Raw genomic sequence first — 144,179 nt, forward strand, 5'->3', positions numbered from 1 at the left:
CATCACAGAACAGAGTGTGGTCGCTGGTGGCTAACCAGTAACCATATTATGAGCACAGCTCCTAAGTCTCTCTCTCTCTATAAACCTTTGGAAGTTCAAAGCAGCGGTGAGGTTAGAGGGAGAAGGCCGCTCTGTCATGCTCTCATTCAGTTGGGTGAGTATTGTGGTCCAGCACGAGCGCATTGGCGTTAGTTTATCAATGAACATCTGGAAACTGGGTCTGCTTGTGATTGTCGGTTCAAACAGTGAACAAAAGTCTTAAATCATTTGCGGTGGCATTCAGCAAAGCTATGAAAAAGCTGCCTTTGATGTGAATTACAATGAGAACAAAAGAAGAAGAAATAAGGTAAATAACTGCAGCAGTTGAAGAGCGAGTGAGATTGTCTCGGTCAGGAAGATTTCTCGCCTATGACCTGAAACGTTTTAGTTTTTATACATGAAACACCAGACACCAGGGAAGAGAAAGGACTGTATTGTGTGTGTGGGTATCGGGACCCATAATCAGTCACAAGACAACGCTGACAGATCTGAAGGGAATGAAAATAGTTCAGCTTCAGCGACCTCAACTAATCTTTGCTTTTATCTAATTTTTTCTTTTCCAAAGTCATTGTATGAGTTCCGGTTTGTTCAAATGCTCCCCACCCAAAAACCACCTCTTGGTTAGCACCAACCTACTGGATGGCAACCTACACTCAAAAAAAACGATGCACTGGATGAACTCAGTTCAATTATGAGCAGGATTTCCATATAATAAATATATGTAGCCCCAACTCGGGACTACATATATTTATTAGATGGAAATCTTGCTCGTAATTGAATTGAGTTCATCCAACAAGCCATTTTTTTAGTGTATTGGATGGCAACCACCCAACCTACTGGTTGACAACCTACACTCAAAAAAACGATGCACTGGATGAACTCAGTTCAATTATGAGCAGGATTTCCATATAATAATATATGTAGCCCCAACTCGGGACTACATATATTTATTAGATGGAAATCTTGCTCGTAATTGAATTGAGTTCATCCAACAAGCCATTTTTTTAGTGTATTGGATGGCAACCACCCAACCTACTGGTTGACAACCACCCTATAAATACACAAAAAACAGATGCATTGGATGAACTCAATTCGATTATGAGCAGGATTTCCATCTAATAAATATATGTAGTCCCAGCTAAATTAAATTACATTATCTTGCATGTTTTATTTGAGTTGGGACTACATATATTATGAGATGGAAATCCTGCACATAATTGAACTGAGTTCATCCAATGAGCCTTTTTTTAGTGTACCCAGTCCATCCCAACTAACCTCTTGAAAGTTACCATCAATCTGCTGCAGCCACGTGAAACATGGACACCCCCTTGGCCTTCTCCTGCCACTAGGATTCTCAACACTGAGGCATCTGGATCATACCCAGAGAAGACACTGCATGGGCAAATCTCAGAACTGATGCTTCTCACAATGCAAGTGATAACTCTGATATTAGCCTCAATAAGTAAACAGTTTGTTTAATGCAAGTCATTCCAGCGGTACCCAGAGATCCCTGCGTATTGGAGCAAAGGCACACTGAACTTGCAGTTTGCCTTAATGACAGTCCCCTAAACTCTGGAAAGATTCTCATTATATTTGTGTACAAAAGTAAATCCCGTTATATCATTCAAGAGAAACTGGAAACTCTTCCAGTGATTTTGCCCCACATGTACCACAGACCCAATCCACACTGCATTCTAGGTAATGACAATCGAAGCACTGGATTGATTTACAAAGAGTCACACTGTACAAGCTGAGAGGTGACCAAAAGAAAATATGATTGTCAGGAAGGCTCATTAACTTATTTTTAGGGGTCATGATGCCAAAGGTTTTGAATCACTCCATTAAAACACTGAGATTCTGATGAATCGTGAACGAACGACATCTGTGTGTATGTGTGTGGTTTGACATCATGGTGCCCGAACGGTTCACTTCAGATTTAAGGAACATTTTAAAAGCTCGTCAGGGTGATCCAGAACTCCTCCCTGGGTGTACGTATAATTTAATTTCAAACAGACCGCTGCCCTTTCTTTGATTTAAACTTTCCGCCTGGCCAAGACAATAATAATCATATAATCATCTTCTTAGATGATTTATTGTTAATTGTTTCTGGTAAACATGCATTCCAAAACTCAAAATTGCAGAGCTTGTGTGTGTGTGTACCCTGTATGTTTGCAATGTGATCAGCGTGTCTGCACGACATGTCAATATAGTGTACCTCATGCATTTCTGTGCCGTTCCTCATTTAAATGTGGTTTAAATATCCCCAATTCCCTGTCACTCTGTTCTTTCTTTCCAAGTTTCTTTTTACATTTAGACTCTTCCATGGTCATGTATTGTGATTGAAGTAGCCAAAGAAAGATGTAATTTTATTTTATATTTTTCTTTATCCCAGGTCTCTGTGTGTATTCTGGGATTTGGCTTTGTGATCTGCTAAAGCTCCTGATAGTCATAAGATGTTAGTTTAAGATTGTTCAGTGTCGCCGTCTCGACCTGAATACTTTGTATCCAATTGTGCCAAATTATCCAGCTGCCACACTGAACCAGTTCTACTTTTTCAAACAATCCAGAAGCATAGACAGTGTTGCCAGATGTGCACAGGGCACAATACGAGGTCTGTCAATAAAGTATAGGTCCTTTTATTTTTTTCAAAAACTATGGATTTCATTCATTGTTTTTACGTCAGACATGCTTGAACCCTCGTGCGCATGCATGAGTTTTTCCACGCCTATCGGTGACGTCATCCGCCTGTGAGCACTCCTTGTGGGAGGAGTCGTCCAGCCCCTCGTCGGAATTCCTTTGTCTGAGAAGTTGCTGAGAGACAGGCGCTTGTTTGATCAAAATTTTTTCTAAACCTGTGAGACACATCGAAGTGGACACGGTTCAAAAAATGAAGCTGGTTTTCAGTGAAAATTTTAACGGCTGATGAGAGATTTTGAGGTGATACTGTCGCTTTACGACCCACGGTGCGAGACGTCATGCAGCGCTCCCAGGCGCCATCGTCGCCTGCTTCAAGCTGAAAACCTCCACATTTCAGGCTCTATTGATCCAGGACGTCGTGAGAGAACAGAGAAGTTTCAGAAGAAGTCGGTTTCAGCATTTTATCCGGATATTCCACTGTTAAAGGAGATTTTTTTTAATGAAAGACGTGCGGGCAGATTGCAGCGTCGGCTCGCAGCGGCCGCGACGCTCCGCCACAGGAAAAACACCTCTGTTGGACCCTTAAGGACAAGTTGGAACATGTCCAGCTGTTAAACAATTTCTATAACTCACTCCACTGAAAGCCATCAAAAGCCACCTGGATTTTATAAATGGTTATCAACCCGTCCGCACGTCTTTCATTAAAAAAAATCTCCTTTAACAGTGGAATATCCGGATAAAATGCTGAAACCGACTTCTTCTGAAACTTCTCTGTTCTCTCATGATGTCCTGGATCAATAGAAAAACAAAACAGCAAATTTACATATTAATACACAAATATAAATACCAGAAATACTGGTTTACTGGCTACTACTGTTCCTCTCCTTCCCGTCCTCTGTCTTCCTGTTACCCCTCCTCCCCTGACTGAGGAGTTTGGTACAGGTTTCCCAACAAATGTCCTTCTATAAGGACAGTGAGGCACAGGTGGGCTCCAGACCTTGTTATGAGACAAGATTTTTGCCACTGCACCACCATATGAATACGAATTCACAGGGACTAGCAAGTAAGTCATTCCTTGAATAGTTTTGTTTGCTGCCATCCTGCAACATTTCTGGATCTTTTTTATTATAGCTAAGACTATTATTGTGCTGCCTTGGTTTCTGCTCTCCCTCCCTGTTTCTGCAGGCATCGCCTCACAGAGCTGATTCTGCTCACCTGCCAGCATTCAAATCAAATCAATTTTATTTATATAGCGCCAAATCACAACAAACAGTTGCCCCAAGGCGCTTTATATTGTAAGGCAAAAGCCATACAATGATTACAGAAAAACCCCAACGGTCAAAACGACCCCCTGTGAGCAAGCACTTGGCAACAGTGGGAAGGAAAAACTCCCTTTTAACAGGAAGAAACCTCCAGCAGAACCAGGCTCAGGGAGGGACAGTCTTCTGCTGGGACTGGTTGGGGCTGAGGGGAGAGAATCAGGAAAAAGACATGCTGTGGAAGAGAACAATCACCAGTACCTGTATTTAAACCCCAGTCCTGCCTCTCTACAATAGCCAGAAACTCAGCCTAGCCTGTGTGGTACCTGGCCTCCGTGTTTTTCTCTGTGAATCATTTCTTGTAATTTTTCTCTGTGATCAGTCCTTGCCCTTTTTGATCTCTCATTTCTTGTGTTTTCAGTATTCCCACATGCCCACCTGGTCCTACTTCTGGCCTGGTTCAAGAACTCACCCCATCAAGCATTCTGGTCAAATTGGTGTCCCCGCCCTGGTGTCCTTCCTGGACTTTGTACTATTGTACCTTTTGCTGTTACACAACAAATGTTATGACTATTTTCATACTCCCTGCATTTTGGGTCCTAACTCTGTTCTTTGGTGTTATAACAGATGCAACCCCTGAGACCCATTGGTGCCCATGTTTATCCCCAGAAAGCATGCTGTGAAGCAGAAGAGAGTCTACATCTTCCTCTGGATGAGGTACCGGTCAATCTCAACTTTCTGGCTGGTACCCATTTACAATATCGATGAAGACCCATACAGTTGTGACAAGACACTGAACCCGGGTATAGGTCCAAATCCTATCCCTTTGACTTGCACAATGTTTTATACCATAACATTAGCAAAATATTGACTATAGTGGTTGCAGTTTCTGTCAAATAGTATTGTTACATATAATATGCCTTTTTCTAACATAAGCAACTACACAGCTACATGAAATATGAGTCATCTCTGTCTGATTATGCAAGTCCTATGTAGGCACTGACATCTGCTGTGGTGCCACTGATTTTACTCAGATTCTGTAGTGTGAAGCCAAGGACAGTCTATGACTTTCCTTGGATGGGATACCAACACAGGTTACTTCCCCAGCCAAGGCCAGTACCCACTTACAGCTGGGTAAACTGGCACAATGCAGATGACCAGGCAACATGACCAGCATTCAAACCCAGTTCTATATACAGGTAGCTCAACTCCTATCCCACTGAGCTACATTCATATACAATGAGGGAAAAAAAAAGTATTTGAACACCCTGCCGTTTTGCAAGTTCCCCACTTAGAAATCATGGAGGGGTCTGAAATTTACATCTTAGGTGCATGTCACTGTGAGAGACATAATCTAAAAAAAAAAAAATCCAGAAATCACAATGTATGATTTTTAAAATTTATTTTGTATGTTACTGCTGCAAATAAGTATTTGACCCCCTACCAACCAGCAAGAATTCTGGCTCACACAGACCTGTTAATTTTGTTTAAGAAGCCCTCTTATTCTGCACTCTTTACCTGTATTAATTGCAACCTGTTTGAACGTGTTACCTGCATAAACACACACCTGTTCACACACTCAATCAATCACACTCCAACCTGTCCACCATAGCAAGACCAAAGAGCTGTCTAAGGGACACCAGGGACAACACTGTAGACCTGCACAAGGCTGGGATGGACTACAGGACAACAAGCAAGCAGCTTGGTAGAAGACAACAACTCGTGAGTATTTATTAGAAAGTGGAAGAAACACAAGATGACTGCCCGTCTCACTCGGTCTGGGATTCCATGCAAGATCTCACTTTGTGGGGTAAGGATGATTCTGAGAAAGCGCAGAACTACACAGGAGGACCTGGTCAATGACCTGAAGAGAGCTGGGACCACAGTCACAAAGAATACAGTAACACATGATGCTGTCATGGTTTAAAATCCTGCAGGGCAGCAAGGTCCCCCTGCTCAAGCCAGCACATGTCCAGGCCCATTTGAAGTTCACCAGTGACCATCTGGATGATCGAGAGGAGGCATGGGGAAGGTCATGTGGTCAGGATGAGACCAGAATAGAGTTTGTTGGAATCAACTCCACTTACCATGTTTAGAGGATGAGAACAACCCCAAAAAAAACATCCCAACCATGATGCATGGGGGTGGAAACATCAAAATCTGGGGGCGCTCTTCTGCAAAGGGGACAGGACAACTGCACCGTAATGAAGGGAGGATGGATGGGGTCATGTATGTGAAATTTTTGACATAAAACCTTCCCTCAGTAAGAGCATGAAGATGGGTCATGGCTGGGTCCTTCCAGCATGACAATCACCCCAAACACACAGCCAGGGCAACTAAGGATGGGCTCCGTAAGAAACATTTCAAGGTCCTGGCGTGGCCTGGCGAGTCTCCAGACCTGAACTCATAGAAAAATCTTTGGAGGGAGCTGAAACATCCAAACCTGAAAGATCTAGAGAAGATCTGTATGGAGGAGTGGACCAAAATCCTTGCTGCAGGTGTGCAAACCTGGTGAAAAACTACAGGAAACGTTGACCTCTGTAATTGCAACAAAGGCTACTGTACCAACATTAACATTGATTTTCACAGGCGTTGAAATACTTATTTGCAGCAGCAACACCAAATAAATATTTTTAAAAATCATAATTGTAATTTCCAGATATATTTATTTATTTAATTAGATTATGTCTCTCTCAGTGGACATGCCCTAAGATGATAATTTCAGACCCCTCCATGATTTCTAAGTGGAGAACTTGCAAAATCGCAGGGTGTTCAAATACTATTTTCCTCACTGTAGATATCCATCTGTTTGATGGATCAGGTTAAATCAGTGCTGAAACTGAACACATTATCCATACACTCACCAGCCGCTTATTGGGTACACCTTACTAGTACTGGATTGGACCCCTTTTTGCTTTCAGAATGGCCTTAAATATTTGTGGCATAGATTCAACAAGGTGTTGGAAACAGTCCTCAGAGATGTGGTCCATATTGAATATGACAGCATCATGCAGTCACCAATTCAACAGTCTGTCTATTCTCCTCTGAAATCTGATATCAGCAAGGCGTTTTCTATGCAACTGCCGTCACTGGATGTCTTCTATTTTTCGGACCATTCTCTGCAAACCCTAGAGATGGTTGTGTGTGAAAATCCCATTCGATTATCAGTTTCTGAAATACTCAGACCAGCCCATCTGGCAACAACAACCATGTCACGTTCAAAGTCACTTACATCCTCTTTCTTCTCCATTCTGATGCTCGGTTTGAACATCAGCAAGTCGTCTTCACTACATTTAGATACCTAAATGCATTGAGTTGCTGTCGTGTGATTGGCTGATTAGCTACATGTGTTAACAGATAATTCAATTCAGTTCAATTCAATTATTTCCTACAACTTTTTACTCTTTATTTACTTTGTCTTATGTTTTTTTTTTGTGCTTTTTTTGTTTGTTTGTTTTGTTTTGTTTTTTTGCCTGTTGCAATATAATTGCTATTTTTAATTTATTTATTTACGATTGGGGTAACTTGGTGCCCATTTTTTTAAATTCTGTACAGCATTTGGGTCAACTGGGGTCATTTTAAATGTGTTCTAGAGATCAAGTTTGAGTTGAATTGAACAGATGTACCTAATAAAGTGGCTGGTGAATGATCTTGCCTACTTATATTCCTCACTTGCTATCTGATAGATGCTTACTTTTGACAGGTGGCTATAGACCAGTTCACCGTGTGGGTAGTTGCCATGCAGGACCTAAGGAGGTTCCATACTGCGGTTGATATGGTGACATATGGAACTAGTGTATGTTTCCTGACCTGACCTTGCTGTCTCTCTTTAACACTGAGGTTTTGACGGTTCCACTTTGCTCCTCTATGATGCATTTGTTAAACTTTGATATTCAGCTTTAAGTTGGAGACAGCCAGTACATATTTAATTTTCATCCCAATCCCAACAGAACCTTAACAGTATTGGGGTTGAAACAAACCCACTTTTTAAAAAATTTAACAAACCCTCTCCAAATTTCCCACAGTCTCTCCTTGGCCTGAGCTGATACATACCACAGGTTTCTCCAACTGTGAAACAAGCCTCTAATTAGTCTGCTTTGTTTCGCACTCCAAGCAAACCACACCTAATTCCACTTGGAAATAGGCAGGTTCACCATTCTCAGGGGGATTGGTATGGTTCACTTGATGGCTGAGTCTTCTTTGTTGGATGCAAGGTGACAATATGCTGCATGCAACGTGTACGTTTCACTGCAAACACCAAATATCATGACTGTTGTGAAGAAAAGAGAAATCACTTGGACATCATAAAACTAGTGGCAAGACGATGCAGACACAGAATTAAAGAGAGTGGATGGACATGGGACAAGAAAGGAAGGAAGAACTCTTATTCCGTGTGTGTGAGCCTGTCTAAGTCAACTGGCCAGGGTCGCTTGCGAAAGATTCACTGCTGAAACCCCCTTTGTTTTTCTGGCTTTCCCCTTCTTTTAGTGGGACATATTAAAACCGTCTATCGCCTTTCTGTGTGTTACACACTGTTCCAATTTCCTCCGCTTCACTTTAAGTCGTCCTCTCCTCTCCTGTCTTTACTCTGCCATCCACATCAGGCACCCGCCAAATTAGACGTCTAAAGCCGGCGCTCTAATCATACCACCGGTCAGGTTTATTTTTGTCGGTGTTGGAATGAACAGAGTTCTTCATTTTCTAAAATGTTACGGGAAATTTGGAGGCAGTATACGTGTGTGTTACTGCAACCGTCCTTTATGTTAAGGATGAAATAATTTATTTACACACACACACACACACACACACATATAAGTCACTAGTAAGGCCAGAAGTTTGACCAACAAAGGTAATGTTTCCCCCTTTTTTATTTTACAAACATGCAGAAATATGTCCAATACACAGTATAAAACCTCATGTAGTTACATATTATTTGTGAATAATTTATATTATACATTATACTGTAGAGGTGATTCAATTAATTTTAACATTTTCAGTGAAAGGGCCATCAAAATTGACAATATTTAAACACGTTCTTTTTTCATCTTTTTTTTAACCTAAATAAAAATGACACCGATAAAGTCAAAGATTGATGCTGGAGGTTCTCGTTACTTCTGCTGCCTACTCTTTAATTTCCAACTAGTGCTTTCCTGAGGCACAGCCATGAATTTCAGACGTAATTTACTGTTATAAACAAAATCAATAAAAGTTTAGTACTTCAGTGATGTATGACATCGTCACACATTATTATAAATTAGCCTTATTATAGCTTTTCCTTGCAAAGTTTTTCAACATGCAAAAGCCAACCCCACCCATGAATGAGTTTAATATGGCCATAAATACAAAAAGACACATACGACATGATGATTGTCCAAAGCAAAGAAAAGCAGAGCAGGCCTTGTGATTTACACGGCATGAAAAAAGACACATAATACATGAAGCTTTGCATGTCAGGCTAGAAAAACCAAACAGATTTATTGAAGTTAGAATTTTCTTTAACTGTCTGAAATGTGACAGATTCAGCAGGCCAAGTGTTTACACATTTCAGTGTGTGTGTGTGTGCGTGCGTGCGTGTGTGTGTTTGGCTGTAACAGGGGAGTTTCCAGACTCCACAGACTCAGATGAATGGGTCACTGTGCGTCCATATGCATGTGGTCAATGGTAACATTTACACGCTGTTTTCTCATCAATGCAAAATACTCTCTGCCTCAAAGTCCTTTCAGTTATGGGATTAGTGCTCTCTTCACCGGCTTTAGTTTGGACATTGGAACTAGTGAGCCCTTTGCTTTTTGATGATCCACACCTGCTCCATTCAGGCTCCTGTTCCCTTCATTGATGCCAGATTATTTCTACTCGACTGCCAGCTCACATCCAAAACCAGTAGAGATTTGCAGCATTGTCATTCCTGTCTTGACTATTTGACAGTTTCTTGTTTTTATAATGTTTCCTGACTGTTTTTGGTCATTTGTATTAGTTTTCCTTTGGGAACTCTTAAATCCTCTTGACTATACTGAAAAAAGAATTGTTTGACCAAAATAATACATTGCATGAATAGGTAATATTCAAATCAATTGACCCACATCGACTTAACAAGTAACAATTATCCCAACTTGTTAACCTAATTTGGCTAAATTGAATTCATTTGATTGTTACCAGCTGAAACAATTTAATTGGGTTTTCTCATTTTTCACTGTGAGTCACGTCTGCGTCAAGCATTTGGGTCTCACCTGCTTTTTGTCATTATTGCATGAGCAAGCACATGCACATCCACAAAGAAACATGGCGTGCGCATTTGGGATGTTGCACAGGCATGTAAACTGTGTGATTCACTGGAATCTGTTATTTCACCTGCCAGACATCTTTCTTGCCATGGATAATTTGTGACCCAGCACCATCAGCCATCGGCCCGTTTAGTGACTCACACCCGCCGACAAGTGGCAATCCACTCAGTCTCCACACACGCGACCATGACTAAATATCAACAGGGTTCCAAGCTACTGTGGCTAACCGGATTAACGGTATGAGACAGGCAGAAACCCTTAAACCTCAGTCAAATATGATGTATTGGGGCTAAGTAATACCGCAATGATTTCTGCCTCAGAATGATCTTCCTTGTTCTAAATGAAGACCGCGCATTTGTGTGAGGACTTTGAACCTAAAAACCAATGACCAAAACTAGGTTCAATTGTCGCTCTGTGATCATTATGTATGCCAGTAGTATGGCTGCACTTCAGTCATCCGCCAGAGTTCAAAACATGAAAGTACTCAGTGAACCGTCTCATGGACATTTGAAGCGTTTCTCTGTGAAAGTGCTATAATGCCGAATACTGGAAATGGTCAGGGATTAGTTTTAGTTGGAGCACTCCAAGGCCCAAAATATTCTTACTTCAAATGTTCAGTCTTCAAACTCAATATGCTAGAAGATGTAGATGTGTGTCCCACACAAGAAACAATTCAGTTTCTTAGGTTTTCCATAATCCAAATATTCTAGCATACAGAGGTGGCCGTAAAATGGAAGAGGGTGATAAATGCTTTATTTTTACTGAAGAAAAAGAAATAATAGGTATTTACATACCTATTATTAGATATGTAATACCTAATAATAGGTATTTTTGGGATTACTGGAAGTGCCCTTGCCTGGTTGACGTCATATCTGTCCAGTCGTTCTCAATGTGTCTTGTATAATGGCACTACCTCTGACCTTGCTGACATGAGATTTGGGGTTCCATAGGGATCTGTTTTAGGCCCCTTGCTTTTCTCCCTGTATGTGGCACCCCTTGGGCGTATACTGCAGAGTTTTGGGATTGCCTTTCATTGTTATGCTGATGATACTCAGTTGTACATGCCGATAACTGCGGGAAATCTCATTCCCATAAAATCCCTGGTCTTCTATCAGTGAGAAGTTGGATGTCTACTTCCTACTTTTAAACTTTGATAAGACTGAAATGATGGTTCTTGGTCCAGTGAGACATCGGCATCAGTTTGACCAGCTGGCACTCAGCCTGGGTTCATGTGTCATACATCATATGGACAAAATGAGGAACCTTGGGGTAATTTTTGATCCCACGCTGTCTTTGACCTCCACATCAGGGATGTTAGTAGGACTGCTTTTTTCAATCTTAGAAGTATAGCGAGGATCTGCCCCATCCTGTCCATGGCTGATGCTGAGACCCTGATTCATGCTTTTGTTTCTTTTAGACTAGATTATTGGTAATGTTCTATTTCAGGGTTACCACAGTCCAGCATTAGGGCCTTCAGCTGGTTCAGAACGCTGCCGCCAGACTCTGACACGTAGCAGAAGATCTGAACATATCACACCCATTTTGGCATCTTTGCACTGGCTCCCTGTCTCTGTGAGAGCAGATTTTAAGGTTTTGCTATTGACTTATGTTGTTCATGGACTGGCGCCATCTTATCTAGCTGATCTGGTGGAACTCTACGTGCCGGCCCGGGCATTGCGGTCGCAGGATGTGGGACTTCTCTGTGTTCCCAGGGTGAAGTAGAAGTCAGCAGGTCAAAGAGCCTTTTCGTATTGTGCACCCACCCTGTGGAACAGTCTTCCTGCGACCGTCAGGCAGTCTGAGTCCGTGGACATTTTTAAGTCAAGACTCAAAACCTATTTTTATTCTCTTTCTTATGGATAGTTTTTATTTTTATTTTATTCTTTTACTTCTGTTTTTATTTATGTATTTTAAATTTTTTTTGATTATTTTAAATTATGTATTAAATTTATGTTGACTTGTTTTATGTAAGGCGCCTTGAGACGGCTTTTGCTGTGATTTGGCGCATTGTAAGCTAATTAAATTAAATTTAATTAATTACAGTGAGGCAAATAAGTATTTGATCCATTTTGCAGGTTTTCCCACCTACAAAGAATGGAGAGGTCTGTCATTTATATCGTAGGTACAATTCAACTGTGAGAGACTGAATCTAAAAAACACATCACATTGTTTGATTTTTAAATAATTAATTTGCATTTTATTGCATGAAATAAGTATTGATAAAGTAGAAAAAACAGACCTTAATATTTGGTACAGAAACTTTTGTTTGCAATTACAGAGGTCAGATGTTTCCTGTAGTTTTTCCACCAGGTTTTCACACACTGCAGCAGGGATTTTGGTCCACTCCTCCATACAGATCTTCTCCAGATCTTTCAGGTTTGGAGTTTCAGCTCCCTCCAAAGATTTCCTATTGAGTTCAGGTCTGGAGACTGGCCAGGCCACTCCGGGACCTTTAAATGCTTCTTACAGAGCCCCTCCTTAGCTGCCCTGGCTGTGTGTTTGGGGTCATTGTCATGCTGGAAGACCAAGCCACGAGCCATCTTCAATGTTCTTACTGATAGAAGGACATTGTTTGCTAAAATCTCACGATATCAGACCTCATCCATCCTCCCTTCAATACGGTGCAGTTGTTCTGTCCCCCTTTGCAGAAAGCACCCCAGAGATAATGTTTGCACCTCCATGCTTCACAGGTGAACAGTGTTCTTGAGGTTGTGCTCATTCTCCAAACACAGCAAGTGGAGTTGATACCAAAAGCTCTATTTTGGTCTCATCTGACTACATGACAGGTGTCTTTTCTACAGGTACAAGTTCAACAGGTGCACTTAATACAGGTAAAGAGTGCAGAATAAGAGGGTTTCTTTTTTTTTTTAGATTCTGTCTCACAGTTGAAGTGTACCCACGATATAAATTACAGACCTCTCCATTGTTTGTAGGCGGGATAATTTGCAAAATCGACAGTGGATCAAATACTCATTTGACTCACTGTACATTTTAACACAGGAATTTTACATAATAAAATACATTTTGAGGTAAAATATTTCAGCGGTGACTGTAACTTGTAAAGTGTTGTTTGTCCAAGTTGCATCAATTACACAAGTGTATCTGAAAAGTAGTTCTTGTGACACATGCTGTTAGTTTTCAATGCTGGTCTTATCACAGCCAATTGGTCAGATCAAGTCAGAGCACAAACCACAATATAGAACCGTTCTAGATCTTGGAGGGCAACCAGCCAAGCAGACAACTGGTCCTTCCCCACCTTCTAAAAGCAAACATTTATCTGCCACACCCAGGTAAAAGCCACTAGGACCATTAACACGGAGGCACTTGCGTACTGGATTATGCCCAGAGAAATGTGCCACATGGCCAAAATGCCTTAGCTGATGTTCCCTCTCAATGCAAGAGATACTCTTCATCTGCCTACGTAACTGTTCCTTTGGCACAAGGTCATTCTAGCAATACTTTATCATATCTCAAAGAAACTTTCAAAAACATCCAGCTGTCACCTTAGGTCACTGGTTAGTGCCAAAGTCTCCAAACGTAAGGAAGCACCACAAACCTAAAACCCTGGACCTTCCCTCTCCCACAAAGTTAGGGCATTGCAAAACATCTGTTTTGTACCCTCATGATATCCAACACATCTTCCCATGCTTCTCTATTAGGGCCAGGACAGTACTATTGCCTTACAACCAAAAGGTCATGGGTTCAAACTGTACCCAATTGCCTATGTCTAAACTAACATAACAGCATTAAAAGCTTTGGTTTAACTTGAAATTAGGATGCTTATATAAACTTGGGAGTTGGTTTTTAACACAGTACAAGGTGTGTTAACTCTAAGGATGTTGCTTTTAAAGTGTATCTTTGGTGAGGAACTTTAAAACTCTTTTGCAGCAAAGAAAACTTGTTTGTTTTGAGCATCTTGGACACGTATAGAGTGACCTTTCTGTTGTGCTTAACGACAGGTGTTTTCCTCTGAACTGTCCATTTCTCCCAGACAACCTGACTGTAGTGCAGCCAGCGCTCTGTCTGCTCCTCTCATCACAAGAATGAAACCAGAACAGTCGCTTTCTGTGCTTCTGCTTGTACTTTGGCCCTGCCCTTTGTGTATTTTTTAAGCAGGACAGTGGTACATTTAGCCCCACTGACACAGTAAAGCAAAGACGCTAATATTTTGCCTACTGTGAGAAAAGGTAAACAGACTTTCGTCAATGCAAATGACAAAACAGCAACTGTCCCACTGTGTCTGTTTTTAGCGCAATGACAAAGTCACAGTAAAATCTATACAATTCAGATGATCAGTAATTACACTTGTAAATAAGACGATGTTACACATAATATTAAAAATGTAAAACAGTTTGTGGGTTGTTAATGTTGAGAAGGTAGAAGACAGGAACATTTGGATATTAATTCAATAAAATGAGAGGAAAATGAGCGCATTGTGTCTTGATAATGCTAACATCAGCATTAGCAAGTACCAGCTAGCTTACATTTGCAGTCAAAACTAACCTACAATACAAGGAGCCCCAAATTAATGATATGCCCACTAGAAAAATAAACTGTTAGGCTCACCTTTTTGCTCAGGACAAAATGATTTTAATCGGAACAATATTGAGCTAGAATGCAAACAATGTCACAGGCTAACTGGCTCGATCCTGTTGTACGCTGAAAATCAAGTGGTCAAAACAAAAGTAGGCTAAGGTAACACACTAACAGCATAATCAGTCCTTTTAAATGTTCTTTAAATTTAGTGAGTCAAACATGCAACTGCAATGTAATTAGCAATGTTAGCTAATATTCGTAGCTTCTCCAGAACTACTAGTTCTATCAGTGTTCCATTTTGGCACCATTCATCCTTGACCCAAAATACATAAGCACACCAAACAGCAAATGTCAGCTGTGTTCTGTTTGACCCGATCGAAGTTGAACGCACAGCTGCTGTAAGCAGGTGGATTTAATTTGACAAAGACAGTGGCTGAAGACATTAAAACCACTAAACATTTCACTCATGTTACCAATATGAAACTTAAGTTACTCATGGTAATAGCAACATGAGACTTATCTCAACTGACAAAACCAATTGAGCTACAAAACACAATAAATCAGTAACACTAACAGCACTGTTAAACTAACAAACCACAATAATATTTAAAACCTCAAAACCCTGAACTCCCATGGTGCATTGCAGCACAGCATCCACTGTTTATTGGCTAGCTAAAATTGCTAATTTCTCCAAAAAGTATTTGTCCTATCAACTTTCCATTTTTTCAGCGTTACTCCCTTGACCCAAAATACATAAGCATACCAAACGGGAAATGTCAGCTCTCCCCAGTTTTTGCGTGATCGAAGCCATACACATGCATGCACGCACACATAGAGCCCACTGGCTATATAATATAGATGATGACAACAATATACTTTCTTTTACTAAGTCCAATGAACATTAAGTTGTACAGAAGGCCAAATTCTCCATGTTCTCAGCAGAGAGGCAAATAATTCCAAAACTATGAATGAAAATGTATTGGCTACTTCAGCCTTTGAGACAATCAATCATCCATCCAAGTCCAATTTTCTGTCCTACCCCTCCCTTCCTGCCATTTACCGTATAATGTTCCACCATACACCCCGAGGAGACAGAATACACGCAAACTCTCATTTAGAAAGATGGGAGCTGTCATCTCGGCTAGGGCGGAGGGAGAAGGACAAAACAAGTAAAATTCTGATGTCCCAAATGTTTGCGTCTAATGAAAAAAAGCTTTTAGGTTTGGACACGACTCTGTCTCAACTGAAGACATTATGGATATCTTGGGAATTCTTTTCTGGATCTGAGATCCTGTTGGGTGGAGGCTGCGGACTCTGGAAGAACTGACAGCAGCAGTGTTGTGGTCACATATGTCAACAGAATTGAAGGGAAGATGAGCACAATCCTGTGGCAGGAACAGGCAGAATCCAAGCCAGTAGGATGTTGGGAATACGCCGCCAGAGAGAGCAGATAGGATGAGTGCATCGGGTTTAAAATCTAAACGATCTGTGACGAGCTCCCGAACACTCCAGAAAAGTTGATTCACATCACATCCCTGTGTATGAAAAATCAAGAACAAATTGATACATTTTGCAAAGAAATGTGTCAGTCAAAACAAGTTCATATAGAAATATGCTAACAATTGACATAAGAAAACCGCCAAAAGGCCGATTGTGTGTTGTGGGCATAATATGAGTGACAATAATGAATTTTCCACCATTGTGACATAAGTGCATGACCACGTGAAAATGTTTGAAACAACTTTGAGGTTGGTGGAAGGTTTGGGTCAGTGATTTCAGACATGATAAAAAGTAAACATTTATTCACAGTAAAAAGAAAGTCCTGAGTATGAGTTGGCACCAGAGACACGTCAGAATTACAGATGAATTCATACACATGGTCACCACCCAAACCGTCACACTTAGTTTCCATCGTTCTGCTTCAGTCTCAAATGACAGCTGCTTTGAGTTTGTGCGGCGTGCTTTTTCTCACTTGTCTTGAAAAACATGGATGTGGGATTTTACTTGTCATATTAAAAATGTCAAGAAACCACCAATAGGAAAGATACGGCAGGAGTGGAGTCATGGAAACAGAGGCAGAGGAAAGTACATCATTGTTTATTTTAATCAGCTCCACAGCCTTCCCTCGAATTGATTGTGCAATTATTGAATTTCTATTTGCAGTATAAAATCAAACACGGACCAAATACAATTTTATTTCAGATGTTACCTCCAGGTTTGTTTTCAGCAGTGAGTTTTTGTTTTTAAGTTTGATTGTTCAGCAGAATTATACAAAATAAGTAAAAGTAATGTTAATATCTCAGTTAAGCGATAGACATGAAAGTATTAAATTTTTCTGTTGATTAAAAATTGAATACAGAGCTACAAGACAGTACAAAATTAAGCTCTACTGACCTTTGGCATCTGTGAGAGAAATTCCTTTTTAATAAATGACTGAAAAGGAAATAAATGGGTGTCAATTGAACACCTAAAGCAGAGCTCTACATGAACGCAAACAAGTGTTGTTCCAAACCTTAAAATTGTTTAATTATTAACTTCTGGCAATTTAGTGCTGAGAGTATTTGCTGGTGCCGCACATTGGTACAATCACCATACCACAGAACCGCCTTGAGTCCGAGACGGCAACATCCAGGTAGACAACTGGTTCATCCCCGACCTTGTGAGAGTAGGCATTCATCTGCCACAGCCAGGAGAAATGTTGGCATCTTCTTGGCATTCTCCAACTACCGAGGTCCTCAACACCAAGGCACTTGTGTGCTGGATCATGGCCAGAAAAATATGCCACATGGCCACATGTAGTAGTTGATGCTCCCTCACAATCCAAATGATACACCTCATCTGAGTCATCCTCAGTCATTTCAGCACTACTCAAGGAGTGACCTAGTCCTAAAGACATCCACTCACCATCTCAGGTCACCTGTTAGCATCCATGTCTCACAAACATTATTGTAAGACTTCTGGAATTACCAGAACCAGAAAGAGTTTGACCTTTGATCTTCTGCAGAAACATCACCTTTGTGCAGCGACCTCATGACTCCGTTTCCCAGTCTCAGTGTTTGAGGACCCAGAGACACGAATTTTACTCCTGAGATAAATGAATGTCTCTACAAGTTCATCACTTTCAGATGCACGTCTGATGGCCAGGTCCAGGAAGTCAAGGAAAGCCTCGATCTTAGTCATGATCCAGGACAATTGCAAACACAGACACTTAGAGTCCTCAATTTAGCTTCAAATGCTACAATCAGGAGATTCATTATTTCACGAGGATCACAGCATTGTCCATGAAGATGAGATCAGTACACATTTCCTCACCAACAAAGGCCTCCAAGCCACTGGTTTCCATAACCCAACACCCAGTCCCTGCAAGCACTGAACAGTGTCAGAGACGTTCACTAGAACTGAGATTCTTCCCCACTCCATGCAGCACTCACATTCCCTGTGTATATTGTAGGCATCCTGATCTCACAAATTCCAATGAGTATCCTTCTAGTTCTCACGGTTGATGTAACTAATAATATTAATGTTAATCCGGAAGCTAAACTCTTCAGCCTTGTTGAGGTATTTGCTGTCTGACTGGTTTTCTTGAATCATTAGTGGTACATTTTGTGTATTGTGCATTCTCTCATGTACCAGTGTAGCGTGTGTGAGCTGACGTATTTGCAAAGCTGCGTGAGTGGACATATCGGCTTCTGTGTTTCTGCCACATGGGACAGTTTATGCTGATTTATGCTCTCTAGCAGCAGCCAAGAAAAGGTTTTCCCACCTCAGACAGGAAAACAGGGAGCAAAAATAGGGAAAAACAGAAAGATATATTAGGCTCAGGGGAAAACCCTCTGTTTGGAATGATGTAGTGAAAGTAGCTTTTTTTGTTGTCCGATCTAAAATCCTGTGCAAATGTTTCTCTGTTCTAAACAGCAGAAACAGACATGATTAATTAACAATCAGAAAACATTACAGTGAAAAAAGAGTTTCAGCTTCTCTTTCTTTTTGACTTAAGGCTGGTACACATTGTTGTCATGATTTTGGCCTGATCAGGGCTTTGAGCCCATTTTTCCCTCCTTTCTTTTGTTCTCTTTCTACCCCAGCTCTGATTTATTAGGTTTTTTTTTATTTTCATCATGGTTTATTCTCTGTTCTATTTTACTTTGTCACTTTGTTTCTTTGTCACTTTTCATACTTCAGCCACGGCTCAGTTCTATTCTAGTTTGTTCTGCTGGTTTATGTTTTCATTGTTTATCATTTAGTTATCAGTTATGCTGTAATATCGGGCGTTGTTTTCTGTTAATTATTTAGTCTTGGTTTGTCCTGTAATCGCATTATCTCTTAATGAATTCTTCAGTCATAGTCAGTTCCAGTTTAGTTTTGTACTAGTGTTCATTTTCTGTTTATTCCTTCATCAGTTCTCATGTAGTTTCTTCCTTTGTACTCATTATATCTTGGTTTACTTTTAGTTCTCGTGGTCATGCCTGATTCTTGTTCCTGTCCCAACCTGGTTTCACGGCAAGTTGTGATTCAGCAGCACGAAATATACATTAATCTATTGGTTTATGATATTGTGACGAAAAGCAACTCATTTTCGTCATGGCAGCACAATTCGTTCTGTAATGGCTGCACAAAATTAAAAGTGAAGCGGGGGCGGGGGGGGGGGTCAGGGTGGTTATGGTTAGGGTGGGGAGGAAAGAGTAAGATTAGGTTATGGTTAAGGTTAGGGTTGGGGGTAGGAGTAGGGTTAGTAATAGTGAGTTTAAAAAAACCCAGTCACGAAATTTGACTTATTTTGTCACAGGAGCACGAAAAAAAAAAAAACCTCAGACTGGGCTGTCCTGTCCATGGTGGTATTATATTCTGTTGCTCAGTTCATAGTTCCCTGTAGACCCTCATTCATATCTGATTATGTTCTCACTTCACATCATTGCACCTGCTTCATGTCTTTGTCTCTCACCTTGTTTCTGTCTACTTTGTGTTTCGATTCACTCACACTCTCTGCACCTGCCCTAGTATCTTTGTTCCTTACATCACTCGCTTCCTCCCTATCTTGCACAGTGTTTAATCTTTGTCCACTAGCCATGCGCCCTTTCTAGAATCTTCCCTCCACACCTGCACCTTGTTACCTAATCAGTCTGCACATTCACCTCGTTTACACCACCTGTTTTTTAAGCTCTCACAGTCTCACAACTCACTGCCAGATTGTTGTCTTTGTGCACTTTCCAGCCTTTGTTCACAGCCCTGTTCTTGTCTAGCTTTTGTCTAGTTTCTGTCGTCTACACACATCAAGCATGGAGTTTTACCAAAGTAAATTAAATCCATGTCCTACAGCAGGGGTAGGTAACCTGTTCCAGAAAGAGCCATGAGGGTGCAGGTTTTCTTTGCAGCCACTGACTCCACCAGGTGATTTTACTGATTAATATCACTTTGAGCAGATGGAATCAGTTAATCAGTGAAATCACCTGGTGGAGTCAGTGGCTGCAAAGAAAACCTGCACCCTCATGGCTCTTTCTGGAACAGGTTACCTACCCCTGTCCTACAGTGTGGGTTGCAGTTAACTTGTAAGATTACTCAGAGATTATCATGGATTAAGGCTAAGATCCAGAGTTTCAATGACTTCTTTGACTTATCCATGAGAAGTGTGTTGGTATGCAGCGAAAGTGTTGCAGTGTCTCAAAATTTACAGACATTGCACCAGACTGATGTGGTGAAGAAGGAGCTGAGCCACAAGGTGAGGCTCTCAATTTACCAGTCCATTTATGCTCCTATCCTCACCTATGGTCATGAGCTTTGGTTAACGATTGAAAGAAAAAGGTCTCTGATACGCGGTTCGGGAATCTGGTAAGGATGCTTCCAAAGGAGGTCTTCCAGGCACATCTCACTGGGAGGAGGCCCCGGGGAAGACCCAGGACATGCTGGAGAGATTATATTCCCCAGCTGGCTTGGGAACACCTTGGGATCCCCTGGGAAGAGTGACAGGACTTGGCAGAGGATAGAGAATGTGTGGGAGGACCTGCTTGCTCTGCTGCCACCATGACCCAAATAAGCAACTGAAAATGAATGAACAGATGAATGACATTTACATTTCTGGGTCCTCTGTCTTTGAGATTGAGAGATGTCTGGAAAGTTGTGTTGGGAGTCCTGAGGTCACTCAGGACAGAGGAGTTTGACAAAGATGATACTTTTGGAGGAGAATGATGGTCCAGGTCTTTTGGGTCATGGTGCTTCTGGTCTTATTACATGGTTGTGAGACCTGGACACCAACCAGTGACCTAACGTGACAAGAAAATGTCTTTGGCACTCCGTCTCTTTGGAGGAGATCATTGGGTACCACTGGAATTACTTTCTGTCAAACCAAAGGTTACTTACAAAGTCTTAGATAAGGTGTAATACCTCTGTTGCTCGGGAATGTCAACTACAATATTTTTGGCCATGTGGCTCAATCTGTGTGCATGATCCAGCATGGAGGTGCCACAGTAATGAGGACCCCAGAACGCTCATGGGTCATCTACGGTAGCCGCGGCAGATAGATGGGTATGTTTGAATTTTGGGGTGGATATTTGTCTGAAATGGGTGGGTGTCACTGTTTAAGACCCAGGATGCATAGTGTGGTGATGTGGGAGCACTCAGTCTGGACCATCAGTGCATGGTACAGACCTGACCTCACTTCCAAATCCCCTGTGTTGTTATCAGATATGAAAACTGTTATGATAAAATGTGGCTTAAAAGAAAAATCAGAGAACTATGCAAAAAAGTGGCATTTGCCAAAATTAGATCTTTTGTTTTCCTCATCTGTAAACTTTTAACCCTGTTGGACTGGTAACACGAAACATTTCCTCGCAATAAATACATCTCTTTTTATTTTTATCATTCTCAATAGGAACTGATTCTTTTCAGCTACATAATGTTGCGCCAACATTTTTCCTCTCCATCCATTCTTGCAACAATTGACACATTGAGATTTACGGGGTGAATGTCAGAGCACAGAGCACTGCACCGCATGTGTCCGTATTTCAAGCATTCTTTCAAACCACAAGCTCACGGTTACAAGCCACGCGGTCAGATCTCAGCCCAAGTGTCGCAACATCAACACTTTCCGCTGCTCGCGCCACCATATCGAGTTCACTAATGTCACAAAAGGACAACTGTGTACTCTTTGACTACACATATCTGCACTGCAGTCATGGAATAAAAGGACACGGCTGCAACTGTAACTCCAGTCTGAATCCAGGCGGAACCATAAACACATGCCAAAGACACGCTCACACACAAACGTGCACCCGCACCATTAACTGTGCCTAAAGCAACACCGGTGGCTCCAACCTCAGTCTCCAAAAGCCGCATCGGCCTTCTGTTGTCATTCCATAAGTCATCTGCCACAAATTCAATTCTGTGTCAGTGATTTATACCGTGAAGAAAAAGACGTAAAAATATAAGAGCACTGGTCAAACCCAGAGATTTAACAGTCTGATTAAACCTTTGTTTATTCATCTTGAGAAATAAGAAAACACCATTAATCACTGGAATACAGATGTTTTTCTTTATGATGTCATATGTGTTGATAGTTACAGAATATATGTAATATGATTATGTAATCACAAACCCAGAAACAAAGGGGCAGTGTTCCATTATGCTTACGGGGGAGTGTTATGTGTGTGCGATTAATTACAGATACATTTTGAGAATAAACATAACAGGTCTCTCAGCTCTCTGCTGTTGAGTGAACCAGAGGTAAAATTACTGCTACTAAAGATGAACTGTCTACAGGGGGCAGCATCACAACACTGGAGGTCTGCAGGCTGGTGCGAGTGCTTACTTCTTTGATGCTAATTTAGCTATTGTCAGGATGTGAGCTATTGTGGTGTTTTGGTTGCTTTTTTATTGTTCGCCTGCTTTTCTTGTGGGGTTTTTTCCCTTTTGGGTCTGTCTGTCCCTTTCTCTCTTGTTCGTCTCTGCTGGCTCTTGGTGGTGGGTGTTTCCCTCTCTCTGGCCACGCCCCCTTTCTGGTGCATTCCACGCACACCTGCTTCTAATCAGCACCTCATCACCTGGGTGTATTTAAGCTCCTCTGTTTGCCTTGTTCCTTCGCCAGATTGTTGTGCCTTGTGCCTACTCTCGAGCTCTGTTTTTGTGTATTCTTGACCTGCTTGCCTCTCATGTGTTATGACCATCTGCCTGTATTATCAACCACGTCAAAGCCTGATGTTCCAAATTCCATTTCTGCTCTTGTTGGACTGCCTTTTTGTGTACCGGACCCTGTTTACTGCTCCAGTAAACTGTTTTTACTCACAGAGCTGTGTTATCGAGTCCTGCATTTGTGTCCAGCTTTTCTGTGGAATCAGTCCTGATAGAACAATCTGGCCAACGATGGACGCAGCAGACTCGAGTCCCTTTCAGCTAGCCGTACAACATCATAGCAGACAGCTAGCCCAACAAGAGGACCGGCTCACTGCTCTCAGCACAGGCTTTAGCAACCTAGCACAACACCAAAATGCTTTCATGTCCTCTGTGAGCTCCCAGATGGAACAACTGTTAAGATTCATCCCTCAGGCCAGCCCGGACCCAGTTAAAGGTAACACCAGTCATTCTCAGTCAAGTCCGCCGGCCGTCATTCTGGCTCCTACACCGGAGGCTGCCATCTGCACTCAGCTTTCCCCTCCGGAACGATTCTCCGGAGAGACTGGTGACGTGTTGCCTTTTATTACACAGTGTGAGCTACACTTTGAACTAATGTCATCTATGTTCCCGTCTGAAAGGGCGATGATAGCATACATGATTTCTCACCTGTCCGGCTGGGCTGTGGCGTGGGCTACCGCTGAATGGAGCCGTCGGTCGCCATCTTGCTCCTCCCTCCAGGCGTTCACCGTCGCACTCCGGCAGGTTTTCCAACACACATCTCCAGGACGCAAGGCGGCGCGCTCCCTCCTGAGGCTGAAGCAGGGCACTCGTCGGGTGACGGACTACACTGTTGACTTCTGCATCCTCGCCACCAAAAGTGAATGGAATCCTGCCACGCTCCTTGATGTGTTCTTCCACAGGCTTTCCACAGACATCCAGGATCAATTAATCCCTATGGCTCTTCCAGATGACCTCGATGATCTTATTGCTCTGGCTATCCGGATCGACCGGCGCTTGGCTAAACGGCCCCGCCGGGAGGCTCGTCTCCAACCATCAAGCTCCACACTCCGCAGCACTGACAAACCGTGGCCGTGGGGCCGTACACAGCTGTTGTGGGAGGAACGACGCCGCAGACGGGAGGATGGACTCTGTTTTTATTATGGACGGTCGGGTCATGTGGTTTCCGGTTGTCCAGCCAAGGGTGCCTCCGGTAATTCTCAGCCAGCGGTGCGGGTGAGCCACAATTCAATTTATTCCTCGGCCTCTCAGAATACCATTTCTGCCAAATTAGAATCTGATCAGTCCTCCGTTTCTGTGCCCGCTTTTGTGGATTCTGGGTCGGACGCCAATCTTATATTATCCTCTATCGCCAGATCCCTGCACCTTAAATTCTACCATCTCTCACGACCTCTGGTGGTGAAGGCTGTGGATGGCCATGATATGGGACAAATAACTCACCGCACTCAGTCTGTCCGCTTAACTGTCAATGAGAACCATGTGGAGTCAATCAGCTTCTTTGTCTTATGCCGCGTTCACACCGGGCGCGACGCGAGCGACTGCAGCCACAGGTTGCCATGTAATCCTTATGTAAGGACGCGTTGTGGCGCCAAACCGCGCAGCGCAACGTGATGGAGGCGAGTGAAGCGACGCGAGTGAAGCGATTTTTAGCGTTTTGCGCATTTGTGCCGTGATATTCCGTCGCCTCACGTCACGCTGCCCTCCTCCCCAAGTTCAAAAATCTGAACTTTTTCATCTCGTCGCGCTGCGATGACCAATCAGGGACTGAATATGTAGTGACGTGGAGCTGTCTGGAGTTTGAAGATGTGAACATGTCCTGTATCTGGTAGCAGCCTGTGAGCACGACTTATGTCTCTTTTGTCCTTTATTTCACAATCATGACAGTTTTTGGAGCGAACAGCAGCACCACAGCAGCGGGAAATGGAGTTTCTTTTTATTTTTATTTTACGTGCGCGGGCGAATCGTCCTGGAGATTATTTTACTTATTAACTACACACCTGTATAAAGAAAATGGTGACTGGTTTCTAAACACAATTATGACAGAGTTTTTGGAGCGAGCAGCAGCAGGGAGCGGAGCTTTTTCCTTTTCTTTTTTGTTACGTGCACGCGTGAGCGAATCGTCAGTAGAGAATATTTTCTTAATTAACTACACAGATGTATAATAAAACAAATGGTGACTGGTTTCTAAACACAATTATGACAGAGTTTTTTGGGGGAAGAGCCAGCTGCAGCAAGCAGTGGAGTTTTTTTTTTTTTTTATTGTTTACATGTGCGCGCGCGAACGGGACAGTTGATCCTCAAACTGGGTCCCGCAGAGGTGGAAGGAGCGCTGAAAGCGGCCATCACCCAGACACAGCTCCTGCAGCAAATAATGATACTCTCTGTATTGGGAGCTTTTAACAACAACTCGCTCCGTGTGATCAAGGTCCATCACGTTAGCTTGACTGACAACCGGAGCCGGCGAGCGGAATGGAAGCTCCTCCTATTTGATGACGCACCGGGGCGAATTTTCACAGCGAAAGTCCACCCAAGCAGAGCGACACACCGGGTGAAGGAGGCGCGTCCGTCGCCTGGCGACCCACGCAAATTTGTAGCGTCATATCGCACCCGGTGTGAACGCGGCATTAGATAAGATGACTCATTCTGTTATTCTGGGGCATCCCTGGCTGCAACAACACAGTCCCATTTTCGACTGGGTCAACGGGACAATAATTTCATGGGGGTCTCCTTGCTCAAAGAATTGTTTGATTAAAATTCCTACACCCCCATCTAATGGTACTCCATATCTGGAGGGAGTGCCTTCCTGTTATTATGATTTAGCACCAGTTTTTAGCAAGGCTAAGGCTAAATCACTGCCTCCTCATCGCATTTATGACTGTGCGATCGAGTTGTTGCCAGGGGCGAATCCGCCGCGGGGAAAACTGTTTTCTCTGTCGGGTCCTGAACGCATCGCAATGCAAAAATATATCCAAGAATCGCTCGAAGCAGGTTTAATTCGTCCCTCTTCGTCACCCGCAGGGGCGGATTTCTTCTTTGTAGAGAAAAAGGATAAGTCACTTCGGCCATGTATTGATTATTGAGGATTAAATGAAATCACTGAAAAATCGCTATCCTCTGCCTTTGATCTCTACTGCCTTTGAGTTATTAGAAGGCGCCAGGCTTTTTACAAAATTAGACCTCCGCAATGCTTGGTCAGAATCAAGCAAGGAGATGAATGGAAAACGGCTTTTAACACTCTCACTGGACATTACGAATATCTAGTGATGCCTTTCGGGCTCACCAACGCGCCGGCCATTTTCCAAAATCTGGTTGATGTTTTACGTGACTTTTTGAATAAATTCATGTTCGTTTATTTAGATGACATCTTGATCTTTTCCCCTGATCTCAAGACCCACACCCAGCATGTGCGCACAGTCCTGGAAACCCTGTTGCACAATGGTCTGTATGTTAAGGCAGAAAAATGTGAATTCCATAGACGAACTGTATCTTTTTTAGGGTTTGTAATCTCAGAAGGGAGGATTCAGATGGACCCAGTTAAAGTGGCGGCAGTGCGCGAATGGGCAGTTCCGATGAACCGTAAGGAGGTCCAGAGGTTTCTGGGCTTTGCGAACTTCTACTGTAAGTTCATCCAAAACTTCAGTACAGTCGCTGCTCCTCTGCATAACGTGACCTCGTCCTTATGGGCGTTCAAGTGGACCCCGGAATGTGATGAGGCCTTCAAGGTCCTAAAACAACGCTTTACGTCAGACCCCGTGCTACTCCTTCCTGACCCCGCACGGCAGTTCGTGGTCGAAGTCGATGCTTCTGACGTCAGTGTGGGGGCAATCTTGTCCCAAATGAATCCCTCAGACAAAAGGCTTCATCCCTGTGCTTTTCGGTCCCGCAAGTTGTCTTCCGCCGAGCGTAATTACTGCATTGGCAATCGTGAACTGCTAGCGATTAAAGTGGCCTTGGAGGAGTGGCGCCACTGGCTGGAGGGGGCACAAATGCCATTTATTGTGTATATTGACCATACGAATTTAACGTATTTAAGAACAGCAAAATGGCTTAACGCTTGTCAGGCCCGGTGGGCTATATTTTTCAGTCGTTTTGACTTCGTCATCGCTTATCGACCTGGCACTAAGAACAGAAAACCGGATGCGCTGTCAAGACAATATGATGGTCCTGATGCTTTATCCGATCCTGGCAACATTCTTCCACCTTCTTGTTTTGTCTGCCATAACCTGGGAAATAGAATCCCAGGTGAAAGCTGCTCTAGAGACAGAATGCATACCTGCTGAATGTCCACCGGGCAAGTTGTTTGTTCCGTCCTCGCTCAGGGGGGAGGTGATTAACTGGGGACATAGTAGCCATTTTGCTTGCCATCCAGGAATAAAGAAAACTATACATGTGTTACAACAATGTTTTCTGGTGGCTGTGCATAAATCCTCCTCACGTCCAGCAGCTGGTACATTATTGCCTCTTCCTATACCTAGACAACTTTGGACTCACATCTCTGTAGACTTTGTCACTGGACTTCCGCCATCAAGGGGACACACTGTCATTTTGACTGTAGCTGATCGTTTATCCAAGATGTGTCATTTTGTGCCTTTACTTAAGTTACCTACTGCCAGAGAACTAGCTGAGGTTATGCTTACTCACATATTCCGCCTTCATGGTTTCCCGCAGGATATAGTCTCCGACCGGGGTCCACAGTTCATTGCTGGATTTTGGAGGGAATTCTGCTGTCTCCTCGGGGCTACCTCCAGTCTCACTTCTGGGTATCATCCACAAGCTAATGGTCAGACTGAACGTTTTAATCAGGAGTTGGAAAAGGGGCTTAGGATTTTGTGTTCACAACACCCATCCACCTGGTCGTCACAGTTAGCTTGGATCGAATTAAATCAAATCAAAATCAAATCAATTTTATTTATATAGCGCCAAATCACAACAAACAGTTGCCCCAAGGCGCCTTATATTGTAAGGCAAAGCCATACAATAATTACGGAAAAACCCCAACGGTCAATACGACCCCCTGTGATCAAGCACTTGGCAACAGTGGGAAGGAAAAACTCCCTTTTAACAGGAAGAAACCTCCAGCAGAACCAGGCTCAGGGAGGGGCAGTCTTCTGCTGGGACTGGTTGGGGCTGAGGGAGAGAACCAGGAAAAAGACATGCTGTGGAGGGGAGCAGAGATCAATCACTAATGATTAAATGCAGAGTGGTGCATACAGAGCAAAAAGAGAAAGAAACACTCAGTGCATCATGGGAACCCCTCAGCAGTCTAAGTCTATAGCAGCATAACTAAGGGATGGTTCAGGGTCACCTGATCCAGCCCTAACTATAAGATTTAGCAAAAAGGAAAGTTTTAAGCCTAATCTTAAAAGTAGAGAGGGGGTGTCTCCCTGATCTGAATTGGGAGCTGGTTCCAGAGGAGAGGAGCCTGAAAGCTGAAGGCTCTGCCTCCCATTCTACTCTTACAAACCCTAGGAACTACAAGTAAGCCTGCAGTCAGAGCAAAGCGCTCTATTGGGGTGATATGGTACTATGAGGTCCCTAAGATAAGATGGGACCTGATTATTCAAAACCTTATAAGAAGAAGAATTTTAAATTCTATTCTACAATTAACAGGAAGCCAATGAAGAGAGGCCAATATGGGTGAGATATGCTCCCTCCTTCTAGTCCCCGTTAGCACTCTAGCTGCAGCATTTTGAATTAACTGAAGGCTTTTCAGGGAACTTTTAGGACAACCTGATAATAATGAATTACAATAGTCCAGCCTAGAGGAAATAAATGCATGAATTAGTTTTTCAGCATCACTCTGAGACAAGACCTTTCTAATTTTAGAGATATTGCGCAAATGCAAAAAAGCAGTCCGACATATTTGTTTAATATGCGCATTGAATGACATATCCTGATTAAAAATGACTCCAAGATTTCTCACAGTATTACTAGAGGTCAGGGTAATGCCATCCAGAGTAAGGATCTGGTTAGACACCATATTTCTAAGATTTGTGGGGCCAAGTACAATAACTTCAGTTTTATCTGAGTTTAAAAGCAGGAAATTAGAGGTCATCCATGTCTTTATGTCTGTAAGACAATCCTGCAGTTTAGCTAATTGGTGTGTGTCCTCTGGCTTCATGGATAGATAAAGCTGGGTATCATCTGCGTAACAATGAAAATTTAAGCAATGCCGTCTAATAATACTGCCTAAGGGAAACATGTATAAAGTGAATAAAATTGGTCCTAGCACAGAACCTTGTGGAACTCCATAATTAACCTTAGTCTGTGAAGAAGATTCCCCATTTACATGAACAAATTGTAATCTATTAGATAAATATGATTCAAACCACCGCAGCGCAGTGCCTTTAATACCTATGGCATGCTCTAAGCTCTGTAATAAAATTTTATGGTCAACAGTATCAAAAGCAGCACTGAGGTCTAACAGAACAAGCACAGAGATGAGTCCACTGTCCGAGGCCATAAGAAGATCATTTGTAACCTTCACTAATGCTGTTTCTGTACTATGATGAATTCTAAAACCTGACTGAAACTCTTCAAATAGACCATTCCTCTGCAGATGATCAGTTAGCTGTTTTACAACTACCCTTTCAAGAATTTTTGAGAGAAAAGGAAGGTTGGAGATTGGCGTATAATTAGCTAAGATAGCTGGGTCAAGTGATGGCTTTTTAAGTAATGGTTTAATTACTGCCACCTTAAAAGCCTGTGGTACATAGCCAACTAATAAAGATAGATTGATCATATTTAAGATTGAAGCATTAATTAATGGTAGGGCTTCCTTGAGCAGCCTGGTAGGAATGGGGTCTAATAAACATGTTGATGGTTTGGAGGAAGTAACTAATGAAAATAACTCAGACAGAACAATCGGAGAGAAAGAGTCTAACCAAATACCGGCATCACTGAAAGCAGCCAAAGATAACGATACGTCTTTGGGATGGTTATGAGTAATTTTTTCTCTAATAGTTAAAATTTTATTAGCAAAGAAAGTCATAAAGTCATTACTAATTAAAGTTAAAGGAATACTCGGCTCAATAGAGCTCTGACTCTGTCAGCCTGGCTACAGTGCTGAAAAGAAACCTGGGGTTGTTCTCATTTTCTTCAATTAGTGATGAGTAGTAAGATGTCCTAGTTTTACGGGGGGCTTTTTTTATAGAGAAACAGACTCTTTTTCCAGGCTAAGTGAAGCTCTTCTAAATTAGTGAGACGCCATTTCCTCTCCAACTTACAGGTTATCTGCTTTAAGCTGCAAGTTTGTGAGTTATACCACGGAGTCAGGCACTTCTGATTTAAAGCTCTCTTTTTCAGAGGAGCTACAGCATCCAAAGTTGTCTTCAATGAGGATGTAAAACTATTGACAAGATAGTCTATCTCACTTACAGTTTAGGTAGCTACTCTGCACTGTGTTGGTATATGGCATTAGGGAACATAAAGAAGGAATCATATCCTTAAACCTAGTTACAGCGCTTTCTGAAAGACTTCTAGTGTAATGAAACGTATTCCCCACTGCTGGGTAGTCCATCAGAGTAAATGTAAATGTTATTAAGAAATGATCAGACAGAAGGGAGTTTTCAGGGAATACTGTTAAGTCTTCAATTTCCATACCATAAGGCCGAACAAGATCTAAGATATGATTAAAGTGGTGGGTGGACTCATTTACATTTTGAGCAAAGCCAATTGAGTCTAATAATAGATTAAATGCAGTGTTGAGGCTGTCATTCTCAGCATCTGTGTGGATGTTGAAATCGCCCACTATAATTATCTTATCTGAGCTAAGCACTAAGTCAGACAAAAGGTCTGAAAATTCACAGAGAAACTCACAGTAACAACCAGGTGGACGATAGATAATAACAAATAAAACTGGGTTTTGGGACTTTCAATTTGGATGGACAAGACTAAGAGTCAAGCTTTCAAATGAATTAAAGCTCTGTCTGGGTTTTTGATTAATTAATAAGCTGGAATGGAAGATTGCTGCTAATCCTCCGCCTCGGCCCGTGCTACGAGCATTCTGGCAGTTAGTGTGACTCGGGGGTGTTGACTCATTTAAACTAACATATTCATCCTGCTGTAACCAGGTTTCTGTAAGGCAGAATAAATCAATATGTTGATCAATTATTATATCATTTACTAACAGGGACTTAGAAGAGAGAGACCTAATGTTTAATAGACCACATTTAACTGTTTCAGTCTGTGGTGCAGTTGAAGGTGCTATATTATTTTTTCTTTTTAAATTTTTATGCTTAAATAGATTTTTACTGGTTATTGGTGGTCTGGGAGCAGGCACCGTCTCTACAGGGATGGGGTAATGAGGGGATGGCAGGGGGAGAGAAGCTGCAGAGAGGTGTGTAAGACTACAACTCTGCTTCCTGGTCCCAACCCTGGATAGTCACGGTTTGGAGGATTTAAGAAAATTGGCCAGATTTCTAGAAATGAGAGCTGCTCCATCCAAAGTGGGATGGATGCCGTCTCTCCTAACAAGACCAGGTTTTCCCCAGAAGCTTTGCCAATTATCTTAATTAGCATACAATAGTTTTCCTTCTGCTTCATCCGGTTATTCTCCGTTTCATGTCGTCTTTGGTCATCAGCCCTCTTTGTTCTCATCCACTACGCTTCGGTCCCCGGTTCCATCCGCTCTCAGCTTGATCACTCGGTGTCGGCGAATCTGGGAGTGGGCTCGTCGTGCCCTTAGCCGGTCTTCCACCCTTTACAAGCTGGCTGCTGACCGTAAGCGGTCTTCTGCCCCTGCCTACTCGGCAGGCCAAAAGGTTTGGTTATTGACGCGGCATTTGCCACTCCGCGGGGTGCCGCGCAAATTCGCTCCTAGGTTTGTCGGTCCGTTTCCTGTCTCTAGGATCATCAATCCTATCTCGGTCCATCTTCGATTGCCCAGTTCCATGCGTATTCATCCCACTTTCCATGTTAGTCAGGTTAAGCCTGTTAAGTCCTGTTCTCTGTGCATTGGGATATTGATTAAATCTCTTACAGAAAGCCCTGTTATTTTATAAAACAAATATTCTTTCAAAATATTTATCAACATGATTATACCTTAAATATGTGTGCTGTGTAATCAGTCGAACCGATATGAAAGTTACTGATGAATTAAAATTACCGGAGTTCACATCTAAACTACCAGGGGAAAATGCTTGGAGTATGTATCTAAAAATAGGGATGGGATCAGTTTTGTTTCATGAAACCATATTGTATAATTGTTTGACAGAGCCGGTTTTAAGCCTGATCCCATCTGGTCTCAAAAGATAAACGGAGTGGGTCTTAGTTAGTACTTGGATGGGGGACCTCTTCAGAACCAGGGGCTATTGTCTGTTTCTCCACATGAAACTGGACTTGTGTCAGGAAGGGCATCAGGTGTAAAACTTGTGGCCGGATCCTCTGTGGTGACCCTGAACAAATAGGAGCAGCCAGAAGATTATAATCATTATGTGATTGTTTGATGAATTTGAAAATGTGCTGTATTTGAATAAAATTCCTAATGACATTTAATCTCTCCAGACCTCATTTGCATTTTATGTTGACATAATCCAAAAATTACAGAAGGCATTGATATTATAATTTTTTTTTAAATTTGGGGATTAGACTTGACATTTTCTGGGGTATTGTATAAGTCAAGAAAATGAGCACTGGGGGACTAAAAATTCCTGAAAGCGTTGTTTGTTAGGGCCCCTTCACACATAGTACGAATGTGGTCGAATTGCGCATGAAGCAAGAATCGTATATAATACGTGTAAAATCATTTCTGCCTCTAACGCCTCGTATACCTGTTGCTACAAATATGTCTGCACACCAGCGGCTGAAAGACAGTGTGCGCTATGAGAGCCCATCGATCCCTCTCGCAGCAGGTGTCGGCCAAATTCCAGCTGACACACACGAACATCTAACAATGCTCACTTGGCAGTTAGAAAATGTGTGGCCATTTACGCTATTAGCATGACAACAGTCAGCAGACAATCACTGTCGAGCTGGATGTGAAATTTGTCTAAGTGCCCCCATGAGTGTGGCTTTGCAAACAGACACAGTGACATGTTGGTGTGTGTGCTGAACTGACAGTGGTGTATCCACCCAGGAGCGGCTGTGGAGATCTGTGGTTCTGGCTGTCACAGCTAGGGAACAAGTACCGTGTTTGGACGGACATGAACTAACAACTGTTCACTGTGATGCATGTGTGTCTGTGTCTGCTTGCTGTCCTAACATGGACATACATAAAAACATATCACTGTTGCAATGGGCTGCAGTGAGCGAGCGCACACCGCACACATTGGCACGCTGACCCAGGTGAAACAGACCATCAGATCATAACACACAGCAGGCGATCTGAATGTCACATCACCCACATGAGCTCTGTTCCACATGACGCTGTGTCTGTCCTGTGGTGCAGCATCCACAAGACACGCATGTCTTGCAGGACTCATTCATGTAATTTCATGACTGTACATCTGTGACCTTGGGTCATCTACAGAGGAGCAGACTGATCATACTTGTATTGTCCGCTTGATAAGAGGGATTCAATAAAATGTGGTGTTTTTATATGGTGTGTGGTTGGTTAAATATGTCCATGTCCATCTTGATATCAAGCATTTTCCTGCACCTTTTACAGGACAGTGATGGTAGCTCAGTGCTAATGTTTCTGGCTGGCAATCAGAGCTTTTGGAAATTGCAGGATCGAATCCCGTGGGTGGCATGTATTTTAATTTTTTTATTTTCACAGCAGCTGTGCGATGTGGTGACACATCGCGCAGCTGCTTGCACTATGTTCCCACGTACACAAAACTGCATCATTCATGTCTGCCCATCGGCTCATACGAGTTGTTCCGCCGTGATTCACCCTGAGTTGTACTTATTCGTACCATGTGTGAACGAGCCCGGTCGCCACAGCAAACCTAAGGTGGATCTGCATGTTGAATTGGCACAAGTTTTACGCCGGATGCCCTTCCTGACGCAACTCCACATTACATGGAGAAATGTGGCAGGGGTGGGATTTGAACCCGGAACCTTCTGCACTGAAACCAAGCGCATTAACCACTTGGCCACCACCCCTGCTTGGAAACTATTAAGATTAATGAATAAAAAATATGAAACATGTAAATATATGGAGCTATATTATGCAAGGCAGCAGCCACATACGAGGTCTGTCAATAAAGTATAGGTCCTTTTTATTTTTTTCAAAAACTATATGGATTTCATTCATGTTTTTACGTCAGACATGCTTGAACTCTCGTGCGCATGCGTGAGTTTTTCCATGCCTGTCGGTGACGTCATTCGCCTGTGAGCACTCGTTGTAGGAGGAGTCGTCCAGCCCCTCGTCGGAATTCCTTTGTCTGAGAAGTTGCTGAGAGACTGGCGCTTTGTTTGATCAAAATTTTTTCTAAACCTGTGAGGCACATCGAAGTGGACACGGTTCGAAAAATTAAGCTGGTTTTTGGTGAAAATTTTAACGGCTGATGAGAGATTTTGAGGTGATACTGTCGCTTTAAGGACTTCCCACGGAGCGAGACGTCGCGCAGCACTCCCAGGCGCCGTCATCAGCCTGTTTCAAGCTGAAAACCTCCACATTTCAGGCTCTATTGATCCAGGACGTCGTGAGAGAACAGAGAAGTTTCAGAAGAAGTCGGTTTCAGCATTTTATCTGGATATTCCACTGTTAAAGGAGATTTTTTTAATGAAAGACGTGCGGGCGGATTGCAGCGTCGGCTCGCAGCCGCTGCGACGCTCCGCCACAGGAAAAACACCTCCGTTGGAAGCCTTAAGGACAAGTTGGAACATGTCCAGCTGTTAAACAATTTCTCATATACTCACTCCACTGAAAGCCATCAAAAGCCGCCTGGATTTTACAAATGGTTATCAACACGGAGGTGTTTTTCCTGCGCCGCCGCACCGCGCCGGCTGCGTCCCGACGTGCGGACCCGTCCGCGCGTCTTTCATTAAAAAAAATCTCCTTTAACAGTGGAATATCCGGATAAAATGCTGAAACCGACTTCTTCTGAAACTTCTCTGTTCTCTCACGACGTCCTGGATCAATAAAGCCTGAAATGTGGAGGTTTTCAGCTTGAAACAGGCTGACGACGGCGCCTGGGAGCGCTGCACGACGTCTCGCTCCGTGGGAAGTCCTTAAAGCGACAGTATCACCTCAAATCTCTCATCAGCCGTTAAAATTTTCACCGAAAACCAGCTTAATTTTTCGAACCGTGTCCACTTCGATGTGTCTCACAGGTTTAGAAAAGATTTTGATCAAACAAAGCGCCAGTCTCTCAGCAACTTCTCAGACAAAGGAATTCCGACGAGGGGCTGGACGACTCCTCCCACAAGGAGTGCTCACAGGCGAATGACGTCACCGACAGGCGTGGAAAAACTCACGCATGCGCACGAGGGTTCAAGCATGTCTGACGTAAAAACATATGAATGAAATCCATATAGTTTTTGAAAAAAATAAAAAGGACCTATACTTTGACAGCCCTCATATTTTCATGCCACAAGGCAGCAGCTCCAAGAGATCACAAATGAATCTGATCTATCACCAGGCATAAAGTCAGGGGATGGACACATGAACAACTCCAAGTCACTGAATATGTCTTGGATTTCATTTACATCAGTTATTAAGAAATACAAAGACTACGGTAAATCTGTGTCAAGTAGTCATCTATATATTAAAAGCCAAGTGGTCTCTATGTGTGTCTGTGCATGTGTGTGACTTTGATCGCGGAGAAACTGGGGAGAGCTGACATTTGCTGTTTGATAATCTTGTGTATTTTGGGTCAAGCTAGAGCCTGTGGATCCCCACAGGCAACGCGCTAGTTTCTATCATTACGACTCAGAAGACTAGAAATGGTTAAAGATTTAATCAATAGTGATACTGTACAGAATGTTACAACAGTCTTTGGGGAGGTCCCAGTTTTGATAGTAAAGCAGTACATTGATCTCAAATCCTGCCAAGAAGGCAGGGGTGGACCCTACCGCCGGCATCAAACAGGGACCAACTGCTGGTGGTTGGGTGGAGGATATTGTATTTCTGGCTGGCAACTGCAAACAGCAGAGGTGAGTTGGAACTGACATTTTATAATAAAGTGTACATTTTATATGGTCACAAGTTGATGACTAAAGGGGGACCAGAGATACAACCGATTTGACGAATTGGAATGAAAGCTTTGAAATGTGAGTCTTCCTGGATGAATTTGCACTACATGACAATACTTAAAAACTGAGTGACCATGCTGGGAGGAGAGTAGTGAGGGAAGCAACCAAAGCACCCAGGTCAGACTTCAGTATTTAAGGTTTCGAACAAGTTGACTGTTGATAACTTACAAATAAATTTTCATGGGATCTCTTTATGTTTAGGTTTTGTGATTGGGAAAAACAGACAATCAGTTTTAGTGGGGTTTTATGAACTTCTTTGTCATTGCAAAATGAGACATTTTAGAGTCTTGGCAGAAGTATAAACTCTGAGTGTCCTAGTTTCAATTTTGTGTTCTGGGTCTTACTCTGATGTAATTCCCAAAAAACTTAGGTCTCATTCAAACACACAGAGCAGAGATTTAATCTTCTTACAGAGGACAGGAAGGATCCTGAATATTACAGTCAACCACATATCTGGATGATATATGCTACAAAAACAGTGACCTTAAAGTCATGAGAAATACCATGGATTCAAAGCTGATTCATATCATTTCATATTCTGATTTTTTTAAACCAGCTTTTCACCGACTGTGAGAGGTTGTACATTGTGTTCTGCTATCAAGATTTTGTTTTCCTTCATGTTGTCATTTCTTTGTCAAAAGGATTCATGCTTTCTTGCCTTCTGTTGTGAAATAAGCAATACATATCACAAAAGTGAGGGTCTAAGTCCTGGTTTTAATTTGATTAAAAGACTTCTACATATTATATGGGAATCAATGACTGCCTGTGCTGAATGAATGAACACTTAGTGTCCATTTAAAGCATTCAGGGAATCTGTTGAAACTTCCCCTGGGGATTTTTCTGCAGGATAGTGCAGTAGAAATGATGCAAATGACAAACTCACAACGGTGAATGGAACAGCATGCCAGGATGACTTTAACACCCAAACATGTAGACAGACAAATTCAACATTTATGTGATGTTCTTATATTTGTTTTAGTGTTTGATTGTATTTGTCTTTGCACTGTTCTTTTAGCCTTCAAAATCTAAGGTGGTAATTCAATTCAATTCAGTTTTATTTATACAGCGCCAAATCACAGCACAAACTGCCCCAAGGAACTTCACAAGGGCAAGGTCCAAATGAGTGGACAATATTGCTTGGGGGGGCACAAGAGCCTTTTTTGGTTTGGACAGATCACTAGAACTTACAGTACCTTTGCACCAGTTTACCAACCAGTAAACAATCTTAAAGTTCAGAGCTGTGAGTCTGAATCCTGCATTTGTCTCCAGACGTCTCTGTGCACTCAAGCTGATTGAACGATCTGGCCACAGCGCACTCCAGCTGGCGGTATGCCATCATAGCCGCCAGCTAGCGCAGCAAGAAGACCGCTCCAAGCTCCGGATTCAGCGACCTTGCCTCAGGCCTCTACCGACTCGGTTCACGCCATTACTAGTCAATCACTTCTGGGACCAAGTGCAGTCCCGCCAACGTCCGCAGTTGCGCCTGTTTTTTGTAACCAGCTGTCGCGACCTGAATGTTTATCTGGAGAGTCCGGAGAAGTCAAACCTTTTATTACCCAGTGTGAACTGCATTTTGAGTTGATGTCAGCAATGTTTCCATCCGAACGGACGAGGATAGCATTCATGATAACTCACCTTACTTATCCGTTTTGCAGTTTTGATGTGATCCTACAATGGAACTCTATGTGCTGGCCCGGGCTTTGCGGTCACAGGATGCGGTACTTCTCTGTGTTCCCAGGGTGAAGAAGAAGTCAGCAGGTCAAAGAGCCTTTTCGTATTGTGCACCCACCCTGTGGAAGTCTTCCTGCGACCGTGAGGCAGTCGGAGCCCGTAGACATTTTTAAGTCAAGACTGAAAACCTATTTTTATTCTCTTTCTTATGAATAGTTTTTATTTTTTATCTGTTTTATTCTTTTACTTCTGTTTTTATGTATTTGAAATTTTTTTATTCATTTTTAATGATTTATTAAATTTTATGTTGAATTATTGTATGTAAGGTGCCTTGAGATGGCTTTTGCTGTGATTTGGCGCATTATAAGATCATTAAATTAAATTAAATTAATTAAATTAAATCCTGCTAACTATCAGGTTGAGTGGAGAGAGAGACGTCTGGACACAAATGTAGGACTCAAACATACAGCTCTGAACTTAAAGATCATTTACTGGTTGGTAAAGCAGGATCCGGTACAAAAAAAAGCAGTCCAAGATCAGCAAACAAATCAGTAACAGCGGGCAATAAGGCGTAGTTGAAAAAACAGGCAAGGTGGTCAAAAAACACAATGTGGAAAGCAGGACTAGAAGGAAACATGAACAGAGCTGGAATCGAAGGCATAAAGCACAACAATCTGGCAGAGAACAAGTGCAACCAGAGAAGCTTATGTATACCCTGGTGATGAGCTACAGATTAGAAACAGGTGTGTGGAAAGCTCCAGAACAGGGTGTGGCCCAGACAGTGTGCACCACCCACCCCCAAGCGAGACAGACAAGAGAGATAGGGAAAGACAAAGCCCAAGCAGAAAAAAAAAAAAACCCAACAAGAGAAAACACACAGAAAACATGATACAAAAGTTCAGATCATGACACTAACAGACAGACAAATAAATGCCGATTTTTTTTTACGTCCTTGGTGAATGTAAAAACTACTTAAACATTTAACAGATAATAAACTGAAGAACAAGAGTGTGAGAAATAACACAAATAAATCACATCAATTAAATGATAAAGCAAACAAATGCGTCTTTAATCTAGACTTAAACAAGCCCACAGATTTTGTCTTATCTCAGCTAGCTCTTCCACACCAAAAGGTGCATGATAAGAAAAGGCTCTGTGACCAGCTGACTTCTTTTTCACCTTTGGAACACACAGCAGTTCCTTTAAGAATATCATGTCTTTTGCGTGTTAAAATCCTGCTGGATGATGAAACTTGCTTTCCTTGTGCCATACAAATATAATTAATCAAAAAAATAAAATAAAATTTTGGTCTCTGTGTAATGGTCTGAGTACAGAGTTCTTACACTCAAAAATATAAACGCAACACTTTTGGTTTTGCTCCCATTTTGTACGAGATGAACTCAAAGATCTAAAACTTTTTCCACATACACAATATCACCATTTCCCTCAAATATTGTTCACAAACCAGTCTAAATCTGTGATAGTGAGCACTTCTCCTATGCTGAGATAATCCATCCCACCTCACAGGTGTGCCATATCAAGATGCTGATTAGACACCATGATTAGTGCACAGGTGTGCCTTAGACTGCCCACAATAAAAGGCCACTCTGAAAGGTGCAGTTTTATCACACAGCACAATGCCACAGATGTCGCAAGATTTGAGGGAGCATGCAATTGGCATGCTGACAGCAGGAATGTCAACCAGAGCTGTTGCTCGTGTATTGAATGTTCATTTCTCTACCATAAGCCGTCTCCAAAGGCGTTTCAGAGAATTTGGCAGTACATCCAACCAGCCTCACAACCGCAGAAACCGTCTCAGGGAAGCTCATCTGCATGCTCGTCGTCCTCATCAGGGTCTCGACCTGACTCCAGTTCGTCGTCGTAACCAACTTGAGTGGGCAAATGCTCACATTCGCTGGCGTTTGGCACATTGGAGAGGTGTTCTCTTCACGGATGAATCCCGGTTCACACTGTTCAGGGCAGATGGCAGACAGCGTGTGTGGCGTCGTGTGGGTGAGCGGTTTTCTGATGTCAATGTTGTGGATCGAGTGGCCCATGGTGGCGGTGGGGTTATGGTATGGGCAGGTGTCTGTTATGGATGAAGAACACAGGTGCATTTTATTGATGGCACTTTGAATGCACAGAGATACCGTGACAAGATCCTGAGGCCCATTGTTGTGCCATACATCCAAGAACATCACCTCATGTTGCAGCAGGATAATGCACGGCCCCATGTTGCAAGGATCTGTACACAATTCTTGGAAGCTGAAAATGTCCCAGTTCTTGCATGGCCGGCATACTCACCGGACATGTCACCCATTGAGCATGTTTGGGATGCTCTGGAACGGCGTATACGACAGTGTGTACCAGTTCCCTCCAATATCCAACAACTTCGCACAGCCATTGAAGAGGAGTGGACCAACATTCCATAGGCCACAATTGACAACCTGATCAACTCTATGCGAAGGAGATGTGTTGCACTGCATGAGGCAAATGGTGGTCACACCAGATACTGACTGGTATCCCCCCCAATAAAACAAAACTGCACCTTTCAGAGTGGCCTTTTATTGTGGACAGTCTAAGGCACACCTGTGCACTAATCATGGTGTCTAATCAGCATTTTGATATGGCACACCTGTGAGGTGGGATGGATTATCTCAGCAAAGGAGAAGTGCTCACTATCACAGATTTAGACTGGTTTGTGAACAATATTTGAGGGAAATGGTCATATTGTGTATGTGGAAAAAGTTTTAGATCTTTGAGTTCATCTCATACAAAATGGGAGCAAAACCAAAAGTGTTGCGTTTATATTTTTGTTGAGTGTATGACAAACCAGGGACATACACTAAATACATACATACAATACATACAATAAATGAGCCGTCTGTGAAGGTATGCACAAGGAAGTTACTGGCAAGAGGCCAGAAGTTAGAAGTTCAGAAAAATGAACACAGGTAGGCAGTAAATATTTAAAACGGCAGGCTAGGGAGGGAGAAGTAAAACTAGACATCGAAAGTCAACAACTGGGAAACATTAGGAATTAACAAAAATGCTCGAAGTCTCAAGGACCAACAGAAAACACCACAGGACACCAGGGGGAGCCACAGGACAAAGACAGACATCACATCCATGACACTCAAGTTGGGCGAGTTTACAACCTATTGACACATAGATGTCACAACGTGATTAACAAATGTACCAAATCTTCATAATCTACGTTTAAAATATTTGGACTGCTCTTAGATTTCTTGAATTTAGTCCCACCTCTATGTTTAGTCTGTGCGCTCTAACTGCTGTTGTCACTCCCGGATCTCCCTGTGAGAGCAATGAGGTCAAAGCATGCAAACAATAAAATATCATAAGTGCTGATGCAGACTCAACTGAAAGTTTGTTTTTCACCTTTAAGTACAATTTCACTTTTTACTACCACATCTATTAGGTTAGCGCAACAAAAAAAAATGTGATTAACCCACCGAAGGAATAGCCCCAGGGATAGGAGACACTTTGTGTAAAACGAAACCTTAATGCTGTAAAACCTTCCTGGAAGTGCCGATGATTGGACCCCAGCCATCAGATATGTAGATAGAAACACCCATTAATCACCAAACCACACATGATTCTCATCATCCCGTGACTTTGCCACGTTTAAAACTTTTCATGCATTGGTGAAATAAGTCGGTTTTTAATCATATACCCTTTGTGGAAATTTTCTTATCTGTATTTATATTGAACACACACATGACACGGCAAAAGCTGTCAACATAATGTTTGAAGTTCAGTGATGCCTGCAAGATCTTTTTTTTCTTTGATTGTATCAGTTACACTGGCAGCCTTTCTATAGGCCTGGTGTGTGGATGTCGGGAGGTGGGGGTGCATGAGGTAGCCACCTGCTGTTGCTTCAGTGGATGATTCCAAGTGGGGCATTATCCCACTCTCTCCGTGGGCTTTTGATTTCTGCCAAATATTGTGGCTGGGTATTTGTGTCCTGTGTCTCCTTTGTGCTGGGGGGTTGAACACATCGTTGGATGGTTAGTCTGTGGTCACCATGGTTGCTTCTTGCATTGTGTTGTAATGGTACTATCTCTGCGAATGTCCTCTCCACAGGGGTCGGTTGCTCTCTGGTTCTTGTCATGGCTGCAGGGCCTTGTGTGTCCATGGTGCTATGTCTCAGTTTGAGGGCTGTGTGGCAGTGATGCACTCATGATCATTCACGTTATCAAACAGAGCCAGCTTCATGCCAACCACAGAGCCAGCCCACTCTGTGATTGGCATGAAGCTGGACTTTCTGGTGATGGTGGCAGAGGAGAGAACACTGGACAAACTGCTGGACATTATGGACAATGCCAGTCACCCTCTGCACACCATCATCAGCAACCAGAGGAGCCTCTTCAGCCACAGACTGCTCCTTCCCAAGTGCAGGACCAACAGACTGAAAAACTCCTTTGTCCCTCAGACCATCAGACTGTACATCTCCTCCCTCAGGGGGAGGAGGAGCAATAGGAAGACAAAGGACAGGAATGAGAGGAACAGTAGTAGCCAGTAAACCAGTATGTCTGGTATTTATACTTGCAAACTTTTTTTACTTTCACTTTTGATACTCTATGTGCTGCTTATGCAATGCTGCTGGAACCTGAATTTCCCTGAGGGAGTCTTCCCAAGGGATCAGTGAAGTTCTATCTAATCTAATCCATTTGTGTCTTTCACACTCTGCACATAGATTCATAGTGTTCTCACATATGCACACATACATTTACGGGACTCATGTATTTGTCCGTAACTCATAAAATCCTCCATATTTGTATGATCACTGCTGCCCTCCTAACCACCTCATTGAGTAAGCATGGTTTGTTTGCTTGCTTTCCTCTATCTTCACAGTCCTTGTTGGCATCTTAGTTGTTGTCACAAACAGTTTTTGCTGGTGTGTCTTACTGTCTTGGTTGTTGTCATGATCACTGTTTGTTGAGAAAAAGACAAAATAATAATGATTAAAAAAAGAGGGCTCTGTTGCTTCCACTACACCACTGGCCAGAGCTACTGAGGCCACCCATGTTCGTGGTTGACTGTTTGGGAAATCAGCAGGATACCGAGCAGATTAAGTGCCTAAGCAAACTCAAATGTGACTTTAAGTGATTCCGGGTGAGGATCACTCAGTCACTGCAACAGTCATCTGACTCATTTCCTCAGAAAATGAAATCATTTTAAGGTCACACAACACAGTTTGAGGTTTTCTGTAATGATTCTTTTAGTTGTGTGTATCACTACTTTACCAAGAAAACGCTGGAACCTGCACCTGAACCCAGGGTCAATAACTCAAAACAACATTAAGAGCAAGAGTTCGGCAATTCATACAGATATATATTATAGTTTATTTTTGGCATGATGCATATTTTGGGTTTTAATGCACTAAAAACACTTACACTGTTGTAAACAGACTTTTCAGCAGCACAGAAAACAAGGTTGTTTTGTGGTCTGGTTACCACAATGGAGTCAACCCTCAATCCAAGAGTGTGAATCATGTTTTTAATTAGTGAACGCAGCCTAAACCACATGTAAACAATTAGCCCTGAGGATGGCAGGGTTGTTCCTGTTGTATGTGCGTGTGGCGCGCACACGTCGTAGGAATGCTGCACTTTCCCAGACCTTGGCTGAAACAGACTGCACAGGAGAAAGTCGGTACATGCTGATGATTAATAACGGAGACTCACCCTCTGTTTACTACTATACGCGCAAGTTATTTCCATTACCCTCCGTGTTTGCGTTTCACTAACTCAACGCCATTTATATTTAAAACTTTATCTGTGCAAGTTCAAAATCTAAAGAGAAACTTCTTTCTTAAAATGAGGTGTTTTCATGAGGTGCAGTAGAACATGGTTAAACCATAGGCCACAAAAAATTGTGCCTTAAGTCCAGCGCAATAGGTCAGGTCTGTGCTGGTCCCCTGGTTTCCAGAGAGCAACCACCCAGGCAGACAACTGGTCTACCCTCACCTTTCAAATGTAACCATCTAATTACAGCAGCCAGGCCAAACGTGAATATCCCCCACTAGGGTCCTGAAAACTGAAGTAGCTGCATGATGGATCATGTCCTTTGAAACCAATCGCATGGCCAAAATGTTGTAGTTGATGTTCCCTCACACTGGAAGTGGTCCTCCTTTTAGCCACCCTAAGTAACCTTTCATTTGACAAGAAGTCATTCCAGCAGTAGTACCAAAGCAGCCTCCAAAGGGACGCTAGTACCAGACACATAAAGTCATCACCGTAAGAGAACCAGCACCACAGCCTTAAAGACTTGGACCTATGTTCTCCTGCAATGATACTGGAATCAGCAAACATCTCTGTTCAGTGATTTCACTCCTTAAGCTCTTCCCAGGTGTTAGGATAAGTGAATGTCTCTTCAAATTCAACACGTTCACCACATACAGATGCACTTCTACTGGCTGACTCAAGAAAGTCACTGAAATGTGTTTTCTAGTCTCTAGAGGGCTCAACGTTTAGATGCTCCTTACATCCCACAAGTGGGTTCACAACACATGTACCCCTTACTTGTACATGTGAAAAAAAAAAATCAGTGTCAACACTGATGGAAAAATGTAAACACTGATGGAAAAATGCAAAACTTCACCTATTTGCTTCACCTCAGGGAGCTTTGGTGAATGCTATCTGCTGGTATGCTCAGCAGATTGTCACCAGAATACCTCTCACTTGAATTCACCTTCTCAGTACCAGAGAGATGTGTGCCTGGCACATTTTTAAGGGAATAACAATTACACTGGTTGCCGTTACTTCATATTTATTTTCATACTCGTTATTTCATATTCTGCCTAAAATGCTCCCATGGTTAATAAGGAAGATAATCCCAACCCCTTTTCACCCAGCTTCCAACTTTGTGATCAGACTATGTTGTCTCTAAATAGTGCCAACGAGCCGAATGCGAACCAAACTGATTTTTGGTGTGCATTTTTAATTGTACACCTTAAATTGTCAAGACAGGGCTCTCAAAGTCATGCTGCAACTATTTTTGGGTTATCTTGGTGATATTAATGGTAAAAAATAGTGGCCAGTAACAAAGTCAGTGACAAAGCAACAAAGTCTCTAAAAGCAGGGCTGCAGCTTGCTTGGATTGTGAACCTGAAACGTTTAGGCTATGTAGTTGCAAAAAAAAAAAAAAACAAAACATGCTGTTTGCATCACTTGTTTATTTGCACGATCCAGCTAGTTAACCAGTTGCAGAACAGTTAGTGGCAACAAGGGCAGAAATGACTAACAAGACACAAAACTCTGAATGCGAAAACATTCCTTCCATGGAACTACAGTGCAGAATAAATAGAGAGCGAAGCCAAAAGAAGCATTTGTGAGATTCTGTTACTGATACTGAGCGCCTCAGTGCCCGATAAGGAAGGTTAGAAATGTTTTTTCATAGACGCACTATAAGAAAAACATTCCAAGAATAAACAAGAATAAACAAATCCTTTTATAACCCAACATATCCAATAATATAATGAGGCTTTTCATTTGAAATTACTAAAGTAAGTTGTAGCAACATTACAATGCGCCAAATGGAATATGAGTAGTGGAACATTAATTTTTTTTTCCCCTTCAAGCAGCAACAGTTCAACTCTGATAAAGGTGAATCTCTTTCAACGATAAAATATTTATAATTCAAAAAGCTGAAGTGGTCCTGTTGACTTGTGATACTGCTGTAAATCTTTTAAACAGCCCAGGAAGCAAAACTCTTGAATACGGAAATCCCTTCTTGTGCCAAGACGTGTTTCTGACCGCACTGTTCCTACCAAATCCCTCCGTTCCTTCTGGTTGTTGTCTTCCTCAGTTTTCTTCCATGATTATCTCAAATTCCTCTTCATTATCTCTTTCTGTTTTCTGCCACACGCTCTTCCTCCCTCGTTCAGTTCCTCAGAGGCCTCAAACCTCGCCAACATCCCTGCGTGCTGCTTCCATCAGCAAACTAGAGCATGGAATACTGCATGTGTGAATGTGTGTGTCTCTGTGTGTTTTTACACGTGACCATGGCATCTGTCTCGTGCATATGCTTCCCTGGGTTTTTGGTCATTTACGGTCAAAATGGCTGGAGGACAAGGAAGAGATAAAAAAACTGGAGGCCCAGAGGTGCTGCTTGACTGCTACCATTAATAAAATAAACTCTGACAATCAGAAATATCAAACACTGCACTGTGTGGACTTTAAAGTTTCCATGTTTGTTTGAATGTGGAATTCTTAAAAGTTACATTCAAGATAAATTACGGTACAGAAGCAACTATGAAAATTCAGTAAGGTATATCTTCTATCCAATTCTAAGGTGGAACTACAACCCCTGGCAAAAATTATGGAATCACCGGCCTCGGAGGATGTTCATTCAGTTGTTTAATTTTGTAGAAAAAAAGCAGATCACAGACATGACACAAAACTAAAGTCATTTCAAATGGCAACTTTCTGGCTTTAAGAAACACTATAAGAAATCAAGAAAAAAAAGATTGTGGCAGTCAGTAATGGTTACTTTTTTAGACCAAGCAGAGGAAAAAAATATGGAATCACTCAATTCTGAGGAAAAAATTATGGAATCACCCTGTAAATTTTCATCCCCAAAACTAACACCTGCATCATATCAGATCTGCTCGTTAGTCTGCATCTAAAAAGGAGTGAACACACCTTGGAGAGCTGTTGCACCAAGTGGACTGACATGAATCATGGCTCCAACACGAGAGATGTCAATTGAAACAAAGGAGAGGATTATCAAACTCTTAAAAGAGAGTAAATCATCACACAATGTTGCAAAAGATGTTGGTTGTGTCAGCTGTGTCTAAACTCTGGACCAAATACAAACAACATGGGAAGGTTGTTAAAGGCAAACTTACTGGTAGACCAAGGAAGACATCAAAGCGTCAAGACAGAAAACTTAAAGCAATATGTCTCAAAAATCGAAAATGCACAACAAAACAAATGAGGAACGAATGGGAGGAAACTGGAGTCAACATCTGTGACCGAACTGTAAGAAACCGCCTAAAGGAAATGGGATTTACGTACAGAAAAGCTAAACAAAAGCCATTATTAACACCTAAACAGAAAAAAAACAAGGTTACAATGGGCTAAGGAAAAGCAATCGTGGACTGTGGATGACTGGATGAAAGTCATATTCAGTGATGAATCTCGAATCTGCATTGGGCAAGGTGATGATGCTGGAACTTTTGTTTGGTGCCGTTCCAATGAGATTTATAAAGATGACTGCCTGAAGAGAACATGTAAATTTCCACAGTCAATGTCATGGCATAGGGTCAATGTCAACGAGCAGATCTGATTTGATGCAGGTGTTAGTTTTGGGGATGAAAATTTACAGGGTGATTCCATAATTTTTTCCTCAGAATTGAGTGATTCCATATTTTTTTCCTCTGCTTGGTCTAAAAAAGTAACCGTTACTGACTGTCACAATCTTTTTTTCTTGATTTCTTATAGTGTTTCTTAAAGCCAGAAAGTTGCCATTTGAAATGACTTTAGTTTTGTGTCATGTCTGTGATCTGCTTTTTTTCTACAAAATTAAACAACTGAATGAACATCATCCGAGGCCGGTGATTCCATAATTTTTGCCAGGGGTTGTATGCAAAGGTATAGAGTATACAAAGCTAGTATACAAAGGTATATCTAAATATCTAAAAAGGAAGAGTAAAATAGGAGAGTAGAAAAGAGTAGAGCCACTTAGGTGCCTGGTCTTGAGAACCAGGGATGGTAGGTTATGATATGTTACTGCTACTACAAATATTTGCACAATGATATTGAAGTGTCATTTACTGTGTTTTCACTATGTTTTTAATCAAACAGATGAGAGTTGTTCTGAAATAGAATAATAAGTTACCATTACCATGTACTGTATGTATGCATAGCCACGACGTCCGCTTACCTGTTTATTTCTATGGGCACCTCTGTGATGGCCAACAAAGTGCAAAACTTCTCTTTCCAAGTTTTTTTTTTGTGGTGTCATGGTTCGTGGTGATTTGGAACAGAACGGTGTAGGACACACGATGCAGACAGAGGAGCAGAGGTAATAAAAGGCTTTATCAAAAAACAAGCGGGGTCAGCGGGGCGGAGGTTACAGGTAATCGAGTAGCAGATACATGGTTCAAAAAACAGGCAAGGGTCAGGTTCACGGCTTGACAGAGATCAGAAGAAATGAGCAAGGTTATAAAAAAAGAGGCAAACAAGACTGTGGCAAAAGGTGAGTATGTGAAAAGATTATGACAAACTGGCAAGAGATAGAGAGACAGTGAGGGTTTAAATGCAGAGGGAGTAATCAAGGTGTGATGAGAAGCAGGTGCAGGGAATGTTCTGGAAGGGGCGTGGCCAGACAAGACAAGAGAGGAATGACAGGTGGGCGTGACAGACAAAACAACTAAGTGCAAGTAACACCACCCACAACCAACAGAGATAAAAATTCTAAACATGCAGATGAACTGAAAACCATAGACTAAGTGCTCATATGACAGGACCCAGAAAATAAAATGCAGAGACTTAACTAAGAACAGAACTCACCACGTGGCTAAAGCATAAAGGGAATTACAACCAATAACTAACGTGAAAGGCAGAAAGCAAATACAATAAGGAAAATAAAAAGCAAAGACTAAACTAGAAGTCACAAGTGGCAAAAATAGGATGAACAGTTAATACAACAAATGAGAAAAACAAAGCAAGTGTTTCAACTAATGATTAAACAATGAAAACAAATAGGCTGGATGAAAACTAGAAAAGAACTCATGATGGCAAAAGTATAAAAGGTGATACAATTAATGATAACAAAATGGCAAAATTGACTACTGACTAACTAGAAAATAAATAATGAACAGAAAATTAAACCAAGAGACCATGGAATACAGATAATGCACAAATGACTACACAACAGAGAATAAATGGAACTGCCCTTGCATGGCTGATGTTATACCTGTCCAGTTGTTCTTACTGTGTTTTATGCAATGCACGGCACTATCTCTGATCTTAGAGACATGAAGTTTGGGGTTCCACAGGAATCCGTTTTAGGCCCCCTGCTTTTTCCCTTTATGTAGCACCCCTTGGGAATATAATTGTTGGGAAGGTGTCGTAGCACAGACCCACAACAGGGGGCGCAAATGAACGGACAATGAAGTAAGCCAAAAAGTAACAATTTAATGTTGTGATGATACACAACGAAATACACAGAATTAGCAAAGTCAATTAACACCAGGTGACGTGTGGGCAGGCTCGAAGATAGAAGACCCCCGACGAGAGAGAAGCCGCGTCCCACACGGCTTCCACCACCAACGGTCTGAAGAACACCGGAGCCGCCAAGTCCCGAGTCCCCAGGTGGCCTCTGTCTTCGGCTGTCGACCCTGGTACTGCTGGCAGAAAGCAGAGACAAGATGAATGAGTGTGAGTCCGCACACTCAGTAATCCACAGTCTGCACACAGTTAGGAGGGAGCACCTCCACCTCCAATCACACTCATGCAGCTCCTGGTTAACCACTTATCTAGTTTGGGGTGTGAGGCGAAGCCGTCGCTGTCACACCAAACGCCAATCCCACAGACAAGGCAAAACACCAGGAAAACGGCTGCAACAGAAGTTCAGATTATTACACAACGTATTAGTCAGCAGAGAAATTACCTCTTCAGTAGTCGATTTCTCGGCGAGGAGGTGGAGCTGCAGTCCGGCCTTTATGGTGATGATGATGATGATGATGAACGAGTGACAGCTGGTGCAGAGGATGAATGACAGCTGTCACTTCTTCTGGATCTGGCGCCCTCTCGTGTTTGGAGCCCACACTCCAAGCAGGGCGCCCTCTGGTGGTGGTGGGCCAGCAGTACCTCCTCTTCAGCGGCCCACATAACAATAATGTGGCATTTTGGGATTGCCTTTCATTGCTATGTTGATGACACCCAATTCTACATGCCAATAACTGCTGGTAATCTCATTCACATAAGATTTATGGAAGTTTGCCTTGCATCAGTGAGAAGTTGGATGTCTAGTAACTTTCTGATTTTAAATTCTGATAAGACTGAAATGATGGTTCATGGTCCAGCGAGATATCGGCATCAATTTGATCAGCTAGTGCTTAGCTTAGGTTCATGTGTTTACATCATACGGACAAAGTGAGGAATCTTGGGGTAACTTGATCCTATGTGATCTTTTGACCTCCACATTAGAGATATTACGAGGACTGCTTTCTTCCATTTGTGAAATATAGTGATGATTCGTCCTATCCTGTCTATGACTGATGCTGAGACTTTGATTCGTGCATTTGTCTCTTCTAGATTGGACTATTGTAAAGCTCTATTTTCTGGTTTACTGCAGTCCAGTATTAGGGGTCTTCAACTGGTTCAAAATGCTGCTGCCAGACTTTTGACACAAAGCAGAAAGTTTGACCATATTACGCCTGTTTTGGCATCTCTTCACTGGCTTCCTGTTTCTGCAAGATCGGATTTTAAGGTCCTGTTATTAGCTTATAAATTGTTCATGGACTTGCGCCTCCCTATCTGGCTGACCTGGTAAGGCCCTATGTACCAGCTCGGGCCCTGTGTTCGCAGGGTGCAGGACTTTTATGTGTTCCCAGGGTGAATAAAAAGTCTGCTGGTGACAGAGCTTTCTCCTACCGTGCCCCAGTTCTGTGGAACAATCTCCCAGATACTGCCAAGACCTTTAAATCACATTTAAAGACTCATTTGTTTTTCTTTTTTTAATCATTAGTTTTTATTGTGTTATGATGTCTTTATATTCTTGTGTTTTTTATGGTTTTGTCTTTTTATTGTGTTTTAAAAATTTTTTATTAAGTTTTCTCTGTTTTTATTACTGTATGCTGTGTGAAGCGCATTGAGGCAATCTTATCACGAACTGGCACGATATAAATTAATCAATTTGATTTGAAATTTGAATAAATGATAAACAGAGAAAGCAATAAAAACTAAAAGAACATAACCAGATGATATACACTGAAGATTAAAGATAACCAGAAACCGCAAAACTAATGGAACAAAACCAGATAATAAGACACTGAAGATAATTGATAAACAAAACCCACAAACAGATATTCAAAGACAGAAACAAGGCAATGTGGCCAAACCCTGAACAGAACCTTGAATCCTGACGTGTTTTTTTTTTTTTGTTTTTTTTGGGGGGGGGGGGGGGGAGTTGGTCTATAATTTGCCTCAAGTGCCTTAAAAACAATGTAATTTTTGAGATGGATTTCAGAGAGACCATATGTGCTGTGTGCCTGGAAACTATGCTGATAATGTTTTGGAAAGCTGACAAGCTAGCTCTTTCTTATTTTTTTGTTAACATTCAAAGTATAGTTGGAGAAGTAAAAAGAAAATAGTTCAGGGATTTTAACACATTGTGACTATTAGGTCTCTTTGGGGGGGGGGGGGGGGGTGCAGCTGTAACAAACAAATTTGCTGCCTCTTATTTTTGTCAGTATAGTGTTCAAGTACATAATGAAAAACAAGCAAAAATAGCCTCTCATGACTGCTGTCATTTACGTAATGAAATGCATTTCTTTATGTTGAACACTAGATGGCGAATTGCGTATATTATGGATACTCTCAACACTGTGTGGAAACGAGGAGTTAAAACATTTGTTGTGGCGTTATTTTCACATAGCACATCATCGTAGCAACCCACTAATGTAAGCTACACACTGTTATGCTAAAATACTGTATACACACTGAAGATTAGACATATTTCACTTTGAACTCTTTGATTTCCATATTTTCTCTGCAAAATTAATAATTTCAGCTAGTAGCTGAGTCACAGTCATTATTATTATTTCCTACTTAATAGATTTTACATAACAGTGTTTTGAAAAATGTGATAACCGTCCTATGATATAATCAAAGTAAAACTGAACTTAATAAAACCAAAGCTCTATTTTGACTGTTGCAGTCTTTATGTTTGAAAAGAAACATGCACAAAAGTCAGACTGCTCCTTGTAGTTTAAAATGATAACATCACACAAGTAATAGGAATACATTGTATTAATAATAATTGTAATGACTGTCCTGTTTTTTATCACAATTATATTATGATCTTTGCAACTAATGAAGCACAGAAATTCCATCGTCAGCAGTAAACTGAGTGAATGTTGGAATGTGGTACGATTTGACATTCTGACAAGAAATTGATAAGAGTCTGTGAACAAGCGTGAGTCTATCTATGTTTGTGCTGAAACATAAACAGGAGCTGTGTTCTGGCCATGTCTACAGCGTGCACGCTCATTAGTGCCACACAGATCCAGCCCTTCAGTGAAAATTGTCATTAGTTGTGCGGCAGCATAAGCAATGTTAATGTTGTTGTGGTTTCAGGATGACCGGGGGATGATGGCAGGAAGACGCAATGTGGGACTTTTGGTCCTTTTTTTGCTTGCAGCTGCATTCACTGATCTCTGCTCCTCCACAGAAATCTGTACCAATTCTTTTCTACCCGGCGCTAAAGGTAACATGTACAAGCTGATTGCTTCTACCTGTGTAATTAGCTAAGATGTTACTATAATTTGGCTTTGAGCAAACAAATTTTCAACTGCAATGAAAAAAGAGTTGAACCAACTTAAATTGTTTCAATTGGTAACATCTAAATTAATTAAGTTGTTTGAACTTAGGTTTGTAACTCACTAACTTAAGTTCAAATAACTTAATTCATTTAGGTGTTACCAACTGAAACTACTTTTTAAGTTGGTTCAACTCTTTTTTACACGGGTCGATTTGGATGAATGAAACAACTGCAACAAGTCTGCATGCCTACAGCTTAGTTGTAAAGATTTTCAAGTGAATTAACAAATATCTACACACAATAAATATTGGATTGATTTGTGCATTAATGGTTACATTGTACTTAATATACATCAGCAATAAATACTATATTCACTTACAAACTATAACTAATAGTATCTCTGCAGGTGTTTGTTAGAAAAACAACCAAGATAATCTGCTTGTTTTCTTCATTTTGTTGCACCAGGAAAATATTTTTCTTTTACTGAACAAATACAGTGCATCTGAAAAGTATTCACAGTGCTTCGCTGTTTACACATGGATTAATTTTTTTTCCTCAAATTTCTACATACAATACCCCATAATGACAATGTAAAAAAACTTTTTTGAGATTTTTGCATATTTGTTAAAAATAAAAAACTAAGAAATCACGTGCACATAAGTATTCACAGCCTTTGACATGAAGTTCAAAATTGAGCTTAGGTGCATCCTGTTTCCACTGATAATCTTTGAGATGTTTCTACAGCTTAATTGGAGTCTGCCTGTGGTAAATTCAGTCAATTGTACATGATTTTGAAAGGCACACACCTGTCTACATATAAGGTCCAACAGTTGACAGTGCATGTCAGAGCACTAACCAAGCATGAAGTCAAAGGAATTGTCTGTAGACCTCTGAGACAGGATTGTCTTGAGGCACAAATCTGGGGAAGGTTACAGAAACATTCCTGCTGCTTTAAAGGTCCCGGTGAGCACAGTGGCCTCCATCATCTGTAAATTTAAGAAGTTTGGATCCACCAGGACTCTTCCTAGAGCTGGCTGCCCGTCTAAACTGAGCAATCGGTGGAGAAGGACCTTAGCCAGGGAGATGACCAGGAACCCGATGGTCACTCTGTCACAGCTCCAGCATTCCTCTGTGGAGAGAGGAGAACCTTCAAGAAGGACAATCATCTCTGCGGCAATCCACCAATCAGGCCTGTATGGTAGAGTGGCCAGATGGAAGCCACTCCTTAGTAAAAGGCACATGGCAGCCCACTTGGAGTTTGACAAAAGGCACCTGAAGGACTCAGACCATGAGAAATAACATTCTGTGGTCTGATGAGACAAAGGCTGAACACTTTGGTGTGAATGGCAGACATCATGTTTGGAGGAAGTCAGGCACCATCCCTACAGTGAAGCATGGTGGTGGCAGCATCATGCTGTGGCGATGTTTTTCAGTGGTAGGAACTGGGAGACTAGTCAGGATTGAGGGAAAGATGAATGCAGCAATGTACAGAGACATCCTGGATGAGAACCTGGACCAGAGTGCGCTTGACCTCAGACTGGAGCGACGGTTCATCTATCAGCAGGACAATGACCCTAAGCACACAGCCAAGATATTAAATGAGTGGCTTCAGGACAACTCTGTGAATGTCCTTGAGTGGCCCAGCCAGCCAGCCTCTGGAGAGATCTGAAAATGTCCAATGCTCCCCATCCAACCTGATGGAGCTTGAGAGGTGCTGCAAAGAGGAATGGACAAAACTGCCTTGAGATAGGTGCATCAAGCTTGTTGCATCATATTCAAGAAGACTTGAGGCTGTAATTGCTGTCAAAGTTGCATCAACTAAGTACTGAGCAAAGGGTGTGAATGCTTATGTACATGTGTTTTCTTAGTTTTTTATTTTTAATATATTTGTAAAAAAAAATTCATGTTCTTATTATGGGGTGTTGTGAGTAGAATTTTGAGCAGGGAAAATTAATTTGCTGCATTTTGGAATAAGGCTATAACATAACAAAATGTGGAAAATGTTTAATGCTGTGAATACTTTCTGGATGCACCGTACATTAATTTAGAACTTCCATATAGTACTTTTCTTTTCTTTCTTTTTTTCCCCCAAAGAAAGAAGTGCTCATCTTCTTGCATTCACATTTTGGTATTAATGCTATTTTTTCAGATGAGGTAAAACATGGTTGATGCATATATTACAAAGCTAATAACTGGTATAAATGGTTGCCATTGTATCCACAGAAATTGGTGCTGAGAATGATGGTAAAAAAGGCTTTTAATAAAGATACTTAGTGTAAGCTCAGTAAAAAACAACTGATTCTGACAACTGATCAAGCACGTGGGAGCTTGTGAGGAATATAATCACATTAATGGTTGCTATTGGCTTTATTTTTAAAAGATAAAAGGAAGGATTATAGCAAGGTGTGATTGATCAGTTTGAGGAGAAACCATCATCACAACATGGCTGGTCAGCAACTGGTAGTAGTTGAAGGACAACATAAAATGGCCTCGTAGTGGCTTATTCATATCAATTTCAGGTTTATTCATGATAGAGTTTCCCAATAGATGGATAAAAGACGATAACAATGAGGAAGTGGGTCGGCACTGCCATCCCAAGGAGATGTTCACTGCACACTTGACATTGTGCACAGTCCTGACTAAATGAAAATTTATAGGAATTGGAAGATTTAAGCATTTTAACTCACTGTAACTGCAATGGAAACATCTGTGATGAGAATTTGGGGGAATAAAACCAGAGCTGAAGCTTGTGTCGGTAAAATGTTTTGTGTAAGAAACCACTGCTGGTATGTTTCAGAGATTACCGAACTTGTGATAAAGATCCCAAGTATGTAATGGGCTGTAGTTTATTAGTTAAAGTCTGCTACCCCATAGCTGTTTGGAGGGAATGCCTGCTCTTCGTGTGTTTTCCATTTTACGACATCCAGTAGCTTTTTCCCCTGTTGATTCAGACAGCAGTAACTTTGTGGAGAAAACAGACAGACCCAATAAAATACACAATAGGCTCAACATCCCGCCCCGCACTGCTTCATTCACATCACTCAGAACGTGGCTTTTGTTTCACAGTAACGTTCGAGAGATACTTAATAATACTCTCAAACTTGAAAAACCCAAAGTATTCACAAGTGTAACCACAAATTGTAAGGCATTTACAGCTCAAATTACTCCTAAATTCACTCCCTTTTCATGCACAATTATTTTACTCATTTAAATCTATTAAATCAATAGTGGTAAAATTGATAGAAAAAGATGGAGTTAGTAGCTGCATCACATACTCCGTAGTGAGAGTGGGTGTCTAGATTAGTGGAGCCCCATTGTGACTTGACATATTTAAACAGCTGCCACGAAACTGCACTTATCGTTTACACAAGAGTCATCCCAGACACGACTGACTGCAGACCAACTAGTCTAGTCTCGATGTGTCTATCAGTCAGTGTTTGTGTGAAAATGACCACATAACTGTGTGGGAAATGTCCATGTCTTTCATACTTTGTTTTATTGCTATTTAGTTTGAAATCAGAAAATGTTGATTAAAATTATGCATATATATATATATATATATATATATATATATATATATATATATATATATATATATATATATATATACAGGTTGCACATAACTGGTACTTATTTTGCTCGTGTGTGCTAAACATCATCGATATGCACAGCAGAGGGAAACAGTTTTCCAACAATCTGTCATTGCTTTCCTCTTATGAAGCACTTCCCTTGTGTTTTCTGCTGTGTACCCTTTATTTTTAGCATGCACAAGCACCATGAGTACCAGTTATGTGCAACCTATATTTTTATCCTATGGAAGCAAATGAAGCGTGTACGGAACCTTCTTACACATTTTTTCCCACCTGCAGAGGACATCACTCACTAGCAGTCAGCCTTAAAGTGAACACGTGGACTGAGTACCCATTGGATGAGTACCCATTGGATTCTCATTTTCTATAACATGATGGAACAACCTGAGCACAGGCATTGCATCAATTTTTACTGAAAGCTTGGTAATACCCAAGCGTAAACCATTCCTGTGCAGTGCATTCCATTTTGATGCAGGATTTGGGCATGCTGAGAGTCTCAGAGAAATTTGTGCCAAAGCTGTTAGCACCAGAGGTGAAGCAACTACATCTGGAAGTCTGGCAGGACAGGCGGGAATGCACAAGCAGTGACCCAGATGTTCTAAACACAGTCATCACTGGTGATGAGACATGGATTTATGGGTACGACAGGGAAACCAAAATTCTGTCATCGCAATGGAAACATCCAACATCACGAGGATAAAGACAGCACGGCAGGTGCGTAGCAATGTCAAAGGCATGTTGACCGCTCTCTTTGACTCCCATGGGGTGGTGCATCATGAGTATGCACCAGAAAGCCACAATATTAATAAAGAGAATTATCAGGAGGTCTTACAGTGGTGAGAGTAAGTCAGGAAGCACATGAGATTAGTAAGGAAGAAATGAGGGCTGTTATGAAGAGGATGAAGAGTGGAAAGGCAGTTGGTCCAGATGCCATTCCAGTGGAGGCATGGGAATGTCTAGGAGAGATGGCAGTGGAGTTTCTAACCAGATTGTTTAATAAAATCTTGGAAAGTGAGAGGATGCCTGAGGAGTGGAGATGAAGTGTGCTGGTTCATATTTTCCAGAACAAGGGTGATGTGCAGAGCTGCAGTAAATACAGAGGCATAAAGTTGATCAGCCACAGCATGAAGTTATGGGAAAGAGTAGCAGAAGCTAGCCTTAGAAAACAGGTAAAGATCTGTGAGCAGCAATATGGTTTCATGCCGAGAAAGAGCACAACAGATGCAATGTTTGCTCTGAGAATACTGTTGGAGAAGTACAGAGAAGGCCAGAAAAAGTTACATTATGTGTTTGTGGACTTAGAAAAAGCTTATGATAGGGTGCCAAGAGAAGAGCTGTGGTATTGTATGAGGAAGTCTGAAGTGGCAGAGAAGTATGTTAGGGTAGTGCAGGACATGTACAAGAATAGTGTGACAGTTCAAGGTGGAGGTTTACACCAAGGATTAGCTCTGAGTCCTTTCTTGTTTGCAGTGGTGATGGACAGGTTGACAGATGAGATCAGACAGGAGTACCTGTGGACTATGATGTTTGCAGATGACATTGTGATCTGTAGTGAGAGTAGAGAGCAAGTTGAGTCTAGTCTGGAGAGGTGGAGATATGCTTTGGAGAGAAGGGGAATGAAAGTCAGTAGAAGCAAGACTGAGTACATGTGTGTGAATGGGAGGGAGCCCAGTGGAATAGTGCAGTTACAAGGAGTTGAAGTTTAAATATTTGGGGTCAACTCTTCAAAGTAATGGAGAATCTGGTAAAGAGGTGAAGAAGAGCGTGCAGGCACGGTGGAGTGGGTGGAGAAAGGTGGCAGGAGTGATTTGTGACCGAAGAATATCAGCAAGAGCGAAGGGGAAAGTTTACAAGACAGTAGTGAGACCAGCTATGTTATACAGCTTAGAGACGGTGGCACTAACAAAAAGACAGGAGGCAGAGCTGGAGGTGGCAGAGCTGAAGATGTTGAGATTCTCTTTGCGAGTGATGAGAATGGACAAGATTAGGAATGAACATATAAGAGGGACAGCTCAGGTGGGACGGTTTGTAGACAAAGTAAGAGAGGCGAGATTGAGATGGTTTGGACATGTGCAGAGGAGGAACCCAGGGTATATAGGGAGAAGGATGCTGAGGATGGAGCCACCAGGCAGGAGGAGAAGAGGGAGGGCCAAGAGGAGGTTTATGGATCTGCTGAGGGAGGACAAGCAGGTGGTTGGTGTGACAGAGGAAGATACAGAGGACAGGGTGAGATGGAAACGATTGATCTGCTGTGGCGATCCCTAACGGGAACAGCCGAAAGACAAAGAAGAAGAAGAAGATCAGGAGGTCTTACAGTATGTTGCCTTCGTGATTCTGTTGGCAAAGTTGGCTACTCCATTTTGGCAATGCACCCAGCCATTCTGCTCAGCTGATTCAGGCTTTCCTGGACAAACATAACACTCCTATGATTCATCAGGCTCCCTACTCACCTGGCATGGCTCCTCCTGATTTTTGGTTGTTCCTCAAAATCAAAATGACATTCTAATCCAATTATATTTTTTCTGCTAATCTGACTGGTTAAGCACGTGAGATTTCAGACCATATAATATCGGGGTAGCGGTGGCAAAATATTTGACCGTTTCACATTTGGATGTATTACTCCACATCCTCACCGGTGTTCTGACGAGATGTTATTCCTGTCTAATGTCATTCCTGTCCTCCGCACAACTGCACATGCGCACGCATGTGCAATATTGTCAGGACACGGAACTGTCGATTTATGCGATGAGACGCACAGTTCCACAGAACACCAGCTGCCCGCACTGCTAGGTGTTAGCGCTGTTAGCTGAGAGTGAGAGAAAGTCGCGTACTGCCACCGCCGAAATGGGTAAATTTAAGCTACCATATGAAAGTATTGATGTGGATTCTGATACAGAATTACCGTTTCACATTTGATGGATTTTCATGTTTGATGGATTACTCCACGCCCTGACTGCTGTTGGAGCGACGTTGCCTCGGCTCGACTGGAAGCCTTGCTGAACGAATTACCTACAGAATAATACACCATGCAAATGATGGAATTGGATTAGAATGAGAATAACCCCCTTGTGTCTAATGATTTGCAGACGTTCATGCTGTTGTACAGTCCAAATAACCGTTTTATGTTTTAAAATTCTTTTTGACTCCTTTTTGAAGCTCAATTGGTGACTGTATAACCAGCATGAACATCAGCAAATCATCAGACACAACACGGTTATTCCCTAATTGAAAGGGACTTGCTGTGCAAAGACATCATGCGGAACACTACTGCCCACCTGGACACCACTTGAAAAGAGGCCTTCCAGAGATGGAGTGTATGTAGTCCCAAGGAGACTACTTCAAAGAGGATTAGGATTTCAGTCCCCCAGGCGAGTAATTGTATTTTTCGCAGCCAGAGTTGGATACATTTGAATGCACCTTCTAGTATGATTTACATTCCAGCCTTTCCCTGGGGTTTTGAGGTAGTGAGCAAAAGGATAAGATTGTGGATGGAAGCAGCCTTATTAGTTTCCTTTAGGGTTTTTTTTTCTGTTGTTACAGTGATGGAAGTTAATTAAGAAAACACTGCAAGTGAGGATATGTAACTGGAACATATTAGCAATATTACTTTGTATGTGCTTAACAGCATGGCATAGTTCATATAAAGATCAACTTTAATGCAGTCAGTATTATTTAAAGCGGCACTGAAGACTATGCCTTCAGAAATTTAGTCTACACAATGCCGACAGTTGAATAATCAGTTTCCAAAAATTCATGCCCAAGCTAAAAAGGAGCTTTTCTACTATCGTTCATTTCAAAGTCCAGCACTTACCACGATATTAAGTACTTCTGACAATAACACCAGGGCAAACTACAACTGTAATGGTCACAACAAAGTCTGTCATGATCACTTGTCAAGAGCTGTGCCAGCTGCCTGGAATGGAAACACCAAAGACTAGACATTCCTCCTGTATCCTATTTGTGCTTTCAGCTATAAAAATAGCTTTACATCATTTCTGGTCCGCGTTTAAATGTGGGTGGAATGGTTACGGCCATCCTCTGTGATCCATGCCAGCGGTGAGAACATATGCAAAAGAAATCAATACCACTGGGGAAAAATAATTTATGTTGTACTGTCCTCTTTCTTTTTATCAAGGAGATCAAGGTGAAACCGGAGATGAGGGAGATCAGGGGATTGATGGGAAAAAAGGACCACCAGGACTTCCAGGTATTTATCTACCTACTACTGTATGGAGACAAATCAGACTGTATGCTGCAGCAACCTCAAATGCCCAGACACAACCAACACTGACATGGAAAGAACATACAAACTCCAAACAGAAACAACCTGGACTAGGTTGGAAGCCATGATGTTGTTAAAGTGTTAAGTGTTAAAACACTTCACCACCATAATGCTTACTATTCAGGATGAGGTCAGGTTTGGAAGCAGGTGCTGGTGCCATATGTTGTTGCATCCACTATCCTCAGAAACTGCCCTGGGTCCTGATTTGCATCCAGAAAGGCATACCATGACGACTACCAATCTGGCACAATCAGCTGTTATGTGGGCATCTCTTTGCTCTGTTCCAGTTGCTAGGATCCTCACCAATGACGCACCTGCATGTTGAACTATGCTCAGGGTGCATACCACTTGGCCATACTGCCATATCTGGCATTCCCTCACAATGCAAATATTAAGCCCAGTCTGGGTCTCAGGAATTAACTGTTCATTTGAAACAAAGTCATTCCAGCAGTATCCAATGATTCTCTGGAGAGATGCCATATCAAATACATCAATTGCCATCTTTGTAACAACACTGGAATCTTTGAAGACTCCATTGTAGAAAACCACACAATGAAAAGTCAAAACAGCCTTTATTTTCAACAGAAGCAGTTAGCAAAAATGCACAATGAGAACAATCCATTCACAAACAAAATCCATGTGAAAACAGGCAGGTAGCTTGGTTAAAACATAGGCAGTAAGCAGTGGTGGGCACACTTCCAATAATCCGATAACAGATAATTATAGAAAATAATGTTTTCATTATCGGATTATCTTTTTAGATAACTTTAAAAACCATTATTGGCCCAATTATCTTCCGATTAATTTTTGTCCGATAACTTTTAGACCGATAAACAAAGTAAACAAAGCTGAACAGCAACAAGCATTTTTAAAATTTAAAATCAGTTCAGCACCTACCTGTTAAAAGTTGTGTAACAGATGGACAGTTGTACCCTCTGCTAACAGAAAAGAACTGCTTCTATGAAAAGCGTCTCTATCCTCTGTAGACAAAGGAGAAATGGTCAAAAAAATAATAAAAAAAAATCATTTCCTTTAACACCATACCTATATGCTGCCAATATCACCTAAGTCATCCAGAGGCATACATTTTTAACTTATGGTTCAAATTTTAACCAAACTAATTTTGGACAAGTTATTTAAAATTACTGTCATGTCTGAAGTTTTATAAAGTGAAAATATCAGATATATGTTTTAGTTTTAATGTGCTAATTTTTAAGGTTTTGTGAGCACATGCTGTGCCCAGCAGTGCATTATGGGTAGGATGATGTAATCTCAGTACGTTCATGACAGGACAATTGCATTTCAGACACTCTGTTCAGGCTCCACGGACAACAGCATTAAACTCTAGTGTCCTAAAACTCTCGTGAATATATTCTCTGGGTTTATAGACATTGTTATTGTATTTGCATTTGTTAAATTCCACGCATTTTAAATGTAGCAGACAGGGATTATCTGGAATTTTGTTTTCAAGGCCTCTACTGCCATCAGCAGGGGCAGAATGTTCAAAGACGAAAGTGTGGTCTCATTGTTTGGGTCTGTTGTTACTTTTAATATTATTACAAGCTATTGTGGCATTAAAACTTAAATTCGTTTTATTAGTAGTTGTAAATGTACCAGAGACAATATTGGAATTTATCTGTTATCGGTTATCTGTAACTTCCGATACATTTTTGGGTGGTTTATTGTTTTATCTTTATCGAAGATAACTTTTCGGTTATCTGATTATCTGTTATTGAAGTTAATTTTTTGGTTATCTGTGCCCACCACTGGCAGTAAGTTGGTATATTGGAAAGCAAACCACAGGGCAATGCTATTCACAAGGCCACCAGCAAACACTGAGTCCAGACAAACAGGCAACGGGTCAAAACATGATCAAACATACCAAGTAGACATCGTAGGAAGCAGCATGCAAGGCTTGAAAAATGCAAAGAGGTAGTGTAGCGTAGGTTGGAAACAGGAGAATAAACATGAGAGAAAAACACGTGAGAGCAGGCGTGGAAGCGAGATGATCTGGCACTGGAGTGTTGAGCTGTGGACGGTAAAATAATGAGTGACTCAATCAAAGAAAGAAGTGAGGGTGCACATGAAACTGGAAGCCCATGGACAGGAAGCAAAGCCAGTGGAAATACACGAGGAGCAATCTGCTAGAATGAAACTGTATTTGAAAAACAACACGGAGAATTCACTCGGAGCAGTGTACAAAGCAAACACTAATAATATTATACACAGGAGGTAACACAACAAATAGAACTCCAGAGATCATAATCATGGCACCAAAGATGTTACACATGACATCCTTAGATCCCTACAGTCATTCCAGGTTTCAAAACCATACAATAAGACCAAAAGCATCAAAATTCTCAATATTTCAACCTTGATTTTCCTGCAAATATTTCAGACACATCTGTGCAGCAACCTCGTGACACCAGTTAGACCTCCACAGCTCTCAACCTCACAGAAAAAAGTCCGACTAACATGAATGTTCGTGCTGAGATAAGTGAATAAGATCTGTAAATAAGATTATTAGTTCTCAACATTGCTCAGATTCCTTGAAGACTTATGTCAGTCCTAATCATGTCTTGTGATTATGAAAATAACAGCATGTTTAACAAATCAGACCATCAGAGAAAGAATATATTACTGCTGGAGATGTTCTGCAATTTTCATTCTGATCCACTTTGCCTTGTGTGCATTTACTAAAACAACTACGTTTTGAAGTTCAATATGTTCCTGTAAGAAACTAATGCAGTTGGCCTGCTGACGGGACTCAGTCAATATGCTTTTACTGTCCATGTGTCAGAGTGTGAAAGTTATAAGATTTATCAGGCGTTCCCATCTCTATTTACATCATCAAAACAAGGGGTTTCGCCTCTAAAACAATCCAACAACCTGTTGTTGGTTGAGTCACACAAACATTTTTAGTGCCCAATATTACACCTGCTGCAGCATGTGTGATTCCATGCATGCACATTGAACATGATGAGCCATATCCCCGCCAGAAAACCTTCCACATCTCTAAGTCTGCCCCCTTTATAACAATGCCACATGCACTTGGGCTGCTTGTGTTTGAAAGATGATGGCAGGTGGCACTCTGATTGGTTGATTTTATGTTACTCCTGCAACACACCCATGACTAAATATTAGAAAGGAGTCTGACACACCTTAACAACATTTGTGCCGTGCTTTATGAATGAAAGAATAGGTTTTATTCAGCACGCACATAAACAAAATACCAACATAAGAATCTCTTGCTAATAAAACAAATCGAAAAAACAGAAGAAAATACAACAATAACTCAAACAATTTCTCAGTTGGGTGTGGCCGCATGGGCTAAAGCAAAAGCTTATAAAGACCCACCCCCTACAGTTACTATACACATTTAAATACACTCAGAACAAGGTATCAGAAAAATAATGCAAATGAACAGAGCAAAACAATCAGTAATACGGTGTGCAAATAAACAAAAAAGAACCACAAAAACAGTTAACCAAATATAGCATACTATAGTAAGAAATTATGTTGTTTTTATAAAGTCTTTTGACACCTACCAATGTACCAGATGATTTAATATTATCAGAACAATTATTCTAGATTCTAACACCTTTTACAGAAATACAATGACTTTTAACAGTAGTTTGAATCTTTCTTCTCTCGAATATCAGTGTTCCTCACAAATGATAACTGGACTCCCTCATTTTAAACAACTCCTGAGCGTGTAGAGGCAAAAGTTTTTTTTAACTTTATACATGGTCTGTATCATAAAATAATCCACCAAATCTTGAAATTTCAAAATACACAAGCAAACAATGGGTTCGTTGGTTCATAATATGTTTTTTTTACTTAGAACTCTTATAGCTTTCTTTTGTAACAGAAAAACTGGATTTGTTTTTGTTTTATTTTATATGTGTTTCCCCGAACCTCAATACAATAGGTCATATATGGGACAAGCAATGAATGATACAGCATGACCAACGAATGTTGGGGGAGAAATTATTGTGTTTTATACAAAATTGAAATAACTTTTGAAATTTTAGATTTAACATAATTTATGTGAGTTTTCCAATTTAGTTTATCATCAATAAAAATGGCAAGAAATTTAGTTTCAGATACAATTTCAGTTTCAACATTGTTCAATGATAAGTTTCTATTTAAATTTGTGGGCTTATTTCTGAATATAATATACTTTGTCTTACCAAAATGAAGTGACAGTTTATTAGAATCAAACCAATCTTTAAAATAATAATAAATAATTTATTTATAATAATTTAATAATAAATAATTTCCAAAGGTTGTCCTAAATTGTCCCCACTACCGAACACAGTTGTGTCATCAGCAAACAAAATCCAACTCACAGACTTTGACACCAAACTTATATCATTAACATACAACAAAAAACAGCAGTGGCCCAAGGAATGAACCTTGGGCCACTCCTCTGTTAAAATACAGCCCTGAGAGGAAGCAAATATGTTAATTGCTGCTGAGGCAGACAGTCCTTCCAGCATCACCATGTGTGCTCCCGCTGGAATGGGGGAGCAGCCAGGCTCCCGACCCGATGTATACTGAGCAACACCCTACAATGCAAAACTTGTTTAATGCACATGACATATAACTTTCTATTTATTCATTTCATTTTCTGAACCCACTTATTCCAAGGTCATTGGGGGACTGGAGCCCATCCTAGCAGTCATTGGGCATTCTACCTGATAAAAAAAAACTGGGTGTCTGCAAAAGACCAGACAGTATTATTTGAAATCAGAAGTCCATCACAAACTTTAGTACATGTAGTCCATTGCACAAATTTGAAGTAGCAAGTTGAAGATGCATTTCAAGAAAATGTGCTTGTTTTTGTTTTTATTTTTTATTTTTTTTATCTCAACTATCACAAAGTTTTAATGCACAAAAAACTGCAATGTAAACATGTTTTACGCTATTACAGGTCTCATGACATACAGAAAGAGTTGTATGGCATTATGCGGACGTGTGGGCAGAGGAAGAGACGTAGAGTTTGTTAAACATTACAAGAGGTGATGTTATGTCAATACTGGATTTTAACAACTGAAATGGAAATATTTAGTGGGATTTACCCATCCATCGCCATTACTATTGGAATTACAGTTGTTGTGTGTGGGCCGCCAGAAGAGGAGGTACTGCTGGCCCACCACCAGTGGGCGCCCTGCCTGAAGTGCGGGCTTCAGGCACGAGAGGGCGCTGCCGCCACGGACACAGCCGGGGGTGACAGCTGTCACTCATTATCTCTTGACAGCTGTCACCCATCTACTCAACATCATCTCACTCCATAAAGACCAGACGTCATCTCCACCTCATTGCCGAGATATCGTACTTCATTGGAGGTAATATACTCAGCCGTTTGTGTTTTACACATCAATCTGTATATTGTGAGTCTTTGCAGGAGTACCTGTTATCCTCTGTCTGCGGGAGCTGATTGAGTGCTGGACTGCACTCTTTTCCCCTGAGGAATCACTGCGGTACTCAGCAAGATATTGAGTGAGAGGTGGAGGTGGCATTCCCACCATAATTGTTACTGGGTGTACACATACCCACACTTGACTGTCTTTGTTCTCGCCAGCAGTACCAGATCCGACAGTCGGGGACGGTGATCACCTGGGAATTCGGGACTTGGCGGCTCCAGTATTCACCAGGTTCGGTGGCGGCGGAAATCGTGTGGTTCCGGCTCTTCTCAGGACAGACATCTTCTATCCTCGAGCCTGCCCACACGTCACCTTTGTGGATTGACTGTAATCATATTCTGTGATTGTCTGTATGTTCGTTGTGCTCCTTCACAACATTAAATTGTTAATTTTTGGCTCATCTATTGACCGTTCATTTGCGCCCCCTGTTGTGGGTCCGTGTCACTACACTTTCACAACAACAGTTCTTCAATTCAATTACAGCCTCACTACCTGTTGTGTGGGCTGCTGAAGAGGAGGTACTGCTGGCCCACCACCACCAGAGGGCACCCTGCCTGGAGTGCGGGCTCCAGGCACCAGAGGGCGCTGCCGCCTCACAGGAGCAGCCGGGGTGACAGCTGACACTCATCACCTGTGACAGCTGTCACCACTCATCTGATCTGCATCGGTATATCAGCAAGACGTCATCTCCACCTCTTTGCCGAGATATCGTTCTACCTGAAAGGTAATATCCTCAGCCTGACTGCTTGATAGAAAGCCTTTTTGTTGTGATTTTTGTGAGTGATAACAGACTTTTTCTCCAACGAGAGGTGGAGGTAGCTTCCCTGCCGTGCAGATTGCTGGGTGCAGACGCACCCACGTTTAATTGTGTTTTTGTTCCTCGCCAGCAGTACCAGGTCCGACACGCGGAGGCAGTGGCCACCTGGGAGTTCGGGACTTGGCGGCTCCAGTATTCCCGGGGTCTGGTGGCGGAGGAAATCGTGTGGTTCCGGTTCTGCTTTGGACAGGCGTCTCCTATCTTCGAGCCTGCCCACACGACACCTTGTAATTTGACCTTTGATCAATTGTGGAATCTGTTGTGTTTGTTGTGCACGTTCGCAACAGTAAAGTGTTGTTATTTGACCTATTCCATTGTCCGTTCATTTGCGCCCCCTGTTGTGGGTCCGTGTACTTACACTTTCCCAACAGGATATCTCGGCCAACGTCATGGATCCCGAGGGGCGTCAACCGGCTGTTGAACGGCCAATGGAAGAACAGGGCGCACAGGCGCCCACAGGAGGAATGATCGGTGAGTTGCAGCGGATCCTCACCGTTTTCACGGCTCGGTTGGATTTAATGACCGAGCAGAACGTCCTCCTTAACCGCAGGGTGGAGGCTCTCGCCGCGCAGGTGGAGGCGCGCCCCCAGGGCGCTGCTGCGGCTCCCCCTCCTGTCGACCCTGTGCGTAACAGTGACGTTCCACTGGTCGTTCAACGACCCCTCCCACCTTCCCCTGAAGCATACATAAGCCCTCCAGAGCCGTACGGAGGTTGTGTGGAGACGTGCGCGGACTTCCTTATGCAGTGTTCGCTCGTCTTCGCACAACGTCCCATCATGTACGCGACTGATGCTAGTAAAATAGCTTATGTAATTAATCTGCTTCGCGGCAAGGCACGCGCTTGGGCTACAGCGCTTTGGGAGCAAAATTCACGGCTCCTTCTGACATATGATGGGTTTGTGAGGGAGTTCAGAACAGTGTTCGATCATCCAAATAGAGGAGAGACCGCTTCAGCCGTGCTGCTGTCAATGAGACAGGGGCGCCGGAGCGCAGCTGCTTATGCAGTCGACTTCCGCATCGCGGCTGCGAGGTCCGGCTGGAATAACACTGCCCTCCGCGCCGCCTTCGTAAACGGACTGTCGTTGGTCCTGAAGGAGCTCCTGGTGGCTAAGGACGAACCGCGGGATTTAGACGGGCTTATTAATCTCGTTATACGATTAGACAATCGGTTAGAGGAACGCCGTCGGGAGCGAGGCGAAGGACGTGACCGGATACGCGCCGCCCCTCTCCCTTCCGGGTTCGAAAAGGGGCCGCCCTCCCCACGCTCCACAGCCGCAGCGCTTTGTGGGGCAACAGCTCCCCCTGCTGACGTTGTTAGGGAAACGCACAGGGCCAAAATGGGGAGGCTGATCCGTGGAGAGTGTTTTCTCTGCAGCTCAACAGAGCACACACAGAGAGACTGCCCCAAACGGCCAAAACGTCAACACTCGCCCTTAGAGACTGGGCTAAGGGGGGGTCAAGACATTCAAGTGAGACACACACAAATTGCCACACGACTCCCAGTCACAATCCTGAGCGGGGATTTAACCCTTCAAGCCCGAGCACTGGTGGACACGGGGTCAGAAGGGAATCTGCTAGACAGCAGATGGGCAAAGGAGGTAGGGCTCCCTCTGGTGGCGCTTCCTACGCCATTGCAGGTGTGGGCACTAGATGGCACCCTCCTCCCTTTACTCACACACAAGACACCACCAGTAACTCTGGTGGTGTCTGGAAACCACCGGGAGGAGATTGAGTTTTTTGTAACTCCTGCCACCTCCCGCGTGATTTTGGGCATCCCATGGATGTTAAAGCACAATCCCCGGATCGATTGGCCGTCTGGGGTGGTGGTTCAGTGGAGCGAAACCTGCCATCGGGTGTGTTTAGGATCCTCGGTTCCTCCCGGTTCCCAGGCTAAGGAGGAGGTCAAAGTCCCGCCCAATCTGACGGCGGTGCCGGTTGAGTACCACGATCTTGCTGACGTCTTCAGCAAGGACCTGGCACTCACCCTTCCCCCGCACCGTCCGTACGATTGTGCCATTGATTTGGTTCCGGGCGCTGAGTTCCCATCCAGCAGGCTGTACAACCTCTCACGACCTGAGCGCGAATCAATGGAGACCTACATCCGGGACTCATTAGCTGCCGGGCTGATCCGGAACTCCACCTCCCCGATGGGGGCAGGTTTCTTTTTTGTGGGCAAGAAAGATGGCGGACTTCGTCCATGTATTGATTACAGGGGGCTGAATGAGATTACGGTTCGCAACCGATACCCGTTGCCATTATTAGATTCCGTGTTCACCCCCCTGCATGGAGCCAAAATCTTTACTAAACTGGATCTTAGAAATGCGTATCACCTGGTTCGGATCCGGAAGGGAGACGAATGGAAGACGGCATTCAACACCCCATTAGGTCACTTTGAGTACCTGGTCATGCCGTTCGGCCTCACCAACGCCCCCGCGACGTTCCAAGCATTAGTTAATGATGTCTTGCGGGATTTCCTGCACCGATTCGTCTTCGTATATCTAGACGATATACTCATCTTTTCTCCGGATCCTGAGACTCATGTCCGGCATGTACGTCAGGTCCTGCAGCGGTTGTTGGAGAACCGGCTGTTTGTGAAGGGCGAGAAGTGTGAGTTCCACCGCACCTCTTTGTCCTTCCTGGGGTTTATCATCTCCCCCAACTCCGTCGCTCCTGATCCGGCCAAGGTTGCGGCGGTGAGAGACTGGCCCCAACCCACTAGCCGTAGGAAGCTGCAACAGTTCCTCGGCTTTGCTAATTTCTACAGGAGGTTCATTAAGGGGTACAGTCAGGTAGTTAGCCCCCTGACAGCCCTGACCTCACCAAAAGTTCCCTTCACCTGGTCGGATCGTTGCGATGCCGCGTTCAAGGAGTTGAAACGGCGCTTCTCGTCTGCACCCGTTCTGGTGCAGCCCGATCCTAGTCGCCAGTTAGTGGTTGAAGTGGACGCCTCGGACTCAGGGATAGGAGCTGTGCTTTCCCAGAGCGGGAAGACCGATAAGGTCCTTCACCCGTGTGCCTATTTTTCCCGCAGGTTGACCCCGGCCGAACGGAACTATGACGTCGGCAATCGAGAACTCCTTGCGGTGAAAGAGGCTCTTGAAGAGTGGAGACATCTGTTGGAGGGAACGTCCGTGCCATTCACGATTTTCACTGACCACCGGAACCTGGAGTATATCAGGACCGCCAAGCGGCTGAATCCCAGGCAAGCCCGCTGGTCACTGTTCTTCGGCCGTTTTGACTTCCGGATCACCTACCGTCCCGGGACCAAGAACCAGAGATCGGATGCCTTGTCCCGGGTACATGAAGATGAAGTCAAAACGGAGTTGTCGGATCCACCGGAACCCATCATCCCGGAGTCCACTATCGTGGCCACCCTCACCTGGGACGTAGAGAGAACCGTCCGGGAGGCCCTGGCACGAAGCCCGGACCCCGGAACTGGGCCGAAGAACAGACTTTACGTCCCACCAGAAGCTAGGGCTGCAGTCCTGGACTTCTGTCACGGCTCTAAGCTCTCCTGTCATCCAGGGGTGCGAAGAACCGTGGCAGTTGTCCGGCAGCGCTTCTGGTGGGCGTCCCTAGAGGCCGACGTCCGGGATTATATCCAGGCCTGCACCACCTGCGCCAGGGGCAAGGCTGACCATCGTAGGGCTTCGGGTCTGCTCCAGCCGCTGCCCGTGCCCCATCGCCCCTGGTCCCACATCGGCCTGGATTTTGTCACGGGTCTCCCGCCGTCCCAGGGCAACACCACCATCCTCACGATAGTGGACCGATTCTCCAAGGCGGCCCACTTCGTGGCCCTCCCGAAGCTCCCGACGGCCCAGGAGACAGCGGACCTCCTGGTTCACCACGTCGTCCGGCTGCATGGGATCCCAACAGACATTGTCTCAGATCGCGGTCCCCAGTTCTCCTCGCACGTCTAGAGGAGCTTCTGCCGGGAACTGGGGGCCACGGTGAGTCTCTCATCCGGGTACCATCCCCAGACCAACGGGCAAGCAGAACGGGCCAACCAGGAGATGGAGCAGGCCCTGCGTTGCGTGACAGCCGCGCACCCGGCGGCCTGGAGTACCCATCTGGCCTGGATCGAGTATGCCCATAACAGCCAGGTGTCGTCAGCCACCGGCCTCTCCCCTTTCGAGGTATGTCTGGGGTACCAACCGCCTTTGTTTCCAGTGGTTGAGGGAGAGGTCGGTGTGCCCTCGGTCCAGGCCCACCTACGGAAGTGCCGTCGGGTGTGGCGTGCCGCCCGTTCTGCCTTGCTGAGGGCCCGGATGAGGTCAAAGGCCCATGCAGACCGTCGGCGGACCCCGGCCCCTGCGTATCGGCCAGGGCAGGAGGTGTGGTTGTCGACAAAGGACATCCCCCTCAAAGTGGACTCCCCCAAGTTACAGGACCGTTACATCGGTCCCTTCAAAATCCAGAAGGTCATCAGTCCAGCCGCAGTGAGGCTTCAGCTGCCGGCCTCACTGCGGATCCATCCTGTATTTCACGTGTCCCGAATCAAACCACATCACACCTCACCCCTCTGTACTCCGGGTCCGGCACCGCCTCCTGCCCGGATCATCGATGGCGAGCCGGCTTGGACTGTGCGCCGGCTTTTGGATGTCCGTAGGATGGGCCGGGGTTTCCAGTATTTGGTGGACTGGGAGGGGTACGGACCTGAAGAACGCTCCTGGGTGAAGAGGAGCTTCATTCTGGACCCGGCCCTCCTGGCCGATTTCTACCGCCGCCACCCGGACAAGCCTGGTCGGGCGCCAGGAGGCGCCCGTTGAGGGGGGGGGTCCTGTTGTGTGGGCTGCTGAAGAGGAGGTACTGCTGGCCCACCACCACCAGAGGGCACCCTGCCTGGAGTGCGGGCTCCAGGCACCAGAGGGCGCTGCCGCCTCACAGGAGCAGCCGGGGTGACAGCTGACACTCATCACCTGTGACAGCTGTCACCACTCATCTGATCTGCATCGGTATATCAGCAAGACGTCATCTCCACCTCTTTGCCGAGATATCGTTCTACCTGAAAGGTAATATCCTCAGCCTGACTGCTTGATAGAAAGCCTTTTTGTTGTGATTTTTGTGAGTGATAACAGACTTTTTCTCCAACGAGAGGTGGAGGTAGCTTCCCTGCCGTGCAGATTGCTGGGTGCAGACGCACCCACGTTTAATTGTGTTTTTGTTCCTCGCCAGCAGTACCAGGTCCGACACGCGGAGGCAGTGGCCACCTGGGAGTTCGGGACTTGGCAGCTCCAGTATTCCCGGGGTCTGGTGGCGGAGGAAATCGTGTGGTTCCGGTTCTGCTTTGGACAGGCGTCTCCTATCTTCGAGCCTGCCCACACGACACCTTGTAATTTGACCTTTGATCAATTGTGGAATCTGTTGTGTTTGTTGTGCACGTTCGCAACAGTAAAGTGTTGTTATTTGACCTATTCCATTGTCCGTTCATTTGCGCCCCCTGTTGTGGGTCCGTGTACTTACACTTTCCCAACACTACCATGACAGTCATCGCGAGAGGACAAAACCCAGCAGCTGCACCACTCAATGGAAATAGTCATTTCACTATTTTTCCACTTTTTTGTCAACATTCTGAAAATATTGCTTAACTTTTCTAATAAGTAAATAAATAAATAAGTAGCTAGGAGTCTATAATGACTCCTAGCTACTGGTTGCAAGTGGAAAAAGTGAAAAGTTTTGGATTTTCTAGTTCAGACTGAAAAACCTTTTTTTCCCTCAGGTCCCTCAGGCCATCAGACTGTACAACTCCTCACTCAAGGGGAGGAGGAGTAACAGGAAGAGAGAGGACGGGAATGAGAGGGACAGTAGTAGCCAGTAAACCAGTATTGATCAGTAAGTAAGTAAGTCCCTTCGGCTGCTCCCTTGTTTGCACTTGGGGTCGCCACAGCAAATCCAAGGTGGATCTGCATGTTGAATTGGCACAAGTTTTACGCTGGATGCCCTTCCTGACGCAACTCCACATTACATGGAGAAATGTGGCAGGGGTGGGATTTGAACCCGGAACCTTCTGAACTGAATCCAAGCGCATTAACCACTTGGCCACCACCCCTGCTACAGTATTGATCAGTATGTTTGGTATTTATATTGTGTATTTATATTTATATTTGCAAACTGTTTTTCTTTTTTACTTGCACTTTTGATACTCTGTGTGCTTCTTACCCTTTGTGCTGCTATACAATGCTGCTGGAACCTCAATTTCCTTGAGGGAGTCTTCCCAAGGGATTAATAAAGTTCTATCAAATGTAATCTTTTTGACAGCAATTCATTGATGTGTATAGCGCATTGAACATCTGATGCAGATGGAAAAGCGCTATATCAATGCAGTCCATTTACTATTTCGTTCTTTACACAAAAATAAAAACAAAAAGAGTTCCCAGTGCAGTGTATTTGTATTTTTACTGTGTTGTTACAAGTTTTCATCAGAATACTGCACATACAGTAGATGTCTGCAAATAGGAAACCAAGGGAAGATTACAATTTTGTATGTCAAAGGAAACAGAAACCATAACAAATCATTTTAAGGCTTCTAATACTTAGAGTATCACAACACCATTACCTCAGAAATGTTGATTTTTTTTTTTTGTGGGAGAGTCCACGTTTTGTCCCAGCGGGTCAGTTCCTGCTCTCACACACACACATGCAAATCCACATGATGCATGATGCTGTGGTGTTTAGCTCTCTGCAGATGTTTGGACAGCGGTCTCATTTCAGCCTCTGGTTGCAGTTAATTGATTAATACCATCAGAAACACACATACGAACACACATACTGTCACCACAGTCAGACAGACGAGTGGCAGCACTCTGTGTGCATTTCCAGAATCTATAAACGGGGGAAAAAAGCTCAACTTTTGAACTCTGAGGTGATTTTGCTACCCAGTCATTATGGTTTTTCTGTGTGTATGCTTACTGTAGGAATGAACACAGGTTCCTCTGATGATCTGTAACTGGCGTATGTCAACAGCTGAACAGATGACGCATGTATTCCCTGTCCTAACTTGGGCTGCTTTACAGGAAACAGTTGCTTAATTTTGGAATGTTAGAATAAAAAGGAATACGTGACTGTTAATGCTACAGTGGTAAGGAAAACCAGTTTGTTGCTCTGATCTTAGTGAAACTGTAGTTTTGGTGGATTTGTGCGTTTGTTGGGATTTGCTTAAAACTGCTCCTGTTGAAATTTTAATGCTGACGACTCATTGTAAAACTAAAGTGTCTGTTTCATAATTCTTGTGGGAAAAAATATTGTGAATAGAACTCTTTGGGCTCTATCTTATGCCCAGCATAAAGCAGCCCCAATGTCACAAACTAGCATGTTGGTCTTAAAATGTGTGGTGCAGGTGCTGTGTTGGTGCGTTGCTATCGTGGGGCGGCAGAAAGCGACAATGACACAAAAACCTGATCTAGCAGAGCGCAGCGTTTTTCTGGTATTTACTATAAAGGGCACAGTATTTGGATACGCCTTACATAAGTGGGTTCACAACACATGCACATGCTGCTTCTACACACAGGAAAACAGTTTTTTTGCTTTGTCACCATCGTGGCAATCCCTCATTGATGAGGAAGACTGTCTCTTCCCAGATGAGATGGTGGACGCAGAGATGATTGTACAAGCCCAGTTTTGGCGCACACTGTTTCTGACAGACTCTGCACGTGGTTGCTGCAGGAAGCTTCTGCCAGTCAGGATCTTGCTCTCTCTCCTTTTTTCTCCTCTTCTCCTGTATTGTTCATCCACAAGACTTCCACTCAAATGTGAAACATTGCTCAGTCCTTCGTTTGTTCTTCCCAGTGCTTCGGGTGAATGGAGCAGCTCTTGAGGTTGTGCTTGAGGAGGTCCTTGTAGCATTTCTTCTGCCATCCTCTGAACTGTTTTCCTTCATTCAGATGTGAGTCAAAGATCTGGTTAGGAATTTGACTTTTATCCATCCAAATAACGTGACCACCCACCAGAGCTGATTCTTGATGATGACACACTTTATGCTCTGGAGCTTGGCATCTGCCAGGATGCAGTAGTCTTCTCACCTGATGCAGAGAATACTCCTCAAGCAGCGTTGATTAAATCGCTCAAGGCTCTGAAGGTGGCAGTGGTAGGTGGTCCAGGTCTCAGATCTATATGGCAGGATTGGCATGGCAGCAGCTTTGTCGACCACAATTTCTGTCTCGTGTTGAAGGTCTCTGTTGTTGAAACAAGCCAGCCAAAGGCAGTTCCTGCACACTTGAGTCAGTGTTGGATCTCCTCATTGACATCGCCGTTTCATGACACTTGGTTGCCCAAGCATGGAAAGTGAGTCACGTTCTCCTGGACCTGTCCACTCAGTTTCACAGCAGGATGCTTTGAATTCACCATCTTGGATGGAGGCTAACCCTATTTTGCACTGGTTTTCTTCCTCCTTCACTGAGCTATCGTTACAAGCTTGGACTGCCAATATGTAGACCCGGGTGCATTTACAGTCATGCCACATTAGTATGTCCTTAGAAAAGACACTCAGTTACATTGTGCCAGTCCATCCAGCTGTAGATGGTACCAGCCATGACTGCGGAAGTAACCTGTCATGGACTGTCATCCCATCCAGTTGGAGTCACAGAGTCTCATGCATTTATCCCTCCCTTTCATTCAAAAGGAGGACCAAAGTGTGCTGGCTACAGGGGGTGGGCATCTGCGCCTCCGAATATGGAGATGAGGGGGGGAAGGAGATGGAGGAGGTCTTACAGGAGTTGAGCTGCTGCTCCACCAAAAAGGTTCCACTTGCCTGCGTTGCTTCGCCAGAAAACCACTCACTTGCCACCATCTAAATAACAGTGTGCCAGATTCCACCACAGCTGCCCCCATTTGCTCAGGGTCATCACAAATTATCAAACGGGTCAGAGCCCAGCAGTCAGCACAAGTCTAAGGAGGCATGTACCAATACCGGTACTATTAGTTTCCATTAAACTGTCCTTCCCTGAACAAGCACACGCAGTGAGACAGTGATCACGTTCATGAATGTACTCTGCGTGCACGTGGAGTCTTGGGATGCACACTGGCTTTTGATTTGACTTACATTTGTAATACACCAGGATCAAATGTGTTTAACAAAATATCCTTTCTTGAACATCTGTTTAACAACACAAGTGAGATTTTATTTGCAAAATGTCCTATATCGAAAATTTGGCTTTTCGTATTACACACAATGATGATTTATCTGCTATCCAATCGAATAAAATTAGAGTCATATTCATCTTATTTGCTAATTCTGACCTTCGGGAAATGGTGAATGCCGTGCGGTTTGCTCATTCTTTTAATCTCCTTGTTGTTTTATTTGTTGTAGCTATGCAGTCAGTTTACGCCAGAATGAGCTTTACTGAAGTCACTTGTTAAAAAAAATCTCTCTGAAGCTCCTTGATTAGAACGAAAAATGTGGCTTTGACCTGTGTTATCCCGCGGCAGCTGGAGATTCCAGACGTTAGTCCAGACGTTAGTGGGATTGGCCATTATAAAGAAGAGACTGCAATCATAGGAAGGACTGTTATCTGAAGGCTTAGATCAACGGTTTAACTGGCAGGCATAAACACCGAGGAGAGGGCTGGGAAAAAAAATCACATACACAGCTGGAATCACAAAGAACCAACAGATTAAAATCCTTCATGCAGTTCAAAACCAACACTCCATCACAGTATAGTACCTCTGGCATTCATGGAGAAAATTCTAAAAGTAAAAATTTGACATCAGCCAGAGGTATGTGGCATCTTTCAGACCTCACACAGTCCATCAGACCTCACACTTTTCCGCAACATTTCTCACAAATCAACAAGTAGAAAATCAACATGAGAAAGAGGGAAATAGAAAGTAGCAAATCCTTGTAATAGCCATAACACTCTCCAGTGTGTCACTTCTCATTTCAAACGCCATCAATTTGCAGTTAAATACTTTCCTGAGGAAATAGTCATTTGGGTCCTGGCTTAAAGCTTCACTCTGCTCTATAGTTTCCTATATACACTGACACACACATACACACATATGCACATTGGCCTCTCTTTCCCACCCACTGCAACATCTGTGCATGTGCACCATAGAATATCAGTCATGTCAGTCCAGGTCAAAAAAACAAAAGAAAACCTGGAAAAAGTATAAAAGCAGGATCAGATTATGGTAATACGATTACACAATGTGGAACAAATCTGTAATGTCAACAATAAAATCTGAAAATAGGTGACCTGTTGTGCATTTTATACATCAGCAGCACATATAAGGTTCATATGACTAAAGTTAATAAAATGAATTTTTAAAAAATACAGTAATAATGAAATTACTGCCTGTAGTCGTGTTTGTGTATATAAAGAGCAGCCTTTCAATACAGTTGACCAGAAACCGTACCCACAATTTATCATCATTTTTCCACTTCAAGTGCAGGCACGAGAAAAAAATAATGGTGTATTTTTAAGATGCAAACTATGCAGAGAAGGAAAACATTACATTAAAATTTCCAAAGCACTCAATAAATATATGCAATTATCTTAGCTATGTTTGGGGGGGGGGGGGGGGTTTAATTGCAAAATACTAATCTCTAAAAGTATATACGTATGTAGTTCATACTTTTGTCAAGATCAAACAGCTTCCATCCCAATATTAAAATTCTTTATGAACACACACACACACACACACTATATACAGTATATAGAAGATGTGAATACCACGGTGTAGAAGATCTGCTGAATACCAAATAAGCAAAAAACTGTATCACCTCTCAATAATTACAGTATTTCTACTCTATAGAGTATTTCCTCTTATGAACAATCAAGAACAAATCTTTAAAAAGCCTATACTGTTGCTACAGGCTGTGAAGTAAAACTCTCTGCAACAGAAGTCATTAGTATGAAAACCCTCTATAAACACATCTATAAGTCATCACTTTTATAATGATATCTATCTACCATATTGAATTGACAAGATGAGGCATAGTGTCTATTTCCTGGAAAAGTGAACATAAATAATGTCTGAAATATTTCTACCCATTACCCATTATTCTGTGCCTATGTACTCCCCCAGGACAGCCAGGAGAAACAGGGCTGAAAGGAGATGTGGGTCACGTGGGAAAGATGGGCCCCACTGGAGAAAAAGGTAAAAGAGGTTTAATGTGAGCCCAGTTTTCCTTTGGGTCTTCTATGATTTATTTCTTTTTACTCAGTAATGGTACCTGTGGACATGAAGACAGTATGTCTGACATTTCACCCCAATGATCTTCACCCAAATGATTGACCTCTGGCTAACCTTCCCAGGGCAATTCTGGATTAAGTGTGAGCCACATTATGGTCCAAGTCAAGTTGCAGATCAAATTCCTTGACCGTAATCTTTGCCCAAATGTATTGTTTAAGGGCAGTTTCAGGGTCAACCTTCCTTGACAGACCAAGTTCAGTAGAAATTAGCAAAAACACCAGGGAGGGGGGTAGGTCAACAAAAAAACAGGAAGACATGACTTTAGATCCAACGACTGACCATTGACAAATTTGAATTTGCTGGGCAGTTGCAGTATCCACCTCCATATGTGTGCCGTGTTTGGCGCAAACTGGAGCAAAAATAAATAACATTTTGCCCATTTACCCCAACAATCTTGACCCCAATGATTGACTTTTGGCAATTTTGTCTTTTTCTGTGAAATTCCAAAACCCACCTCTATATGTGCACCAAGTGTGTTGCAAATCTGAACAAACAACTTAAATTTTGACCTTTGACTACAATGAACTTGCCCATAAGGGTTCACCTTTGGAAATGTAACGTAGTCTGAGCAATTCCAGAAGCCATCCATCTAAATATATGTGCCGGATTTAATGTCAATCTGAGTGGAAAAAAAACTTAAAATTGTGACCTTTGACTCCAATGACTGACCTTTGCTAAATTTGCAATTTGAGGAGTTAATGGCAGAGAGAAAACTGACCCACCTTTCGTCAAAAAAGTGACAGCTGCCAATCAAAATCGGCCACGTCACTAAGCCCCGCCCCCTCTATGACGTCATAGCCAATCAGAATCGATGACGTCACTATGTCCCGCCCCTAAGCCCCTCCCCTAGTCCCGCCTCCAAGCCCCGCCCCTTATGACGTCACAGCCAATCATAATCGATGACGTCATTATGCCCCGCCCCTAAGCCCCGCCCCTGATCCCGCCTCCGAGCCCCCGCCCCTTATGACGTCACATCCAATCAGAGTCGATGACGTCAGTATGCCCCGCCCCTAAGCCCCGCCCCCAGCTCCTCCCCTAGTTCCGCCCCTGGCTCCTCCCCTAGCCCCACCCCCAAGCTCCTCCCCTAACCCCGGCCAAGCACCGCCTCCAAGCCATACCTCCCCTCCCACCCAGGGTCTAATATTTTAATGTCATTTTATTTCATGAATTAAAGAACGATTAAAAATACCTAGATCTTTTTAATGTATTAAAGAATTAACTAATTCTGAAATAATTAAACATAAATCACTGTCTATTATTTAATGACCCTTTAATATCTTTAATTCTTAAATTATTACGTTTCCTTTTCTGTTTTTTAATTCGTAAATTAAAGAAGGGGAACAAATACCCGTCTCTCTCGGCTGTAAGTCTTTGCAGCAAGACGGTCAAATACCCACGCATAGAGCCGCTCGCGGAAACATGACCCTGTGTGTGTGTGTGTGTGTGTGTGTGTGTGTGTGTGTGTGTGTGTGTGTGTGTGTGTGTGTGTGTGTGTGTGTGTGGCGGGACACCCGCTGAGCGGAGATGCTGCCCCGAGGTGATGAACCCGAAGAACAATAAACAATGCTCCTTATCACTCACGCCAGATGATGTTTTCTTTTAAGATATTAGCCGATCGATCATGGGGCGCGGGACACCCGCTGAGCGGAGATGCTGCCCCGAGCCCGAACAATAAACAATGCTCCTTATCACTTACGTCCCTGGGAACGAGTCAGCGAGCATTTCCACTACGACCGGTGAAGAGTGAAGATGCCTGGACCCCCAGCTATGGGTATAAAATAGAATAAATTTGCGGAAAAAATCCTGGAAAACCATGTTGTTTAATTAAGTTTTCTTGTCTTCGAGCAGAGTGCGAAAACCGCATCAGCTTTCAGGGTAAGTGATTTAAGTAATCTGTTTTGATAGAAATGAGTGTTTTTAAATGATGCACGCCGTCTGAAACTGTTTTTTTTTTTTTTTTTTTTAGACAAAACCACGCAGACGGTCCAGAGCGCGTTCGGACCCGTCCTCGGTAATATATTTGAAATAGTACAGAATATCCGCTTGCGAGGGTGATGCTTTGTATTCATTTATTTATGTTAATTCTAGAAATCAAGTCAGAGCCCCCTGAAGAAGTTCGAAGGCTGGAAGCCCCGACTTCACCACGCAGATGTAAGTACAGCGATCGAGATTAAATCACGATTAAAACTCTGGAATAACCCGATTTTTTCTGTCACAGCCCATGGAGAAGCGGGTCAGTGGGAGAGACCCGTAAAACGATCCGCGGATGTACACGGTAAGGAGTCGGAGTTTATGTATTTATTTATTTTAAATATTTAATAACTAACGATTTTCTCTTTTTTCAGCACGCGGTGGAGGGAGACCGTCTATTTTCCACAGAGACGCAAGGCTCGAAGATATTCTGAGCTGGGATTAACCTCATCACGCAACTTTCTTGAAAATGTGTAGTCTGTTTTTATTTTTTTATTTTTTCTCTTATTCCGATGGAACGGGAGAATTCATTTTGAAGAGGTATATTAACTGAATTTCTTGAGGTAGATTCTTCCTGCTACAGATTTTAAAAGATGGAAGGAGAGAATTCACATCGGGAAAATAACTTCGGACGTGTATTGGATTTAAACGCTTCAATAATCGACTCAGCGGGGAGCGCTCCTGGAGCAGATGGTCCATTACCCGAGGCGTTAAATTCGCCGCCTCAAAATAACATCGAGTCCGGAGAGAGACTTTTAAGCCGTGTTCGTTTAACACCGTTAAATGAGGCTCTTAACAATTTAGCGGCTGAACGAGAATCGGAAGAAATTAACCCCTACATCATTTCTGCGATTAACGCTATAAATTCGACGGTCCAGTCTGATACTGAAGAGCCCCCTGACCCCCCGCACACCTCACCTCCAGACGAGTCCGGTCCCGCGGCGTTGAACCAGGTACGTCTGACTCCGTTAAATAACGCCGTAAACCTCCTCGCGTGTGAAGTTAATCCTCACGTCCAATCCGCGGTGGATGAATTAAATCAAACGCCTAACGACGCTCGCGCTTTTTCACCTTTAAGAAGTCCCTCCCCGCGCAATGCGCGCGGAGAAGAGATTTTAAACAGAGCTCGTTTAACCCCGATAAACGCGGCGATCTCTGTTTTGATGGAAGACGGAGATGATGCACGACCGGGACCCAGCCGACACTCTCCCATGACGGGTGGTGGGGCTGCTAACGTCATCAGGAGACCTGCTTTTAACAATATCGAAATCAGGCTGCCTCTCAATTTCCAGCGCGCCGACGAAATTCCCGACTACGCGGAATTTTACCGTAACGTCGTTGGGGCTCTTCATAACTCGGTCGAAAAGGCTTTAACACACGCCAGGGCCGGGGACTTTATCCAAATGGAGATTCGTGGGGACTCAGTCTACAACGAGGCCGCTTTGATCAGCTCATATAACGACGCTGGCGATGTGACGGGCTTCCAAAATCTGTTAGAACGATTGATACAATCAAATTCCAACGTTTTAGCCGACGAGTCTCTGGAATTAGTGGTTCAAGTCATCCGCAACCAGAACGGCGCGGGGAAGCGCAGAATAGATGACCTCCTCCATCACGAGGTTCTGAGGAAAAAAATCCAAATGCCTTAATATCGTGTATAATCCTGACAACAGTTTATGTTTCGCGATAAACCTCGTTCAGTTATTGAATCCTCATCTGAGTACGCACGAGGCGGAGCAGCGCGGACTGGCGTTACAAAATAGCGTCGGATTAACGGAAGCTACGCCGGTATCTTTAGAGCAGGTGGGAAAATTTGAAAACGCTCTGGGTTGTAAAATTGTGGTGTTTTTCAGAGCCGAAGGGGGGAGAAAGCTGACAAAATTCCAGACAGGAATACCGGCGCAGCAGAAAACTCTTTTCGTTTTTCTGTTTAATAATCATTTTTACGGAATCATCGATTTAAAGAGATTTTTGGGAGTGAAATATGTATGTAAGTTTTGCTTTGAGGGGTACAATAACCACGCCTCCCATAATTGTCCGTCATATTGTAAAATTTGTGAATCCACGCAGTGTTATGAGAAAAATAACCCTGTATTCTGCAGCGAATGTAACAAGGAGTGTCGCTCTCCCACCTGTTACAGCCTGCATAAACAGCCGAAGTATCGTCCTTCCGCCGGTAAGTTCGTTAATGTGTGTGATAACAGAAAAAAATGCTCTCGATGTAAACGTGAGTATTACATAGCGTTTTCTAAAAACAGCGCTCCGCACGTGTGTAAGCAGAAGAGGTGTCATATATGCGGCGAGGCTCTCCAGGAGCCGAGCGAGGGTCACCTCTGCTATATGACCCCGCTCAAAGCTGAAGAGACGCATTCAGAGAAATATGTTTTTTATGATTTTGAAACGTATGTCGATAATAACGGGGAACACGTACCGTTTTACGTCAGCGCTGTAACAAAGACGGGTGATTTTTGGAGCGCATGGGGGACAGACTGCGTAGCCCGCTTCTTTAAACATTTTAGAACGAGAAAATTCAAAGAATACGTGTTCATCGCTCACAACTCAAAAGGTTTTGACGGCTATTTGCTTCTAAAGTATTTAGTCCAGCAGGGCGTAACCCCCGCTGTGATTATGACCGGGAGTAAACTATTACTCATGACAGACGCCGCCTTTAAACAGAAATATATAGATTCGTTATCTTTCCTTACAATGCGCTTATCTCAGATGCCTAAAGCCCTGGGGATCCGGCTGAAAGACGAAATCATCCGCAAAGGTTACTTTCCGCACCTGTTCAGTTCAGAAAAAAATCTGAACTATGTCGGTCCGTACCCTGACTCAGCGGCTTACGGGGTCGCAAATATGTCAGAGGGAGAAAGAGAGGAATTTAACGCGTGGTACGTGCGGAAAAAAAAACGCAATTTTCGATTTTAAAGCCGAGGCCGTTATGTATTGTGATAACGACACAAAAATCTTGGCTGCAGCCTGCTCCAAATTTATGTCTGAATTCATCGCTGAAACACTCGTGGATCCTTTTACCTGCGTTACAATCGCCTCGGCGTGTATGAAAGTCTTCCAAACTAACTTTCTTGCTCCAAAAACGCTGGCGATCCCCTCCGCCGACAATTATAGAACGAGGCATAAAAAATATTCGGACGTGGCCGTGCAATGGTTAGAATGGGTTGCTGAGACACAAAACATTATCATCGATCATGCTCTAAACAGGGGCGAGAAAAAAATAGGAGGTTATTATGTTGATGGGTATGCTCAGATTGACGGCCGGATAAAAGTGTGGGAGTTTCTCGGATGTTTTTACCACGGGTGTGCAAGGTGTTTTACACAGCATGAAATAAACCCTCTCACAAACACCTCATTTGGAGAGCTCCACGCAGCGTGTCAGAAAAAATAGCCTTTCTGCGGGCTATGCCGGGCGTCACCCTCAACGTAATTTGGGAGCATCAATGGCTTGAAATGAGGCTGAGGGATGAGAGCGTTCGGTGTTTCCTCGCCCACAGGGGGTTACCGCCGCCCCTCGAACCTCGCGACGCTTTATACGGCGGTCGGACTTGCGCGGCCCGTCTGAGGTACACGGCTGAGCAAGATGAGACGGTCTATTACGTCGACGTGACCTCGCTGTATCCTTACGTTAACGTAAATTTCACATATCCCACGGGGCATCCGGAAATTATAGAGAGAAATTTCAGAGACCCCAGGACTTATTTCGGGCTCATCAAAGCCATCGTGTACCCGCCCCAGGGGCTAAAATTCCCCGTCCTCCCACACAGAACTCCTCACGGTAAACTGGTGTTTACTCTGTGTCGCACCTGCGCTGATGAAAATAATCAAGCTGCAGCGTGCACACACAGTCAGCAGCAGAGAGCTCTGTCTGGGACTTGGACGACCCCGGAATTCCACAAAGCTCTGGATACAGGCTATGCTGTAGCTAAGATTTTTGAAGTCTGGCATTTTGAGGAAAAAAGTGATAAAATCTTTGAGGGGTACATAAACACCTTCTTAAAACACAAGCAGGAAGCCTCTGGTTTCCCTCCCGAATTTGATAAAGACTCCGAGAGCAGAGAAAAATACATCACGGACTACTGGCTGAATCAGAAGATTCGTTTAGACCCAGAAAAAATCAGTCACAATCCGGCAAAACGTCAGATGGCTAAGATCTGCCTCAACTCCTTCTGGGGGAAATTCGCCCAGAGGGCAAATCTGACGCAGACCGCGCTCGTTAAAAATGCTGACGATCTGTTCAGGTATCTGTTTTCTGAAGAGTACGAGGTCACATATCTAACATTCCTCAGCAGTCAGGCGGCTATGGTTCAATGGAGGTACGGCCCGCGGCACGTCAGCCGACCGGGTAAAACCGTCAATATTTTCATCGCGGCGTTTACAACGGCGTACGCGCGTTTGACCTTGTACGGTTTTATGGAGGCTGTGGCAAATCCTGACAGGATTCTGTATTATGATACCGATAGCCTGATTTACGTTTGTAGGCGGGGTGAAACCCCGCTGCCTACCGGTAATTATCTGGGGCAGCTCACCGACGAGTTGAACGGCGACGTCATCACAGAGTTTGCAGCGGCGGGACCTAAAAGTTACACATATAAAACCGCACGAGGTAAAACGGTCATGCGTGTGAAGGGGATCACTCAAACCCACGAAAGCTGTCAGAAAATAAACTTTGACAGCGTCAAAGATCTGGTCGAGGGTTATATAAAAGATCCCGCCCTCGCTGCATCTATCATAACGCCGCAGCAGGGAATTAAACGTCATAAAAGCAGTTTCAGTTTGACAAACGTGTCATTTCAAAAATCCTTCAGGGTGGTGTATGACAAGCGGCGTCTTTTAAAGGACGGGGAAACCGAACCGTTCGGATTTTGAAACATGTCTCACTCTGGAAATACGGTGGAGATTGACCCCAGACTTCAGCTCCCATTCTCCTGTCTCATCGTTGGACCGAGTGGTTCGGGAAAGACTGTGTTTGTGAAAACATTGCTGGAAAATTGTAGCCACGCTATGAGACAGGAGAATGGGAGCTGAAGTCTGGGGTCAATCTCCACCGTATTTCCAGAGTGAGACATGTTTCAAAATCCGAACGGTTCGGTTTCCCCGTCCTTTAAAAGACGCCGCTTGTCATACACCACCCTGAAGGATTTTTGAAATGACACGTTTGTCAAACTGAAACTGCTTTTATGACGTTTAATTCCCTGCTGCGGCGTTATGATAGATGCAGCGAGGGCGGGATCTTTTATATAACCCTCGACCAGATCTTTGACGCTGTCAAAGTTTATTTTCTGACAGCTTTCGTGGGTTTGAGTGATCCCCTTCACACGCATGACCGTTTTACCTCGTGCGGTTTTATATGTGTAACTTTTAGGTCCCGCCGCTGCAAACTCTGTGATGACGTCGCCGTTCAACTCGTCGGTGAGCTGCCCCAGATAATTACCGGTAGGCAGCGGGGTTTCACCCCGCCTACAAACGTAAATCAGGCTATCGGTATCATAATACAGAATCCTGTCAGGATTTGCCACAGCCTCCATAAAACCGTACAAGGTCAAACGCGCGTACGCCGTTGTAAACGCCGCGATGAAAATATTGACGGTTTTACCCGGTCGGCTGACGTGCCGCGGGCCGTACCTCCATTGAACCATAGCCGCCTGACTGCTGAGGAATGTTAGATATGTGACCTCGTACTCTTCAGAAAACAGATACCTGAACAGATCGTCAGCATTTTTAACGAGCGCGGTCTGCGTCAGATTTGCCCTCTGGGCGAATTTCCCCCAGAAGGAGTTGAGGCAGATCTTAGCCATCTGACGTTTTGCCGGATTGTGACTGATTTTTTCTGGGTCTAAACGAATCTTCTGATTCAGCCAGTAGTCCGTGATGTATTTTTCTCTGCTCTCGGAGTCTTTATCAAATTCGGGAGGGAAACCAGAGGCTTCCTGCTTGTGTTTTAAGAAGGTGTTTATGTACCCCTCAAAGATTTTATCACTTTTTTCCTCAAAATGCCAGACTTCAAAAATCTTAGCTACAGCATAGCCTGTATCCAGAGCTTTGTGGAATTCCGGGGTCGTCCAAGTCCCAGACAGAGCTCTCTGCTGCTGACTGTGTGTGCACGCTGCAGCTTGATTATTTTCATCAGCGCAGGTGCGACACAGAGTAAACACCAGTTTACCGTGAGGAGTTCTGTGTGGGAGGACGGGGAATTTTAGCCCCTGGGGCGGGTACACGATGGCTTTGATGAGCCCGAAATAAGTCCTGGGGTCTCTGAAATTTCTCTCTATAATTTCCGGATGCCCCGTGGGATATGTGAAATTTACGTTAACGTAAGGATACAGCGAGGTCACGTCGACGTAATAGACCGTCTCATCTTGCTCAGCCGTGTACCTCAGACGGGCCGCGCAAGTCCGACCGCCGTATAAAGCGTCGCGAGGTTCGAGGGGCGGCGGTAACCCCCTGTGGGCGAGGAAACACCGAACGCTCTCATCCCTCAGCCTCATTTCAAGCCATTGATGCTCCCAAATTACGTTGAGGGTGACGCCCGGCATAGCCCGCAGAAAGGCTATTTTTTTCTGACACGCTGCGTGGAGCTCTCCAAATGAGGTGTTTGTGAGAGGGTTTATTTCATGCTGTGTAAAACACCTTGCACACCCGTGGTAAAAACATCCGAGAAACTCCCACACTTTTATCCGGCCGTCAATCTGAGCATACCCATCAACATAATAACCTCCTATTTTTTTCTCGCCCCTGTTTAGAGCATGATCGATGATAATGTTTTGTGTCTCAGCAACCCATTCTAACCATTGCACGGCCACGTCCGAATATTTTTTATGCCTCGTTCTATAATTGTCGGCGGAGGGGATCGCCAGCGTTTTTGGAGCAAGAAAGTTAGTTTGGAAGACTTTCATACACGCCGAGGCGATTGTAACGCAGGTAAAAGGATCCACGAGTGTTTCAGCGATGAATTCAGACATAAATTTGGAGCAGGCTGCAGCCAAGATTTTTGTGTCGTTATCACAATACATAACGGCCTCGGCTTTAAAATCGAAAATTGCGTTTTTTTTCCGCACGTACCACGCGTTAAATTCCTCTCTTTCTCCCTCTGACATATTTGCGACCCCGTAAGCCGCTGAGTCAGGGTACGGACCGACATAGTTCAGATTTTTTTCTGAACTGAACAGGTGCGGAAAGTAACCTTTGCGGATGATTTCGTCTTTCAGCCGGATCCCCAGGGCTTTAGGCATCTGAGATAAGCGCATTGTAAGGAAAGATAACGAATCTATATATTTCTGTTTAAAGGCGGCGTCTGTCATGAGTAATAGTTTACTCCCGGTCATAATCACAGCGGGGGTTACGCCCTGCTGGACTAAATACTTTAGAAGCAAATAGCCGTCAAAACCTTTTGAGTTGTGAGCGATGAACACGTATTCTTTGAATTTTCTCGTTCTAAAATGTTTAAAGAAGCGGGCTACGCAGTCTGTCCCCCATGCGCTCCAAAAATCACCCGTCTTTGTTACAGCGCTGACGTAAAACGGTACGTGTTCCCCGTTATTATCGACATACGTTTCAAAATCATAAAAAACATATTTCTCTGAATGCGTCTCTTCAGCTTTGAGCGGGGTCATATAGCAGAGGTGACCCTCGCTCGGCTCCTGGAGAGCCTCGCCGCATATATGACACCTCTTCTGCTTACACACGTGCGGAGCGCTGTTTTTAGAAAACGCTATGTAATACTCACGTTTACATCGAGAGCATTTTTTTCTGTTATCACACACATTAACGAACTTACCGGCGGAAGGACGATACTTCGGCTGTTTATGCAGGCTGTAACAGGTGGGAGAGCGACACTCCTTGTTACATTCGCTGCAGAATACAGGGTTATTTTTCTCATAACACTGCGTGGATTCACAAATTTTACAATATGACGGACAATTATGGGAGGCGTGGTTATTGTACCCCTCAAAGCAAAACTTACATACATATTTCACTCCCAAAAATCTCTTTAAATCGATGATTCCGTAAAAATGATTATTAAACAGAAAAACGAAAAGAGTTTTCTGCTGCGCCGGTATTCCTGTCTGGAATTTTGTCAGCTTTCTCCCCCCTTCGGCTCTGAAAAACACCACAATTTTACAACCCAGAGCGTTTTCAAATTTTCCCACCTGCTCTAAAGATACCGGCGTAGCTTCCGTTAATCCGACGCTATTTTGTAACGCCAGTCCGCGCTGCTCCGCCTCGTGCGTACTCAGATGAGGATTCAATAACTGAACGAGGTTTATCGCGAAACATAAACTGTTGTCAGGATTATACACGATATTAAGGCATTTGGATTTTTTCCTCAGAACCTCGTGATGGAGGAGGTCATCTATTCTGCGCTTCCCCGCGCCGTTCTGGTTGCGGATGACTTGAACCACTAATTCCAGAGACTCGTCGGCTAAAACGTTGGAATTTGATTGTATCAATCGTTCTAACAGATTTTGGAAGCCCGTCACATCGCCAGCGTCGTTATATGAGCTGATCAAAGCGGCCTCGTTGTAGACTGAGTCCCCACGAATCTCCATTTGGATAAAGTCCCCGGCCCTGGCGTGTGTTAAAGCCTTTTCGACCGAGTTATGAAGAGCCCCAACGACGTTACGGTAAAATTCCGCGTAGTCGGGAATTTCGTCGGCGCGCTGGAAATTGAGAGGCAGCCTGATTTCGATATTGTTAAAAGCAGGTCTCCTGATGACGTTAGCAGCCCCACCACCCGTCATGGGAGAGTGTCGGCTGGGTCCCGGTCGTGCATCATCTCCGTCTTCCATCAAAACAGAGATCGCCGCGTTTATCGGGGTTAAACGAGCTCTGTTTAAAATCTCTTCTCCGCGCGCATTGCGCGGGGAGGGACTTCTTAAAGGTGAAAAAGCGCGAGCGTCGTTAGGCGTTTGATTTAATTCATCCACCGCGGATTGGACGTGAGGATTAACTTCACACGCGAGGAGGTTTACGGCGTTATTTAACGGAGTCAGACGTACCTGGTTCAACGCCGCGGGACCGGACTCGTCTGGAGGTGAGGTGTGCGGGGGGTCAGGGGGCTCTTCAGTATCAGACTGGACCGTCGAATTTATAGCGTTAATCGCAGAAATGATGTAGGGGTTAATTTCTTCCGATTCTCGTTCAGCCGCTAAATTGTTAAGAGCCTCATTTAACGGTGTTAAACGAACACGGCTTAAAAGTCTCTCTCCGGACTCGATGTTATTTTGAGGCGGCGAATTTAACGCCTCGGGTAATGGACCATCTGCTCCAGGAGCGCTCCCCGCTGAGTCGATTATTGAAGCGTTTAAATCCAATACACGTCCGAAGTTATTTTCCCGATGTGAATTCTCTCCTTCCATCTTTTAAAATCTGTAGCAGGAAGAATCTACCTCAAGAAATTCAGTTAATATACCTCTTCAAAATGAATTCTCCCGTTCCATCGGAATAAGAGAAAAAATAAAAAAATAAAAACAGACTACACATTTTCAAGAAAGTTGCGTGATGAGGTTAATCCCAGCTCAGAATATCTTCGAGCCTTGCGTCTCTGTGGAAAATAGACGGTCTCCCTCCACCGCGTGCTGAAAAAAGAGAAAATCGTTAGTTATTAAATATTTAAAATAAATAAATACATAAACTCCGACTCCTTACCGTGTACATCCGCGGATCGTTTTACGGGTCTCTCCCACTGACCCGCTTCTCCATGGGCTGTGACAGAAAAAATCGGGTTATTCCAGAGTTTTAATCGTGATTTAATCTCGATCGCTGTACTTACATCTGCGTGGTGAAGTCGGGGCTTCCAGCCTTCGAACTTCTTCAGGGGGCTCTGACTTGATTTCTAGAATTAACATAAATAAATGAATACAAAGCATCACCCTCGCAAGCGGATATTCTGTACTATTTCAAATATATTACCGAGGACGGGTCCGAACGCGCTCTGGACCGTCTGCGTGGTTTTGTCTAAAAAAAAAAAAAAAAAAAACAGTTTCAGACGGCGTGCATCATTTAAAAACACTCATTTCTATCAAAACAGATTACTTAAATCACTTACCCTGAAAGCTGATGCGGTTTTCGCACTCTGCTCGAAGACAAGAAAACTTAATTAAACAACATGGTTTTCCAGGATTTTTTCCGCAAATTTATTCTATTTTATACCCATAGCTGGGGGTCCAGGCATCTTCACTCTTCACCGGTCGTAGTGGAAATGCTCGCTGACTCGTTCCCAGGGACGTAAGTGATAAGGAGCATTGTTTATTGTTCGGGCTCGGGGCAGCATCTCCGCTCAGCGGGTGTCCCGCGCCCCATGATCGATCGGCTAATATCTTAAAAGAAAACATCATCTGGCGTGAGTGATAAGGAGCATTGTTTATTGTTCTTCGGGTTCATCACCTCGGGGCAGCATCTCCGCTCAGCGGGTGTCCCGCCACACACACACACACACACACACACACACACACACACACACACACACACACACACACACACACACACACACACACAGGGTCATGTTTCCGCGAGCGGCTCTATGCGTGGGTATTTGACCGTCTTGCTGCAAAGACTTACAGCCGAGAGAGACGGGTATTTGTTCCCCTTCTTTAATTTACGAATTAAAAAACAGAAAAGGAAACGTAATAATTTAAGAATTAAAGATATTAAAGGGTCATTAAATAATAGACAGTGATTTATGTTTAATTATTTCAGAATTAGTTAATTCTTTAATACATTAAAAAGATCTAGGTATTTTTAATCGTTCTTTAATTCATGAAATAAAATGACATTAAAATATTAGACCCTGGGTGGGAGGGGAGGTATGGCTTGGAGGCGGTGCTTGGCCGGGGTTAGGGGAGGAGCTTGGGGGTGGGGCTAGGGGAGGAGCCAGGGGCGGAACTAGGGGAGGAGCTGGGGGCGGGGCTTAGGGGCGGGGCATACTGACGTCATCGACTCTGATTGGATGTGACGTCATAAGGGGCGGGGGCTCGGAGGCGGGATCAGGGGCGGGGCTTAGGGGCGGGGCATAATGACGTCATCGATTATGATTGGCTGTGACGTCATAAGGGGCGGGGCTTGGAGGCGGGACTAGGGGAGGGGCTTAGGGGCGGGACATAGTGACGTCATCGATTCTGATTGGCTATGACGTCATAGAGGGGGCGGGGCTTAGTGACGTGGCCGATTTTGATTGGCAGCTGTCACTTTTTTGACGAAAGGTGGGTCAGTTTTCTCTCTAATGGCGTGTTTGGTGGGCACTGGAGTGGAAGAATAAACATTTTGATCCCAATGGCCATGATCCTTGGCAAAACAAACCTTGTAAGGGTAAGTCTGTGGTTGATCTTCATCCATATATCAAGTTTGTTTGAAACCAGCCACAGGACATGAGCGGTGTAAGGAAATAAACAGAAAAACTGACAAATTACAGTATGATGTTTCTACCCAGGCCTGGCTCCTCTTGTGCTCTCTGCAGTTTGTGGTGATCCTGCTTGTCCAGGTGATGCTACATGTCTCTGTATCCCCACCTTGTCACAAGTTTATATTGTTACTTGAAATTTCTGTTTTTCTGGATGCACGTGAGGCTTGCACCACACAGCAGCTGCATACTGGCTGCTTTAGCCACGCCCCCTCCACAAGACATTTTACAGCAGGAGTCTGTTGTACATGAAGCATTGCTTTAGGGAACACCTTACCTTAATTGTACACAAATTAACACTGTAAAATAGCAGTTATGATATTAGAACAAGTCTAATCGCCTACAAAAAAAAAATGTCAATTGTGTATTTTAATTTATTGTAAGTGTATTTTATTATGTAACTTTTTTCATGTTTACCTACTGGAGTAATTTTGTTGTTCTGAAATCAGTTCAATAGATGTTTTCAATTCAATTCAATTTAAATTCATGTCTGATAATGAAACCAGCTCGGAGCAAACGTGTTCAAATCTGGTCATTCTGAGGCATTAACCTAAAAAAGAAAAAACAAAATCACATTTTCCTCATTTCTTTTCTGCTTTACGTTATCTCCAAACTTTAAGAACACAATCCAATGACGTCATCAGGCTGTTTTGCCTGAGGTGGTTGAAACCGTTTCTATTAATTTCTTTATTTTTTATGAGCAGTAATGTTCCCCTGCTTCGTAAGCATTGACTTTTCTCATTATGTTTAATATGCTTACAGGAAAGTGGCTCTGCATCAGCCATCTCAGGAAAAGCAGTTAAATGATGTCACAGGTTTGGATTCTCCTTCATCCCAGCAGCCTGGAGCTCATAAAGTACCTCAACTAAATGCAATTTTCACAGAAACAGTGGCTTTTTCACTAACTGAGATTCAAGTAGTCTTTTATGAAATTATGGGTGGTGATGTCACTTATCTCAGACTGACAGAGGGTTTTCTTTTTTTTAGGTTGACAAAACATCACACATTTATGCCAAACTGCTTGTATTTCTACTTTTAAGTTGGTGTAATTGATGTCAAGGTGATTATTATGACACAGGTCTCCTTTCTAATTCTGTGTATATTCTCAGTAATTATATTTTTAAGGCTGCCATACTAACATATAGATGAAATGAAACAGTGAAACTGTGTGAACTGACTGAATTTATAAGTAAAACCACCAAATAACTGCAGCCGACCTGTTTTTACACTGTAACAGTAAGTTAGTCGTGATGTCCAAAGATATATATAACCACCAAATCTTCAGAGGGTGAACAAAATGACAAAAAAATTTATGATCCAATTTGGACCAAACTTGGTGAAATATTTGAGGGTTACCCAAGAAGTGGACCAAGTCATAGATGCAGCCCATGTAGGTCAGTAGGACAAGAAGTTGGGCTACCAATATGTAGACCTGGTTTTGGTTCCCTGGTACGCTACATTTATCCTTGGACAATGTGTTCTTTTGACATTTTTCAAAAGATATTCAAAAAGTTAAGTGTGCTATTTCAGGCATATTCCTATGAATTTCCATGTACAGTACATGTTTTACATTTAACCTTCAGAAGCATGTATTTGGGTTTGGGTTAGAATAACAATAATAACTAGAATTTCCACTTTTCCAAGTCAGAAAATCCATCATCTTCAATTCATCAAAGCCTCCTGGCTGATGAATACCTGCTTTAGACAAGACACTTCTCAATTGTCAGTCTACCCAGCTTTAAACGGGTACCAACCTTGGTTAGGGAAGTAACCGGTGTCCCATCCACTGGGGGGGACTCTCATCCATTTCATGCTACAGAATTTGGGGACAGGCAATGGCATCAACAGGCTTTATGGTCTATGTACTTATGTAAGGACTTACTTCTTCTGTTTGGACAGAGGTGAAGGTCAACATTTTTGACCCACTAGGGCATAGGTGTCAAACTGATTCGAGAAAGGGCCAAGAGGGTGCAGGTTTTCTTTGTAGCCACCAACTCCAGCAGGTGATTTCACTGATGAACATCACTTTGAGCAGATGGGAAGAGTTCATCAGTGAAATCACCTGCTGGAGTTGGTGGCTACAAAGAAAACCTGCACCCACTTGGCCCTTTCTGGAATCAGTGTTGGGAAGCACGGACCCACAACAGGGGGCGCAAATGAACGGACAATGAATAAGCCAAAAAGGTAACAATTTAATGTTGTGATAATACACAACGAAACGTACAGTAATTTGCACAGTCAATTTAACACCAGGTGACGTGTGGGCAGGCTCGAAGATAGAAGACCCCCGACGAGAGAGAAGCCGCATCCCACACGGCTTCCACCACCAACGGTCTGAAGAACACCGGAGCCGCCAAGTCCCGAGTCCCCAGGTGGCCTCTGTCTTCGGCTGTCGACCCTGGTACTGCTGGCAGAAAGCAGAAATATGATGAGTGAGTGTGAGTCCGCACACTCAGTAATTCTCAGTCCAAACACACTTAGGAGGGAGCACCTCCACCTCCAAACTAGGAACACACTAGCAGCTCCTGTTACCACTTATCTGGATGGAGTGAGAGGCGAAGACGTCGCTTCTCTCACTGACCGCCAACCCAGCTGAAAGGGCACCACAGGACAACGGCTGCAAACAGATCAGACATAAGTCACAGTTTAAATTCAGCAGAGAAATTACCTTGGTAATGGTAGTCGATTTCTCGGCGGGGAGGTGGAGTTGCAGTCCGGCTTTTATGGTGGTGATGATGAACAAGTGACAGCTGGTTCAGAGGATGAGTGACAGCTGTCACTTCTTCTGGGTCTGGCGCCCTCTCGTGCTTGGAGCCCGCACTCCAAGCAGGGCGCCCTCTGGTGGTGGTGGGCCAGCAGTACCTCCTCTTCAGCGGCCCACACAACAGGACCCCCCCCTCAACGGGCGCCTCCTGGCGTCCGACCAGGCTTGTCCGGATGTCTTGCGTAGAACTCGGCCAGGAGGGCCGGGTCCAGGATGAAGCTCCTCTTCACCCAGGAGCGTTCTTCAGGTCCATACCCCTCCCAGTCCACCAGATATTGGAAACCCCGGCCCTTACGACGGACGTCCAGGAGCCTGCGGACTGTAAAGGCAGGCTCCCCGTCAATGAGCCGGGCAGGAGGCGGCGTAGGTCCCGGAGTACAGAGGGGCGAGCTGTGGTATGGTTTGAGACGAGAAACATGAAAGACAGGGTGAATCCGCAGTGAAGCCGGGAGTTGAAGCTTCACTGCGGCCGGGTTGATGATCTTGAGGATTTTGAAAGGTCCAATGAATCTGTCTTTCAGCTTTGGGGAATCGACACACAAAGGGATGTCCTTGGTCGAGAGCCACACCTCCTGCCCGGGCTGGTATGTGGGGGCCGGGGAACGCCGGCGGTCCGCATGGGCCTTGGCCCTCATCCGCGCCTTTAACAGGGCAGAGCGGGCGGCCCGCCACACCCGGCGGCACCTCCTGAGGTGGGCCTGGACCGAGGGCACACCGACCTCTCCCTCCACCAGCGGGAACAATGGGGGCTGGTACCCCAAACATGCCTCAAAAGGGGAGAGGCTGGTAGCAGATGAAACTTGGCTGTTGTGGGCATACTCGATCCAGGCCAGATGGTGACTCCAGGCCGCCGGATGCGCGGAGGTGACACATCGAAGGGCCTGCTCCAGCTCCTGGTTAGCCCGCTCTGCCTGGCCGTTTGTCTGGGGGTGGTACCTGGACGAGAGACTCACGGTGGCCCCCAGCTCCTTGCAGAAACTCTTCCACACCTGTGAAGAGAACTGGGGACCACGATCTGAAATGATGTCCGATGGTATCCCATGCAGCCGCATGACGTGGTGGACCAGGAGGTCTGCCGTCTCCTGGGCCGTCGGGAGCTTCGGGAGGGCCATGAAGTGGGCCGCCTTGGAGAACCGGTCCACTATCGTGAGAATCACGGTGTTGCCCTGGGACGGCGGGAGGCCCGTGATGAAATCCAGGCCGATGTGAGACCAGGGGCGATGAGGCACTGGCAGGGGTTGGAGGAGTCCCGTCGTCCTCCGATGATCTGCCTTGCCCCTGGCGCAGATGGTACAGGCCTGGACATAGTCCCGGACGTCGGTTTCCAGGGACGCCCACCAGAAGCGCTGCTGGACTACTGCCACGGTCCTACGCACTCCGGGATGACAAGAGAGCTTGGACCCGTGACAGAAGTCCAATACGGCAGCTCTTGCCTCTGGTGGGACGTACAGTCTGTTCTTGGGGCCAGTCCCCAGGTCCGGGCTCCTTGTCAGGGCCTCCCGGACGGTCTTCTCCACGTCCCAGGTGAGGGTGGCCACGACAGTGGACTCGGGGATGATGGTCTCAGTGGGGTTCGACAGCCCCGCTTTGGCTTCTTCTTCATGCACCCGGGACAATGCATCTGATTTTTGGTTCTTAGTCCCGGGGCGGTACGTGATCTGGAAGTCAAAGCGTCCAAAGAACAGAGACCAGCGGGCTTGCCTGGGGTTCAGCCGCTTGGCGGTCCGGATGTACTCCAGGTTCCGATGGTCCGTGAAAACCGTGAAGGGCAACGATGCCCCCTCCAGCAGGTGTCTCCACTCTTCAAGAGCCTCCTTCACCGCGAGGAGCTCCCGATTGCCGACGTCATAGTTCCGTTCAGCTGGGGTCAACCTGCGGGAATAAAAGGCACAAGGATGGAGAACTTTATCAGCCTCCACGCTCTGGGACAGCACGGCTCCTATCCCTGAGTCAGAGGCGTCCACTTCTACTATGTACTGGCGATCAGGATCAGGCTGCACCAGAACTGGTGCAGTCGAGAACCGGCGTTTCAACTCCTGGAACGCGGCTTCGCACCGATCCGACCAGGCGAAGGGGACCTTGGTGGAGGTCAGGGCAGTCAGGGGGCTAACTACCTGACTGTAACCTTTAATGAACCTCCTGTAGAAATTTGCAAAGCCTAGGAACTGCTGTAGTTTCCTGCGGCTTGTTGGTTGGGGCCAATCTCTCACCGCCGCAACCTTAGCCGGATCAGGGGTGACGGAGTTGGAGGAGATGATGAACCCCAGGAAGGACAAAGAAGTGCGGTGGAACTCGCACTTCTCGCCCTTCACAAACAGCCGGTTCTCCAACAACCACTGTAGGACCTGACGTACATGCTGGACATGGGTCTCAGGGTCCGGGGAAAAGATGAGTATATCGTCCAGATATACGAAGACGAACCGATGCAGGAAGTCCCGCAAGACGTCATTTACCAAAGCTTGGAACGTCGCGGGGGCGTTAGTGAGGCCGAACGGCATGACCAGGTACTCAAAATGACCTAACGGGGTGTTGAATGCCGTCTTCCATTCGTCTCCCTTCCGGTTCCCAACCAGGTGGTACGCGTTTCTAAGATCCAATTTAGTGAAAATTTGGGCTCCATGCAGGGGCGTGAACACTGAATCCAACAGAGGTAACGGGTATCGGTTGCGAACCGTGATCTCGTTCAGCCCTCTGTAATTAATGCATGGACGGAGTCCGCCGTCTTTTTTACCTACAAAAAAGAAACCAGCACCCATCGGGGAGGTGGAGTTCCGGATCAGCCCGGCAGCTAAGGAGTCCCGGATGTAGGTCTCCATTGATTCGCGTTCCGGACGTGAGAGGTTGTACAACCTACTGGACGGATACTCAGCGCCCGGGACCAAATCGATGGCACAATCATACGGTCGGTGCGGGGGAAGAGTGAGCGCCAGATCTTTGCTGAAAACGTCAGCAAGATCATGGTACTCCTTTGGCACCGCCGATAGATTGGGGGGAACTTTGACCTCCTCATTAGCCGTAGTGCCGGGAGGAACCGAGGATCCTAAACACTCAAGGTGGCAGGTTTCGCTCCACTGCGTCACAACCCCGGACGGCCAATCTATCCGGGGATTGTGCTTCACCATCCATGGAAAGCCCAAAATCACTCGGGAGGTAGATGGTGTTACATGGAACACTATCTCCTCCCTGTGATTCCCAGACACAACCAAAGTCACTGGTTGTGTCTGATGTGTGATTAATGGAAGCAGGGTGCCATCTAGTGCTCGCACCTGCAATGGTGCCGGCAGAGCCACCAGAGGGAGCCCTACTTCCTTTACCCATCTGCTGTCCAGCAGATTCCCTTCAGACCCCGTGTCTACCAGTGCTGGGGCGTGAAGGGTTAAATCCCCACAAAGGATTGTTACTGGGATTCATGCAGATTTGCGGGGTTTTCCCGCGTGTGTGTTATGGCCCACCCTTAGCCCAGTTTCTAAGGACGGGCGTTGTAGTTTGACCGTTTAGGGCAGTCCTTCTGCATGTGCTCGCAAGAGCCGCAGACAAAACACTCCCCGCGGGCCAGCCTCCTTTGTCTGACATTTGTTTTTACTTTGGCCCTGCTCGTGTCCATAGCCTCCTCAGCAGGGGGAGCTGTAGCCACACGGAGCTCTGTGGCAGTGAAGCGTGGGGACGACGTCACCTTGTCGGAACCGGAAGGGGGAGGGACGGCTCGTGCCCGGTCACGCCCCCCGGCCTGCTCCCGACGATGCTCGTTTAAACGGTTGTCTAAGCGTATAACTAAATCGACAAGCCCGTCAAAATCCCGCGGTTCCTCCTTAGCCAGTAGGTGCTCCTTAAGGACCGGGGACAGTCCATTTACAAAGGCGGCGCGGAGCGCAACATTATTCCAGCCGGACCTCGCTGCCGCGATGCGGAAGTCGACTGCATACTCGGCTGCGCTACGGCGCCCCTGTCTCATCGACAGCAGCACGTTCGAAGCAGTCTCGCCTCTGTTGGGATGATCAAACACTTGTTTGAACTCCCGTACAAACCCAGTATAAGACGTTAGGAGCCGTGAATTCTGCTCCCAAAGCGCCGTAGCCCAGGCACGTGCCTCTCCTCGAAGCAGATTAATAACATAAGCCACCCGGCTAGCGTCTGATGCGTACATGACAGGGCGCTGTGAAAAGACGAGCGAACACTGCATGAGGAAGTCTGCGCACGTCTCGACACAGCCCCCGTATGGTTCCGGAGGGCTTATGTATGCTTCAGGGGATGGTGGGGGGGTTCGTTGAACGACCAGTGGAACGTCTGATACAGGCCCAGGACCAGCCAGAGGAGTGGCTGCAGCAGCGCCCTGATCGCGCGCTTCCACCCTGGCGGTGAGAGCCTCCACCCTCCGATTAAGGAGGACATTCTGCTCGGTCTAACTGGTCTAAATCTAACTGAGCCGTGAAGGCGGTTAAGATCTGCTGCAGCTCACTCAACACGCCTCCCGCTGACGCCTGCGCTCCTGGCTCTTCCATTGGCCGTTCAAGCTCGGGTTGACGCCCCTCGGGATCCATGACGATGGCCGAGAAATCCTGTTGGGAAGGTGTCGTAGCATGGACCCACAACAGGAGGCGCAAATGAACGGACAATGAATAAGCCAAAAAGGTAACAATTTAATGTTGTGATAATACACAACGAAATGTACAGTAATTTGCACAGTCAATTTAACACCAGGTGACGTGTGGGCAGGCTCGAAGATAGAAGACCCCCGACGAGAGAGAAGCCGCATCCCACACGGCTTCCACCACCAACGGTCTGAAGAACACCGGAGCTGCCAAGTCCCAAGTCCCCAGGTGGCCTCTGTCTTCGGCTGTCGACCCTGGTACTGCTGGCAGAAAGCAGAAATATGATGAGTGAGTGTGAGTCCGCACACTCAGTAATTCTCAGTCCAAACACAGTTAGGAGGGAGCACCACCACCTCCAAACTAGGAACACACTAGCAGCTCCTGTTACCACTTATCTGGATGGAGTGAGAGGCGAAGACGTCGCTTCTCTCACTGACCGCCAACCCAGCTGAAAGGGCACCACAGGACAACGGCTGCAAACAGATCAGACGTAAGTCACAGTTTAAATTCAGCAGAGAAGTTACCTTGGTAATGGTAGTCGATTTCTCGGCGGGGAGGTGGAGTTGCAGTCCGGCTTTTATGGTGGTGATGATGAACGAGTGACAGCTGGTGCAGAGGATGAGTGACAGCTGTCACTTCTTCTGGGTCTGGCGCCCTCTCGTGCTTGGAGCCCGCACTCCAAGCAGGGCGCCCTCTGGTGGTGGTGGGCCAGCAGTACCTCCTCTTCAGCGGCCCACACAACAATCAGTTTGACACCTATGCACTAGGGGATATTTATAAGGGCAATTTTGAGCAATCAGTTGAAGATACACCTCTGGTTACTATTAAACACGGATATAAAGACATACATCGTCTTTCTATTGGGCACATTACCTTTGACTGTGTGTGACCCTCAGTGTGTTAATAACCACACCATGCTGTCAGGTTTTGAAGGTAAAGGATGTGGACTCAAATGCAGTGAGGCTGAGGTGAAAAAATGGCAAAACTTTATTAATTGAGGATAAATGGTACCAAATTGCTGATTGTGAAGGCACCGGAGCTGGACACACAGGTTGGAGTGGAATATGATGGGCAGGGCCAGGTGGCCACAACGGAGCTGGCGTTTGACTGGAACTGTGGGAAGATGAGAATAAAGGGGTCAGGAACAAACACGGTGAAATAAACAGATACCGGAGAAGCACAACTGACAAACACTGGGGCCAGTTTACCAAAGAGCGGAACTGCAGTTTCTAACAAGTGTGGGGTGGAAAGACTGGGGTATAAATGCAGACTGGGTGATTGGTAACAGGTGTTCTGACAGTAACAGGTGTGGATAATCAGCTCTGTTGTTCAGGCCTCGGGGAACACAAGGGGAGAGAGAGCACACCACTGAAGCAGCACAACACAAACAATTTAAAGATTTGGAAAAACGGCTTTGAGCTCGACTGCAGGTGCCCCCTAGACACCCGTGTATTTCTGGTTCATCAGTTTGTGGGAAAAAGATGTTAAATGTTGAAAACACAACTGTCAAAGGTGAGTAGAGCATGCACAGGCTTTTTGAAAAAAGTGAACTGTCCATTTAAAAGCCACCGTGTTCCAATCAGTTTAACTGAAAATACCTCCGGCGGATCAGATTGTAGAAGTACAAATCTCACTGTTCTGTGTGTTCCTCATACAAAAGCAGCACACTGTGATGTTTGTACTGCAACCCACTTCCTCTAAATTTGCAACTGACACTTGCGTTCATTTCAACAGTGAAGTAATTTGGTCTGTTCTGCAAAGAATATAGAATATGCTTCCACACAAATTTTAATATATTTAATTTGTCTGCTTGTGAGGTAATATATTCAAATCTGGATTACAGTTGATCCTTATGTGAGCTCCACGTGTGTAGCTATGTTAAGACATATTTTGTGATATGCTGCTACCACCTAGTGGAGGTACTCGGAAATTACAGTCTTTAAAGTTTTAACAAAAATGTTAAACTTGACAGCATTATTTCATTTATGATTTGAAACAGAGCAGGTCATTTCAAGTCTGGGAGGATGCACTAGTACCATGCGTTGCCACACCCACCACACTACAGAACTACCTTGAGTCCTGGATGGCAACCACCCAGGGAGACAATGAGTCCCCCACCTTTTGAAAGTAACCATCTACTTGTCACAGCCAAATGCAGTGTAGGTCTCACCTTGACCTTTTCCAGCCACTGGTGGCCTCAACACTGAGGCACCTGCCTGCTGGATCATGAACAGAGAAACACACCACATGGCCACAATGTTGGAGCTGATGTTCCCTCATAATGCAAGTGATACTCCTCATCTGAGTATCCTGAAGTAACTGTTCGTTTGACATAAATTCGTTCCAGCAGTACCCAAGGATCCTCCACAAAGGAGTACCAAAGACTTGTCACCTTAGGTCAATGGTTTGCATCCAAGTCTCACAACCATACAGTCACACAGGAAGCACCAGGACCTTAAAGACTTAGACCTTCACTCTCCTGCAAAAGTATTAGTACCACCAAACACCTCTATCCAGCGACTTTGTGCCTCCATAAGCTCGTCCTAGGCATCTCTTGATCTCAAAGACAGAAACCCAGAGACATGCATGTCGCTGCCATGATAAGTGAATGTTGCTACACATTCAACATTTTCACCACATGCAGATACGCCTCTGAAGGCTGAGTCCAAGAAGTCCTTGAATGCCTGGATTTTTAGTTTTGATCCAGGATATTTGCAACCTCACACACTCCCGACTTCTCACTGTTTTTTTTTTTAGTGCTGCAATCAGAGTAACCATTGATTTTCACAAATCACAGCATGTTCTGCGAAGTCAAGGTCTGTAAACCTTCCCTTGCCAGCAAAGGTTCCTAAGCTGCTGGTTTCCACAACCCTACCCAACACTAAACCCATGTAAGCACTGAACAGTGTAGAATCCACACTGAAAAAAAAAAATTGGAGTAATATTTACTTGAAAAAAAAAAACTAAGAAAGATTTTTCACTCAGAAATTCAAAGTAAATTTTACAAGGACAATTCTTAAGTGCAGAAGGTTCCGGGTTCAAATCCCACCCCTACCATATTTCTCCATGTACTGTGGAGTTGCATCAGGAAGGGCATCCGGTGTAAAACTTGTGCCAATTCAACATGCAGATCCACCTTGGATTTGCTGTGGCGACCCCGAGTGCAAACAAAGGAGTAGCCGAAGGGACTTACTATATTAGTATAACTCAAGCATTTACTAGTAATTATCAATTGAATATTTTCATTGACTCTGTCTTTATTCATAAAAAGTAAAACTTTTCAGTTGTTCCCCTTGTTTTCACTCAAGGTTGCCACAGCAAATCCAATTTGGATCTGCACATTGATTTAGCACAAATTCTACACTGGATGCCCTTCCTGACGCACCTCCACATTACACAGAGAAATGTGGCAGGGGTGGGGTTTGAACCGGGAACCATCTGCACTGCAACCAAGTGCACTAACCGCTTGTTCACCACCTCTGCACTGAGTTTTAAGTCCCTTTGGCTGCCCTTGTTTTCACTCAGAGTTGCCACAGCAGATCTTGGATCATTAGTTCATGAATGTGTTCGTAACAACCATCAATGCATCTTGATACATCTTTTTTCAAAACAGAATTTCTTTTGTCTCACTGTCTGACAAATTTGAGTATTTTTAAATAATCCATAGGAAGGCAGATTTGTGGCCAAGTGGTTAGTGCACTTGGTTTCTGTGCAAAAGGTTCCTGGTTCAAACCCCACCCCTGCCGCATTTCTCCATGTAATGTGGCAGTCCATCAGGAAGGGCATCCAGTGTAGAATTTGTGCCAAATCAACATGCAGATCCAAATTGGATCTGTTGTGGCAACCTTGAGTGAAAACAAGGGGAACAGCTGAAAAGTTTTACTTTTTATGAATAAAGGCAGAGTAAAATTCAATGAAAATATTCAATTGATAATTGCTAGTAAATGTTACTTGAGTTATTCTTTTAGAAAAACTAACATATCTAACAGTAAAATTTACTTAAGAATTCTTCTTGTAAAATTTACTTGGAATTTCTGAGTGAAATAACTTTCCTCGTTTTTTTTAAAGTAAATATGACTCCAAATTTTTTTCTGTGCAGAACACATCTGTGATCAATGCCAGCATTCACTGGGAAAACGTCATTCTGTTCAGCACACACAGTATCTGTGTACAGGCTGGCTATGATGTCCGGCAACTTGTTGGGAATCCCAAAAATTTTCAGATTGTCCCACACAGCAGGGTGGCCACCTGAATCAAAGGCTCTGTGAAAAATCAACACAGGCTCCAAAGAAGCACTGTCTAAAACTGTGTACTTACTAGGGTTGCCACCTTTCAGAAATGAAAATAACGGACGTCCACCACAGCTCCTCAGGGTCACTGGGGTCACTACCACAACCCAAAGAGTGGTATATTTAATTTTGAAAAAAGCATTTAGTCATACTTAAAGCTTTAAGTGCTTTATTAACACGAAACATTAATGATAAACTGTGCAGTCACTGAAGTGTGCAAAAATAAACGTAAATATTAACGAAAACAGACCAGCAATTTTAATCTTTAATGTGAGGACATGTTTAAGAGGAAATTAAAAAAAAATAAAAATACTTGTTTGTCTACAGTTTGCCTTGTACCCATTGCCACTATCGCTGTCAAGCCAGGGGTTCGACTCTTCCCGCTCATGTCGGTACATTTGCAAATGTTTTTGCTTCCTTGGATGTGGTGGAGTTTCGGGTGTCTACATGCCAGGCACCCTGTGACAGGACCAGAAATGTGGGCACACGGAGATGCAGACGTGAAAGGCTGAGGTCTGTTTGCTGTGCCTCGCGTCAAGTCCTCACTATAGAACCCGACGCGAGGTACAGAGGTGACATTGGCTACCCTTAATATTTCCTGTGTTTTATTTTGTTTATTATTCAGTTTTGATGAGTGTGTGTGGGACATTTATGAAAATACGGAAGAACTTACATCCCATATTGATTCATTACAGGAAGCAACAATTAACTACCAAATAAGGGACAATTCTGTATTTTAAGGGATGGGTGGCAAGGCCTAGTACTTACAGAGCATGGATGTGGTTAGTTGTTGACTTCTTGGGTGTGAAACCAGGCTGCTGAGGGACAAATAACTGGTCCTGAATGCTGTTAAGAATAATCCTTGTAAGCACTTTTCCCAGCACAGACAGCAGTGGAAGCATATGCAACAACACGCGCCATTTAAAACAGTGTGAGAGAAGTCATTTTGCCTCAATCACAGATTGCCTGACTTTTACGATATGTGTTTTATTCTAGGTGACCAAGGTGAAACGGGTTTGGATGGTCCCCCTGGTTTAAAAGGGAAACCAGGTGAGGACGTCACAACATACACATGGGGTACCATCTAGTACCATACTGTTTGTATTTCTTAATGGTTGATGTAAATGAAGTCCAAGACATATTCAGTGACTTGGAAATGTTCATGTATCCATCCCCTGAGTTGTCTCGAAAACTGGCTTTAAAAGTGATTGTTTGTATTTAAAAATAGTCCATATTTATAGTTAGTCCAGTTACTTATTAGCTCTGAAAATGTCTAATATTGAAAAATGGCTGTAATTCCTAAATAGTTGATGTGATCAACTCTACACTACAGGTACTTCTTTGTTTCGTTTCAGCTCCACTGTTGTGGTGTGCAGAGAAAAAAAATTATAAAATTTGTGTCATTGTCCAGATACTTATGAACCTGACTGTAACTGTAGCAGCTAGGTGACAAAAGGCATGTGTGACTTTTGCGGCCCAAAGAAAGTCAGGTGTTTTCACTGTGCACACAGCAACATAAAAACATTGCACTTCAAATAATGCTGTAATGAGAATTAAATATCCTGGAGGAAGGGCGGTGGAGGCATTTAACATGTACTGTGAGAGTAACAGCAGCAAAATACACGAGTCCGTATAGATGCCTGGAACCAATCAAAGGGTCGTTCACTAATGTAAAGTCCAGTCAGTTTGTGTTGTTCTGCACATCCATGAGTCTGTTTGTTTGAATCCACCAGGCGCCACATGTGACTGCAGCCGCTACAGGAAGGTGGTTGGACAGTTGGACGTCAGTGTAGGCAAACTGAGGAAAGCTGTCAAGTTTGTGAAGAATGGTGAGTCGTGGAAGATTCCGAGTATAGGAAGTAATTGTGTGCTGACATGATGGTGTCCTACGAACACGATATGTCTGGTGCCAGGATTATCAACAAAAACATGGTGATATGTCCTACAATTGAGAAAATGGCCTACAAAAAAAGCTAGATATGTCATACAAGTGCGAACTGTCCTGCATGAAAAACTTGGTATGTCCTACATGTGCCAATTGACAGACAAAAAGGATTTATATGTCCAATATGTGAAAATGCAAATTGTCCTGCACAAAAAGCTCAATATGTCCTACAAATGTGAATTTCCTCCAGAAAAAGCTTGATATGCCGTACAAATGCAAACTGTCCTGCACAAAACAATGATATTTCCTACAAATGCAAAGTGACCCACAAAAAAGCTCTATGTATTCTACAAATGCAAATTGTACTACAAAAAAGCTGGCTATGTCCTACAAGTGCCAAGTGAGTGACAAAAAAGATTAATATGCCCTACAAATGTGAACTTCCTTACAAAAAACTCAATATGCAAAAATGTGAATTGTTCTGTACAAAAAACTTGATATGTCCTACACAAATTTCCTCCCCCCAAAAAAAGATTGATATGCCCGACAAATGCAAGATCACTTTTACAATGGAGGCCTGGACAATTATAAAGATGTTTTGCATGTAAGCATATTTTTGATTGTGGGAGGACACGGGGAGAACATACAAACTCCACACAGAAAGGGTGGTAAGCGATCCCATGACCTTCTTGCTGTGAGGCACCAGTGTTAACCACTAAGCCACTGTGCCACTGCAAAGGGCACAATGGCAAAGCACTGAATCATATTTGTAATATATTTTATATATTTGGAATTCTATTGACTTCTGACATGTAGATTTTGATAAGTTGGAAAGAATAAATATGTTTATTTACATTTGGTGGTTTTGTTTTGTTTTTTTACATTTGGTGGAAACGGTGACCACATTTGTTGAACAACTTTCTAGCATAAAATTGCAATTATTACAAAAAAATATTAATTTCCTTTTGAAATGTGCTTGTAATATTTATAGTGTATACACATCATAAAAGTAAAAATTTGTTTGTTTTTTTTGAACCAGTTTATCTTGACGGCCAACTTTAAGCACCTCTGGTTTTGTTTGTATGTACTGCAAGATAAACTAGTCATTCTTATCATAGCCACAGGCCAAAAAGTGTGCACATTAGTGAGTACAGTGCAGCAAGTTTCATTTGGGTAAATGAACATGAATTGGGAGCAGAAATAAACATCCTTACTGAAACATTCATTGCTGTATCAAATGTCATACCTGAACCTCACAGACTAGTAGTTCTACTGCAAATTACATAGACTGCCAGAAGCACCAACATTCAATCATTCTGTAAGATTAACCTTCAGTCCCCACAAAGAATACTCCATCAATGAACTTAATTGTTCCTGATAATTACAGTATGGTACGACTTTCTAATTTAAGACCATAGCACCTCGCCCACTGACAGAGGTAACTGACAAACTACCAAATATCTAATAGATGAGTGAAATAGATGAGTTTAAATACTATACTATGTATATATTATGTCACATTGCTGCTAGGGACTTGTGGATTGCATCAAGGGTCATCTGTGAGCTCTTTCTTGTTTGGAATGGTGATGGACAAGTTGACGAACGAGATCAGACAGGAGTCTCCATGAACTATAATGTTTGCAGATGACCTTGTTATCTGTAGTGAGAGTAGTGAGCAAGTTGAGTCTAGCCTGGAGAGGTTGCTCTGGAGAGAAGGGGAATGAAAGTCAGTAGGAGCAAGACTGACATGTCAGTAGGAGCAAGACTGAGAGGGAGCCCAATGGAATAGTGAGTTTACAAGGTGGTGAAGGTAGATGAATTTAAATAGTTGGGGTCAATATCTTACTTGAAGTAAGAGAGAGTGTGGCAGAGAAGAGAGTGCAGGCAGAATGGAGTGGAAAGAGAAAGGTGGCAGGAGTGCGTTGTGACAGAAGGATATCTAAAAGAGTGAAAGGGAAGGTCTACAAGACAGTAGTGAGACTAGCTATGCTGTATGGCTTAGAGACAGTGATGCCAAAAAAAGAGAGGAGGCAGATGCTGGGATTTTCTTTGGGGTAATGAGGCTAGAGAGGATAAGAAATGAACTTAACAGAGGGACAGCACAAGAAGGACTGTCTAGAGACAAAGTCCGAGAGTTGAGCTTGAGATGGTTTGGACATGTGCAGAGGAGGGACCCAGGGTATATACAGAGAAGGATGCTGAGGATGGAGCCACCAGGCAGGAGGAGAAGAGGGAGGCCAAAGAGGAGGTTTATGGATGTGCTGAGGGAGGACATGCAGGTGGTTGGGGTGATAGAGGAAGATAAGTGTTAAAGAAATAGAAATACACAGAGAAAATTAGTTTAATAGTCTAATTAATATTTTTTAATATTAAACTCTAATCAAGAAAATGTTAGCCAACATAAAGTTAGCACAACTAAATTTAGTTAACGTTAATTGTTCTCTCATAAGCAGGGGTGGTGACCAAGTGGTTAATGCGCTTGGTTTCAGTTCAGAAGGCTCCGGGTTCAAATCCCACCCCTGCCACATTTCTCCATGTAATGTGGAGTTGCGTCAGGAAGGGCATCCGGTGTAAAACCTGTGCCAATTCAACATGCAGATCCACCTTGGATTTGCTGTGGTGACCCTGAGTGCAAACAAGGGAGCAGCCGAAGGGACTTACTTTTTAATTGTTCTCTCATAGCTTTTAATTTGGATTTGATGTTGTCGTTGTTGTTTTTAAGTTAACTGAAAAGCTAATTTGCTAATGAAATCGTTAGCTTTGCTAATTATCTGTTCACTAATTGGCTGAATTGTGCCTACTACTGGTCAAAATAGAGTATCGGAAGCTCAAAAACTATACAAATACCAATTAAATATTGGGGTTTTTCCACCCAGTTTCATTTAATATTTACTTAACTGAAATACCTTTTTTGTTTTTTTGTTGTAATTTGTTTTCATTTTTTAAACCTGGGCACGCTGTTTGAAGCGCTCTCATGTCGATCTTACTTCTGTCCAGTTATCCTAGGCTTAATGGAAACAGAACAGCGATACTACCTGCTGGTGAAGGAGGCGCGCAGGTTCAGAGAGGCGTCTGTGAACTGCAAACTCAGAGGAGGCACACTGGTCATGCCGAAAACCGGCAACATCAACCAGCTGCTGGCAGATCATGTCAGTCAGGCAGGACTGAGCCGAGTTTTTATTGGAATTCAAGCTCTCGACAAGGACACGGTACGTGATCTTCACCAGAACACATGTGCACACTGCTGTTTGGTACGTCTGGTTTTGGACAATAGGTGCCAGTAAGTGATCTCACATGGACTACATTTCTTCCTTTCATCCTGATAACTGATCTTTACTGAATTCAACTGATAGCTGAATTTTGATGCACATTGCTGTACTTTGATCCTGATCATGACCTTTGATCCCAGGTGCTGAACTTCTGACCCTGAAGGTTAATCTTACATCATGTCATTTAACTTATTTCTGATTTTCGATGGGGATCTTGACGTTTGATTCGATCTTTCATTGTGATCACTGAACTTTTATCCAAATCTCAGACCTTTGATTGTGAACACTAACGTTTGATCATGTTCCTGACGTTTGATCTTTTACTTTATCGCTGATGCTGAAATCTGATCCTGATCACTAATTTTTTAGCCCTTTTTGCTGCTCTTTGATCTTGATCACTGAAATTTGATCCTTGCTGCCAACCTTTAATTCTAATTGCTGACTTTTGATCCAAATATGAATCTTTAACACTGATGACTCACCTTTGATATCTAACCAGTGACTGTTAATCATGAACCTTGAATGCTGATCGTGATTACTAAAATGTGATCCTGATTGCTGAACTTTGACCCTATTACTTGTCAAATTTGCTGAACAATGATCCTGATCAATGAATCTGTTCCTGACCACTAATCTTTGATCCTGTCCCTGACATTTAACCCTGAACACTGATTTTTTTTAATCCCATTTGCTGAACTTTGATCCTGATCGCTGATATTTGATCACAATTACTGAACTTTGTTGTTGAACCTTGACCCTATCCGTAATTTTTTCCCTTCCCTTTAATGGTCCCTGGCTTGTGATCTTTGTTCCTGACCCTCAACACTGACATTTAATACCATTTATTGACCTTTGATCCTGATCTCTGAACTATGTTCCTGAACACTGAGCTTTTATCCTGATTTCTGTCCTTTCATCTACCACTGGAGCTGGATCCATACCAAAATTTGCTGGAATCTTCCTGAACCCATGCCCCACCTTCCAACTAGTGTAATTAAAATCACTTCATTAGTTTTTGGATGATCCTGCTAACAAACAAACCAACAAACAAGACAGGAATGAGAGCATAATGTCTTTGAAGTAGTGAACAGGGAACACTCATCCATGAGACAGGTGAACAGTCATAGCATCAAGAAGACAAATGCAATGCTGATGTTAACTGCTGTCTGGTCTCTTGGTCTCTTGTCATCAGGATGGTTCGAGCAGACATGCGTACACAGACTCCAGCCCGCTGCAGGGCTTTGCAGTGTGGAGTCAAGATGAGCTGCTGAATCCCAACATGAACGCAAGCTGCGTAGTGCTACTCAGTTCTGGATCATGGGGTCACGTGGAGTGTGACACCAGCATGTTTTACATCTGTGAGTTCTCAAAAATCCAGACACGAGGAGGAGGATGATGGACCGTAGTGACACCACGACAGATCACATTATCAATACCTGCATGGAACCGCCAATACAACTCTTCGATATTATATTTATAGACATATAATTATATATTTAGTGTAACTCGGCCCAGTTGATTGAAAATTCAAGTCTATCCAATGCTATTTTGACAGCACTGAAATAGTGGGTGGACACATGAAGCCTGTTGCTGTGGGTTCCACCACCAAGCATTGTCTTTTGTCTTTCATGTGAATGGAACCCTACCATCATTAGAATGTATGTCAAGCAGTGCTGCTGTCAAGGCCTGAACTCTCATGGCAAGACCAAGGCTTTGACCCACAAGACCAACCCAACAGGCAAAATGACACTGATACAACACTTATCCACACTGAATCTGACATTGAATCAACGTAGAAAATATGTTTGATTTGAAACTGGATCAATGTAGAAATCATCACATTGGATCAACGGAGATATTCACTTTAGATGTTAAAATCAACAAGTAACACATCTGCACCGTTGTTTAAATAAACAAACACTCTTCCACTGGGTTTCTGACAGAAAATGAAAAATAGACGAAAATACATGTGAGGAACCCAACCACATTTTGACATCGTATCGTTTTACTTATATTGTTACAACCAGGGTTGGGTAGGATTACTTTGAAATGTAATTCAAACGTAATCCGATTACAAGTAATCCAAATCTATGTACATATATACATGTAATCCACATGTATTCTTTCATAGTAATCCTACCCAACCTTGCTTGCAACATTGGGATGTTGATGTCGGAATAACAATATCAAAACATAATATAGCCAAAAAAGCAGGTGGCTACAACATCTCAACATAGTCAGTCAGTTTAGTTTATCCAGTTACTTATGGGCCCAATGCAGAGTGCAGCCTCTACAGTGGTGCCGTGACCCGGATGGGAGTGAGTTTAGTGGGGTGAGTATAACGAAGGCCAGCAAGAATGTCAACAAGGCAGCTTTGCAAAAATCTTAAAATTTATAATGTGCCGTACATTTGCATGATTTATTTTATACATTTCTTGAGCTGGGATCTGGGTTTTCCCAACATTTTCTGTGAAACACTGATGTTTCCAGTTTATTCAAAAAAGTCATTTCTACTCAGTTTTCTGGAGGCTCCACACAAATTCATTTGTCAAACCGGTAACTGAATATTGTTTTTGATTCTATGCTGTCATTGATATGCTCCTTTTTGGTAAACCTGTTTAATATTAAGACTAAAACTCATAACATTTCCACTTATAATGTGAACATTTTTGCTTGTGTGCATTACTTCTTACACAGTGTGAATGTGAAAATCTTCTCTGTGACGTCATATTGGACTGTTTGCAGTCAAAGCTCCAATGAAACAGGACTCAGGATGTCACCTCGGGGTCATATTTGCATGAACTCAAACAGTACACGGTAGTTGTTTGACTGGATCTAAGAAAAGTCACATTTTGACTTTACTTACATTTATTGTTAGGGAATGTAAATAAAAAAAACTGTGGAAAGTGAACACTAAAAAGACTGTTTCAACTTTAAAATGTTCAAGCTGCGTTAAAATTTGAAATGGACTGAACTTGAACAGAGAAGTTGAGATAACATTTATAATGATTTAAACATTGTAACACAATATAATGTCTTTTCATGTCATAGGCACAAGTGATTGATCTAAAGTACAAAAATAAACTAGGTCTGTTTGTGTCTCTCTTGTGTCCTACTTTGATTTATTTTTGCATCAGTCTGATATTGTGCGTTTAGTAAGTAAGTAATGTTTATTTATATAGCACCTTTCACAGACAAGGAAAGTCACAAGTTGCTTCACAAAAGACACACACAGATAAGAATTCTGAGAATAAAATACAATGTACATCACAATAAAAAAAACATTAAGATACACAGTGGTCATAAAACAGCCCTCTCACTACTAAGTTTGAATGCCTGGAGAAACAGATGGTTTAAGTTTAATCCTAATCCCGAAATCTAGTAAATACACTGAAAAAAGAGAATAGTTGAACCAATTTAAATTAATTGTTTCGATTGGTAACATCTAAATGAATTTTGTTGTAACTTAAGTTTGTAAATTAGAGTTGATTTAAATTACTAACGTTGTGTGGGCCGCTGAAGAGGAGGTACTGCTGGCCCACCACCACCAGAGGGCGCCCTGTCTGGAGTGCGGGCTCCAGGCACCAGAGGGCGCTGCCGCCTCACAGGAGCAGCCGGGGTGACAGCTGTCACTTATCGCCTACGACAGCTGTCACCAATCATCTGATCAGCAGGGGTATATCAGCAGGACAACATCTCCACCTCTTTGCCGAGATATCGCTCTACCTAGAAGGTACCGTACTCAGCCGACTGTGTTCTTTGACATTAACCCTTTGTTACTTTTGTGCGTTAAATAGCAGACATTCTTCCAACGAGAGGTGGAGGTGGTTTTCCCGCCATACGGGTTGCTGGGTGCAAACGCACCCACATTTAACTGTTTTTGTTCCTCGCCAGCAGTACCAGATCCGACACGCAGAGGCAGTGGCCACCTGGGAGTTCGGGACTTGGCGGCTCCAGTATTCCCGGGGTTCGGTGGCGGAGGAAATCGTGTGGTTCCGGTTCTGCTTTGGACAGACGTCTCTTATCTTCGAGCCTGCCCACGTGACACATTTTTGTGAATTGACTTCTTTGTCTATTGTTGTAATCCGTTGTGTTTGTTGTGCTTATTCACAACAGTAAAGTGTTGTTATTTGACTTCCTCCATTGTCCGTTCATTTGCGCCCCCTGTTGTGGGTCCGTGTTCCTACACTTTCACAACAGGATATCTCGGCCAACGTCATGGACCCCGAGGGGCGTCAACCGGCTGTTGAACGGCCAATGGAAGAGCAAGGCGCACAGGCGTCTGCAGGAGGAATGATCGGTGAGTTGCAGCGAATCCTCACCGCTTTTACGGCTCGGTTGGATCTAATGACCGAGCAGAACGTCCTCCTTAACCACAGGGTGGAGGCTCTCGCCGCGCAGGTGGAAGCGCGCCCTCAGGGCGCTGCTGCGGCTCCCCCTCCTGTCGATCCTGTGTGCAACAGTGACGTTCCACAGGTCGTTCAACGACCCCTCCCACCTTCCCCTGAAGCATACATAAGCCCTCCAGAGCTGTACGGGGGTTGTGTGGAGACATGCGCGGACTTTCTTATGCAGTGTTCGCTCGTCTTCGCACAACGTCCCGTCATGTACGCGACTGATGCTAGTAAGATAGCTTATGTGATTAATCTGCTTCGCGGCGAGGCACGCGCTTGGGCTACAGCGCTCTGGGAGCAAAATTCACGGCTCCTTCTGACATATGATGGGTTTATGAGGGAGTTCAGAACAGTGTTCGATCACCCAAATAGAGGAGAGACCGCTTCAGCCGTGTTGCTGTCAATGAGACAGGGGCGCCGGAGCGCAGCTGCTTATGCAGTCGACTTCTGCATCGCGGCTGCGAGGTCCGGCTGGAATAGCACTGCCCTCCGTGCCGCCTTCGTAAACGGACTGTCGTTGGTCCTAAAGGAGCACCTGATGGCCAAGGACGAACCGCGGGATTTAGACGGGCTTATTGATCTTGTTATACGATTAACAATCGGTTAGAAGAACGCCGTCGGGAACGAGACAAAGGGTGTGGCCGGGCACGCGCCGTTCCTCTCCCTTCCGGTTCCGACCAAGTTCCGCCCTCCCCACGCTCCACGGCCTCTACGCTTCGTGTGGTTACAGCTCCCCCTGCTGACGAAGCTATGGACACGAGCAGGGCCACATTTAGGCCACCAGATAGACAGAGGAGGCTGGTCCGCGGAGCGTGCTTTGTTTGTGGCTCAATAGAGCATCAAGTGAGGAACTGCCCCGAGCGGTTAAACACCAACGCCCGCCCCTAGAAACTGGGTTTGGGGTGGGCCAAAACATTCACGTGGGACATACCCATATTGCCACACGACTCCCAGTTACAATCCTTTATGAGGATTTAACCCTGAAGGCCCCAGCACTGGTGGACACGGGCTCTGAAGGGAATCTGCTAGACAGCAGATGGGCCAGGGAGGCAGGGCTCCCTCTGGTGGCGCTTACCTCGCCTGTGCAGGTGCGGGCACTAGATGGCTCCCTACTCCCTCTAATCACACATAAGACACCACCAGTAACTCTGGTGGTGTCAGGAAACCACCGGGAGGAGATCGAGTTTTTTGTGACTCCTGCCACCTCCCGTGTGATTCTCGGGTTCCCGTGGATGTTAAAACACAATCCCCGGATCGATTGGCCGTCCGGGGTAGTGGTTCAGTGGAGCGAGACCTGCCATCAGGTATGTTTAGGTTCCTCGGTTCCTCCCGGTTCCCAGGCTAAGGAGGAGGTCAGAGTCCCGCCCAATCTTGGGACGGTGCCGGTGGAGTACCATGACCTTGTGGATGTGTTCAGTAAGGATCTGGCGCTCACCCTTCCCCCGCACCGTCCGTACGATTGTGCCATTGATTTGGTTCCAGGCGTTGAGTTCCCGTCCAGCAGGCTGTACAACCTCTCACGACCTGAGCGCGAATCAATGGAGACCTACATCCGGGACTCTTTAGCCGCTGGGTTGATCCGGAATTCCACCTCCCCGATGGGTGCAGGTTTCTTTTTTGTGGGTAAAAAAGACGGCGGACTTCGTCCATGCATTGATTATAGGGGGCTGAACGAAATCACGGTTCGTAATCGATACCCGTTGCCCTTGCTGGATTCAGTGTTCACGCCCCTGCATGGAGCCCAGATATTCACTAAGCTAGATCTTAGAAATGCGTATCACCTGGTTCAGATCCGGAAGGGAGACGAGTGGAAGACGGCATTTAACACCCCCTTAGGTCACTTTGAGTACCTGGTCATGCCGTTCGGCCTCACAAACGCCCCCGCGACGTTCCAAGCATTAGTTAATGATGTCTTGCGGGATTTCCTGCACCGATTCGTCTTCGTATATCTAGACGATATACTCATCTTTTCTCCGGATCCTGAGACTCATGTCCGGCATGTACGTCAGGTCCCGCAGCGGTTGTTGGAGAACCGGCTGTTTGTGAAGGGCGAGAAGTGTGAGTTTCACCACACCTCTTTGTCCTTCCTGGGGTTTATCATCTCCCCCAACTCTGTCGCTCCTGATCCGGCCAAGGTTGCGGCGGTGAGAGACTGGCCCCAACCCACCAGCCGTAGGAAGCTGCAACAGTTCCTCGGCTTTGCGAATTTCTACAGGAGGTTTATTAAGGGCTACAGTCAGGTAGTTAGCCCCCTGACAGCCCTGACCTCACCAAAAGTTCCCTTCACCTGGTCGGATCGGTGCGATGCCGCATTCAAGGAGTTGAAACGGCGCTTCTCGTCTGCACCTGTTCTGGTGCAGCCCGATCCTTGTCGCCAGTTTGTGGTTGAGGTGGACGCCTCGGACTCAGGGATAGGAGCCGTGCTATCCCAGAGCGGAAAGGCCGATAAGGTCCTTCACCCGTGTGCCTATTTTTCCCGCAGGTTGACCCCGGCCGAACGGAACTATGACGTCGGCAATCGAGAACTCCTTGCGGTGAAAGAGGCTCTTGAAGAGTGGAGACATCTGTTGGAGGGAACGTCCGTGCCATTCACGGTTTTCACTGACCACCGGAACCTGGAGTATATCAGGACCGCCAAGCGGCTGAACCCCAGGCAAGCCCGCTGGTCACTGTTCTTCGGCCGTTTTGACTTCCGGATCACCTACCATCCCGGGACCAAAAACCAGAGATCGGATGCCTTGTCCCAGGTACATGAAGACGAAGTCAAAACGGAGTTGTCGGATCCACCGGAACCTATCATCCCGGAGTCCGCTATCGTGGCCACCCTCACCTGGGACGTAGAGAAAACTGTCCGGGAGGCCCTGGCACGGAGCCCGGATCCCGGAACTGGGCCGAAGAACAAGCTTTACGTCCCACCAGAGGCCAGGGCTGCAGTCCTGGACTTCTGTCACGGCTCCAAGTTCTCCTGTCATCCAGGGGTGCGTAGGACCGTGGCAGTTGTCCGGCAGCGCTTCTGGTGGGCGTCCCTGGAGGCCGACGTCCGGGATTATATCCAGGCCTGCACCACCTGCGCCAGGAGCAACGCTGACCACCGCAGGGCATCGGGACTGCTCCAGCCGCTGCCTGTGCCTCATCGCCCCTGGTCCCACATCGGCCTGGATTTTGTCACGGGCCTCCCGCCGTCCCAGGGCAACACCACCATCCTCACGATAGTGGACCGATTCTCCAAGGCGGCCCACTTCGTGGCCCTCCCGAAGCTTCCGACTGCCCAGGAGACAGCGGACCTCCTGGTCCACCACGTCGTCCGGCTGCATGGGATTCCAACAGACATCGTCTCCGATCGCGGTCCCCAGTTCTCCTCGCAAGTCTGGAGGAGCTTCTGCCGGGAACTGGGGGCCACGGTGAGTCTCTCGTCCGGATATCATCCTCAGACCAACGGGCAAGCAGAACGGGTCAATCAGGAGGTGGAACAGGCCCTGCGCTGCGTGACGGCCGCGCACCCGGCGGCCTGGAGTACCCATTTGGCCTGGATCGAGTATGCCCATAACAGCCAGGTGTCTTCAGCCACCGGCCTCTCCCCTTTTGAGGTGTGTTGGGGTATCAGCCCCCGTTGTTTCCGGTGGTTGAGGGAGAGGTCGGTGTGCCCTCGGTCCAGGCCCACCTGCGGAAGTGCCGTCGGGTGTGGCGCGCCGCCCGTTCTGCTTTGCTAAAGGCCCGGACGAGGGCAAAAGCCCATGCAGACCGTCGGCGGACCCCGGCCCCTGCGTATCGGCCAGGGCAGGAGGTGTGGTTGTCCACAAAGGACATTCCCCTGAAAGTGGACTCCCCCAAACTACAGGACCGTTACATCGGTCCCTTCAAAATCCTTAAGGTCATCAGTCCGGCCGCAGTGAGGCTTCAGCTTCCGGCCTCACTGCGGATCCATCCTGTTTTCCATGTGTCCCGGATAAAGCCGCATCACACCTCACCCCTCTGTGCTCCGGGTCCGGCGCCGCCTCCTGCCCGGATCATCGATGGCGAGCCGGCTTGGACTGTGCGCCAGCTCTTGGATGTCCGTAGGATGGGCCGGGGGCTTCCAGTATTTGGTGGACTGGGAGGGGTACGGACCCGAAGAACGCTCCTGGGTGAAGAGGAGCTTCATCCTGGACCCGGCCCTCCTGGCCGATTTCTACCGCCGCCACCCGGACAAGCCTGGTCGGGCGCCAGGAGGCGCCCGTTGGGGGGGGATTCTGTTGTGTGGGCCGCTGAAGAGGAGGTACTGCTGGCCCACCACCACCAGAGGGCGCCCTGTCTGGAGTGCGGGCTCCAGGCACCAGAGGGCGCTGCCGCCTCACAGGAGCAGCCGGGGTGACAGCTGTCACTTATCGCCTACGACAGCTGTCACCAATCATCTGATCAGCAGGGGTATATCAGCACGACGACATCTCCACCTCTTTGCCGAGATATCGCTCTACCTAGAAGGTACCGTACTCAGCCGACTGTGTTCTTTGACATTAACCCTTTGTTACTTTTGTGCGTTAAATAGCAGACATTCTTCCAACGAGAAGTGAAGGTGGTTTTCCCGCCATACGGGTTGCTGGGTGCAAACAGCAACAAACAGTTGCACCAAGGCGCTTTATATTGTAAGGCAAGGCCATACAATAATTACGTAAAAACCCCAACGGTCAAAACGACCCCCTGTGAGCAAGCACTTGGCGACAGTGGGAAGGAAAAACTCCCTTTTAACAGGAAGAAACCTCCAGCAGAACCAGGCTCAGGGAGGGGCAGTCTTCTGCTGGGACTGGTTGGGGCTGAGGGAGAGAACCAGGAAAAAGACATGCTGTGGAGGGGAGCAGAGATCAATCACTAATGATTAAATGCAGAGTGGTGCATACAGAGCAAAAAGAGAAAGAAACACTCAGTGCATCATGGGAACCCCCCAACAGTCTAAGTCTATAGCAGCATAACTAAGGGATGGTTCAGGGTCACCTGATCCAGCCCTAACTATAAGCTTTAGCAAAAAGGAAAGTTTTAAGCCTAATCTTAAAAGTAGAGAGGGTGTCTGTCTCCCTGATCCGAATTGGGAGCTGGTTCCACAGGAGAGGAGCCTGAAAGCTGAAGGCTCTGCCTCCCATTCTACTCTTACAAACCCTAGGAACTACAAGTAAGCCTGCAGTCTGAGAGCGAAGTGCTCTATTGGGGTGATATGGTACTATGAGGTCCCTAAGATAAGATGGGACCTGATTATTCAAAACCTTATAAGTAAGAAGAAGAATTTTAAATTCTATTCTAGAATTAACAGGAAGCCAATGAAGAGAGGCCAATATGGGTGAGATATGCTCTCTCCTTCTAGTCCCCGTTAGTAGCTGGAGCATTTTGAATTAACTGAAGGCTTTTCAGGGAACTTTTAGGACAACCTGATAATAATGAATTACAATAGTCCAGCCTAGAGGAAATAAATGCATGAATTAGTTTTTCAGCATCACTCTGAGACAAGACCTTTATAATTTTAGAGATATTGCGTAAATGCAAAAAAGCAGTCCTACATATTTGTTTAATATGCGCTTTGAATGACATATCCTGATCAAAAATGAGTCCAAGATTTCTCACAGTATTACTAGAGGTCAGGGTAATGCCATCCAGAGTAAGGACTAATGTTTCCTCAACTTCTCCTTTCAAGTTGATTCAACCTAAAATTTTAAAACAGCCTGCACACTTACATTTTAAAGTTAAACTAAAAGTCTTGAATATGATACAAAAGGACATAATACTGTTTTGGGATGTATGAATCATTATGAATTACCTCAACACATCTTTTCAAGTTGAGTCAACTTAAATTTTTAAGGAGCTCAAGCTCTCATTTGTTGAATTTAAAACAAAAATTCTTTGCTTTACAGTGAATTTGATTATCAGCACAGATGAGTCCATAGATAAATAATTCATGACTGTGACCTGAAAAGATGTATTAATACATGTGTTTGAATGGCTGAATCATTGTAAAGGTTACCTCCACTCATCTTTTCAAGTTGAGTCATCTTAAATTTGAAGACAAGCTCAACACTCACTTTTTCAAGTTAAAAGTCTTAACCTTTTATCAGTGTTGGGGAAAGTAACTTTGGAAAGTTACTTCATTAGTTAATTTATACAGTTATATTTTACAGTTACTTCATACAGTTAGTTCATTAGCAGCTGCGGACACCTTGTCGGCAGCTGCTGAATGTAATTAATAAAGTTACTCATAATCTAATTTGGTTATTTTTAAGATTTAGTACTCAGAAAAGTAACTATTAGTTACTTTGCTGATGAGTTACTTTGCTGATTGCTCAATCTTACGAGTAACCAAGTTACATTACTCGTTACCTTATTGGTTACATTACTTATTAGTTGCAAGTTTTCAGCAGATTCTAATGAAGTAATTGCATAATGCTGCTAATGAAGTAACTGCATAAAGCAACTGTATAAAGCAACTAAAAAAGTAACTAAAAAAGTAACTTGTCAAAGTTACTTTTCACAACACTGCCTTTTATACAGTGAATTATTGATTAATAACTTTAAGATATTTTATTACAATTCTTGAGTACTGATCAGATGTCTGCAGAAACAACAGTGAGCAGGTAAAAAAAAGAACTGCCAATTTAAATGCTTTTACTCAGATAACACTGACATTATTTCCTGGAGATCAGGTTGAGACAGTTCTGTTAGAGACACACCTATGTGGATGTCCCTCCCAGCATCTCTTAATAAAGCTTCTCAACTGCACTGTCTGCCACACATCTCAACCAGGAGCGTGTGCAAGCTTTTCTCACAGTGAGGATGATGAACACAGCCCTTCTTCTCACCGCCCTGCTGGGCGTCGCATTGTCAGAGTTGGAAAACCTGAATGAATTCGCTGACTGTCGAGGAAAGACAGTCAAGGTGTACATAAAACGGGTCAATGTGGAAGGTGCAGACGTTTACAGCCTGCCTGACACATTTGTCCAGGTAAGTTATTCCATCTGTGCATGTGTGATAGTCACTGTCGTTACTCTGTTATACTGGACAGAATGCAGGAACAATTTCATATACTCTAAATATGTCAGGAAAATGGCCTCAAATGTTCAACAAATGTGCCTCAATAATCAACAACTTGATAAATATCATATTTTTTTATAAATAAGTGACGTGTGACACTTTTCACATTTCAAAACATCTTTCTTTAATTGACCTGTTGTGTTTTAATATTTATGTTTCAATTTTATTTGAGAAACTAATCAGTGATGAGATTGCCTACCTCATTTTGATATTAAAATAACAGTATATTTATAAAAATTTAAAGGTTTTGCGATTACACATTTAATTTTTCTACAATTATATATAGATATTTTGCAGCTTTGCTATATTTACTTATTTATTTGTTGTTTGTTTGACTTCAAATGTCCAATCATTCGTATTCCAACAAAGATTTAAAGGAACTATTTGTTACGATTTTTTAGTATTTTTATTAAAATGAAATTTTTACTACTCAATTATCAACCCTCCTTTTAAAAAGACAACAGGAACACTTGATTTCTTTGTACAATAGTTGATTCTTGACAAATACAAAGACTGTTGCCAGCGATCACTCAGTATTACAGTTAATATAAAATCCTGATTGAGTACAAGCAAAATAACTTATAAATCACAGTTTTTTTTTACACATATTTTATCACACATTTTGCAGCTTTTCATACGGGCACACGTTTTACAAATGATCATATTCAATTAGATTAGATTAGATTAGATTAGATATGGAAACTAGAAGAGCACTCTGTAAAGCAAATTCCCCAGCTATTCACCCTAACTTTGATCCTGACTTTTGAGGGTTTACCTTTTATCCTAAGCACTGTTCTTTGGTCGTGACAATTGGCCTTTGACCCTGATCATTGATATCTGATCACGATCGCTGTGTTTAGTTCTTGATGAATGAATTGACGACTGATAATTGTTGAAGATTAAAGCTGTACTGCCTCTGGGTTTTTAAGATTTAAGTGATAAAAAAAAATTTTCTTTGGCACCACCATAACTTTATTCCTTAACTTTTAAATAAGGGATTCATAATATTATATTGCCAGTATGATCAAAATGTGTGCTTTCTGGAAACAATTAAGAATTTCTGCCCCTTCAGGGGGTACTTTCAAACAATCAGATGGCTATGACCTACTTTTGTTAACGTCAGATCACGTGGAGGCTTCCCCCGACTTGCGCAAGGGATGCTAAGTAGCACATAGTGACAGCCAATCAGAGTAAAGAGAAGCAGCGTGATGTCATCTGGCTGCTCGATCAAACAAAATAAACCAAGATGGTGGAAAATGCTCCAAACAGTTTATTTTTGTATAAATCTAATGTTTCTCATATACGTATTTTCTAAAAGTTAAAGAGAGATAAACACTTTTTTGAAACCAGATATCACCTCTGAAGTGACTTACAAGACATCTTACGGATGTTTGCGTGCACGCCCAGGGAACGCGCTTCACGCAAATGTGCCAGGTCAAAGGTCATCTCAAAGCCTCACACGTGCACATGCGCTTCCCCTGTAGACCGCGTTAGAAGGAAAGGAAAATATTCACTATAGAATTCCCCCCCAGATAAAGATGTTCTCTTCATTAAAATGAGCTGTAATTTTGCAACGTGTTACAAAAACCAACTGACATCATGATTTTAGTTCAAACTAAATTATGTCCATTTTGTGAAATATGAAAGGCAGTACAGCTTTAAATAATTGAATCATCAACAATCAAAGTCTGGATTGGACATTGTCTTGGAGCTACATCAACATTTAATTTGTTCTTCCTAATTTCCCCATCAAGTATCTTAAATTATTTTAATTACTTATCAAACAGATGCTGCTGATTCACTTTGTGTGTATATTTTGCCTTTGTTCTTTTTTTGTGTTCTTTACGACAACTAATTCAGCTTTTAAAATTTAACTTAACTAAATGCAGATGTCGATTGGAGGCGAGACCCTAACAACCAAAGTTATTTACAACACAAACCCGGTGTCTTACAACAAGTGGTTTATCTTCAAGAAGGCTAAAAGTAACGTCCTGCAGCTGGAGATCTTGGACAAAGACACAGCCACCAGAAACGACCACATGGGACATTGTGAGATCAAACTGAATATGCCACTCGCTGAGAGGAGCTGCAAGTTTGCTCACGGAGATTTGTCACTGTATTTTGTTTGTGCTAACGTGCCCTTTGTGTCAAAGTAATTAGATTACAATCAACTGTTTGGCTTTCAAATCATATCTGGGTTTAAATTTACAAAAAATAGTGTGTGTGTGTGTGTGTGTGTGTGTGTGTGTGTGTGTGTGTGTGTGTGTGTGTGTGTGTGTGTGTGTGTGTGTGTGTGTGTGTGTGTCGTAATTACACAGCTGTGATATTAATGTAATAAATCAGTAATAATAAGAAGAAGAGCCTTTATTGTCATTGTACATACAAACAACAAAACTTGTCCTCTACATTTAATCGTAACAAGGTACCGCAGTTTCATTTGAACCCTGCGTGATCTCGCGGGATTTGACCACTTATGAGGACATGTACAATATATACACAGCATAACTTCACATGGAAAAATGGTGTACTGTTTTGTTTTCGGCTGCAATCACCGAAGCAGTCGCAAAAAGTGTTTTCTTTTTTTTGGTTCCCAGTGGAGAAGGGAAGACGAGGCAAATGTGAGACGTCGTATCGGTAAGTATTGCTATGTTCTCTCGCCTGCACAACTGCCTCGATATGTTTGAGCTCCAGGTTATAAACAAACCTCAACACATGTCCACTTTCCACCGCATCGTCACTTTTTCTTTGTTTGCATGTAATTTGCCCAAACATTTAGCGAAAATACCATGTTTTTGTCCCCAGAAGTAGAGAAATTACGTCATATGCGTCATATTTTACCCCTTTAGCGCCCGTCCTCAAACCAGACTGTGCTGCCAAATTACAGTTAGACACTAGCAGCAGTGGGCAGATGTGGGCAGAAGCATGTTTTTGATTGTGGGAGGAAACCGGAGCACCCAGAGGAAACCCACATAGACATGGGGAGAACATGCAAACGCCACACTGAAAGGGCAGGAAGCGATCCCACGACCTTCTAGCTGCAAGGCACCAGTACTAACCACTAATCCACCGTACCACCAATAATAAAGAAAAATGTATAATTTATTTAATAGAAATATTGGACATAATACTGTAATTTCACCTGGTTCTTTATGTATTTTACTGCCCCATACAAAGAACCAAATTGATATATTCCTCATGTTGAATTTATTGAAGGTCACGTTGAAAATCAGGCCTGAGTCTTCACAGACGAAGTCCATCTTGTGAAAAGACAACAAAGATGGCTCGCACAACACTTTTAGAAAATGTGGGTGTTGCCGTGGGTGTGGTTTAGTCTATATGTTACTGGCTCTCACAGATAGGGGGAGCCCTCCCTGTATCTGAAACTTGCACATTCATGGTGGAAGTGAAACTTAATTCTTATTTTTAAGCTTTAAACCAGATCTCAGAGATTTCCAAACAGATAACAAAGGCACATACTTGATGATTAACATAAAATAAGGAATTAGCACAGATATTAGCTAACAGTACATTATGTTTATATACTCATATAAATGTGTAGTGTTCAATTTCTGTCAAATGTGTACACTGACCAAACTGACCAAAGTGTTTTTTTTTAAATGATAATGTGGAGAACAATGTTTAACGATAACAGTACTCATTAAAGTGTTCTATCAAGACCACCCACAATATTTTAAAAAATGACTGCAGCATTTCACAGTGACACTTAAAGGACTTTATTCCATGCTGGACCCACAGCTTCTCCACTCTGACTACGCCTGATCCCATTGCATCTCAGACGCTAAGTACGGTAGGTCCTGATTACAGAGTAGTCGGGTGAGACACCTCTGAGGAAGACCAGGGGATTTGTGCGTTTCTACCAGTGAAACTGGCGTTGTGTCAGGATGATCATCCAGCATGAAACTTGTAGTGCAGCAGATAACTGCAACAATCATGCAAATGGTGATACAAGCACCAAAGTTGACACAATACTCCTAGACATTACTCCTTTGAAAAAAATGACTGGCCACTTGAATTTTCAATAGGCGGCCAGGTAGGGGTCAACTGAAGAATTACACAGGGGTTAAAATTAAAAATGCTCGAATCATTTTGAAAACTACACCACATTATTTGTTTGATCGTAAAGATTCCAAAAAGGTATAGTTTGGACTATCTCTGATTGAATGATCAGGAGTTATGGGGTAAAAACAGCAAAAATGGTGAGAAAGGTCAGTTTCAATTCCTACAGGGGTCAAAAGTTAAAGTTCCTTCAATTTTGGTAAAAAGTGATGCAAATTATTGGTTGCGCTAATAGGATTAATAAATGGAATAGTTTTGATTGTGTTGAATGTTTGGTCTCCAAGTAAAGGTCAAACAAGGTCAACATCCATTGGATTCTGTTGGGAAGGTGTCGTAGCACGGACCCACAACAGGGGGCGCAAATGAACGGACAATGAGTAAGCCAAAAGGTAACAATTTAATGTTGTGATAATACACAACGAAACGTGTCGTAATTTTCACAGTCAATAAACACCAGGTGACGTGTGGGCAGGCTCGAAGATAGAAGACGCCCGACGAGAGAGAAGCCGCGTCCCACACAGCTTCCACCACCAACGGTCTGAAGAACACCGGAGCCGCCAAGTCCCGAGTCCCCAGGTGGCCTCTGTCTTCTGCTGTCGACCCTGGTACTGCTGGCAGAAAACAGAGATAAGATGTGTGAGTGTGAGTCCGCACACTCAGTAGTTCACAGTCCAGACACCGTTAGGAGGGAGCACCTCCACCTCCAAATCATACACACTCGTGCAGCTCCTGTTTGTCCCTCTTCTGGGTCTTCACAGGAATGCGACTGCACACAGAACAATGTTAGACAACGTATTAGTCAGCAGAGAGATTACCTTGGTACTGGTAGTCGATTTCTCGGCGGGGAGGTGGAGTTGCAGTCCGGCTTATATAGTGGTGTAGATGAGTGACAGCTGGAGTGATGAGTGACAGCTGTCACTTCCTCTGGGTCTGGCGCCCTCTCGTGCTTGGAGCCCGCACTCCAAGCAGGGCGCCCTCTGGTGGTAGTGGGCCAGCAGTACCTCCTCTTCAGCGGCCCACACAACAGATTCTATGACATGTGACATATGTTACCCCACTAAGCATGATACATGGTCCAAACTATTCCTTTTTAAAACCCTACAAGTGGCCAGTCAGTTTGTTCAAAAGAGTAATGTCTAAGGAGTATTTGTGCCAACTTTGGTGCTTGTATCACCATTTGCACGATTTTGCTCTAAATATTCTCTTAGCTGCTGCACTATTGTGCCAAATCCCAACACGGATCTTTACTGGCTCTGCTGTGGTGACCTGGAACAAAGAACCAGGATAGCTGAAAGACAAACAACAATTATAAACTAGACCCAAACATTTCAACGTGTTTTGTGAAAATATATTTGTAAAGCTAAATGGCACCCCCACCACCCCTCTGCCATTAGCAGAGATACAGTTTCCTCAGCGGTTCTGCATAATTTCCATCATTAATACGACATATTCAGATCAGATTTTTTTTTTAAATTTTGACAGATAGGAGGTGAAGTGAGTGCCAATGAACCTAATATTTTGGGTCACACAGTAAAGACAAGACAGGCCTACAGTGACTGTGTGAGGATTAAATGCTGCATCATGCGGTAAGCCTGTAATTGCAGGGTTCTGGAGGCCACTGGAGGCCACTGTTGCTTGTTTTTTAACCAACCGTAACAACCCTAATGTGCTGTACAAACACACAAACCCAAACACTTATTAAAGATTCTCCACAAGCACATTTTGTCATTGAATAAATATTCTAAAAACATTATCTGTGGTCAGATGTCAGTGTAGTTCATGTTTGGAGACCAGACTTTGCTGTCATATTTAAGCACTCCTTCCACTGCTTTTGTTAGGGGAGGTGTTGGGCTTGAGTCCACAAGATCAGGGGTTCAAATCCCCACCTGACTGGGAAATCACTAAGGGCCCTTGGGCAAGGTCTTTAATCCCCTATTGCTCCCGGTGTGTAGTGAGCGCCTTGTATGGCAGCACCCTGACATCAGGGTGAATGTGAGGCATAATTGTAAAGCGCTTTGAGCGTCTGATGCAGATGGAAAAGCGCTATATAAATGCAGTCCATTTCATGACACCAGTTAATAGTTAATGTCCAGGTTCTTCTTTGGGTTTGCGGTGCTGTTGGGTGCCATCAAGTGCACTGACCCAAATAGCAGTTGTGCAGTGACTCTTTTGGCTCCCAACAGTACAACCAGGAATAAAGTATCGTTTGGGCATTTTTAATATGTTTTGATTGGTGGGAAATATTTCATTAGCATGGAAACAACTGGCACAATCCATGTTGCAAACATCCAAAGCAAATATCTCAGACGCATAGTTGATATGCTCAGTGACATGACTGCGACACATGGATGCCCATTCCGGTGTTTAGAGACCAGTGATTAATGCAGTCAGGAGGCTTCAAACACATAGATGGTGGAGTGTCTTAGGGGGATAATGTAGAGATATTTAATAAATAACTAAATAGAACTATTTGTGGTATTACGTTTTGCAAAAGGACCAAAAAATAAAACACAAAGGTACAATACATTGAGCCCATTAAATTTCCTAGCTGGCTTGGAAATGAGATGCCCAAGGGGATGCCTACGTTTCAAGGTGCTGCTGCAGATAGATGATTATTTTAGAGACGTGCGAATGGACAGGGGCCGCGAGGCTATGCCGTGATGAATAGGAGGGTCACCATGGTGCACACAGAAGCCCAAGACACAGGCCCAGGTGAAGCAGCTGTGGGTGCAGATCTTGGTGGTAGCAGCAAATATTCAAACGACAACTTTGAAGGCTAAAGTGGAGAAGGATTCCATGTGAACAGCAGTTGAACATGGGTCAGTCAGTCTTAAGAGATGGGTGGGGCGATGGCCGACGTCGCCCCCAGCCAATCAAAAGGAAGTTGGGTTCAGACCCGGAATCTGGAGTGGCTGAGAGGGGGCCACAAGGCATCCAGTGCATCGACACAAGCAATCCTGGAGAAGTTGGCAGGAGCACCGGGGGAGAGTTCTCTTTTCTTGGATGCGGCGATGCACAACACCAGCACACACTCCCAGGGTTGTCTGGACTTGACTGACTGACTTGGGAACACTTCAGCATCCCACAGGAAGAGTAAGAGGATAGTAAGTCCCTTCGGCTGCTCCCTTGTTTGCACTCGGGGTCGCCACAGCAAATCCAAGGTGGATCTGCATGTTGATTTGGCACAGGTTTTACGCCGGATGCCCTTCCTGACGCAACTCCACATTACATGGAGAAATGTGGCAGGGGTGGGATTTGAACCCAGAACCTTCTGAACTGAAACCAAGCACATTAACCACTTGGCCACAAGAGGATATGTCCAATATTAAGGAAGTGCAGCTTTGCTGCTTGGTCTTCTGCCACAGTGATCCAGGCCTGGCCAAGTGGCAGACAATCAATGAATGAATCAATGAATGAATCACAAAACTCATATATACCATGACTTTGTTGGATATATGGCTCAATGGTTTGGCAAACAAACATCACCACCATCATCGCACTGATGGTGATGCTTCAGCAGGGAAGCTGAAAAACAGACAGCTTCCCTGGACTCAAACTTACATTTTATGAAACTCCACAATCACATTCGTACATGGAGATGTGCTGACATCCTGTTATTCATTTATTTTAAACAGGAAGTAAAGAACACAGATTTGTGCTGACTACCCTGAAACTGTTCCGTCCTAAAAGCATGAGTCAGTCCATAGTACTTTTGTAAAGCCCCCGAAAGAGCAACATGCAGGTTCAAGTCTTTTCAGATATTTATACAACAGATTTTGTTTGTTTTCTGACAGTATCAACTCTCTTATTGTCATATCTAGAGCAGCAACTAATTATTTAATAATAATAATAATACATTTTATTTGTAATGCACTTTACATTCCATGGAATCTCAAAGTGCTATTTCATCATCATTCAAATGGTTGTTTGGTTCACAAAAAAGTGAGAAAATGGTGAAAATTGTTTTCAAGAGTCACAACCCAAAGAAAAACAAGGTAGAAGTACAGAAACTGTCCTATCATAAACCAGAAAATGTTCACATTGAAGAAACTAAGATTATAGAATTTGAAATTTTAAAAAAATTACTCATAAACAATCCCTCCCTGCATCGACACCTTATTGTGATGGAGAGGTTTGTGCGTTCCACTGATCCTGGGAGCTGTGTTGTCTGGACATTAGATCCTAGATGGGCATCCCATGACAAATTGGTCCCAGGTGAGGAGATAGACAAGGGCAATCCATAAACACCCTCTATGATGTACACATATAAGGATTTAGTCACCCAGTTTAAGAGAACCAGAACCTCCTCCTGGGGTCTCCGGCTGAATACCATTCGTTTTGAGTTGTCCCTGGAGAAGCAGAGGGTTGCCTCAATGTGACTTCGTGTCACAGAGAGGAGTCTGACTGTTGTTTGATGATATGAGCCAAACAGCAGTTGACAGTACCCAGCCTTTGTTCCAGTACCCAGTGTTTGTTGTCCACAACAAACACTTTGATGTCGACCATTGTTGGAACAAACAGCCTTTTACCCTTGCAAGAATATTAGAAGGGGCTTGGGAGTTTGACAAAGCAGTCTACATGTGTTTTGTGGACTTAGAAAAGGTGTATAAACCAATTCTTTGGGGTGTGGGCACCAGATGGGGTACTGCAATCCATTTTCACTAGAACCATACTAGGAGCTGTGTGCGCATTCTTGTCATCACATCAGACCTGTTCCCGGTGAACGTTGGACTCTGCCAGGACTGCCCCTTGTCACTAATCCTGTATGTGAAGTTCATGGGCAGGATTTCAAAGCACCGTCAGGGATCAGAGGATGTCCAATTTGGTTAACTCAGAAATATATCTCTGCTTTTTGCAGATGATGTGGTTCTGTTGGCTTCATCAGACTGTGACCTCCAATGTCCACTGGGCAGGTTTGAGGTAGCGTGTGAAGCTACTACTTGCCCCAAGTAGAGGAGTTTAAGTTTCTCAGGGTGTTGTTCACGAATGGGATTAAGTTGGATAGTGAGATCAATGGATGGACTGGCGCTGCAGCTGATGCTGTATCAGGAAGGAGCTGAGCCAGAAGGTAACGCTCTCAATTTACCAGTCGATTTACACTTCCATCTACATCTATGGTCATAAACTTCGGCTTTTGACCCAAAGAACAAGTTGCAGATACAAGCTGCGGAAGTGAGATTCCTCACTTCCATATCTAGACTTACACTCTTGGACAAGATGACAAGTTTAAATATCTGGAAGGGACTCAATTCATTATATTGAAATAGCACCAAATCACAGCAAAGTGTGTAATTCAGGTAAGGACTAACCTTACTAACCCCACTGAGCAAGTACATAAGCAACAGTGGTAAGGAAAAACCCCCTCTGATGTTTTTGAGGAAGAAACCTCAAGCAGGCCAGACTTAAGAGGGGTGACCCACTGCTTAGGCCATTCTAACAGCTACAAAGAGTACAAAGAAATGTCATGTGACAATGTCACGTTACGATGACTCAGAGTCAAGCTAATGCTTCTTGGATGGAAAGGAGCCAGCTGAGGTGGTTCAGGCATTTGGTCAGGGTGCCCTCTGGTTGTCTCCCTATGGAGGTCTTCCAGACACAACCAGTTAGGAGAAGGCAGGGCATGCTAGGGGAGATTTTATCTCCTAGCTGGTTTAGGAGCACCTTGGGATCCCCCAGGAAGAGTTACAGAAGTGGCAGAGGATAGGGAAATGTGGGATAAGCTGCTTGGTCTTCAGCTATTGTGACCTGGACCCGGATAAGCCTCAGAAAATGGATGAATGAATAATGACAATTAATTAACTATCAAAATATATGCCATCATTAATCGTTGCAGCTCTAGTCATATCGAATCCAATCAGAAACAACAAAAATTAACTTTTGTGTTATATGGCTGGGGGGCCTGGCTGCCTTTTTGTTTCTGTCCTTTGTTTCTCCTTCCAGGTGGCTTGCATTTGGGACTGAGTGGCTGTGTTGCTGAGTTTATCAGGACCTCACCCTGATCACCTGAGGCTGATCACCTGTGGCTCATCAGGACTCACAGCTGTGTGCATCTGCATGGATTGGAACATGGTGGCATTTAAGACTGGAGTGCACAGTGTGTATTTGCCAGAGACTCGACCTTGTGACCAGACGGGTGAGATCGTCGTCTCGGGAGCCATCTCATCATCAGTGGATGCAGAGAACGTCCAGGTTTGATGCACGGTCTGTGAAAGAGGAGGGGGTGAGGTCTCACGCTCGTCAGCACACTTCCTGAGGTACGTTAGATTTTGTGACTAACATTTATACAGTTAGTAAATGTGGTGTCCCTCACACCTTTTTATATTGAGCTGTATGTTAGTCATGTATCGACTTCCCCTGCAGTGGAGTTTTGTGAACTGGATGTTCCATGCCTGCAGGTTGGGAAGCTGATAGTAATCAAGCCAGGAAGTGTTTGCTGTTTGTACACCTTTAAGTGTTCTCTCTGTGTGTAGAGTGTGGACTCACATAATGGTTCCTTCTTTCACAGACTCGGTTTGTTGCGGCCACCTGGGGGGTGTCGGCGGGGTCCTTGGGTCCGAACAGCTTCTGGCTCCGGACCGTTAGCGCTGCTGGGAGCGCACCACGCCAGACCGCACTTTGTTCTTTATGTATCACTGTTATGTATTAAATTCAGTTAGCCTTTGTACCGTGCTCTGCTTATTTCATACTGGGTCTTTCAAACGTTGGTCGGTTCTCCGAGCTGCGTCCGACACATAACATTTTGGTCTACATGAATTATAAACTTACAACTTTAAATTTTGAAAGCTGAACTGATGCGCTTATTATCCTCATGCAATTTGCTCTTTAATTGTATTACTTTTAAAATATTTTCTACACTGCCTTTACAAATACAGGAATAAAGTTCAGATACTAAATGTGCATGAATCTGCAAGAACAGTAAAGTACGGGAAAAAATGCAGTTTCTTTGATTGGGGAACACAATCTGAAAATCTGAAAAGCCACAAACTGACAAATAATTGAAAATCCTCAGAATATGGATTCAATGGTTATAGCTCTCCAAGAATATTGTCTGTCCAATGGATTTTGTTTCTGCTGTGTCAGCAAATCTTTGAACCTTAACAACAACAGTTTGGTGCAACACTTCAATACCACATGGAACTCAACCGCGTGGTGGGAAAACCCAGACCACAAATCTGAAGCATGTCAGTGGCTTTCACCAGCATGTCAGAGGAGGTTGGAGTAGATAAATGGAATCTGATGTCCAGTGATGACAGATCCACACGGCAGAGGCAGATCCCGGAGCTCAGGTAAGAACTCGGGTGCTTCAATCACAACTGAAGATTTAAACACCAAGATGTTGCTGCCTGTGTTTGTTTGGCTTCCTTATGACTTCAATGTTTGATTCAGTGTGGTGGACTATGGCTGTCGCATTGTGTCTGGAGCTGCTGTGTATTATTTTGTTGGCTGTCCTCCTAGCTTCATGGCCCAAAGTGAGGTAAGCACCAACAGCAAGCACCAGTGCTCACATTTAAAGTCAAACTCAAACTGCCGATCACCGTCAGTTGTTAAACTTCACTTTCTTCAATTGTGGCATCTTGTTGGAGAGGCTGGTGCCCGACATGAGCAGGAGACTCGAACACCAGCTGGTCAGCTGGTGATGTGTGAAAACCTGCTCATCACTGGCTCCAATTACAAAGCAGCTACAACGACCTCTTCGAAAGCAGAAATCGGTTACAGGCACAATACTTCAATGTCAATGTGGAGAGAAATGCCCTGAAAAATGAGAGAGACCAGGTGAAGACTGATTACAACAACTTGAACAAACGGATGGTGACGCTGCAGGAAGATTATAACACAGTGGTTGCACAACGAAATAATTACAAGAGCAGGTCAAGTTGCAGGTTTTAATGAAACAGGTGAGTCATGAATTCAGACATGATACAACCGACGAATGAATCACCCAATCAAATTAAATTAATGTTCAACAAGAGCATCTAAGATTTCTGACGTCCGCCAATCCGGATCCGGATCACCTCCAAAATTCAGTGGAGTCTTCCGTGGCCTAATATCTATCTGTGGTAGAGGTGGGCGATACCGGGAATTTTGGTATTGATCCGATACCAAGTAAATACAGGCCCAGTATCGTCAATATCAATACCGATACCGATACTTTTTCATATTTAAGATTCATAGATCCAAAGGATACAAAAGAACTAGGATAGAATTTCGACAAACATTGTATGTGACAACAAAATACTTTATTATCACAATCAACATTTTTGTTTAAAAAAATATCACTCAACACAACTTAAAACAAAATCTCCTGAGGTACAGGGCTGACTCGAGAAGAGCGCTGAGTGGGCGGGCCAGGCTGAGCCTACCTGCAGGTTGTGGCTGGTGCCACTGAGCCACGTGATGGCGCAACAACAAAAGACCAGAGGAGGGAGGTGCGCTGCTCCTTGTGTGTGACACAGCGCAGCACTGCTCTTACAGACAGAGAGTAGACTTTGATGAATCTGCGTGCGCAGCAGTCAGTCCCGTGCGGGAGAGAAAAAAAGCTTGAGTATCAATCTTTTTACACGAGGATCGTTCAATATCAATACCAGCGTTGGTATTGATATTAGGATCGATCGCCCAACCTCTAATCTGTGGTGCAAATTTGGTGAGAATCTCTGAAGTAGTTTGATGTAATCCTGTAACAGACAGACAAATAAATAAATAATAATGCAGATGATTTTATTACGTCCTTGGTGGATGTGATGCCCAATTAATGCCCAGTCAATATAATTAATATTAAACTACTTTCCAATTAATGACAATTAAAGCACAATTAAGGTTAAATTAATGTCCAACCAGATCAATAGAAAAGTTTGTTTGCTTTTGCAATCTATATTCCTGTCTGCAGCCTGGACATGTCTGGCAAGCTGCAGGAAGTAATCCTATCATGGCATGCATTATGTAAATTCAGAGCAGGTGTGCTTGTAGTTAGATGTAGCTTGAAATGAGTTTCTCTCATTCCAAATGGGGGCTAAACAGCGATGACTGGATGTCTTCGGCACGTGGTCTCTTCAGAGGATCCTTGGGTCCCACTGGAATGACTTCGAGTCATTGAGCTTTTTTATTTTGAGGAACAAGAAGTCAGATTGTGTTGCAAGTATACAAAGATGTAGATCTTTTTTCTTTTTCTTTAGAATATGGCAAAAACATTTTGCAAATTGCTTTTACTTTACTACGACACTCTGTGTGCTTCTTACCCTGTGTGCTGCTATACTGCTGGATCCTCAGCTTCCCAAGGGATTATAAAGTTCTATCTAATGTAATCTAAAATATAGACTGGCATCCTGTCCAAGGTGTGCCACCTCGCACCCTATGACTGCTGGTATAGATTCCAGCCCTTCTGGGACCCTTGATTTGGAGTAAGTGGGTTAGAGAAAAGGAGTGAATGAATGAATTGGCAAAAATTTCAAAACTTTGCTGTTGAATAAGTTTATAAATGTGACTGTCGCATAACATCATAACAATGATGTATATGAGGTTTAGTTGACAAATCTGACTGGTTTTGCAATCATGTGCTGTTTCATGTCATACAAAGAACTCAGTGTTTTGTAGACATTTAACACAAAAATGCTTTGCCCAAACCAGTGACTGTCCAACCCAATATTGGCTAACAACATGTTTCCTCCACTAAATTTAAAAGTTGAATCTGTTCAGTTCGCACACTACATAATATTGTTTGGTTATCCAAGCCTAACACTTTGTCTTTCTATGTCTCATTATACGAGGTCTATTAGATAATAACCGACCCTTTTATTTTTTTTAACTATTGGATTTGAATGACGTGCGATTACACCAATCATGCTTGAACCCTCGTGCGCATGCGTGAGTTTTTTCACGCATCGGTGACGTCATTTCCTGTGGGCAGGCCTTGAGTGAGATGTGTCCCGCCCTCTCGGCTGAATTCCTTTGTTTCACACGCTGCTCGAGACGGCGCGCGTTGCTTTATCAACATTTTTTCTGGACCTGTGAGGAATATCCGAGTGGACACTATTCGAGAAATTAAGCTGGTTTTCGGTGAAAGTTTAATGGCTGATGAGAGATTATGGGGTGTTTCCTGTCGGTGTAAGGACTTCCCACGGAGCAGACGTCCTGCAGCGCTTCCAGGCGCCGTCGTCGGCCTGTTTCGACCTGAAAACATCCTAAGTTAAGGCTTAATTCACCCAGGACGTCTTGAGATAACGAGAAGATTCAGAAGAGGCCGGCATGAGGACTTTATGCGGACATTCCACTGTTTAAGGACATTTTTAATGAAGACGTGCGCGCAAATCGCCGAGGTCGTTTCCGTGACGACTCGGTGAATCTGTGTGCGCCGCGACAGGAAAAACACCTCCGTGTTGAAAACCATTTGTAAAATTCAGGCGGCTTTGATGGCTTTCAACAAGTGAGTAACTGAGAAATTGTTTAACAGCTGGGCATGTTCCAACTTGCCGGTTGAGGTTTCCCAACGGAGGTGTTTTTCCTGTCGTGACCCCCCGCGGTCGGGTCCGGCACGACATGCGACTCTGCCCCGCACGTTCTTTCATTACAAAATGTCCGAATAAACTCCTCATGCAACATTCTTCTGAAAGTTCTCTGTTCTCTGACGACTTAACTGGATCAACAGAGCCTGAAATGTGGAAGTTTTCAACTTGAAAAGGCGAAAGCGCAGATCGCCGTCAGGCACCGTGGGCCTCCTTACGGCGACACTACCAGACCAAAATCCTCTCATCAGCCGTTAAAATTTTTACCGAAAACCAGCTGAATTTATCGAATGGTGTCCACTCAGTTGTGAGTTACAGTTTTGAAAAAATTTTGATCAAACAAAGCAGCAGTCTCTGAGCCATTCCTAAACAATGAAAAAAATTGACGAGAGGGTGGGTGACTCCTCACTCAAAGACTGCCCACAGGCGAATGATGGTAACCGACAGGCGTGAAAAAACTCTCGCATGCCCACGAGGGTTCAAGCATGTCTGATGTAATCACACGTGATTCAAATCCATATGGTTTTTGAAAAAAATAATAAGGTCGGATACTTTTCTAATAGACCTTGTACATAATGAACGTGATGGTATAATATCTTAAAGGGGTCATATTATGCAGAGTAATTTTTTATTTACCTTTCATTGTTTCATGTGGTTAGGATTTGATTGATTTAATCCTCAATGTCTCACAATTCTATGTCCAAACTACTTAAAGCAAAATAGTAAGTAAAGTAAAGTAAAATTTAGGCTTGAAATGCTTGTTTGATACTTTGGTATCATATGTCACAGAAGTCCTTATATGGACTCCTGTTGACTCTGTGACACACACACACACACACACACACACACACACACACACACACCCACACACACACACACACACACTGTAGAAGAGAGACTAACGTGCACATGTTCAATCTCCAGAAGCACCTTGCATCCTGGGATGGATCTGGTACAACTTAAAGTGCTACTATGTCTCTCCGAAAGGAATGACCAAAACCTGGCAAGATGCACAGAGGAACTGTGTTGATCAAGGAGCTCACCTGGTGATTATATCCTCCCAACAAGAGCAGGACTTTGTCACCAGTTTCTATGACAGAACCTGGATTGGACTGAATGACAAGGAGACGGAGAGCAAATTCAAATGGGTAGACGGGACTCCCCTGCAAGGGCAGCAATTCTGGCAGTCAGGAGAGCCCAACGACAACGAGGGAGGTGAGGATTGTGTGGAGGCATCACGTAATGGAGATGGATGGAATGACTTGCCCTGTCGTTTGCGCTTTTCTTGGATATGTGAGCGCTCATGAGCAGTAACAACTAGAGAGGCACTCAAAGAGCACATACTTCCGCCAAGGTCCAATAAACCCCTGATAAAATTTATAATGCAATTACCAACACTTTTACTGTCTCATTAAGTAATGTTAATAACCATTTCATAAGGGTTATAATAACCTTATTACGTTAACTATGGCTTATTAATTAATTAAAAAGGCTTTAATATCAAAGCATTACCATTCGTTTCAATGTTATATGAAAATGTTTTTTTTATGTCTATCATGTAATTAATACACTAAAATATATAAATGTGAGATACTGAAATACTTTAATAAGCTTTGCACTGTTGCTTAATATTTGCTTCTGCTTTAACCAGTAGTAAGTAATTCAGCACTTGAATCAGAATGTATTGCAAAATAAATTATATAGGAAATCATAATGCATAATGGTGTTTAATTGAATTTTTTCAAAGCTTTGATCAATGGGAATAAAATTGTGAACAAAAGAAAGAAGGTGTTTTTTGCATTATTTCTTGAGTTGTCTAGAGCAGGTAGCTCAGGTGGGCTACCAATACATAGACCTGGGTTTGGTTCTCCACCATGCTACCAGTCTGTGTCCTTGGACAAGACACTTCATCTACAGTGTTCCAGTCCACCCAGCTGTAAATGTGCATCACCTGTGGTTCGGGAAGTAAACTGTGTTAGAATAGCGTCCCATCTAGGGAAAATTGTAGATTCTCGATGGCTTCACGTGATGGATAAGTGCCAGCGCCAGTGAGGCTCTGGCCTAATATAGGACTTACTGTTCCATTTCATGAAATGAAGCCCTTTGGAAAAACAGCCCTTTCAGAAAACAGAGTTATGTGTGATACCACAACACCATGACTGTATCCAATAATTGATCATATTCCAAAGAAAATTAGCCTTATAAAATTTCATCTGCAGTGTACAATGCTGGTGTCATAAAATGGGTTTTTCCTGTTTCCAACTTGAATTGGCCACTATTTTCGACTCGGCCCTTTAAGAGGTTATGTCAACATTTGCTCAGCTTAACCAAACCCTAGCTAAACATTAACTGAAGCTGCGCTTACCAATTTCATTTCACTCCACTACTTCATTCAGTCTTGTTATTATGATTATTAATTATCTTCATACATTTCAGTTTCAAGTGTCAGTGCTCAGACAAAACATGCACCAGAGCAAATCTGGAAATCAGAATGTCTCTGACCTCACAGACTCTAACCTAGAAACTTTTACTTGCCACTTTTCAGACTTTTTTACTTTTCAGACTTTTTTTGCTACTGCAGTGTGGAGGTTAATCAGTAAACACACCATTGTTTCTTCCCTGACATGTAAAAGAATTGTACAAGTAACTCAGCACACAGATAGTGATTTTATTTGAAATGCTGGAATTTATTTATTTATTTATTTATTTATGGCCATTTTGCAGACAATATGAATAATAACACAAAAACCTTTCCCCACTCATGGTTAATTTAATTTTATTAATTGAAATACATTTAATTAAATGAAATAAATAAATTACGGTTAGTGGTTGTGTGCCTCATTGAATGGAATATTTCATCTTTCATCAAATGAAATATTCTTTCCATTGTGCAAATTAAAAAACATTCATTATTTATTTTATATAATGCCTAAAATAGATCCGTGTCATTTGATATTTTATTAATTTATAAACAAGAGAAAAAGGACGTACATTTTGGTGTGCATCACTGGTCCTTTGAAGGTCTTTTGAAGAGATCCCAAACAGTCCAACATGAACTTTAAATAACAATCCAATCTAATCCAAAATTGTTCTGTCAAAAATAATCAGGTAGTTCAAAAAAAAAAAAAAAATCCTGACGATGAGCACTGTCAATAAGCTTGTTCAACCCCCGCCATGTTTGTTTTTAAGCTAAGCGCCGCTAGTGTGAGCATGCGGTGATTGCAGCGTGCAATAGCATAAAATGTATAGAACCAAAATTGCACGCTAAATAAACCAAAATTGCACAGTAAATGGAACACAATGGCAAATGGTATGAGCCATATCACATGACATACAAACCACCAATCAAATGACAAGGATCTGTTTAGGCATTATATAATTTATCATATTCAGTAACAGTATCACTACTGCATTTCAATCCTCCCATCAGCCCCATGATATACTGAAGCATAATCTGTTCTAAAATAGAGTTGGGCGGATCGATCCTAATATCGATAACGTCAATACCAACGCTGGTATTGATATTGAACGATCCTCGTGTAAAAAGATCAATACTCAAGCTTTTTTCTCTCCCACACGCACTGACTGCTGCGCACACAGATTCATCAAAGTCTACTCTCTGTAAGAGCAGTGCTGCGCTGTGTCACATAACACGGAGCAGCGCACCCTTGTGTTGTGGTTTGTCAGCCCTCTACCTCAGGAGATTTTAAGTTGTGTTGAGTGATATTTTTTTTAAACAAAAATGTTGATTGTGATAATAAAGTATTTTGTTGTCACGTACAATGTTTGGCGAAATTCTATCCTAGGTCTTTTGGATCCTTTTGATCTATGAAGCTTAAATATGAAAAGGTATTGGTATCAATATCAGCGATACTGGGCCTGTATTTACTTGGTATCGGATCAATACCAAAATTCCCTGTATCGTCTACCTCTATTCTAAAAGCAGTCTGATGCAATCAAATTATCGGTTAGTACGCCTAGCCTAGTTGGTACAAAGGTTTTTCATGCTAGCGTTGGCTTGTTAGAGTTTGTTTGCAAATAAGCATTTTGCGAATATTATCTTGCAAATTATATATATTTTTTGTATTCATATGATGATAATATAAAGTAATGATAGGCTGCCACCTGTTCAGTGATTTTAATACAGTTAACATTGTTACAGATTGTGCGAGGATTAGCTGGCACTACACAGGCACCAGCAGGTTCTACAGTAAGTCACTGACTTCATTAGGCTGAGGCCAAATGGTGAGATATGCTCTCTCCTTCTAGTCCCCGTTAGTAGCTGGAGCATTTTAATTACTGAAGGCTTTTCAGGGAACTTTTAGGACAACCTGATAATAATGAATTACAATAGTCCAGCCTAGAGGAAATAATGCATGAATTAGTTTTTCAGCATCACTCTGAGACAAGACCTTTATAATTTTAGAGATATTGCGTAAATGCAAAAAAGCAGTCCTACATTTTGTTTAATATGCGCTTTGAATGACATATCCTGATCAAAAATGAGTCCAAGATTTCTCACAGTATTACTAGAGGTCAGGGTAATGCCATCCAGAGTAAGGACTAATGTTTCCTCAACTTCTCCTTTCAAGTTGATTCAACCTAAAATTTTAAAACAGCCTGCACACTTACATTTTAAAGTTAAACTAAAAGTCTTGAATATGATACAAAAGGACATAATACTGTTTTGGGATGTATGAATCATTATGAATTACCTCAACACATCTTTTCAAGTTGAGTCAACTTAAATTTTTAAGGAGCTCAGCTCTCATTTGTTGAATTTAAAACAAAATTCTTTGCTTTACAGTGAATTTGATTATCAGCACAGATGAGTCCATAGATAAATAATTCATGACTGTGACCTGAAAAGATGTATTAATACATGTGTTTGAATGGCTGAATCATTGTAAAGGTTACCTCCACTCATCTTTTCAAGTTGAGTCATCTTAAATTTGAAGACAAGCTCAACACTCACTTTTTCAAGTTAAAAGTCTTAACCTTTTATCAGTGTTGGGGAAAGTAACTTTGGAAAGTTACTTCATTAGTTAATTTATACAGTTATATTTTACAGTTACTTCATACAGTTAGTTCATTAGCAGCTGCGGACACCTTGTCGGCAGCTGCTGAATGTAATTAATAAAGTTACTCATAATCTAATTTGGTTATTTTTAAGATTTAGTACTCAGAAAAGTAACTATTAGTTACTTTGCTGATGAGTTACTTTGCTGATTGCTCAATCTTACGAGTAACCAAGTTACATTACTCGTTACCTTATTGGTTACATTACTTTAGTTGCAAGTTTTCAGCAGATTCTAATGAAGTAATTGCATAATGCTGCTAATGAAGTAACTGCATAAAGCAACTGTATAAAGCAACTAAAAAAGTAACTAAAAAGTAACTTGTCAAAGTTACTTTTCACAACACTGCCTTTTATACAGTGAATTTATTGATTAAATAACTTTAAGATATTTTATTACAATTCTTGAGTACTGATCAGATGTCTGCAGAAACAACAGTGAGCAGGTAAAAAAAAGAACTGCCAATTTAAATGCTTTTACTCAGATAACACTGACATTATTTCCTGGAGATCAGGTTGAGACAGTTCTGTTAGAGACACACCTATGTGGATGTCCCTCCCAGCATCTCTTAATAAAGCTTCTCAACTGCACTGTCTGCCACACATCTCAACCAGGAGCGTGTGCAAGCTTTTCTCACAGTGAGGATGATGAACACAGCCCTTCTTCTCACCGCCCTGCTGGGCGTCGCATTGTCAGAGTTGGAAAACCTGAATGAATTCGCTGACTGTCGAGGAAAGACAGTCAAGGTGTACATAAAACGGGTCAATGTGGAAGGTGCAGACGTTTACAGCCTGCCTGACACATTTGTCCAGGTAAGTTATTCCATCTGTGCATGTGTGATAGTCACTGTCGTTACTCTGTTATACTGGACAGAATGCAGGAACAATTTCATATACTCTAAATATGTCAGGAAAATGTGCCTCAAATGTTCAACAAATGTGCCTCAAATAATCAACAACTTGATAAATATCATATTTTTTTATAAATAAGTGACGTGTGACACTTTTCACATTTCAAAACATCTTTCTTTAATTGACCTGTTGTGTTTTATATTTATGTTTCAATTTTATTTGAGAAACTAATCAGTGATGAGATTGCCTACCTCATTTTGATATTAAAAATAACAGTATATTTATAAAAAATTTAAAGGTTTTGCGATTACACATTTAATTTTTCTACAATTATATATAGATATTTTGCAGCTTTGCTATATTTACTTATTTATTTGTTTGTTTGTTTGACTTCAAATGTCCAATCATTCGTATTCCAACAAAGATTTAAAGGAACTATTTGTTACGATTTTTTAGTATTTTTATTAAAATGAAATTTTTACTACTCAATTATCAACCCTCCTTTTAAAAAGACAACAGGAACACTTGATTTCTTTGTACAATAGTTGATTCTTGACAAATACAAAGACTGTTGCCAGCGATCACTCAGTATTACAGTTAATATAAAATCCTGATTGAGTACAAGCAAAATAACTTATAAATCACAGTTTTTTTTACACATATTTTATCACACATTTTGCAGCTTTTCATACGGGCACACGTTTTACAAATGATCATATTCAATTAGATTAGATTAGATTAGATTAGATATGGAAACTAGAAGAGCACTCTGTAAAGCAAATTCCCCAGCTATTCACCCTAACTTTGATCCTGACTTTTGAGGGTTTACCTTTTATCCTAAGCACTGTTCTTTGGTCGTGACAATTGGCCTTTGACCCTGATCATTGATATCTGATCACGATCGCTGTGTTTAGTTCTTGATGAATGAATTGACGACTGATAATTGTTGAAGATTAAAGCTGTACTGCCTCTGGGTTTTTTAAGATTTAAGTGATAAAAAAAAATTTTCTTTGGCACCACCATAACTTTATTCCTTAACTTTTAAATAAGGGATTCATAATATTATATTGCCAGTATGATCAAAATGTGTGCTTTCTGGAAACAATTAAGAATTTCTGCCCCTTCAGGGGGTACTTTCAAACAATCAGATGGCTATGACCTACTTTTGTTAACGTCAGATCACGTGGAGGCTTCCCCCGACTTGCGCAAGGGATGCTAAGTAGCACATAGTGACAGCCAATCAGAGTAAAGAGAAGCAGCGTGATGTCATCTGGCTGCTCGATCAAACAAAATAAACCAAGATGGTGGAAAATGCTCCAAACAGTTTATTTTTGTATAAATCTAATGTTTCTCATATACGTATTTTCTAAAAGTTAAAGAGAGATAAACACTTTTTTGAAACCAGATAACACCTCTGAAGTGACTTACAAGACATCTTACGGATGTTTGCGTGCACGCCCAGGGAACGCGCTTCACGCAAATGTGCCAGGTCAAAGGTCATCTCAAAGCCTCACACGTGCACATGCGCTTCCCCTGTAGACCGCGTTAGAAGGAAAGGAAAATATCACTATAGAATTCCCCCCGATAAAGATGTTCTCTTCATTAAAATGAGCTGTAATTTTGCAACGTGTTACAAAAACCAACTGACATCATGATTTTAGTTCAAACTAAATTATGTCCATTTTGTGAAATATGAAAGGCAGTACAGCTTTAAATAATTGAATCATCAACAATCAAAGTCTGGATTGGACATTGTCTTGGAGCTACATCATTTAATTTGTTCTTCCTAATTTCCCCATCAAGTATCTTAAATTATTTTAATTACTTATCAAACAGATGCTGCTGATTCACTTGTGTGTATATTTTGCCTTTGTTCTTTTTTTGTGTTCTTTACGACAACTAATTCAGCTTTTAAAATTTAACTTAACTAAATGCAGATGTCGATTGGAGGCGAGACCCTAACAACCAAAGTTATTACAACACAAACCCGGTGTCTTACAACAAGTGGTTTATCTTCAAGAAGGCTAAAAGTAACGTCCTGCAGCTGGAGATCTTGGACAAAGACACAGCCACCAGAAACGACCACATGGGACATTGTGAGATCAAACTGAATATGCCACTCGCTGAGAGGAGCTGCAAGTTTGCTCACGGAGATTTGTCACTGTATTTTGTTTGCTAACGTGCCCTTTGTGTCAAAGTAATTAGATTACAATCAACTGTTTGGCTTTCAAATCATATCTGGGTTTAAATTTACAAAAAATAGTGTGTGTGTGTGTGTGTGTGTGTGTGTGTGTGTGTGTGTGTGTGTGTGTGTGGGTGTGTGTGTGTGTGTGTGTGTGTGTCGTAATTACACAGCTGTGATATTAATGTAATAAATCAGTAATAATAAGAAGAAGAGCCTTTATTGTCATTGTACATACAACAACAAAACTTGTCCTCTACATTTAATCGTAACAAGGTACCGCAGTTTCATTTGAACCCTGCGTGATCTCGCGGGATTTGACCACTTATGAGGACATGTACAATATACACAGCATAACTTCACATGGAAAAATGGTGTACTGTTTTGTTTTCGGCTGCAATCACCGAAGCAGTCGCAAAAAGTGTTTTCTTTTTTTTGGTTCCCAGTGGAGAAGGGAAGACGAGGCAAATGTGAGACGTCGTATCGGTAAGTATTGCTATGTTCTCTCGCCTGCACAACTGCCTCGATATGTTTGAGCTCCAGGTTATAAACAAACCTCAACACATGTCCACTTTCCACCGCATCGTCACTTTTTCTTTGTTTGCATGTAATTTGCCCAAACATTTAGCGAAAATACCATGTTTTTGTCCCCAGAAGTAGAGAAATTACGTCATATGCGTCATATTTTACCCCTTTAGCGCCCGTCCTCAAACCAGACTGTGCTGCCAAATTACAGTTAGACACTAGCAGCAGTGGGCAGATGTGGGCAGAAGCATGTTTTTGATTGTGGGAGGAAACCGGAGCACCCAGAGGAAACCCACATAGACATGGGGAGAACATGCAAACGCCACACTGAAAGGGCAGGAAGCGATCCCACGACCTTCTAGCTGCAAGGCACCAGTACTAACCACTAATCCACCGTACCACCAATAATAAAGAAAAATGTATAATTTATTTAATAGAATATTGGACATAATACTGTAATTTCACCTGGTTCTTTATGTATTTTACTGCCCCATACAAAGAACCAAATTGATATATTCCTCATGTTGAATTTATTGAAGGTCACGTTGAAAATCAGGCCTGAGTCTTCACAGACGAAGTCCATCTTGTGAAAAGACAACAAAGATGGCTCGCACAACACTTTTAGAAAATGTGGGTGTTGCCGTGGGTGTGGTTTAGTCTATATGTTACTGGCTCTCACAGATAGGGGGAGCCCTCCCTGTATCTGAAACTTGCACATTCATGGTGGAAGTGAAACTTAATTCTTATTTTTAAGCTTTAAACCAGATCTCAGAGATTTCCAAACAGATAACAAAGGCACATACTTGATGATTAACATAAAATAAGGAATTAGCACAGATATTAGCTAACAGTACATTATGTTTTATATACTCATATAAATGTGTAGTGTTCAATTTCTGTCAAATGTGTACACTGACCAAACTGACCAAAAGTGTTTTTTTTAAATGATAATGTGGAGAACAATGTTTAACGATAACAGTACTCATTAAAGTGTTCTATCAAGACCACCCACAATATTTTAAAAAATGACTGCAGCATTTCACAGTGACACTTAAAGGACTTTATTCCATGCTGGACCCACAGCTTCTCCACTCTGACTACGCCTGATCCCATTGCATCTCAGACGCTAAGTACGGTAGGTCCTGATTACAGAGTAGTCGGGTGAGACACCTCTGAGGAAGACCAGGGGATTTGTGCGTTTCTACCAGTGAAACTGGCGTTGTGTCAGGATGATCATCCAGCATGAAACTTGTAGTGCAGCAGATAACTGCAACAATCATGCAAATGGTGATACAAGCACCAAAGTTGACACAAATACTCCTAGACATTACTCCTTTGAAAAAAATGACTGGCCACTTGAATTTTCAATAGGCGGCCAGGTAGGGGTCAACTGAAGAATTACACAGGGGTTAAAATTAAAAATGCTCGAATCATTTTGAAAACTACACCACATTATTTGTTTGATCGTAAAGATTCCAAAAAGGTATAGTTTGGACTATCTCTGATTGAATGATCAGGAGTTATGGGGTAAAAACAGCAAAAATGGTGAGAAAGGTCAGTTTCAATTCCTACAGGGGTCAAAAGTTAAAGTTCCTTCAATTTTGGTAAAAAAGTGATGCAAATTATTGGTTGCGCTAATAGGATTAATAAATGGAATAGTTTTGATTGTGTTGAATGTTTGGTCTCCAAAGTAAAGGTCAAACAAGGTCAACATCCATTGGATTCTGTTGGGAAGGTGTCGTAGCACGGACCCACAACAGGGGGCGCAAATGAACGGACAATGAGTAAGCCAAAAGGTAACAATTTAATGTTGTGATAATACACAACGAAACGTGTCGTAATTTTC

The 144,179-nt window shown here is 43.4% G+C and overlaps 2 protein-coding genes across 2 annotated transcripts; both read left to right on the plus strand.

The window, feature by feature from the left end:
• The first annotated feature begins 51,996 nt into the window (after positions 1-51,996).
• On the plus strand, positions 51,997-109,232 carry colec10 (collectin sub-family member 10 (C-type lectin)). Its single transcript, XM_034173575.1, has 7 exons — positions 51,997-52,141; positions 59,921-59,992; positions 77,336-77,407; positions 103,523-103,576; positions 104,260-104,355; positions 107,409-107,620; positions 108,873-109,232. The coding sequence occupies exons 1-7, from the start codon at positions 52,024-52,026 to the stop codon at positions 109,074-109,076; spliced, it is 828 nt and encodes a 275-aa protein (XP_034029466.1). The 5' UTR covers positions 51,997-52,023; the 3' UTR covers positions 109,077-109,232.
• Positions 109,233-130,380: 21,148 nt separating this feature from the next.
• Positions 130,381-135,353, plus strand: LOC117513509 (CD209 antigen-like protein E). Its single transcript, XM_034173680.1, has 5 exons — positions 130,381-130,487; positions 130,588-130,675; positions 130,855-131,050; positions 131,082-131,096; positions 134,622-135,353. Exons 1-5 carry the CDS (start codon positions 130,381-130,383, stop codon positions 135,002-135,004), a joined length of 789 nt encoding a protein of 262 aa, XP_034029571.1. The 3' UTR covers positions 135,005-135,353.
• Positions 135,354-144,179: the final 8,826 nt, after the last annotated feature.

Source organism: Thalassophryne amazonica, chromosome 7 (genome assembly GCF_902500255.1).
Source record: "Thalassophryne amazonica chromosome 7, fThaAma1.1, whole genome shotgun sequence".
Lineage (NCBI taxonomy): Eukaryota > Metazoa > Chordata > Actinopteri > Batrachoidiformes > Batrachoididae > Thalassophryne > Thalassophryne amazonica.

Excerpts from the sequence above, each read along its gene's own strand:
- colec10 (XM_034173575.1), top strand. The coding sequence starts at position 52,024 with ATGATGGCAGGAAGACGCAATGTGGGACTTTTGGTCCTTTTTTTGCTT. Across the intron at positions 59,993-77,335 it reads AGGACCACCAGGACTTCCAG|GACAGCCAGGAGAAACAGGG; the intron begins GTATTTATCTAC and ends GTACTCCCCCAG. Across the intron at positions 77,408-103,522 it reads GGGCCCCACTGGAGAAAAAG|GTGACCAAGGTGAAACGGGT; the intron begins GTAAAAGAGGTT and ends GTTTTATTCTAG.
- LOC117513509 (XM_034173680.1), top strand. The coding sequence starts at position 130,381 with ATGTCAGTGGCTTTCACCAGCATGTCAGAGGAGGTTGGAGTAGATAAA. Across the intron at positions 130,488-130,587 it reads AGGCAGATCCCGGAGCTCAG|TGTGGTGGACTATGGCTGTC; the intron begins GTAAGAACTCGG and ends TGTTTGATTCAG. Across the intron at positions 130,676-130,854 it reads GCTTCATGGCCCAAAGTGAG|CATCACTGGCTCCAATTACA; the intron begins GTAAGCACCAAC and ends TGAAAACCTGCT.